Source organism: Elephas maximus, chromosome X, assembly GCF_024166365.1.
Source record: "Elephas maximus indicus isolate mEleMax1 chromosome X, mEleMax1 primary haplotype, whole genome shotgun sequence".
In the NCBI taxonomy this organism is placed as follows: domain Eukaryota; kingdom Metazoa; phylum Chordata; class Mammalia; order Proboscidea; family Elephantidae; genus Elephas; species Elephas maximus.
Genome location: NC_064846.1, coordinates 23997651 through 24141829, shown reverse-complemented (window position 1 = coordinate 24141829; position 144179 = coordinate 23997651). Strand labels below are relative to the sequence as shown.

At 40.2% G+C, this 144179-nt stretch overlaps 2 protein-coding genes across 2 annotated transcripts; one reads left to right on the top strand and one right to left on the bottom strand.

The window, feature by feature from the left end:
- The first annotated feature begins 51951 nt into the window (after positions 1–51951).
- Positions 51952–77860, top strand: STK26 (serine/threonine kinase 26). Its single transcript, XM_049873040.1, has 11 exons — positions 51952–51969; positions 54356–54586; positions 63996–64052; positions 69703–69811; positions 69896–70053; positions 70900–71085; positions 72149–72297; positions 73875–73968; positions 74912–74974; positions 75056–75192; positions 76280–77860. Exons 1-11 carry the CDS (start codon positions 51952–51954, stop codon positions 76302–76304), a joined length of 1227 nt encoding a protein of 408 aa, XP_049728997.1. The 3' UTR covers positions 76305–77860.
- A 1815-nt stretch (positions 77861–79675) lies between these two features.
- Positions 79676–116554, bottom strand: FRMD7 (FERM domain containing 7). The gene is made up of 12 exons (XM_049873039.1): positions 116507–116554; positions 115627–115731; positions 114809–114851; positions 112358–112391; positions 109834–109931; positions 92271–92385; positions 91608–91755; positions 88593–88688; positions 83849–84012; positions 82214–82282; positions 82020–82095; positions 79676–80761 (listed from the first exon to the last, which is right to left on the bottom strand). Exons 1-12 carry the CDS (start codon positions 116552–116554, stop codon positions 79676–79678), a joined length of 2082 nt encoding a protein of 693 aa, XP_049728996.1.
- Between the last annotated feature and the right edge of the window lie 27625 nt (positions 116555–144179).

Sequence of the window (144179 nt, the reverse complement as noted above, 5' to 3'; positions counted from 1 at the left end):
GGCACAGAACGAGTACTAAATAAATGATAATTATTATTGGTTGTAGGATTCGTTTTAACTTTGGTTGTTGCCTCTGTCTTTGTCTTTTTTAGGGTTAAAGAATCCTAATTTTTTTTTTTACTCTCTCTCAGTATAGCTGCTCATTTCTTCATTTTCTACACCACCTTCAGCTCCATTTTACCTTTCTTGATTTGTGGCTTCTAGAATTAAATACTATATTCCAGATATAGCTGCACCCAGGATTTTGTGTGTGTGTGTTTTACGTGAAAGTTTACAGTGCAAATTATTTTCTCATTAAAAAATGTATACACAAATTGTTTGGTGACATTGGTTGCAGCCTCCACAGTGTATCAGCACCCTCTGCCTTTCCCTTTGCGCCCCGAGTTCCCAGTGTCCATTTGTCCAGATTTCCTGTCCCTTCCTGCCTTCTCATCGCTGCTTTTGGGCAGGTGTTGCCCATTAGGTCTCGTATACTTGATTGAACTAAGAAGCACATTCCTCACGCGTGTTATTGTTGGTTTTATAGTTGGTTTTATAGACTTGTCTGATCTTTGGCTGAACGGTGAACTTTGGGAATGGCTTTAGTTCTGAGTTAGCAGGGTGTCCAGGGGCCATAGTTTTGGAGCCTCTCCAGTTTCTGTCAGACCAAAAAGTCTAGTCTTTTTGGGTGAATTTGAATTTTGTTCAACATTTTTCCCCCACTGTGTCAAGAACCGACTACTGCAATCCCTGTTAGAGTGGTCAGTTGTGGTAGCTGGGCACCATTTATTTCTTCTGGGCCCAGGCTGGTGGAGGCTGTGGATCATGTGGTTTTAGTCCTTTGGACTGATATTTTCATTGTGTCTTTGATTTTCTTCATTCTCCTTTGCTGTGAATGTGATGGGACCAATAGACGTATTTAAGATGGCTGCTCGCCAGCTTTTAAGGCCCCAGATGATACCAAAGTAGGATGTAGAATATTTTCTTTATGATCTATGTTATGCCAATTGACCTAGATGTCCCCTGAGACCATAGTCCCCAGCCCTTAGCTCCAGTAACTCTGTCCCTTAAGGTGTTTGGATGTGTTTAAGAAGTTTCTATGGCTTTGCTTTGGTCAAGATGTGCTGACTTCCCCAATATTGTGTGTTGTCTTTCCTTTCACCAAAGTTGACACTTGCCTACTATCTAGTTAGTGATTTCCCCTCCTCATCCCTCCCCTCCCTCGTAACCATCAAAGATCGTTTTTTTCTGTACGTAAACCTTTTCTTGAGTTTTTATAATTGTGGTCTTGTACAATATTTGTCCTTTTGTGATTGACTTATTTCATTCAGCATGATGCCCTCCAGATTCATTAATGTTGTGAGATGTTTTGCAGATTCATCATTGTTCTTTATCCCTGGGTTCCATTATATGTATGTACCATAATTTGTTTATCCGTTTGGCTGTTGATGGTTACTTAGGTTATTTCCATCTTTTTGCTATTGTGAATAATGCTGCGATAAGCGTGGGTATGCATAGGTGTATTCATGTCACAGCTCTTATTTCTCTAGGATGCACCCAGTTATTTCTTTTTTTCAAAAATAAGATAATGTGTTATTTTGTTCCTAGTCTGTTTTCTATCAATGCACAGCATTTTGTTGCCTTTCTGGCCAAAATGGCACAGTGAGCTAAAATTGTTCCAGAAATAATCTACAACTCCTAGATCCCTTTCCAGGGTCATACGTAACAACAGAGCTTATTATTACATTTGTATATTTTTCTGTAAATGCTTTACCTTGCTGAGATGATCTATTGTTCCCTTCCTGCCTGCTCCCCCAGTTTTGAGAGATTTGCTTGCCATTTAACCTTATGTCAGCCTGGTATTTCACTACTGAGAAGAGCTTAATGGCAGCTACAAACACTGAAGTACCACTGTATATACCTTCTTTTCTTTATACCACTTATAACACTTAACTAAGCATGAGACCATGCAAACATTAATGCTAACACTTCATCCAGAGAAGCACCCACTTTTGCCTATCCTCCATTTTATATTGTAAGTTAGCTCTCCTCCTATGACAAAATGTTTCCCCAAGTCTCATAGGGACTCATTTACCAACAACAAAAAGTCAACAGTATGGAGGCTTGTCAAAACCTTTTTCAAATGTCTATGTAAATCCTGTTCCCTGGTTCCTCCTTGTCCATATGTTATTTACTCTCTTAAGGAACACTAGTAGATTAGTCAGACATGATTTTCCCTCACAAAAACCCTGCTGCCTTCCCTCTGAAAGGTCATGTTTGACTGTGACTCTAGATTTATTATTTGGCTATAAAACAATGGTTCCAGATGTCCCGATTTTACTTTTTAAGAATTTTTTTCATTGAATCCTTAAATGTTGGTGCTGGAAAAAGCCTTACAGATGGTGTAATTCTTATCATTTTATAATGAGGAAACTGAGGCCTAAAAGGGTTTCTGCCAAATTCATTTTTCATCTATTAGTCTTTTAACAATTTGAGTTTAATTTGGATTGTGCTGAAATGTTTGGGCATACGATGTCTCTGATGTCTCAAATGGAATGTATGTTTCTTACCATGGGACAGACCATAGATACAGTTTATGGAAGAAAAATGCTTTTAAGAACTCTAAGGTTTTTTAAAAATAATCTTGTTACTTTTAACTTTATTGTCATATGCTTTATCTTATACGCTTCCTTTATTTTATTATTCTTATCAAGAATTCTGCCCCCAACAAGGTCATGGAAGCTTCATAGACACATCCAAACTCCCTGAGGGGCCGAATTACTGGGCTGAGGGGCTGGGGACCATGTTCGCTGGGGACATCTAGCTCAATTGGCATAACATAGTTTATAAAGAAAATGTTCTATATCCCACTTTGGTAAGTAGTGTCTAGGGTCTTAAAAGCTTGTGAGCAGCCATCTAAGATAGACCACTGGTTCCACCTCATCTAGAGGAAGGGAAAATGAAGAAAACCAGAGACACAAGGGAAACATTAGTCCAAAAGGACTAATGAAGAAAACCAGAGACACAAGGGAAACATTAGTCCAAAAGGACTAATGGACCACAACTACCACAGCTTCCACCAGACTGAGTCCAGCACAACTAGATGGCGCGCAGCTACTACCACCAACTGCTCTGACAGGGATTACAACAGAGGGTCCCAGATAGAGCTGGAGATAAATGTAGAACAAAATTCTAACTCACAAAAAAAGACCAGACTTACTGGTCTGATGGAGACTGGAGAAATCCCAAGAATATGGCCCCCAGACACCCTTTTAACTCAGTACTGAAGTCACTCCTGAGGTTCACCCTTCAGCCAAAGGTTAGACAGGACTGCCCATAAAACAAAAAGAGACTAAGTGGGCACACCAACCTAGGGGCAAGGATGAGAAGGTAGGAGAGGGGCGGGAAAGCTGATAATGGGAACCCAAGGTTGAGGAGGGAGAGTGTTGACATACCATGGGGTTGGCAACCAATGTCACAAAAAAACATGTGTATTAATTGTTTAATGAGAAACTAATTTGCTCTGTAAACCTTCATCTAAAGCACAATTTTTTAAAAAAACATTCTGCCCCCCCCAAAAAATAACTGCTTTTTTATTATTATTGTTAAAATCATATTGTCAAGCTTATACAGTTTTTACTACATGCCAGGCACTGTTCTATGCACTTTATATATGTCCTCATTTAGAGTTCAAAGATAGATAATAAGAATCTATGGTTGTTGTTGTATGCCATTGAGCCTATTCTGACTCATTATAGTGACTCCATGTGACAGAGTAGAACCACCCCATAGGGTTTCCTAGGCTGTAATCTTTACGGAATCAGATCACCAGGTCTTTTCTCCAATGCAGCTGCTGGAGGGTTCAAACTTCCAACCTTTTGGTTAGCATCTGAGTGCTTAACAATTGCTCCACCAGGGCTCCTTAAATATGAATCTACAAAGTTCGAAGACTAAGAAGTGGCTATCTTTGGGCTGAGGGAGGTACTGACTGGATGAGGGCATCAGGATGACTTCTGGGGTCCAGGTAATGTTCCGTTTCTTGATTTGGGTACTGGATACATGACTGTGTTAGCTTTGTGAAAATTCATTGAGCTTTTGTACTTGTGATTTGTGCAGTTTTTGGTTTTGTACTTGTGATTTGTGCAGTTTTTGGTGTATGTATGTCATACTTTAATAAAAGCTTAAGGAAAAAAACAACACTCAAGCCCTTAAATCAACTTGAGTAGGAAGTTAATTTCATTACCCCCATTTGACAGATGAGGAAACTAAGGTAAAGAGAAACTAAATACCTTGCTGTAAAGTCACAACACTAACATATAGACAAAACTGGGATTTGAACCTAAGTTGTCTGATTATGCAAGTGATCCACATTCATGTGGATAATAACAAATTATGGATAACATTGTGAAGAATCAGAATTCCAGAACACTTAATTGTGCTCATGAGGAACTACACATATCAAGAGGCAGTCTTTGGAAAAGAACAAGAATACTGCATGGTTTAAAGTCAGGAAAGGTGTATGTCCGGGTTGTATTCTTTCACCATACCTATTTAATCTGTATGCTGAACAAATAATCCTAGAAACAGGACTATATGAAGAAGAGCAGGGCATCAGGATTGAAGGAAGACTCATTAACAACCTGCGTTATGCAGATGACACAACCTTGCTTGCTGAAAGTGAAGAGGACTTGAAGCACTTTGTAATGAAGATCAAAGACCACAGCCTTCAGTATGGATTGCACCTCAACATAAAGAAAACAAAAATCCTCACAACTGGACCAGTGAGCAACATCATGATAAATGGAGAAAAGATTGAAGTTGCCAAGGATTTCATTTTACTTGGATCCACAATCAACTCCCGTGGAAACAGGAGTCAGGAAATCAAATGACATATTGCACTGGGCAAATCTGCTACAAAAGACCTCTTTAAAGTGTTGAAAAGTCAAAATGTCACCTTGAAGACTAAGGTGCACCTGACCTAAGTCATGGTGATTTCAATTGCCTCATATACATCTGAAAGCTGGACAATGAATAAGGAAGACCAAAGAAGAATTGATGCCTTTGAATTATGGTGTTGGTGAAGAATATTGAACATTCCATGGACTGGCAGAAAAATGAACAAGTCTGTCTTGGGAGAAGTACAGCCAGAATGTTCCTTAGAAGCAAGGATGGCAAGATTACATGTCACATACTTTGGACTTGTTATCGGGAGGGATCAGTCTCCAGAGAAGGACATCATGCTTGGTAAAGTAGAGGGTCAGGGAAAAAGAGAAAGACCCTCAATGAGATGGATTGACACAGTGGCTACAACAATGGGCTCAAGCATAACAACGATCATGAGGATGGCACAGGGCTGGGTGGTGTTTTATTCTCCTGTACATAGGGTTGTTATGAGTCAGAACAGACTCAACGGCACCTAACAACAGCAAGTCTAACTCCACAGTCCATGTTCTTAACTAGTACACCATACACCACCTCTCAGAATTATTTTTTTTCAGCAGCAAATTTATTTGCATTCTAATCTTAGGATGACTTTGTATTTGGCCCTAAGTGCATTTACTTTTGTTTTCCTATCATATATCAGCACCCCCTGCTCCAATGAGTGTGCACGTGTGCACGAACACACACACACGCACTTAGAGGATAAAAAAAAACAACACTTTAATGGCATCATTTCCCTGACCATGCCATATCTTTTTAAGTCTCCGTGTCCTTCAGAAATGTCCATGTTGAACTGGGACCCATCTTCCCCATGAAATGAACGTCTATAAACCCCAACCAGAAACACTAAGAACATTCTCTGTAAAATAAATAAGCTATCCTAAAAATTCTTGCGACTAATCTCTAAGAGCAGAAATCATACTGTAGTCTTTTGTTCTAACCTAAGCATTTTAGGGATTCAGAAAATCAGAGAAGGAAGGAAAACATTTTAGGTACTCCGAATTCCAATGGACTCTACCCCTGGTTGCTGTGTAACTTCTGGGCAAATCAAAATGCTTTCGTAAATGAGGGTCAGATTTTCAAAGATTCATGACGACTGCTGAAGGTAGTGGAGACTTAGAGGAAGGGGCGACTGAAGAGGAGAAAGGACTATCACCATTTGTGAAGGGTCTATTCTGAGCCAGATATCCTCACAACCACTATTTGAAATAGCTATTAATCCCCATTTTGCTGATGAGGAAAATGAGGCTCAGAGGTCAAGTTCACATAGCTAATAAATTCTACATGGCCCCAAAACCCACGATTTTTCTATTAAATCACATTACCTTCTAGGAAGTAGATTCCCTGTTGCCTGTTTTAGAGTAAAAATATCAAACGAAAGAACAGAAAATTATATGAGTAAATATATTTTTTCTTTTCAAACACCTTTTACTTAAAAAAGCTCTTACTCTTTATAAATAACACAAAACTTCTCTGGAAACGAAGAGAAAGATATTTTGGAATCTTGATCAGTTAATTCCACTCTTTAGTCATTATAGTGAATCACACTCTTTAAACTCTCCTTGGAAAGCACTGAAGGAAAAATTAGTTTAAAAATGTTATAGATCTTATCACTTTTAGAACAAAAATTCTCACTAAAAATACTGTGATCAACTGATATTAACAGTTAGAGCAAATAAAAATAAATCCAAGCTTATCATAGAACTCTGATCCTGCCCATGACATTTATCCATTAGTCATGATTTTTTCAATATTTTACATGTAGGTAATGAAATGCTTTACCCTCCATTCCTTATAATCAGTATAATAGTTAAAAGCAGGAATGCTGATGCTATACTCTCTGGGTTCAAATTCTAGCTCTACCCTTTAATAACTGTATGATCTCGGCTTGTAGGGTTGACATATTTAGCAAATAAAAATACAGGATAACCAGCTAAATTTGAATTTCAGTTAAACATAAGTTTTTTTTAATGTAAGAATGCCTTGAGCAAATTGATTACTTATTTATATGAAATTTTAATTTAACTGGGCTTTCTGTATTTTATCTGGCAACCCCTACCTTGGATGAGTTACTTCTCTGTGCTTCAGTTTCATTATCTGTAAAATGGGAATAGCAATAATAATAATAGTAACTAGCTCATGGAGTTGTGGTGAGGATTAAATGGGAACATACTTTATAAATGATAACTATTATAATCAGCTAATTCCTCTATTTACATAAGTAAAAGTTTGGCTTGGACTTCTGCTTTAAAAAGGCAAATGGAAGAATTACTTTATACGTCATTAACTATGTACAGAACCAAAGTAGATAAGTGATACTGGAGTGTATTGTTATGTATACTCATTTTGAGTACCTTACGTTTTTACTAGGAAACATTTTCAATAACCCAGACACAGTTTCTTCTGGTATTGTTCATATCAATGACATTTCCATACAGAAATAGCTTTTTTATCTTTTTAGAGTCTGGAAAAAAGAAAAAAATTCTGTTTTTTTTTTAAGCATATATTTCCATCCTTTACAGCATAATAAGCACCCATTCTCTAGATTTGCATAACAGGAACCTGTATATTGTCAGATGCAAAAGTAACATTCAAATTTAAGAGCTGGTATATTTCAGTTTCTTGTAACACCTGAGTAAACCCCAAACACATAATAAAATGCATTGTCAAAACATTTAAAATATAATCTATTTTTATCTGCTTTCATGATCGCAGATTGTAAATGTCTACCACAATTTTCACAATTTATATGACAAGCATGATTTATATATGTTAATTTCATCTTGGCATTTAGCCATTTGAATGCTTCCCTTCACATATGGTAAACTATAGGGATGTGTGAAATTTCATAAAAGGTCAATGGCACAGAAAGAATGGAAGAACCAGAACGGTATGAATGATTCTGAAAAACTGGAGAAATATTAACTAAAGTTGTTATGCACTTTGACAGCAGGCAAATATCATGGCTTTGCCAGTAATCTGTGCTTTAGATTGCAATAAATTGTTCCTGTTTTTCTTTCCATTGTAGAAGACACTAACTTGGCTTCATGACACCAGGCATGCATGTCATCTCCCACCTCATTTTCTTTTGCGTGTAGGAGGGGAAATATAATACAAACTGTTCTGGCACACAATAATCTATTTTACAGTTTCATGCAAGAAAACCATTCCAGAAAACCTGGCACCATAGCATTCAGATCTCTCCACATCATTCTGTCTCTTATTCCATTCCTTTCTTTACTGTCATTATCATTCATTCAAAGGGCAATATATGTATGCAGGAACGCAACAGAAATATTTAGTAGTACAGTCTTACGGACATGAGATTACTAATCATTACTTTGAAGAAAATGGTACACTTTCTGCAAGCAGATATGATGTCAGTAGGCACAGGCAGCATTTGACTGGCCTACAACATAGGACAATTATTCAAGAAGTCATTTCCTAAATGGAAGTGGAGAGTTCCAAATTGGTTTCTATTTTTTCTATCCTTCATTGACACCTTCCCATGAGGTAACAAAGGATTTCTCTCTGCAATTCCCAAATCTATATTTACAATCTGACCTCTTGCTATTTTCAGCTGCCTTCTGGATGGCCTATGGGCTTTTCAAACTCAGTGTGCCAAAACTGAACTCCTTATCTCTTCTCCAAACCTGGTCTTCCTCCTATAGTCCCTGGCTCAATTGCAGACATCAGCATTTACCAAGTTCCCTAAGCTAGATGTCTCCGGCATTTTAACCCTCTCCCTCTGGTCCTGTCCATAACCAATCAATTGAGTGCAGTTGATTCTACCTCCAAATTGTTTCTGAAATCTATTCGCTCCTTTTCATTCTCACAGCCATTAAGTTACTTCAGTCACTTTCCTGTACTTTTATAATGGCCTCCTAAACCAAAACCCGTTGCCATCGAGTAGTTTCTGACTCATAGCGACCCTATAGGACAGAGTGGAACTGCCCCATAGGGTTTCCAAGGCTGTAATCGTTACGGAAGCAGACTGCCACATCTTTCTTCCGTGGAGTGACTGGTGCACTCGAACTGCTGATCTTCCGGTTAGCAGCCGAGTGCTTTAACCACTGTGCCACCAGGGACCCTTGCCTCCTAATGACCTCTTAACGTGTCCCTCTGCTTCCATTCTCTCCCATATGCAATCTATCCTTTATGCACTAAGTGGTGTTTTCTTTTGAAAATACAAATCTGGATCAAATTTTCTCTTTCTAAAACCCCTAAGGACTCTGAGAAGCCTATGGGATCAAGCCCAAACTCCTTAGCATGGCATACAAGGCTCACAGTCTGGCTCTAACTTATCCTTCCAACCTCATTCCTGAGATGCCTCATGTGCTCTTTGTTCCTGCTGTTAAAACAAACTATTAGCTAGTCCTCAAAAAAAAGAATAATCTGTCATTTCTCTAAGCTAGTGGTTCTAAACCAAGAGTACACATCACAATCACCTGGGGAGTATTTTTTGAAAATAAACAAGAAATAAACTTTCTCTACCTCAGACCTATAGAATCAGAATTTCTGGAAGTGGAGTCCAGAATCTGTATTTTAATCAGCTCATTGTGGGGTAGGGGATGTACATGCCTGGTTTAGGCATTTGTTCACGCTGTTCCCTCTGTCCAGGTTCATTCTCTACCTGGCTAGCTCCTACTCATTCTTGAAGGCCCAGCTCAAATGCTACCTCCTCTGGGAAGCCTTCCAGGATCTACACAGAACAAATTATTTGCTGTTGCCTATTGCTGTAGCAATTTTTTATAATCTTACTATAATCATTTATTCCTTTGAAATGCTCCTGGTTTTTTATGGAGTTCTCCTATGAGACAGCAAACAAACTCCTTCTATTTCTTTGTATTCCCAGCACTTAGCACAGTGTTTGCCATGTGCTTATGAAATATGTGAGAAAGTAAAGGGAAGAGAAAGAAGAGGAAAAAGGGAAAGACGGCATGGCCTAGACTGCATCTGGGGCCAAAGAGAAAGTATAGTAAGGCATACTGCCTTCTATTTCTCAGCAAAAAGTCCCTGTTACAGTCTACGGTTGGACCCTTGTGGTGGACCTCATGGTATAACAAACTGAATTTTAACTAATCTTAAAATATTGATTTGGTACAGGAAAAAAAATGAGTAGGATGGGGGCTTTGCTTATCTACAATGTTGAGTTTCTGCCACAGAAACGTCTGGTAGTTCCTGATAACGGTGCTGCGAGGGGTGCCTGTTATTCTCTGACCCTGCTCATGTTCTCTTGAGTACAGCAGTAACAAGACTATGGAAGCTTTTACCACAGGGTGACAGAACTTCCACTAAGCAAGTTGAAGGGTGGTAATTTTACACAACCGCCTTTCTTAGAGGTCCTGGCAACAACTTCCTTTTCCTCAGTGTGAGCTGATGGCATAGTCACTTCCTATTTGGTCTCAACTGCCAGTTTTTTTCCTGTTTTTAACTGCCACCTTTGACTAGAACTGTTTTCTTGAGAAGCCTACAAATTAAAGAACAAGTGGTCAATTGAATACATTTTAAAAAGTTGATTCAGAGGGGGAAAAAAATCAGCCAAAATGGGTGCTTAGCATCATTTCATGGTAAAACATGAAGCATTCCCCTATGACTAAAAAAATACACACTGGAGAGCATAAAGAAGTTACCTGACCTCATTACAAAGAGCCCAGTCTCCCAAAGGATCTCTTCTAAGAAACTCCCCTCTCTTCATGTACCCATATGGCAACACGAAACTGTCATTCCAGGATGACTGGTGCAGCCAGCAGTGGTTCTCACTTCACTGAGGGGACCCAGAATGAGCACAGGCAGGCTTCTGAGGGCCTTCATCTTGAGGCCCAGGCATCTAAGGTCTACCGGGTGATTCAGTAAGGGAGAGTTTAGGCAGGCAGCAAAAGTAGAACAAAGAAGGGAGCTCTTAACAGCCCACCTTCTGACTATTACCTCTACATATCAATGAAGCTGTCAGGACCACCTTTACCTCTCTCAGTTCTGTAACTGGTTGGTGAAGGCAACAAGTTGTGACCTCGATTCTTTTGATACCTGAGTGCTAATATTTCAAAGTGAGTAAGCATATATGTAAAGAAATGTAAGAAGCAGGAAACCGCTTAAGCAGTATCTGCTTCCACCCACCTCCTCTCTTGCTCTAGTCCCCTCAGTAGTATCAGGAAGCAAAGCATCAGAAAATTCAGCTGCGCTGTTTTAGATATTATAGGTTTTGTTTTAACTGATACTATGTTTATGTAGATGACACAATCTTGCTTGCTGAAAGTAAAGAGGACTTGAAGCACTTACTGATGAAGATCAGTATGGATCATACCTCGACATAAAGAAAACAAAATCCCTCACAACTGGACCAATAAGCAACATCGTGGTAAGTGGGGAAAAATTGAAGTTGTCAAGGATTTCATTTTACTTGGAGCCACAATCAACATCTACGGAAGCAACATTCAAGAAATTAAAAGATGCATTGCATTGGGGAAACCTGCTGCAAAAGACCTCTTTAAAGTGTTAAAAAGCAAAGATGTCACTCTGAGTACTAAGGTGCGCCTGACCTAAACCATGATATTTTCAATCGCCTCATATGCATGTGAAAGACAATTAATAAGGAAGACCAAAGAAGAATTGACACCTTTGAATTGTGGTGTCTGCAAAGACTCTTGAAATATACTGTGGTCTGCCAGAAGCATGAACAAGTCTGTCTTGGACGAAGTACAGCCAGAATGTTCCTTAGCAGCGAGGATGGTGAGACTTCTCTCACATACTTTGGACATGCTATCAGGAGGGGCATCATGCTTAGTAAAGTAGAGGGACAGCAAAAAACAGGAAGACCCTCAACGAGATGGATTGACACAATTGCTGTAATAAAGGACCCAAGCATAGCAACAGTTGTGAGGATGGTGCAGGACTGGGCAGTGATTTATTCTGTTGTAGATAGGGTTGCTATGAGTCAGAACAGACCCAATGGCACCTAACAACAACATATAGATTATTGTGCAAGCCCCAAAAAGTGCAAGGTTATTTATCAATTACACAGGTTTAATGTTCCTTGGCCAAGAATTGACCCAATAGATTTTTTTTTCAGGATGCTTTGCTGGAATAATAACAAGGATAAAATACGTGCAAGAACTGTTACATCATGGTTTCCAATTTGATACCCACAGAGAATAAAGGGGAGATTTGAGGTATCACATATGCTTATACACACACACACACACACACACGCACACACACATATATATATTTGAAGCCCTGTGGCACAGTAGTTAAGCGCTCGTCTGCTAACTGAAAGGTTGGTGATTTGAACCCACCAGCCGCTCCGTGGGAGAAAAGAGCTGGCGATCTGCTCCTGTAAGATTACCCAAAGCCAAACCTATTGCCATCCAATAGATTCCAACTCATAGCGGCCCTATAGGACAGAGTAGATCTGCCCTGTAGGGTGCTTCCACATCTTCTGGTAGATTTGAATCATCCACCCTTCAGTTAGCAGCCGAGTGTTTAACCACTGTGCCACCAGAACTCTGTAACCTCGTAAAGATTACAGCCTAGGAAACCTATGGGGTAATTCTATTCTGTAACACATGGGGTTGGTATGAGTAGGAATCTACTCAAGGGCAGTGGGTATATACGTATATATACCTCTGCATGTAGTACTTACAAACATCAGTACAGAGTCTAGAAATCTGAATCAAAATATTCCTACATTTGGTGGTGAGCTCCTAGAATTACCCGGATAATTTCCTTCAATTTCAAATATTCAGATAATTGGAAGAAATTAAGATGGTTATATCAATTAGCCATTATACTTTATACATTTACAGATTTAAACATGGGCTCAAAATGTGAAAGTCCAAAATGTAGAACCCTACCTTTAAATTTTGTAAAATGGATTAAGAGGTCAAATTTAATTTGATGAGGTATCATATTGGAAGGTTCATAGGTACATTACAGTATGTTCAGTGATTATAAATTTGTTTTTAAAATCAAATCATTACTTTTTTCTTAAAGTAATTCTCTATTCAATATTATTTTTTCATTAAGTAGTATTCACTTTGTGGGGACCAATGAACAATGGTTTAGTACGAAGGTAACATCAGAATACTGCTTTGTTTCCAGTGCCCATTAATGAGGTCCAATATCTTGTGGGTCTTTTTTTTTTTTTTGGCCCCAGCCACCACATTGAACTGAAATCCTCAGGGGACAATTCTGTTTATTGGCTGGCAACCCCTAATGCATAGAGTGTAGAGTAGGGTTTCTCAAACTCAACACCATTGACATTTTGGGTCAGTTAATCCTTTTTGTGGGGGAGGCTGTCCTATGCATTGTATTTAGCAGCATCCCTGATCTCTGCCCACTAGATGCCAGTAGCATCCCTGCCTCCCAAGTGACAATCAAAAATGTCTCCAAACAAAAAAAAAAAAAATCTTTTGCTGTTGAGTTGATTCCATCTCATAGTGACCTTATAGGACAGAGTAGAACTGCCCCATAGGGTTTCCAAGGAGTGGCTCGTGGATTCGAACTGTCAGCCTTTTGGTTAATAGCTGTAGTTTTTAACCACTAGGACTCCAAAAACGTCTCCAGACATTGCCAAATGTCCCCTGGGGGCAAAATCTCCCTGGTTGAGAATCATGGCCCAAATGGGTTACCTCACTGTTGCCCACATTAAAGTATGACCATTTCCGTCCATCTACACTTTAGCTATGAACCAGCCCATTCAATAAATATTTATGAACATGGGTAAAGTTAAATATTTAATATTGAGGGTATGACAAATGTCTGGAAATTGAAACCACAAATGCTAAATTTAAATCATTGAGTTTTGTTGGGCTCAGGGACACCAACTTGGAATTCACTGACTTTACTTAATCTGTGCATAATCTTACTTTAGTTATATGGTTAATTAAGTATCAGATGTGGGACACTGTTACCCTCTATAGGGCTACATGAGAGCAAATAGTGTGGTGTCCCCCTCAAACAGCTTTGTGTATCAAACTGTGGGAATACATTGTAATATATTATTAGACTCAGGGCTGACATTTTCAAGTAAAATACTGGAGTGTGCTTTTTTGGGGGGGGGTAACAAAAGCATGCTTGAATTTTTTGTCTTTTATTTAAATTAAGAATTTGAGTAGTAATGCAGTCCAAGGGGGAAAAAGTTCCTGGAGCTCATAAAATCTGAATTGTTTTCAAATGTTGACACCGTTACCAAGAGTATATATAATATATATATATATGTATATATATATATAAAATATATAAAATAGCAAAAGCATAAGCAAACCCACAGGGAACCCTATGTAAAAACTCAAGTGATTTCTATTAATAGTAACAACCACAGATGGTTTATTTAATAGCAGTAGGCCTAAATAAAGGCGAACATTTTACTAAGGTCTCCAAAGCAGTGGCTTTTAGGAAATGTCTCCATAGTCCAGATCCCAAATTCATCATCCTTTCATTCTACCTGAATAATTCCAGTGTAAGAGAAGTTTACTTTGTTCTCAATGGCTTAACAGCTTTGTTGGGCAGACAAAACAAATGAGATACCTGAAATAAGAAGGCAGAATTACACTGTGAGTACTGCATCTATGTTACCTTTACACTAAACCATGGACATACAATAGGAGGAGTTGAAAGGAGGGCTTGGAACACCTAGGAAGGCTCAGTGGAAGTGGGACTTGGGATGAGTCTTAAAGGGTGGGGCTTGATTCATACCCTCCCTACTCAAAGTCTGGTGTGAGGACCGGCAGTATAGGCACCACCTGTGGTTGGTGCTGTGAGTTGGAATTGACTACTCAAAGGCAAAGCCTTTGGTTTTGGGTTTGGAAGCTTGTTAGCAATGCAGAATCTTGGGCCCACCCCAGACTCGCTGAATCAAAATGTGCATTTTTTACAAAGAACCCCTGATGATTTTTTTCTATGCACATTAAAGTTTGGATGATCCTGCAGGTTTCTGGGCAGTCTGGCATTGTCAAGTGTGAGCTGGGCTGGTGGGAAAAGGAGACTGGAGTGGGATGCACCGCCAGGTTAGAAGTAGTGAGGGCCTGGCAGTGAGGAACCAAGAGTAAGGGAAAGTAATTATATAATTTACCGTCCCTCTAAGTGGACACAAACCATAGAGGTAGTAGTAAGCTTATCACCCATCACAAGGACCTGGGTTTGAATTCCCAGTTGTACCACTTCTTAACTGTGTGATATTGGGGACAAATTATTTTCTCATGTTGAGCCTTTTACTTCTTCTGTAAAATGGGTGGTGGTGCAGGGAAACCGGTCCTACCTCAGAGGACCCATGTACAGATCCATAAGGTAATGCATATAAAGCACTTAGTCCCTGGCACAAAGAAAATGGCATCCATTAATATGAATAATACTGATGATATTAATAATAATATGCTATCCTTTGAGAAGGATTAAAAAAAATAAGAGAAACATTTACTGTGTGTCTTCTGGAGCTTCCCCCCCCCCCCCCCCGCAAAGTAGGGAACTTCATCCTCAATTTAAACTGGCGCTTGACTAATACTTTTCTTTTTTTTAAATGTAATTACCCTCTACTGTGTTCCCAAGGGAGCTCTGGTAGCACAGTGGTTAGGAAGCTCGGCTGCTAACCAAAAGGTAGGTGGGCAGTTCGAATCCACCAGCCACTCCGTGTTCCCAAAGGTGCCTTCATAATGATATTCCTGTCATAGTTGTTACTATCATTGTTACTGTTGCTATTTTTGTTAGGAACCCCTCAAAAGAGCTTATCTCCCCCCTGGAGTGGAACTTAAAATGGGGCAGGGGCGGGGAGACAGTTGCCTAAACCACTACTGTGTGGATGCTGAATTCAAGAGTATGTCCTGCCAATGATCCGATCTCATTTCCCACGCCTCTGATATCCTCATTCATTTCTCTGTTGATGTCCCATCTGTTTTCCAATTTCCCTCTCTCTTGCACGTGCAGAACTTGTGGTGAACAGAAGCCCCAGCCAGGCAGTCCTCCACTAACTACTTGCCGAGTCAGAAGGGTGGCTTCAGGTTTAAGTCCCCTGAAGCATGTCTAGGGGCGGGGAATCCGGCAAGCAGGAGAGTGGCGACAGACACGCCCAGGGGCGCGGCCCCAAGCTGGGGTACCGGACGGCGGGAGGGTGCCGGAGTCTAAGGCTTGGCGGCTCCCTGTCGCCCTACCCTCGGCCAGGTCAGGGAGCTTAGAGACGTCCACCACTCCTCAAATTGCAACTCCAGAAATCGCGGGGGCTGCGGGGGCCCCAGCCTCGCCAGCCAGCCCGCCTGCAACGTGGCCGCGTCCGGGACGCTGTCGGACCCCGGAGTCTCCCAAACTCTCCCATTCTCTCTCCAGGCCGGACAAGGTCCCAGGTCGTGCCGTTCCCGGCTTCTCCTCTCCGCGCGTCGCCAGAGCCGCCCCCCGCCCCGGCTTCAGCAGGGCGCCCCGAGCCCCCCCGTCGCCGGCCGGCTGCGGGCCGGGGGCCGGGCTACCGGGGGAACCTCCCTCGCCCGCCTCCCAGGCTGGCCGCGCGAGCGGGTGGCTGGGCCGCCTCCACCTCCTCTTCCTAAAGCGGCGAGGCGCCGAAGAGCCGCATCACTCGAGCCCAGGTCCCAGCCACCGCCACACACAGCGGCCTGCGTACAGGAGGAGGAGCAGCAGCAGCGGCGGCGGCGGCGGCCCCAGCCGCGGGCGGGCGCCAGAAAGGTAGACTGAGTCCGGGAGCCGTCCGCGCACCTCCCGCCCCGGCTGTGCGCCCCCAGCCCAGTGACCCCACTTGTGTGTGTCCTTTCAGGCCCTGGTCGAAAAGCCTGGGAAGGCTGCCCAACTACCCCCGGGGGAGGAGCCATTCGGAGCCCCAGGAGCCGCGGCCCCAAGAACAGTGCGGAGCAGCCGTCGCCTCCATGGCCCACTCACCGGTGGCTGTCCAAGTGCCTGGGATGCAGGTGAGAACACCCAGGCCGCTGCCGCCGCCCACGTAACTGCCCCGAAGTCTGGGCTGCACTCCGCACCGGGCACCGGCGACCAGAGGCGGCCCTGGGGCTCCCCTGATGGCAGGGCCGGCGCTGGGGCCAGGTGACGGGAGAGTCCGGCTCGAGGTGTTTCCTGGCGTCTGGGCTAGGTGGTGCTCTGCGCTGGGAAGGCGGGGAGGGACTGGGGCGCGAGACCAGATGGGGATGGGGGGATAAAAATAGTGGGGGACACCTGCACCTACGGGGCGGTCCGTGGTTAGGGACTGGGGAGTGGGGGCTTAACCTAGGAGAGAGAGAGGCGCCTCGGAATTTGTGGGCTAAAACGTGTGTCTTGCCCTCCCCCGAGTTGGGGCGGGGCATGACAGAGGTGACGGTGGCGTCGGCACTGAATTGGGCTCTTCCTGTGTGTGTAGAGTGAGTTGACTTCTTTTCCCCTTTTGGTGTTGCTTCTTCGGGGAGAAGTTGCATTTAGCTGTCCCACCTGGTCCAGCCCTTAGTGTGGTGTGAGACCTGCTGGGTCCTATTCAGAGTCGTCTAGGTGATGGCTCCCCAGCCCCCTCCCCCTGCCTTTCCACAAGATGACTGTTGAATGTGGTTATAGGAAGCTTTTTGTCCTGGACAGGCGACCACTGCGTGGGACCCAACTTTTTACTGCAGGTCTACCAGGCCCCTCCCCCAACTGTATTTTCATTTTATTAAAGAAGGAAAGGTTAGGTCGAGAAACTTTTAGGCGGTTATGTTTTTACATCGGTGCATTTCAGACTATCTAACTCTACTGTCTTTTTCAACCATTCTTTGCATTTTATTTTTCCCTTTTTTTTTTTTTTTTTGCCAGATAGCCTAAACAACCCATTTAGAAATAGGTCAGAGGCTATATACATTGAGGCCTCAGTTGCTTCTAAAAATGTGAAAGCAAACCTTTTTTTTTTTTCAAGTTCGGGGAAAAAAAATTTTGGAGTAGTAAATAGACAGCTTATGTTTCTAGTAGAAATCAAAGCATTGTGGATTCAGGGCCTCAATTTGCTTGTTGATGCATGGAATTCATCTTTTTCTAGCTGTTGTTCTCATTTTATGCACGGTCACCAAAAAAAAAAAAAAAAAAAAAAAAGATTTTGTAAGTCCTTCCAAAGAAAAGGTCGTCTGTGTTGGCTGTATACCTAAGGTAGAACTGCCATGTGCCCCAAGCATCAGGTCTTTCAGCTGTATTTTAGGGCAAGTCTGCACTGAGTCCCAGAAGTTGGTGTGCATTTAATAAACAAGAGAGAAAGAAAGAAGAAAAGGAAATGGGAAATATTCGGGCTTTTTAAAGGTTAATGCATTCAAGCTTGACAAAATGCCTCAAACTTTCTTCTTCTCAGCCTGTCTTCCCCGTCTCTTCCCCCTTCCACGCCATTCATTCAGTGCTGCCTTTGACTGTAGCAAGAGAATTAGTAGTTTGCAATACTAAGTACAGTTTTGTTTTGCCTCATTTGGAAGAAAGTGCGAAAATCTTCCCACCTTTCTCTCCTCTCCATTCTGAGGGGAGTAGAAAGTTACAGATGTGAAGTTTGTCTCTGAGAGTCTCCATGCTTCTCTCTTCATTGCATGCACATGCCTGCATGCGTGTGTGTGCGTGTATGTGTGTGTATGTGTGTGTGCACGTGTGTGAATCTGCAGAGTATTGCCTCCTGTTCATCAAGTTTGTGATTAAAGGGAACTCTGTGTGCTGAGGAGAAAATGGTTGCTGGTCTTTATTTGATTTGTCTTGACTTTATTTGATTTATATGGTTTCTGGTCTTTATTTGATTTGTCTTGACTTTAATTTACATGGTTTAGGACCTGCTGGCTGTTCAGCATTTCTTATTGCTATCTGCCTTGTTTAATTATCTCAGTTGCCTATCACTTGAAGTACTAAATCTTAATTATGGTGGTTTCCAATGTGAATCACATATTTTAAATTACAAATTCTGCGTCTCACTTTTTGCCCTCCAAACATTGTGATTACTTTGTCCAACTTAACTTAGGTAGGGCAATCATCTCAATATTAAGCAAGAAGAGAGCATTATTTGCCATTGTCTTAATGACATGATAAATTCTTAACTTCTTATTTACATTTATTTCTAGATGTGGTTGATAAGCACTTGGTGGAACACACAAAGGTTTTGCATAGTTAAATCATACAGTACCCTAAAAATAAATTAGACGACATTCAATGTAATTCTTAGCCTAGACTACTCTTACTATTCTTTTCTGCAAAAATATAGCAGGTGAGATGCAGAAATATATTACGAGCTTGTAAAAGTCTCCTAGAGTTTTGTGAGTTAGGAGCAACTTTTAGACCTTTAGAGTAGCAGGAAAACTTGAGTTTGCCATGTGTTCTTGAAATTAATGTATAGTATTTCCACAAATCAGGGTGAAGTGGTTGACCAGCCTATAACTTTTTAACAGTTTATTTTAGAGAATTATGAAGATTGGTGGAAAAAATGATTTTTCCAGAAACAAAAACAGAATTACTTTATCCACAGTGTTTTTCTCCCTCTGAGGAGAGACGTGAAGTAGAAACCAAGCTACCTGTTCTATCACTTAAGACTTCCAGCATTCCTTACTTTCAAACAAAGAAATTTCTGTTGCCACTGGTTTAAAATAGAAAAGAAACTTGGAGTGATGAAAGAAAACTCGGGATTTAGTCCAGTTCAAACTCTTCCTTATGAATTAGTTATTCAAACCCATATTGTTGATATTTCTTAATATTGTGGTAATGAATGTTTTTGCCATATTACGCCAGATGTTGAGGGTATGATTTTTTTTTTGTTGTTCTTAATTTTTGCTTACTTCTTTAGTGTGTAACTAAAGGAATTTTCCATACCAGGAACTGAACTCTTGAAAAATATTTAAAGCACCACTTAAAAAAAAAAATAAACCAATAAACCTGTTTCTTTCCACTCAAATATTTACTCTTTAATGATTTAAAACATGTTTTTCCTTTGAAGTTTTAGGTTATAAATCATACTTAAGATATCTCCCTTTAGAACCTACATTAATATTTATGCACGGATATTCTAGATTGGGAAACCCTGGTGGCCTAGTGGTTAATTGCTGCTGCTGCGAACCAAAGGGTTGCCAGTTCGAATCCGCCAGGCATTCTTGGAGACTCTATGGGCCAGTTCTACTCTGTCCTATAGGGTCACTATGAGTCGGAATCGACTCGACCGCACTGGGTTTGGTTTGGTTTGGTATTCTAAATTGACTTTTAAAAAACCTTTCATATAGTTAGAATAAAGTTACATATTGAATTCATTTTGAGCACTGAACATTATTATGTATTATGCTTTATGCTATGCCTATTGTTTAACTTCGAATGCGCCAGGCGCTCCTTGGAAACTCTATGGGGCAGTTCTACTCTGTCCTATAGGGTCACTAGGAGTCGGAATTGACTCGACAGCACTGGGTTTTTGTTTTTTTTATTGTTTAACAGTTTTCAAAAATTCATGCTAAAGAGTTTAAAAATAAGCCTTCATGTATCTTCAAATATGATCAAAGTGGTACATTTTAAAAATGGTTGTTATTTGAGATGTGAAAAGGACATGAAGTTTAAGGATCAATCAACACTTTATTGAGGACTTCTATCTAAGAGATGGAAACATCACCTTGCATTGGTGAACCTAAGTACTGGGTTTTGGAAAGGACACAGAAGTATACTACATGATCTCTGCCCTTAAAGATTTTAAAATTTTGTTGGGGAGGTAAAACTAATGCATAATGCAAAATCTATGACATTTACTATAAGTATAATAAAGTTTATAACTGTTAGGGGTTGAAGGCTTCCAGAAGGTAAGACTTGAGCTGGACCCAAAGGATGGTTAGAATCCAGATTGAGGAGAACATTGCCAAGCAGGAAAATATTCTAAGCAAAGGTATAAAGTATAAAAGCAGGGAAGTGCACACGCACACGTGCACACGCAGGTGTGCGTGCACACACACACTCACACTGAGAGGAGGATAAATAAGATCACTTGGGTTTTAGTGAAAAATTCACCTGGGGAAATAATAGGAGATAAGATAGGAAAACTGGATTGGTTCTTGATTATAGTGTTCCTTGAATGCTAAGAAAGGATTTTGGCCTTTAAACATTTCTGAGCAAGGGACGCTTAATGAACAAAGTTATATACAGTAAGAGTAATCTCAAGATTGGATGCGTGAATAAACTGGAGGGTTGAAAGAAGTAAGGCAGTTTGATCTCCAGAGGCTATTTCAATGGGACGATCATAGCTCTCCCGATGTTATGGACCTTGCATTGCCTTCTATAGGCATAGTACTGTGAAGAAAAAAGAAATTACCAGACTTAATAATTAGCTGGTCACAGAAGGAGGAGTAAGAGCCTTTGTGGTGTTGAAAATGGGGAACTGGGAGAATTATGGCATATCTGAAATTGGAAAGTCAGAGCGAAAAGCCAGATATGGTAGGAAGGAAATGATTTCCATTCTAGACTTGTGAAGTTTGAGGCAACAATGGGATGACAAAGTAGAAATGTCCAACAAGCATTTGGAGATATAGAACTGGAATGTTAGGCACTCATCAGATGTTTACTGAGTGAACATCTACTCTATCCGAGGGACTTTACTTGAAAGTAAAGTACAGGAGCCACCAAGGAGGGAGAGGTTCATAATGCCAGAGAGACTATGTGGAAGTGAGGACCCTCATGAGACAGAAAGCATAGGTGGAAGATAAGCTTGTAAGAAAAAGGTGGCTTTAAGATGCATGGGAAGATGAGAAAATGTGTCAAGATAAATTAACTGGGGGAGTTCTTTATTTAACTCTCCTTGTGAAATGTAAATTGGTAAAGGAATTCAGTTTGATGCCAAAATCCAGTATGGGGCACTTATCTCCCTTATATCTTCTAAAGGGACTAATCAAATTTGCAACCTTAGAGGTGAAAACTTTCGCATTGATGAACCCAAAGCTTTGTTTTTATTCATGAGTGGTTGATACAGAGATGTTGAATCTGCTAATTATAATGGCAGAAGACCAGCAGAACAGAATTAATCAAAGCCAAAAAAAAAAAAAAAAACAGAGTTGGAGGTAGTTGAAAGGTTTGGGATTAGGGGGTGGGCTGTAGGGAGAATAAACAGGAATTGAGCATGGTAGCACATGTGCTTTGAACAGTAATGACGGCCTAGAAATGACACTTGAGTATAAGGTCTAGCACGTAACTCCCTTGTTTGAGTCATAGGAAATGAGAGAATATAATTTAGCTGGTACTTAGGAATCGTTGAACATTGTGATATTGTTTCCTTTTTTTACTTTGCCTTTCATTTATTCAGTGACCTTGAGCAAATTATCTGCAAAATGAGAACTAATAAAAGCTGCATTTCCTTTACCTCAATGAGATGTTATTAGGATGAATTAACTATCATCTGTGGGGTATATTTTGAGCTCTTTTATAAAAGGTGTTATATATGGGCAGTTCATCCTGCAAAACAATGCTAGGCTAATCATGTGAAAACACTGCCATTATCTCATCTTTCTCCTGCTTGGTAACCTACATTTTTCTAATGAAACCCAATTACCCACCCCACCTGCCCCCCCCCCCACACACACAATTAGATCCAACCATGGCAGTTACAATTCAGCAATCATTGGTTGACCAAATTCTACCTTGACTTTCAAGGTCTCCATCTTGCCTTCTCCATGAACTTCCTCTGAATGTTGCAGGCTATAGAGAGCTCCCTTTTCCAAGCGCCTATTATGTCTCTTGTCAGTAGCAGACAGCCCAGTCCTTGATTTATATGCTGCCTGTGATTTTCTCTGTGTATATTATGTATGCTATTCTTATCTCCCAACTAGGTTGTAAATTGCCTTTTTGTGCATTTTATTAATGCAATAAAAATTAATTTTGTTGTTGAGAATATACACAACAAAACATATTCTGATTCAACAATTTCTACATGTACAATTCAGTAACACTGAGTACATTCTTCAAGTTGTGTGGCCATTCTCACCCTTCTTTTCTGAGTTGTTCCTTCCCCACTGACATAAGTTCATTGCCCCCTAAGGTTCCTATCTAATCTTTCAAGTCACTGTTATCACTTTGATCCCATATAGATAGTTGTTAAAAGAGCATAATGCTCAAGACAGACATTTTTACTAACTAAGCTAAAGTATTGTTTGGTTTTAAGAAGACTTCGGGGGATATATATATATATTTAATTTTTATGGTGCTTTAAGTGGAAATTTACAAATCAAGTCGGTCTCTCATACAAAAATTTATATACACCTTGCTATATACTCCTAATTGCTCTCCCCCTAATGAGACAGCACACTCCTTCCCTCCACTCTCTCTTTTTGTGTCCATTCGGCCAGCTTCTGACCCCCTCTGCCCTCTCATCTCCCCTCCAGACAGGAGATGCCAACATAGTCTCATGTGTCTACTTGATCCAAGAATCTCATTCTTCACAAATATCATTTTCTATCCCACTGTCCAGTCCAATCCCTGTCTGAAGAGTGGGCTTTGGGAATGGTTCCTGTCTTGGGCTAACAGAAGGTCTGGGGACCGTGACCTCCGGGGCTCTTCTAGTCTCAGTCAGACCATTAAGTCTGATCTTTTTACGAGAACTTGGGGTCTGCATCCCACTGCTCTCCTACTCCCTCAGGGGTTCTCTGTTGTGTTCCCTGTCAGGGCAGTCTTTGGTTGTAGCCAGACACCATCTAGTTCTTCTGGTCTCAGGCTGATGTGGTCTCTGGTTTATGTGGCCCTTTCTGTCTCTTGGGTTCATAATTACCTTGTGTCTTTGGTGTTCTTCATTCTCCTTTGGTCCAGGTCAGTTGAGACGAATTGATGCATCTTAGATGGCCGCTGGCTAGCATTTAAGAACCCAGGTACCATTCTCCAAAGTGGGATGCAGAATGTTTTCTTAATAGTTTTTATTATCCCAATTGAGTTAGATGTCCTTCAGGGGATTTTGGTTTACGGTTTAAAGATTACCTCAGGGCAGTTGTTTCAGGGGTTCATCCAACCCTCTTGGTTCTAGAAAGTCTGGAGCCCATAAGAATTTGAAATTCTGTTTTGCAATGTTGTTGTATATTTCTTGAAGAAAGGGACCCTGTCTTTTCTTTATACCATTAGATGTAAATTACATTAAAAAGTGTTGGTTAATGAGCTTACTATAGACCAGACTTCTCTAATTTTTTCAATTCGCATCCTTAAAAAAAAGTATGTCATATAAACATGAACTCTTGTGTATCATGAAGGCTAATTTATGTGTGTTCAGTGTTCTTTCTATACTTATTTAAATGATCTTAATGCATTATATATGTCTAGCAAAATATACTTGTAATTAATCAGCTGTTCCTCCACGGAAACTTTCATTTTTTGCCTTCTAAGGCCTTCGAGAGAAAAATGAGCCTCATCAATTTCCTAGTAACCAGTACTGATTTTAGACAAATTTGTGTCTTTGGGAGAAATAACCTCCTCTCTTTTCCGTCTTCCTTCCTTCTAGTTCTAGTTTCCCATGACTCTTCAGGGTTCTCTCCCTGGTGATTAAGACATACTTCTTGTCCCTTTTTTCTGCCTGCCCCAAACAGACAAATAAATAAAACAAACTTACTTCCCTGTCCCAACTGTCAGTTTAGAAAGAATCTGGTCATTTCACTCATTTTAAAAATTTGACTAATGGTACAGGGTATGGCCTGTCCCATGGATGTTGACATTTCACAGGGAATAATGCCTCAGAGAAATGGAAACCTAGTAGTAGAATTTCAGACATCTTGATAATAGTTATTGACTGAGTTGTGTCTTTCTTCTGGAAGAGTGATAGTTTTACTAGTTTTATTCACTGTCAGGAAAAAGAGTTTGGAGACCAAAGGTTAACATTGTTATTGGATGTGATGCAACAAACCCATTGTCATTTTTCATAATTAAGACCCAAAGAATTTCCACCACAGGTACATATGAAACAATGCATCTAAAGGAATGCCATGTAGTAACCAGCCTTAAAAAGAACAAAAAATCAACAAAATACATAGAACCAAAATTTTGACTCCATCTTATGTACAGTTCTTGTTTAGTTATCTGTTTTAGATGGTAGGGACCACATCGCTGAATGAATGTTTGTGTAGAAATTCAACACTTGTTAACAATAATAACTAATTCCACTCAACAATACTATGAAATAAGAAGAATGATTCTGTAGGAAAATAGCCTTAGAATTTGGATTTAAAAATAACCTGGCAGCACATTGCTATCCAGCTCTACCCATAATCCTCTTTGCTGTCTCTTCCCAAACCCCACATGACTCAGGTGAAACACCTGAGGTGCATTTTCAGAGAAATCTGGAAGTCTATGTGTAGATTTACTAGAAAAAAAAATGTAGACAGCTTGGCTGAAAGAGTTGAAAATATTCTAATTATGTTTTTTTAAGTGCCCACTTTTACCCTTTTTGCTCAAGTAACTTCAAAAAAGTGCAGCTAAGGAAATACAAAGCATGGTGTTTTTTGTCTTTTTCTCATGAAACAAGTTTGCAGAAAAACTTTTCAACTTTTCTTCGTGATCCTTGTAACACAGATTGTGTGTTTTTAGTCTTACATTTGTTTCTTTCTTCCCCTTTCTTATGTTAAAAAAAATAGCAGGTACAAGAAATCTGTAAAAACATTATTCATTTAAAATGCAAAGAGCCAAAGAAAAGTGGAATTCAAATCAGCCAATGTTGGAGTTTTCAATATGTTTATTACAGAGCAATAGGGTATCTAGCTGAAAAATATCAGCTTTGAATTATAGAAACAGCTTGCCAGTATCTTAATTTTTACTGGATTTCAAATACATACCTCACTAGATGTGTTAGAAAATTTCTAAGCATCCTAGTGAATTACTCAGCCAGGTTTCAGTAGTGCCTGGTAACACAATCCTAGGAGTAAATTTTTGGCAGGTGGAAGAAATACTTCAAGGACATCTAGAAGCATCCAGAATTTTCTTTGAAAATACATTTTTATTTCCTCTGTTAGTGCCTTTTTATCCCCCTCCCCACCTTGCCCTCTGCAGCCCTCACTTTCCATTAAAACATTGACTTTGGGCCATATCACTTTACAGTATGTTATATTAGGCTAGGGCTGAACTGCGTGATGCAGCATAGAATACATAACAGAGCAGTGGGTGGTGGGGGACGGATGGGCAACAGACAATCAGGTGGGGCATAAGTTGCTATTAATGCAAGACAGTTTTGGAGATCTGAGCCAATAGAAACCATAAGGTCATAATTTCTTCCCCAAAACCTCTGTCTCATCATTATTGCTACCCACTAGATCTGGGAAAGTTTCTAGACTCCCTGGTCTCAATTTCCGGCTGCCTTTCTTAACTTTAAGCAGAAGCACAAAAGAAACTAATCAGCTAAGCAGGCACACATGCTACTAAGTGTGGTGATATAAAATAGAACTTTGACCTCTTGTGGTTAAGGAGACTAGAGCTAGTGTGTCTGGCAGCTTCAAGGAAAGAAGCATATTTCAAACGTGTGCTTTCTAAGTACTACTGACCCTATGAGAAGAACAGTTAGCAAACTCATTCATTAGGGTCGTGTCTGCTTCTCTAGTTCAAATCCTTTGTTTGAACTTAGCTCTGAGTCTTCTATGTGCCTGTCAGTTAATGGTGATACATTGGACTTTCCCAAGTTGGACACTGGTGACTCAGATTTAATATTTTTACACACTTAGTCTTCATGAAACGAATGATTAGCAGCAAAGATTGGAAGGCCTACTTTGTATAGGACATAGTGCTTGATGCCATCTGTGAGATACAAAAAGTAAAAGAGAGTCCTGACCTCAGGAATTTCATACTCTAACTGGAGAGATTAGACACCTACACATTTAGAAATCTAACACTGCAGAGCAATAATGATGAATCCCAAATGAGGAGGTAACTGATAATAGAAAGCATGTTGTTAGAGGCATTCCTAGGAGGACTGGAATAAGGAAAGGAAAGACATTTATATAGTACACTTTATGCTAAACAAAAAAAAAAACATGCTGCCATTGAGTAGATTCTGACTCATAGCGACCCTATAGGATAGAGTAGAACTACCCCATAGGGTTTCCAAGAGGTGCCGATGAATTCAAACTGCTGACCTTTTGGTTAGCAGCCTGATCTCTTAAGCACTACACTACCAGGGCTCCACCCTTTATGCTAGGCACTCTATATATATGTTTTTTCATTTAATCCTTACAACAAGCTTGTTATGGTTGTTAGTTGCCATCGACCCCATGTGCAACAGAACAAAACATTGCCCAGTGCTGTGCCATCTTCATCGTGGTTGGTATGTTTGGAAGAGGACTTGGTATCGTGGAGGCTTGTGTGCAGAGCTTGGTATGTTGGCCTTTCAAAAGCCCTATGGATCAGGACAACAACCTTAGAAGGCATCATTTTATACATGATGAAAATGAGACTTAGAGAGATTGTGATGTGTTTAAAATAAAAAAAAAGACAAAAGTAAGACTAGGACTGAGATCCAAATTCTCTTCCAAAACTCTCACTTTTGCCACTGCATTAGGTGGCTTCCTGGCAGGGGAGTATTACCAGCAGAGGCGACCTTCCACAGACCCTTAAAGGAGAGATGGGATTAGGATGGTTAGGAGAGCATTTCTGGTGGGAGATGGACAGGAGAAAAGGCACAAAGGTGCACACACAAGTGTCCTTATACAACAGAGGATTGAAGTGGGTGCAAATTGACATGAACTATGTAAAGGACAGATTTTAAAAGGCCCTGAATGCCAGACTGAGGCATTTATTCTTAAACTCAGTCCACAATAAGGAGTTTTTCAACTGAAGAGTGAAATAATGGAAGCCATGTTTTTTTGTTTTAGTTTTTTGAAAGATTGCATCAGGCTTTCAAACCAAAGGGCTGAGCTGGAGATAAGGGGAGTCTGGATATAGTAGACTGATATTGTAATAGTCCAGGCTTTAGTTGATAGGAGTTTGAACTAGAACAGTGATTCTCAAACTCGTGCATGCATCAGAACCACATGGCTTGTCCAAACACAAATTACTGGGCCTCACCCTCACAATTTATGATTCAGTAGGTCTGGGGTGGTGCCTAAGAATTTGCATTTCTAACAAATTCCCAGGAGGCGCTGATGCTGCTGGTCTGAAGACCACACTTTGAGAACCACTCATGGAAGATTTTTAACAGGACTTAGTGACTAATTAAGGGTGTCAGTGGTAGTTCGTTGGTAGAATTCTCGCCTTCCCTGTTAGAGACCCAGGTTTGATTCCTGCCCAACGCACCTCATGCTCATGGAGGCTTGTGTACAGAGCTTCCAGACTAAGATGGACTAGGAAGAAAGGCCTGGTGCTCTACTTCCAAAAATCAACCTGTGAAAACCATATGGATCACAACAGTCCCATGCTGTTGTGCATGGGGTCACCATGAGTCAGGGGCTGATTGAAGGGCATCTAATGACAACAACAAAGAATAATTGAACATGGAATGAGGAAAAACATGAGGGAGAGGGAAGAGTCAAAGATATGATTGACTTTGGGAGAAGACAGGCTCATTTTTATATATGCTGAATTTGGAGTATTGGCCATACATCTAAGCAGAAGCAATTAGAACATTGACCTGGAAAGTGATAGCAGGAGGAGGGAGCAGTGGTTAAGGAGCGAAGATGGAGATTGGAGACTCCTATATGGATGAGAGCCCTGGTGGTACAGTGGTTAAGGGTTAGGTTGCTAACCAAAAGGTCGGCAGTTCAAATTCACCGGGTGCTCCTTGGAAATCCTATGGGGCAATTCTACTCTGCCCTATAGGGTCACTATGAGTTGGAATTGCCTCAAGGGCAATAGGTTTTTGTTTTTATAGATGTATTTAGAAGATGAAATTGTGAGAGATTCACAAAATATACTTCCTGCACAATGTACAAGGTCCTTCCAAGAACCTCTGATTATCAGCTGAACTCAACTTTGTGTTAAGTTCTACAGCTTCCAAAATCTCTCCGTCATCCATGACTTTTTTTTTCCTTGATTGAGTTGGGTTCACAACTCAAGACAGCAAATCTTCACCCATTATTATATATTTATCTTTGACCTATTTATGCTGTAAGCGCATCAGTGTTTATTGATTGATTTAATATTTTAACTTTGTTATATCTACTTTTAAACTTCTCTGTTTGTATGAGCCCCTTAGCAAGTTCTTGCAGATAGAAATTTTGTATGGAATTCTGTTACAGTGCTCTGTGTGGTTAGGCATATGCTGTAGTAAATGGCTCGTTAAATGCTTTTACTTTCAAATGCAAATATTTTATTAAGAATATGAAGTCTGTTTATGCTCATAGTTGTGAAAATGCAACTTGACTAAAGTGAAATGAAATGCCAGCATCCTAAATGCCAGAAAGAGGTGATGTTTCCCCCAAAGCTAGAAAATTTCAGACTTTTTCTAATTTTGATACATCTCACCCATTTCATTGTCCAGAATACTTTCCTCTCCCGGTATTGCTCCCCCACACCCAAAAAAAACTGTTCTCAATTGACATTCCAAAGCCAACTTGTGTTTACGTATATAAATTCCTGGAGGAGAGGAGAAGCTACTTCTGAATCATTAAGGAAAAACCAAACCACTTCTTGAATGGCCTCTCTGACTCTAGCCTCTTCTCCCTAAAGTATTCTCTATATGTGTCAGATTAATATATTACCACGTGCCAACAGGTACCATGTAGGAAACCTTAAAGCCTAGTTCAAACAAAGGTTTGGGTCCAAAAAAATAAAAGAAGCAAATAGGGTATATTTAATGAATTTCCCAACACCAAACAATGTGAGCAAACTTGATTGCATACCTCTTTCACCAGCCCTTGGACCTACATCACCTTTCAGTTTCTGAAATGAACACACAACCAACAAAAACCAAACTATCCTTCAGAATCAAAGATTTGCCATCATTGAGGATTTTCAAAAGCATGAGTTATGGACAGTTTTAGAAATATACCTCCAAAAATACTTTAAGCAGTATTTAGTCATCATTAGAATAAATCCATAGAGTCCCTGGGTAACTTTTTGTCCCTCTGGGGAATAAAATTTGTTTGGATTAAAAATTCTGATATGTTTACATTATACCTCATACCCCTTATGTGGTAGCTATCCCTTTTTCCAGCAAAGTTTACTTAACTGTGACTGAGTTTTTCATTATTCTGGATGAAAGGTTAATTTTTTCTTGGGGGAAATAGATATATAGATACATAGATAATGTGGGTGTATATTTTTTATACATATACACATATGCATACACAATGTATATTGTGCATGGAGTATATTTTATACTTGAAAACACTTTTAACGCATTCAAGAAAATGAAGTGCAACATAAAAAGTAGTGTTTTTAATCAACTGTGCCAATTGTAGACACCTAACTATTTTTAAAAGGAACCCTGGTGGTGCAGTGGTTGAGCACACGTCTCCTAACTAAAAGGTCAGCAGTTTGAACCCACCAGTGGCCCCACAGGAGAAAAGCCCTGGAGATATGTTCCCATAAAGATTATAGCCTAGGGAATCCCCCCAGGGCAATTCTGTTCTGTCCTATAAGGTCACTACGAGTCAGAATTGACTTGATGGTACATAAGAACAATTTTTAAAAAGTAGAAAAGAGCATTGTGGAAATAAAAATGGCGTAAAGATGGGATGTTCACTAAGTTCAGAATCAGAAAAATAAGATTCAACAATGTTGTTTAAGAAGGTTTACATATAAAAAAAATTGAGTAAAATTGTATTATGATATCCATAGATTTAATAAATATTTTGACTGTGAAAGCGATACAGAAAATACATAGACTTCTTTAAAAAAAATATATACCTCATTTAAAAATATTTACTCTGTATTTACTGAGGAAAAATATTTACTCTAAGGTATTATTATTTTTTATTTTTTGTCTAAAGACATAATAGGGTTATCAAGATTGTACACATGTTGCATTTTTATCATGGCTAGTTCTTGCTGCCTTAAATATTTAAACTTATTATTCTTGAAGAAATTGGACTCACAGCAGTCTCTTCCATACAGGGTCCAGATCATGAGAAATGACTTTCGATGAAATTCAATACCTGTGTTAAGCTGTTTTAGTGAATTAGAATTAAATTGAACATTACATAGGATTATATTTTTTCAAAATTTCAATTCTCTGCTCAATTTCTCTTGTAGAATAGTCTAACAGCGAATGATTGCATCAAAGGAACTACTTGTGATAAATAGAAATCTGTTGACCTCTTAGTAATATCAGAGGCAAGTATACAAACGTCTTCTAGTTAACAGAAAGGAGATAGGGAACGGAGGGGACCGAGCATTGGATTCTGTCTCAGTGACAAAGAAAATCTTGTACCTGGAGAGCTGCCTTTTCTTCCTCTTTCTTTCTCTCTTTAACTATTTATCTCTTCAGGAAAAATGGTGACTGTCACTGAAAGATCATTATTGCTCTGTCACAAGCTCCCCAAAGGGCACATAAAATGAAAATGTGGGATTTGACTAGTTAAATAATGAATCAATTTTGAGGTTTTATCATAGGTGACACCTCCATGGTCGTCCTTTTGGACTGTGATTTCTGGTAATAGCAAGTGAAAAAAAAAAAGTATTACTGCTGTGGCTATAGATGTTCCATCTGCTCCGGTTCAGGCATCGTCTTTGGAGGCTGCAGTGGAAAGCCTGCCTGGGGAAGGTAGAATTTCATAATACCAGAGGATTACTGCTGCCTCAGGAGCAGACAGAAAATGTAGGTGAGAGAAAAGGTGTCGGGCTCTGGAAGAACAGAGAGACAGTATTTTCAAGGAAATGGAAGAGTAGTTCTTTGCTTTGAAGACAGAGAATTCTCTCTCTTTTTTTTTTTAATAGAATGGGAAATTTCTCTACTTTCTGCAGAGAGGAGAAAAAGCTAACAGAACAGGAAATTGGGGAGGTAATGGTAATTCATTTCTTTCTTGTTGCGTATGACTTCTCCGATAAAAGATGTATTTAAATAATTAATGTATTATGGCAAGGAAATGTCTGTAAAGAGTCTTTTTGGTTGGTAGAATGCTTGTGAAAGATCGGGGGGAAGAACTGACATCATTAGGGCGGTGATTTCAGCTGCTTTTCTATTTAAGATGTGCAATTTTGGCGATGTCTGTTCTGGGCCAATAAATTGTTTCTTGACACTTAGAGTCATTTTGGGTGGCCTTTTGTTCCTCTGTAGCCAAAATGAATACTTTTCATTAACAAGGAAAAATGCCGGGATATCACTGGATTATATTTGGCTAATTTGGACTGTTATTTTTGGGGGAGAGGAGCCTAAGGAGAACGAGTCTCGCTTTCAAATGACTGGACTTGATATCATTGTTACTTTTCCAGCAGGTTCTGGCCTTAAGGTCTCCCTCAGGGAATGATTAAAACAGTTCTTTGGATCTGTCGAGTAGCATCTCAGATATACTTTAAAATAAGTTCGCCAAATGACTTTCTTGAGCCACTTGATTTATGTTTTGGCTGGGATTAAGACTTTTAAGCAGTAGTAATAGTCCAATCACTTTTTTTCTAAGTACACTGTGGATACTGAATACTGTATTATTTCTAATGCTGACTTTTAACTTTCTGATAGTTTCAAAGATATGAATTTCCTCATACTTAAACAAAAAAACTAAAAACAATAGCACTGTTATCTGCCCAGCAATTCCAGCCCTCCCTCTGCATTCCAGTACACAGCTAGAGATAGTACTCTCCTATTGTCAACCCACATAACTGGGCTCTTCTCTGGGAGAGTCAACCTGTATAACTAGAAGTGTTTTAACTTGATTACTGTTTCTTTTTTTTTTTTTATGACAGTAAGTCATGCAGTTATAGTATAGAGGTGATCCTGATTGAAAGATAAAGCATAGTTTTGAACTTTTTTTTTAAAAAAAACTCCTTTAACTGAAAAGATCACCTGTTCGTTGTGAAAGACTATTCCTGGTTAATATGACCAAGCAGCTCCAGAGCTTAAGAACTGAATTTATTTTTTTTCTTGGTAGAACACGAAATTGTTTCTTTCCTCTTAACTGCTAGAATGAAGAGGGCAATGTTGCCTATTCCATTGTACTCTGATCTAATGCTTCATGCATCTTCTCAAATGTAAAGTGAAGGGATTGCATAGGTGACCCTTAAGGTCTAAAACTGAGTTTTGGAGGTTTTGCTCATGAGCCTGGACTGGGTTATTGTTTATAAAAGATAAGGCACACACAACTATTTATATACAGAAAGGCTCAGGTACCCATTCCAAGCAAATTTTGAATTCATTTTCTACTGAGGATATTAATGGGTAATTTTCTACTAAGAGGTTGTTGTTAGCTGGCGTAGAGTCTACTCCAATGCATGGTGACCCCACGCACAACAGAACGAAATACTGCCCAGCCCTACACCAGTGAGGCTATAATATTTGGCTTATGCTTTGGACAAAAAGAAGCTCCTTAAATTTTGGATTTTAAATCCTCCCTAGTTTTTTTAGTATATATTTTGGAATGCCTGCGTTTTGGGTAATAATAATGACCCACCTTCTTTCAGTAGTAAAACAGTACTATTGTTGATCTAGAGGAGCCCTGGTGGCACAGTAGTTAAGCACTCATCTGCTAACTGAAAAGTTGGTGGTTTGAACCCATCAGCCGCTCCACGGGAGAAAGATGTGGCAGTCTGCTTCCGTAAAGATTTACAGCCTTGGAAACCCTATGGGGCAGTTCTACTCAGTCCTATAGAGTTGATCTGAGTCGGAATCGACTCGATGGCAATGGATTTGTTTGTTTTTGTGGATCTAACACAGCCTTTCTCAACCAGGATTCTTCTTCTGAAGCACTGAACATAGAAAATTATTTCAGTGGCTGTTTTCTCAATTCTCCCAAGAATGACACATAACTAAGACCATTCTAGATACCTAGAGAGGAGTTAACTTATCATATACAGAGGATTCCTTAGGGCAGGGGACAGGGACAGCCTAAGGGCCAATTCCTGGCTGCACCTGTTTTTGTGAGACTTGTGAGCAAAAATATTAAGAATTGTTTAAAAAAAGAACATGCAGTTGTGTGGTGCTTGGGGTCTTAAAAGCTTGCAATTCACCTAAATAACAAAAAGTGTTCAAAAAGTAAATAAATGCAAAACTAGACCTTCATATATGCTTGCATATGGATAAAATATTTCTAGAAAAGACACATAGGAAATGCATAGTGATTACCTATGGAGAGAAAAACTGGTGGCTGGGAACAGAGACTGGGTGCCAGGGGTAATATATATTCCCATGTATACATTTTGCTTTTGGAATGAAATAAATTTTTTTAATTAAAAAAATACAATTAAAACAAAACATTGGTTTAAAAAAAAGTAAAGCTTTCAAGTGGCCATCCAAGTCACAACAATTGGTCTCTATTGACCTGAAGCAACAAAGGAAGAAGAGTCAGGAACAGAAGGAGGATATGGAACATGTGGCTAACTGCCTCCATGAATAACTGCCTCCTTTGCATGAGACCAGAAGAACTGGATGGTGCCTGGCTACCACTACTGAACATTTTGATCAAAGATTCTTTAGAAGATTCCTGATCAAAATACAGAACAGAATTTCAAATTCTCATGGACTCCAGATTTTATGGAGCCATGGAGGCTGGATGAACCCCTGAAACTATTGCCCTGAGATAATCTTTAAACCTTAAACCAAAAATATCTCCTGAAGTCTTCTTAAGACCCAGTAGTTTAGCTTAACTAGTGAAAAAGTCTGCGTTGAGCATTGTGCTCTTTTAAGAACTATCTATAGGAGATCAGATGGACAACAGCGACTTGCAAGATTAGATAGGAATCTTAGGGGGCAGAGAGTTTATGTTAATGGGGGAGGAACAACTGAGAAAAGGAGGGTGAGAATGGTTGCACAACTTGAAGAATGTAATCAGCGTCACTAACTGGTACATGTAGAAACTTGAATTGGTGTATGTTTTGCTGTGTATATTCTCAACAACAACAACAAAATATAAAAAAAAAGAATATAGAACAGAAATCACAGGCTGTGTCTAGCCTGAAAGGCCTCAAATATTTAATATCTGGGCCCTTGGGGGAAAAGTTTGCTGACCCCTGCAAGGGATCCTGTTCAGAAAGGCCAGTCTAAGGAAAGGAAGCATTTTATAGTATTTTCTCTAAGGTTGGGATACAGTATGAGAATAGAAAGATTTTTCTTATTACTAAGGTTACTGACTTGTATTATGGGCCCATTAATTATAATGTTTCATTCAAGGAAATATTCAAGATTATATTAGACAGGTTTATTTTTTATTTCCTAGATATAAATTTTAACCACTGAATTATATGGAAAGCTGTACTTTTCTGTAGTTGGTAATAATAATGAATGACAAATTATATGTGTGTGGGTTTGTGTGTACAGATACATTTGAATATTTTTCTTAGTTTCTAGAGCAAGAAAATAAAAGTGGGAAAATTTTATAAAGAAATATGAGAGAAGATATGAAGAGCATTAATTGCTTTTATCAATATTTTAAATTAAATGGCCATATCTATTAGAGAAGGAAAGTGAATAGCGAGTGTTAAGTGTCAGATATAATCACATTTGTTTCCTTCTTGTACTGAGTAAGTGTCTTTCACCCTACAATTAACATCTCAGGTACTCTGTCAGCAGTAAGGAGAATAGTACTTAATCAAAAATGCATTAACATTATTAGATCATAGCATATGAAATAATCAGGCTCTACCAAATGCCACTTAACTACTTGATTTAGTGGGGGAGATGCCATTGGCCATAAAACATGTATTGGTAAATCACAAAATAATCAGGGGAAAAAGATCAGTAGGCATTATTTGTAGTTTGCTGCTAATGTCCTTTATGTCTCTATGCCATTAACCTTAGAGTTCTATCAGCGATTTTTTGGAAAAATGGCAGGTATCAGCCCCTTCTTTTATCATGCCATTCTGGCCTTTGTCACAAAGTAGAGTCGAGGCTCCGTGCAGACATGATGGAGCTACCTGAAACCCAGCCTTTTATTGTCACTCATCTGCTGGCAGCTTTCAGTGGCTGCCTACTAGCTTTACCAGAAATTCCGAGGGAAGATGAGTCAAGCCAGGCTGAGATGGTCAGGAAACTCATCACTGAGTAGATGAGCTGGCTTTAAGACTTGGTGGAAAAAGGAAAGAGAGTAACCCTGGGAGAGAAATAAAATTAACCAGGGCAAGAAGGGACAGCGGGAGTTCGAAGGTTATATTTTTCAAAATGGTTTATGGGTCTTTTTGGGGTGGGCAGTGAGGATTTGTTTGGTGAATGGTACTTTCTCTCGGGTTAGGACTGTAAAATGATAGGGTACAAGTCAGCTCAAGTTGTAGATCACAGATCTCTTTGGGTAGCATGCTGTTCAAAGCATTTTAATTAGTTTGAATTGCTCCCCAAGCTTATTTTGGCTATGGCAATTCAAGAACGAATTAGGGAACTTTGTCATTTGTCTCCATACTGAGGTCGCTTTCCCACCTCACTCCCCCACCCAACTAGAAATCACTCATAAAAAAAAAAAGAAAAACCAAGTATTTTATAAGGACCACTTCCAGTTCTAAAATATTATGACCCTTTAAAATTCCTAAACAGACTACAAATGTTTTGGAGGAAAAATGACCGATTTTGTAATTTTATTCAAATTCAGTGCTCGATGTTGATTATCCTAATTAGAGACTCACAGTTTTGTTAAATTGCTTGCTAAATAGACGAGGACTATAAATTGCAACTAATAAAATGCTTTGTATTCACACTGGTATATATTATCCTATTCACATTTGTGTCAGGAAAATGAAAGCAGCCTTTTGTTTATAATGGTACTTATTAAAAATTAAAAGATTTAGCACATCGGAATAAATATCCTATAATTTCAGCAGTGTTTCCTACTTTATTTAAACATTTGATTTGTCAAACTTTGTGCTTTGGTAACATGAACAGATCTCAGAACTGTGAGCACAGATCAATGGGGTAGAGACTGGTGGATCTGTCATCTGTTGGGTTAGGGAATATGATACTCACAAGTGCTATTGGCAATGGGCGGAGATGGGTAGAGATAAGCTTGAGAAATTTCAGTTCAGGAAAAGTTGGTTAACTTGGAGAGATTAATTCACAGCAAAACGTTGAAGAGTTCTCTAATCTGGAATTCTTATAGATAACGGAAATGTTTACAATATTTAGGGCTAATTTTTATGAATAAATGGTGCTCCGTGTGCAAGGGAAAGTGAATAAGGAGAATAAAAACATCATCAGTGAGAACACTGAAATCCAGGCCTTGTCTTATTTATGTAAGCTACCTGCTTATATATGTTGGGGGCATCATGGTGTTTAGCACAGAGCTTTTATGCTCATTTGTAGTAATTCTTTGGTTTTCAGATATGGGCTATCTCTCTCTCTCTCTCTCTCTCTCACACACACACACACCATTTTACTTGGTTTCTGAGCATATTCTTATTTATTAATAAACTGCTCCAAAAAAGTTGATAGGGTATATAAAAACTAACAATGAGCGTTCTTTAGTCCCTGCATACACGCACACACAGGTTTATATGCACTCTGATGATATTTTTCACTTTGGGGAAATGAGAAGTAGATTGTTGGAAACCTTAGAGACTATTCTTTTAGATTATCCTATAATCTTCTCTCCTTTCTTAATGTTTATCAAAATTAAAATTGATTGCTATAGACGCTATCAGGCACCAGTATCATTTTCTTGGGATCATCGAATGTTAAAGCTGGCAGGACCCAAGAGATAATTTTCCTTAGTTCTAAGATTTCGTTGAGTAATTCCTTGCAATACAGTTTGATTCAATTTGTTCAGAGTATAGATTTGATTAAAGAGGAAAAATGTTAGAGAGAAATTATTCTGCAGCCACTTTCTCATTAAGAATGAAAAGGTAAGTCTGTGTAAAATCCCACTTTTTCAATCAGTGTTAATTTTCTAAAAGAGCTCATGGTGTTAATAATTTAGTGCTGTGCTTACAAGCTTCAAACCTATTGATTTTAATTGGAGTTCTGCCTCTAATAGGAAGATAGGCAGTGCGCAAATCAATTTCATATTAATCCAATGCATTTTAATACGTGTTCTGAAGATTCGCCATAACATTACCCATGATAGTTCGATATTTGCTATAAGGGACCACTGCCTTAGATTCTATCCAAAGGTGTTTATTTCTGAAAGTACTAGAATGACATCCTTTTACTTTACCTCTAATATGGATAGCATTAGAGTGAGGCTCTCGGTGTCCATCAGTTGAAAGTACCCTGTGTGGATTTCATTAAATAATGGCCTGAATAAATTAGGATACCTGTTGTATCATTGATGTATTAGCAGATTCTTAGCCTTCCTCTCATTGTATGGCCTTTCCCCCCTTTCCAAATGAATATTTTATAGTCAGGGCTTGTTATCAGTCCCAGGCCTCATTTATGTAACATCTTTTCTAGTCGGTAATAATCCGTTTAATTTTAACATTATTGCTTATGGTTAAACCAAACCCCTGATTGAATTTTGTATTTCTATATGTATTTAGCCCAACTAAATTCAAAGAAGTGTACGGCAGAGTGATACTTAGACTCCGTGGCTCTTTGAGGCCTCTAATCTTTGCATTAGAATATGAAATCACCCTAGACTCTCCAGGACATACAGTAGCCATGTGGCTCTAGTTAATAGTGATTGCAAATGTGGCTCCAGGCTCAGATTTGTATACGCCACTGATATGTACACTTGTTATGTGGCCACTTCCAACTCTTCCATTCGGTATTCGGTATAGCTCCATAGTATTTCAAGAGCTGCTACTTTGCAACTTGAAAAGCTCTCAAGCAGAAAGCAAAAAAATTCCAAGTTGTCACTTTGGAAAGTTTTTATTATGTTAATCTCATGTGTAAATAGGGATTGATTTAGAATTTCATACCTATTTTAACATCATTTAGCTTATTGAATATAATCCCCCTTGCACCAAAAGTCAGAAATCAAACTGCAGAAGAAAGGATAACCTCGTGCCAAAGATGTCATCTTAGGAAGTAAACACACTGCAAACATCTGAGGGCTACAGTGTACAAAGCACTGTAGTAAAAATCCCCATCCTTAAAGGAGTTTACAGTCAAAAATAGAAAAGTCATGGCAATGAAAGAGAATACAAGGATAATAAAATTTGTACTCTAATGGAGGCACAAGCAAAGAGCTGTGGGAGGGCAGAAGGTAAAGCAATGGATTCCTCTGAGGGGTTGGAAAGATTGTATTTTTTTTTTTCAATTAAATTTGCTGGGATTTTCAGAAATGGAGGAGAGGCAGGGTATTGTAGATTGAGAGAATAGCCTGAGTCAAAGCCTTAGAAGTGAGAGAGTCTTTCCCAATGGGAGCATTGCATTTAAGTTTGGGTGTCTAAGCTACTACCCACTGACGCATTGAACTTAATATATGGTAAGCTATCCATGAAATTTTCCCGCTGGGCACTTAGTTTTGTTGCATGTTGAAGGTCTATTTATGCTCTACCAGGTGCTCCTTGGAAACCCTATGGGGCAGTTCTACTGTGTCCTATAGGGTCGCTATGAGTCAAAATCAACTCGACGCCAACGGGTTTGGTTTTTGGTTTTTTTCTGAGTGAACTTACAATTAAAGGAGAGAAAGACTAATAGACTAAGATCCTGTGTGAGCTGAACTCCTGGCTCATCTTGACTTCCTTTGGGCAGTCTCTCATACACAATGGGGCATGGTCAGTGTAAGGACTGAGAAGTCAGTCTGGACAGGGACTCACTCTGATACTCTTTATTCATCCTTGGCTTCTGGGTCTGTCTTGTTGTAGTGTCAGAGAGTTGGAACTTAAATGCAGTTTACCAGTGATTCTGAAACTCTTAATGGAATAATGAGATACCATATGCTTTTCATTTAGGCCATTGCGTACCACTATAGGGTTGGCCATGTGGCCAGTGCCAGTTCATCCTTTACCTTAATGATGGCTTCAATACTAGGGTTGGCAACTGTGAGCGGTGAGGTAGGGGTGGGGGAGGAGAGGGGCTGGCTTCCAGTATTTCATAGATTCACAGCATGTCAGAACAATAAGGAATTTAGAGATCATTGAGTCCACCTCTTTCATTATGCAGAAGCTAAAGCTGATATTTAATTGCTGATTTCTTGTAATTTCCAGGATAAGGAAATTAAGCCAATTTTGCCTGACCTATCTGCTCTCCCTACCCCTCTAATACTGATGAAAAACCAGATCTCCTTCCAGGTTTCCTTTGGAATGATTTTCAGGTCAGAGAGAAATGACCTAAATGATGCAACGGAATTTACATCCCCAAATCAAACAATGTATTGCAATGGGCAAACCTGCTGCACAAGACCTCTTTAAAGTGATAAAAAGCAAAGATGTCAACTTGAGGACTAAGGTGCACTTGACCCAAGCCCATGGTATTTTCAGTCGCCTCATATGCATGCGAAAGATGGACAATGAATAAGAAAGACCGAAGAAGAACCAATGCCTTTGAATTACGGTGTTGGTGAAGAATATTGAATATACCATGGACCGCAAGAAGAATTAACAAATCTGTCTTGGAAGAAGTACAGCCAGAATGCTCCTTAGGAGCAAGGATGGCGAGACTTTGCCTCCTGTGCTTTGGACATGTTATCAGAAGGAAAAAGTCCCTGGAGAAGGACATCATGCTTGGGAAAATAGAGGGTCAGTGAAAAAGAGGAAGACCCTCAATGAGATGGGTTGACACAGTGGCTGCAACAATGGGCTCAAGCATAGCAACAATTGTGAGCATGGCGCAGGAACAGGCAGTGTTTCATTCTATTGTACCTGGGGTCCCTGTGAGTCAGAACCAAATCAACAGCACCAAACAATAACAACAACATTTATTATAATAGCCATGACTTTTAGTTTATTGAGAGAAGAATGTGATCGTTTGCAGAATATTCTCTCCTCCTTTGTTGTTATTACAAGCATAATGTCCTTCTCCAGGGACTGGCCCCTCCTGATAACACATTCAAAGTATGTGAGACGAAGGCTCGCCATCCTTACTTCCAAGGAGCACTCTGGCTGCACTTCTCCCAAAACAGACTTGTTCATTTTTCTGCCAGTCCATGGAATGTTCAATATTCTTCACCAACACCGTAATTTAAAGACATCAATTCTTCTTCAGTCTTCCTTATTCATTGTACAGCTTTCCCATGCATATGAGGTGATTGAAAATATCATGATGGCTTGGGTCAGGTGCAGCTTAGTCCTCAAAGTAATATCTTTGCTTTTCAACACTTTAAAGAGGTCCTTTGCAGCAGATTTGCCCAATGCAATATGTTGTTTGATTTTTTGACTGCTGCTTCCGTGGATGTTGATTGTGGATCCAAGTAAAATGAAATCCTTGACAACTTCAGTCTCTTCTCCGTTTATCATGACTTTGCTCATTGGTCCAGTTGTGAGGATTTTTGTTTTCTTTATGTTGAGGTGCAATCCATACTGAAGGCTGTGGTCTTTGATCTTCACCAGTAAGTGCTTCAAGTCCTCTTCACTTTCAGCAAGCAAGGTTGTGTCATCTGCATAAACAGGTTGTTAATGAGTCTTCCTCCAATCCTGATGCTGCATTCTTCTTCATGTAGTCCAACTTCTCAGATTATTTGCTCAGCATACAGATTGAATAAGTATGGTGAAAGGATACAACCCTGACACATGCCTTTCCTGATTTTAAACCATGAAGTATCCCCTCGTCCTGTTCAAACGACTGCCTCTTGCTCTAAGTACGGGTTCCTCATGAGCACAAGTAAGTGTTCTGGAATTCCCATTCTTTGCAATGTTATCCATAATTTGTTATGATCCACACATTCGAATGTCTTTGCATAGTCAATAAAACACAGGTAAACATCTTTCTGGTATTCTCTACTTTCAACCAAGACCTGTCTCACATCAGCAAATGATGTCCCTCATTGCACATCCTCTTCTGAATCTGGCGTGAATTTCTGGCAGTTCTCTGTCAATGTACTGCTGCAATTGTTTTTGAATTATCTTCATCAGAATTTTACTTGGGTGTGATATTAATGATCTCATTTAATAATTTCCACATTCTGTTGAATCACCTTTCTTTGGAATGGGCATAAATATGGATCTCTTCCAGTTGGTTGGCCAGGTAGCTGTCTTCCAAATTTCTTGGCATAGATGGGTGAGCACCTCCAGCACTGCATCAGTTTGTTGGAACATCTCAATTGATATTTCATCAATTCCTGGAGCCTTGCATTGCCAATGTCTTCAGTGCAGCTTCGATTTCTTCTTTCTTTTTTTTTTTTTAATATTTTTAAATAATTTTTATTGTGCTTTAAGTGAAAGTTTACAAATCAAGTCAGTCTGTCACATGTAAGCTTATATACACCTTACTACATACTCCCATTTACTCTCCCCCTAATGAGTCAGCCCGCTCCCTTCATCCAGTCTCTCCTTTCGTGACCCTTTTGCCAGTTTCTAACCCTCTCTACCCTCCCATCTCCTCTCCAGACAGGAGATGCCAATACAGTCTCCAGTGTCCACCTGATACAAGTAGCTCACTCTTCATCAGCATCTCTCTCCAGCCCATTGCCCAGTCCCTTCCATGTCTGATGAGTAGTCTTTAGGAATGGTTCCTGTCATGGGCCAACAGAAGGTTTGGGGACCATGACGGATTTCTTCTTTCAATACCATTGGTTCTTGATCACATGCTACCTTCTGAAATGGTTGAACATTGACCAGTTCTTTTTTGGTACAGTGACTTTGTGTATTTCTTGCATCTTCTTTTGATGTTTCCTCCGTTGTGCAATATTTTGCCCATAGAGCCCTTCAAAATTGCAACTCAAGGCTTGAAATTTTTCTTCATTTCTTTCAAGCTTAAGAAATGCCGACTATATTCTTCCCTTTTCGTTTTCTAACTCCAGGTCTTTGTACTTTTTATTACAATACTTTGTCTTGAACTGCCCTTTGAAAATTTGTGTTCAGCTCTTTTACTTCATCATCTCCATTTGCTTTAGGTACTCTACGTTCAAGGGCAAGTTTTAGAGTCTTTTCTGATGTCCTTTTTGGGTTTTTCTGACCTCTTGCTTTCTTCATGTATGCTGTCCTTGATGTCATTCCACAACTAGTCTGGTCTTCAGTCATTAGTGTTCAGTGCATCAAATCTGTTCTTGATATAATTTCTAAATTCATGTGGGATATACTCAAGCTCGTATTTTAGCTCTTGTGGACTTGTTCTAATTTTCATCATCTTCAACCTGAACTTGCATATGAGAAATTGATGGTCTGTTCTGTAGTTGCCCCGTGACCTTGTTCTAACTGATGATGTTGAGCTTTTCCATCATTTTTTTCCACAGATGTAGTGGATTTGATTCATGTGTTTTCTTCCTGGTGAGATCCACGTGTATAGTTGCCAGGTATGTTGTTGAAAAAAAGGTATTTGCAATGAAGAAGTCATCAGTCTTGCAAAATTCTATCATTTGATCTTCAGCATCGTTTCTATCACCAAGGGCATGTTTTCTAACTACAGGTCTTTTTTGTTTGTTTGTTTGTTTGTTTGTTTGTTTGTTTGTTTGTTTGTTTGTTTCCAACTTTCACATTCCAATCTCTAGGAATTATCAATGCGTTTTGATCGCATGTTTGATCAACTTCAGACTGCAGAAGTTGGTTAAAATCTTCAATTTCTTCATCTTTGGCATTAGTGATTGATGGGCAAATTTGAATGATAGTCATATAAGTGGTCTTCCTTGTAGGCATATGGATATTATCCTATCACTGACAGTGTTGTACTTCAGGATAGATCTTGAAATGTTCTTTTTTGACAATTAATGCAATGCCATTCCTCTTCAATTTGTCATTCTTGTCATAATAGACCATATGGTTGATTCAAAATGGCCAACACCAGACCATTTTAGCTCCCTAATGCCTAGAATGTTGATCTTTATGTGTGCCATTTCATTTTTGATGACTTCCAATTTTCTTAGATTCATAACTCATACATTCCACATTCCAATTATTAATGGATGTGTGCAACTGTTTCTTCTCATTTTGAGTCTTGCCACTTCAGCAAATGAAGGTCCTGAAAGCTTGACTCCATCCACATCATTGAGGTCGACTCTACTTTGAGGAGGAAGCTCTTCCCCAGTTGTGTTTTGAGTGCCTTCCAACCTGAGGGTCTCATCTTCTGGCACTTTATTAGACAATGTTCTGCTATATCCATAAGGTTTTCACTGCCCAGTTATTTTAGAAGTAGATCATCAGGTCCTTCTTCCCAGTCTGTCTTAGTCTGGAAGCTCTGCTGAAACTTGCCCACCATGGGCACCCCTGCTGGTATTTGAAATACCTGTGGCATAGCTTCGAGCATCAGAGCAACACGCAAGCCACCACAGTACAACAAACTGACAGATGCTTGGTAGTCCTTCCCCTTTAATGCAATTAAAAGGTTTAAGGGAACTTCAGATTCCAAAGAGTTTGTAATATAGATAAAATTAGTTATTTCCTTTAAGAAACCTTAGGTCTGAAGGGAAACCCTAGTGGCATAGTGGTTAAGTGCTACAGCTGTTAACCAAAATGTTGGCAGTTCAAATCCACCAGGCACTCCTTAGAGACCCTATAGGGCAGTTCTACTCTGTCCTGTAAGGTCACTATGAGTCAGAATTGACCCGTCGGCAAGGGATTTGGGGTTTTTTGGTTTTGGTTTAGATCCAAAGATGATTTACCTAGCTGAACAAAATAATCTGACTTTTCTACTCTTGATTAAAACGCGGGAATTTAAAGACATCCATATCTGGGAAATGGAGCTAACAAAAGTGATGCCTGTTGTGACTTTGGTTTTTACTAGAGGATTTCTTACGTGGGAGAAATTATGGTTATATTTCTTCTAATTCTTCCTTTATTTCCTTTTTCTTTTACAGTATGCAGTAAAGTGACAATAGAATCAAACGAATGTCTCTTTGTTCTTTACCAAACCAAACCTGTCACCATCAAGTTGTTTCTGACTCATAGCGACCATATAGAACAAAGTGGAACTTACCCATAGGGTTTGCAAAGCTGTAATCTTTACAGAAGCATACTGCGATATCTTTTTCCTGAGGAGTGGCTGGTGGGTTCGAACTGCTGACCTTTTAGTTAGCAGCTGAGCGCTTTAACCACTGCTCCATCAGGTCTTCTCCCAATATAGTACTACAATGTTACTATTATAACATATAGTAATATGGTATTACTATAAAAAACAAAAAAACCAAAAGCATTGCCATCGAGTCAATTCCAACTCATAGCGACCCTACAGGACAAGTAGAACTGTGCGATAGTGTTTCCAAGGTGTGGCTGGTGGATTTGAACTGCCAACCTTCCAGTTAGTAGCCAAGCACTTAAGCACTGCACCACCAGGGCTCCTTCCCTTTCTTCTTTACCTGGTTGTAAATGGAACTGTCTTACACACGTAAGTAATGAACTGCATTCTTCACATCCCAGAGTGTGCCCCACTTGCTTCGATGTTCTTTTGCTCTGATCCTTGCTTGGGTTAAGAGAAGAATGCAAGTTAGGAGGCGGAAGAAGCTCTTCTCCTGTCTTGAGTAGGAGGAATTAAGATGAAGGAATATTATCAATTATTCTTTTGTTCTTAAAGATGAAGTCGACTCAAGATTATTAATCAGGAGCAATTCCTCGAACTGCTATGTTATTCATTCAGCTATGTCAAAACCTTTTGTAATAATTTCAGCGAAGTTACCCTTTACTAAAATATTTGCATTCTAAGTATTTGTGCTAATGAGGCACGTTTAAAAATAGAAATAATAAAATGAAGCGGAGATGAAAAATACTTATGAATTTAATTTTATTTCTGCCTTATGAGCACATTTTTCTTGTTGCTATGCAGAACACTGCTGAAAGTTTAAACTGTTTCCATAAGAGTACAGAATAATACTGGGTGAGACATTTGACTTCATGCTTTGCTAGTAAGACCCAGGCTGCAGTGCCGCTCCTTCATCCATCTTGAAACTGGATGAGTAAAGTCAGGGACTCGACTGTGAGTTGATAAAATGCTGTCTGGTGACCACAAGGAAGCCCAGGGTGGTTGTAACTACATTTCTGACTACATTTTATGTATCTCGTTTTATGTACGTAAAAATCTGACAATTTGACTTCTACTTTATGTTGGAAAGGTGAGTTATAGTAACCTTTGAGAGAGATGTAAAAGTATATGAGTACTCCATACAAATTGGTAAACCAAGAACATTTTCTTTATGCAGTTAGATAAATATTTTGAGCTCTCATAAACATGGAAATACAAACTCAAATGACTGACCACCTAAAGAAATTTGACCTCTAGCCCAATTCTTCATGTTTAACAGGAAACATATACAGACATACTTAATTTTTATCTTAGTTCTAAGTTTGTCATATATAACATATATTGAAGCTAAGTATTTTACCACAGAAATATAAATCACAGAGGTCTCTTAAGAACCTCATAAGATTTTATCAGATACTTGTAATATGAACCTGGGGTTGTGCAAAGTAGAGAAATTCTCTGCTAACATCACATTCTTAAAAAGTTATGAAAAATTTATGGGGAGTTTGTTTTATCCTTCTCATTATTAAAGTAATACGAGCACTCACACAGTAGTTTGAGCAATTGCATGCCCTACATGAAACCTAGCAGAAAATTAACAATAAGCACTAAATGTCGTTTTTATTCTTGCACAGTTTCATCAATTTGAGGGTCTTTTTTTTACAAGCAGACCTGAAAACCTTAGTGTTAAGGGTTACTGAAGTCTATAATAAATCACTGATAAAGCTGGAATTGGAGCTGTTGGCTTCCTGACATTGGATCCTATGGGAATTGTGATATGGAATACCACCACGGCCTTGCCTCCCACACTCTAGAGGCCAGCCCATTTCTAGTCCAGTTAGTGCCATGGGAAAAAAATGGGCTGAGTATAGGAACCTTGCCAGAAAGTCAAGATTACTTACAGTCATTTCTCTTTAAGATTATCGTATGAACTATTTGGTAGTTGTGTGTGTGTCTGTCAATCAGTCGCATAGTGGTTCAAGAAGTGTAAGAAATTATATCATTCAGAGAACAGGAAACTCCTGTTTAAGGTTTTGGAATTATTTAGATATATGGATATTATAGACATTAGACAATTGTGTGATGTGTTCCTGATGAAAATGAATTTTTACTTTATAGCAAAGGAGAGTATAGTTTAAGTCACAAATAGTAGCCAAACTGTAGTGAAAGAACCTTAGACTTACGAGGCAGGGTTCAAGTGTAACACTTTGCCACTGACTACATTATGTCCTTGAACAATTCATGAACTCTCTAGGCTACAGTTTTCTTCCTGTAAAAATAAATTGTGGATCAGATGTTTGCTAAGTTCCTGTGTAACCCAAAGATTCTATGATTCTTTTAACTCCAGGATTTCTGTTTTCCTTCTTAACTTCTCCCTATGCCTACCATCCTTTTGACATGAATGGCCTTAAGTTTTATAGCTTCCATTGGGTGGTATTAGCCTAGGACACAGTAGGCATGGTTGTTGCTGATGGTGGTGGTGAAGGGTTGGATTAAGTGACCTATATGTTTCCTTCCAGCTTTAAAAGCCTTTACTACTATAGTTCTGTCCAGGGAGAAGTCAATTGTGCTTGGATCATATCTGTTATTGTTGTTGTTAGTTGTCGTTGAGTCAGTTCCAACTCGTGGTGACTCTATTTGTGCAGAGTAGAACTTCTCCATAGGATTTTCGAGGCTGTGACCTTTCGGAAGCAGATTGCCAGGCCTGTCTTCTGAGGTGCCTCTGTGTAGGTTCAAGTGCTTAGCCATTTGCACCACCCAGGGACTCCAAGGTTCATATCTGGCACTTTAAAAGATAGCGTCCTGTGATCCTGAACTCAAGCAGTGCTAAGAAGTATGTGGTTGTTGATTTTAAATCTTATTTTTTTTTCTTCTGGCAGTAATTTCACTAGGAATATTTTCTTTTTTTCTTCTGGCAGTATCTTCACTAGGAAATACTCAACAAACTTTTTAGGCAATAGTCATAGGGCAAATGCGAAATCTTAATATAGGCGATCGTACTAAAACAGTAATTTAAGGCTCATGAAACCACAAGAGAATGACTTTTATTTATATGTACTCTGCTTATTAGATAACAGGTAATAGTAGTAATCCAGAAAAGTATTTCATCTTTGGAAAAAAAACCAAAAAACCTGTTGCTATCGAGTCGATTCTGACTTATAGCAAACCTGTAGGACAGAGCAGAACTGCCCCATAAGGTTTCCAAGGCTGTCATGTTTACAGAAGCAGACTGCCACATCTTTGTCCCGTGGAGTGGCTGGTGGTGGGTCCGAACTGCCGATTTTTCGGTTAGCAGCTGACCACTTAACCACTGCACCACCAGGGCTCCTTTCATCTCTAGCTTGGAAGAGTTAATCTGCACAATTTAAATAGGTAGCTGACTAGGTGTAGCTCTCGTTAGTTTTTAGTACATTTTGTTAGGCTAAAGTTTTTAGTTACTGCCTGCGATTAATTGTAAGGATAGCCTGGGTTCACTACTGGTCACTCCTGCTACTTCTACTTGAGGATTTGAAGGGGGTAGGAAGTCTTCCTTTCTAAGCCTTGATACCAATAGCACATTCTTTGCTAATCATTTCCTGCATACCCTCCTTATCAGTGAGTAGGCAAAAACACTGGCTAGTCCTTGAAAAGTGTAAAAGTATCTTATAGCTGAAAGCATTCATAGTACGGACTTTATAGGACAGGGAGGAAGGTACAAAACATAATCTGAGTTTAGCCTTGCTCAGCTTGATTCCAATTCTTGAAGGTTCTTTCAGGCCACCTGCGCTCAACGCTTCCTGGTCAAATTCTCTGAGAAGTCTACCTTCTCTTCCCTAAATCTATTATGCTTTCATTCTCAGTCCCAGACAACTGGTCTTATTTAGCTCCCCCAGATTCAAAGAAATTAGATTCTGTATCTTTGGGTATTTCTCACCTTTGGCTCTCCAGGTCTTCATTCTGGTAGAATCCCAAAGTTAATTCTAACTCTTCCTGCAGTCTTCTTATTTCTCCTGATCACTTATTTTTTTTTTTAAAGTATTTTCTTGCTATTGTTGAGAATATACACAGCAAAACATACACCAATTCAACAGTTTCTAGATGTACCATCTAGTGGTACATCCTACCCCTGGTAACCACTAATAAACTTTGTTCTCTGTACATTTGCCTTTTCTTGTCTTTTTATATAAGTGAGATCATACAATATTTGTCTTTCTATGATTGACTTATTTCACTCAGCATAATGCCCCCTCAACAAGTTGGACTCCTTTTCTATTAACTGACTAGATCTAAAATTTTACTCTTTGTCAGTGTTGGAAGTTACCTTAAAACTCTGTCACCAGTCACAATATACCCTAATATTACATGGACTATATTGGGTAAAAAGATGTTCAAGAACACATACACGGAGTTGCTTGTGTTTTGGTAAAGATTATGTTTCTAGTCTTATTTAAGGTTAAATAGTAATTCTAGACATGAATACTTAGAAGAAGTACTAAAAGCTTAAATTTTTAAGTACTGGTTTTTTTGGGGTTATATATTTTTTTATGTATATAGGAAATCCTGGTGGCATAGTGGTTAAGAGCTACAGTTGTTAACCAAAAGGTCAGCAGTTTGAATCCACCAAGTGCTCCTTGGAAACCCTATGGGGCAGTTCTACTCTGTCCTCTAGGGTTGCTATGAGTTGGAATTGGCAACAGGTTTTTTTTGGGGGGGGGGGGGGAGCGGGGGGATGATATGTATATATACCAAAGTTCTCTTGGTTTTATTTTAATCTCCAAGTTGTTCATGTCTAGTGTACAGGGTTAGAAGAGAGCTGTGTGCTTGCCTGAGAAAAAGAGGGTAATTAGTTTCCTTTTAATCCTGGATACAAATTTCAGATCTGTCTGGTCAGTGGTTCCCAAAGGCTGATCTCAACACTGATACCAAAACGACTGTGTAAGAATCATTTGGTGTGCTTTAAAAAAAAAAATGCTGATTTATGGGCTCCAATCTCAGAGATTCTCAATCAGTAGGTTTGGAGTGGGGCCTAGGTATGTACATCTTTTTTAAAAAAAACTGTATAGGTAATTTCAATGTGCAGCCAGGATTGGCAAGCACTAGAGAACCTTTAAGAGTTCTTCTAGCCGTCTGTTTCTATGAGTGAGTAGGCAAGAGGCCTTCTCTCATCTGCTGCTGATTTTCCACAGGCGACGGGCAAGATGACCGCTTTTCATTTTTTCCTTTGGGGCTTCCAAAGAGTATTCCCATACTGATTAGTAGTAGTCGTTGTTGTTGCTTAATGGTATTAATACCTTCTGTCTATGACTTACTGGATTCCTGGTGGGCTGGTGGTTAAGCATTAGGGTGCTAACCCAAAAGGTCAGCAGTTCGAATCCACCAAGCACTCCTTGGAAACCCTATGAGGCAGTTCTACTTTGTCCTATAGGGTCGCTATGAGTCAGAACCAGCTCGATGGCACCTAACAACAAGAACATGCAAGGGCTGGGTTGGGCCTATGACTTAAATTTGTAACAGTCTACTTACAGTTGAAGTCTCCAAATCCATACCAAAGGACCAGTAAAGAAGGTCCAGGAATAATGTGAATGCCCTAAGGTGGATCTCAGAGGCTTTCATTTTCATAAATCCATTTTTGCAGGGCATATACAAATCATACACCATTTGTTGTAAATTAATATGAGGTTAATTTAGTGGTTCCTACTATTTGCTACAGAATTTAAAGCTCCTTTCTGGGCTACTGCTTCCAGAAGGCAATGCAAACACAGATGCAACAGTAACCGTTAATTATGCATAAAAAGGTTTAGAAATTTTAATATTCGTAAAAGAATATTTGATTTAGGTATGTAGAGAGCTGACTTGATTTTCTTCGAGAGCTGTCTTGATTTTCTTCCAGGCTCTGAAGAGTAGTGTGAATGATTGAGCAAACCAGTTTCTTTATACAGATGGTCTTTTAATTGCATTCTTTGGGATTTTTACAAGTTATTTACTTGAATTTTGCCCTTTCCCTAAAAAAAAGAAAGGAAATCTGTCTTAATAACTACTTAGGATACCTTGATTTAATAAGCCAGTGAGATGGTGAACAGGAAATTAGATCTTTGGGATTATCTGTGAAAGATTTGGAGTCTCTGGGTGGTACAAATGGTTAACATGCTCAGCTCCTAACAGGAAGGGTGAAGGTTCAAATCCATTTGTAGATGCCTTGAAGAAAGGCCTGGCAATCTACTTCAGAAAAATCAGCCATTGAAAACTATGGAGCACCGTTCTACGCTGAGACACATGGAGTTACTATGAGTCAGAATCGACTAAATGGCAACTGTTTTGTTTTTTAAATCAGGGATATAAAACAAAACAAAACCCATTGCTGTTGAGTCAATTCTGATGCATAGCGACCCTATGGGACAGACTAGAACTTCCCAGAGAGTTAGGAATTGATAAATAGGACAGGGACCTGTATCCCTCAGGGAGATGAGGAGTGGGAAGTGCAAACGTTTCTGTCTCCAACTTGGTATTCCTTGATTGAAAATCTTTAACTATATTGATGAGTTGGGATTCACTTCAGAGCTTCTTTAAAACGCAAAATGTGACTTGGTTTTTAAGTCTTTGATCTACACACTTTCAGGAACTCATTTAGTACAGAAAGCAAGGAACAGCTTTATCCCCCCTGGAGCTGATTGTTTTAGTCATAGCCTTTTAAAACACTAATTAGGAAGATTGGGATTTAATCTTTGTTTTTTACAACAGATGATTTTTTTTTCTTTTAATTTTTTTATTGTGCTTTAGGTGAAAATCCAACTGACAATTCTTGTTATAAGTTAATGAATATACTTCTCAATCCAGAATGTGTTATCCATTTCTGTTTTAGAAAGTACATATATATTTTTAACCAGCGACTTATTTCCAAATTTTAGACTAGCTTTGCAGCTGCATCAGGACAACTGAAAGATTATTTCTTTTTATTTTTCAAAGCCCACTGAATTTAGGAAGTTATAGGGAGGCAAACCCATCACTAAGATATTTGATGGGTATTTTTGCCACAAGGTACTAGAAAGGCAACAACCATCACCAGAAGTAGAAAGAGGTAACTGTGAGTTAACCACTGTGTAATAGTAATCAGCATGAAGTACAATGTCATGGTAAGAGAGAGAATGCCAAGGAAATTAATAATGATGGTACTCAAGTTTTTGAGAATGTATTATAACAAAATATGAGCGTTAAAGAGGCATTTGCAACCTACTGGAAGTCTAAACTAGTTTTAAATGGATATATGGGAAACTCAAGATATATTTACTCCGTGTGGGACTAGAGGTGGGTAGGAATACACAAGTAGCTTGCAACATCAGAGACTGCTACGTGGAAAGGGCATCTTTCAGAAAAGAACAAAATCCAATCAAGGAGAATGGGGAAGCTTATAACGTAAGCAGGTCGTGTGCAAACTGTACTTTAAGCAGGCTGAAAAAAGAAAAATTGGTGAAATTCTTTAAAAGCAGTCATAAGTCTTCAAGTTACCTCAAAAGGAGGCAGCTCACTGGAGTAGCAGTGGATCTATTTGGTAATCATGGCACCAAGAACTTGATCAGAGACAAATAATAAATTTTAATGGCCTATTTGTCTAGTAAAGGAAGATACCTTTGTTGTTGTTAGGTGCCGTCAAGTCAGTTCCAACTCATAGCGACCCTATAGGGCAGAGTAGAACTGCCCCACAGGGTTTCCAAGGAGCTGCTGGTGGATTCGAACTGCCGACCATTTGGTTAGTGGCTGAGCTCTTAACCACTACACCACCAGGGTCCAAGGAAGATATTAGGAATGTGCTAACTCTATAATTATCTCTTGAAACTGATGGCTAAGTAAAATGGTGGTAAATGAACAGATATTCTAGGCCTGACTGGCAAATTAAATATAGACAGCTCACCAGAGCTAGATAGAATCCTCCTATATTTTGAAGGTACTCAAAGTAAAATTTTAGATATAAACTAATAAAGCACTTAAGTATAATTTATTAAACTGTCTTTTCGGTGGGGGAGGGAGACTCAATCCTGAGTTTCTACTTGGTCAGTAGTGTATCTTCAATATGAGTTAACGTAAAGATATAAAGATTGTTTCATCCAAGTGAAATTTTAATTCAAAATTGTATATTACAACATAAAGGATATAGTTTCTGAATCAGAAAAGAATATCAAATGTATAAATCTAAGTCATGCCTGTACATTTGTTAACCTAGAAACCTATGCTTGAGTTCAGGTTTTATCGCAGCAAAGTGTCGACTTCTGTATTCTCACTGTGAGATGAGTTGTGAAAGGAATTGTGACAAAGGAATAATAGCGTCTTATTTCAGCCTTGGACTAGACCAGTACGTGCCGATAGGATCCTGAGTTTTTGTTTCTGTTTTTTTTTTTTTTTTCCTTAAGTTTAAATTCTTGAATCTATTGTGTTCTGTGTCGTTTGGATGGTGGTTTGGAAGTATACGGGGAATGATTGAGATGTGTGAGTTGGGGAATAAATTACCACAAACTAGGTGGCTTTAAAACAGATATTTATTCTCTCACAGTTATGGAGGCCAGAAGTCTGAAATCAAGGTGTCAGCACGGTTGGTTCCCTCGGAGGCTCTCAGAGTCCATTCCATACCTGTCTCCTAGCTTCAGGCGATGGTTGCTGGCAATCCTTGGTATTCCTTGGCTTGTAGGTGCATCACTCCAGCCTCTGCCTCTGACTTCTCCCCTATATGCGTCTCTACCTCAAATCTCTCTCTGCCTTTCTCTTATATGAACACCTACCATTGGACTTTGGCACAGTACTTAAGTGCTCAGTCACTAACTGAACAGTAGGCGGTTCGAACCCACCAGCCTGTCTGTGGGAGAAAAATGTGGCAGTCTGCTTTCGTAAAGATTACAGCCTCGGAAACCCTAGGAGGCAGTTCTACTTTGTCCTACATGGTTGCTGTACATTAGAATCGACTCAGCGGCAGTGGGTTTGGGTTTGGATCATTGGATTTAGGGCCCCCCCCAGAAAATCTAGGATGATCTCATCTCGAGATCCTAACTTAATTACCTCTGCAAAGGCCCTTTTCCCAAATAAGGTCACATTCAGAACTTTGGGGGGGTTAGGATTTGGGCATATCTTTTGGGGGGCCACTATTCAACCCACTACACTTAATTTAGCTGTTCTCTCTCTCACCATTGCTACCCTTCTATTAAAGTGTAAACTGAATATGACCAGCTGCTGATTCTAAGAAGTGCTTGATCCTTTGGCAGGGAGCTCAGACAACATTTGCTGTATGGGATTGTTTGTGGTAGGAAGATCAGCTAATCCCAGTTAGTGTGAATGATTCAATAGAATATAGACTAGTGGATCATTGAGGATTACAATTGTTCTAACAAAGCACATGCGGCAAGTCAAAGGACTTCTTTTTATGCTTTTAAAAAATGTGTTACTGTCTTATGTGATTTATTTTTCTTCATTTAAAAACATTTGATTCAAAGCACTTGTCTTTTTTTTTTCCTCTTTATCTCTTTTCCCCCTTAGAATAATATAGCCGATCCAGAAGAACTGTTCACAAAATTAGAACGCATTGGGAAAGGCTCCTTTGGAGAAGTTTTCAAAGGCATTGATAACCGTACCCAGCAAGTGGTTGCTATTAAAATCATAGACCTAGAGGAAGCCGAAGATGAAATTGAAGACATTCAGCAAGAGATAACTGTTTTGAGTCAGTGTGACAGCTCATACGTAACGAAATACTATGGGTCATATTTAAAGGTAATATGTGTGCTATATTATTTAAGTCATAAGGTATTTTCATTATAAGTTTAACGTATTATTATTTCTTTTTAACTTAATGTTTTTTTTTAATTCATTTTTTTTTGAAAGGTAATGTCTTAAATTAAGATTTGGCAGCCTTTGTCCCCCAGGCAGACCCCAGCTCCATTTATAGTGCCAAATAGACTGTTGTTACATTTAGCAGCTGTATCCTGAGTGCATCCCAGTTCTCAGCTGCACCCTTTTTCCACACCTCAACTTTTGGTGGGATGAAGGAGCAGAAATGCAGCTGGACCTTCAGATGTATCCTTTGTCAGGAAAGAGCTATACCCCTGGGCTTTCACACATGACTCTCCATGGTTCTGCCTGTCTCAACCTCAGAACTGATGGAAAACGTAAGCATATCGCTTACTTCATTGAGTTATGGGAGGTTATTTACATACCTGTCTTTCCCGCCAGGTTGTGAGCTCTTTGATGGCGGAGATTTTTGCTTAACCGTTCTTGATTTTTGTATCACTTAGCACAGGACCTGGCACATCTTAAGCTCATGATAAATATTTGCTGAGATGAAATTAAATGGAATAATATCTGCCCCCACCCCCCCAAAAAAAAATAAGTTGAATTTTTACTGGTTCCAGGATCATGGAGTTAGCAGACACCTAAAGTTCCAGCAGATGGAGATGTTACTGCACAATAGAAAACTCTTTATTTAGTTAGTAAAACCCAAGAGTTCTTGGGTTCCAGAGTTAAAAGTCAGGATTTGTGTCTATTGAAATGTGAAGTATAAATAGCTGAAAAACATCTAGCTTAGGCTAGAGTTTAACTTCTCTTAAAATTAAAATTGTTATCTCTGTGTTGAATTTTTTTTAAAAAACACAGTATTAGTTAGATCTTTGTCTTTCAGGGATTATAAGAAGAAGGTTATTTTTCCCTCCTTTTTTTTTTGTTTGCTTGTTTGTTTTTTCCTTGTTCAGCTATCCATAGGCCAAAAGGGATATATATATAACTCATTAAGCTGTTGACATACATAAAAATTAATGCCATCTTTTTAAGCTCTGCGGACCAAATAAACCCTAGGGTAGTTATTGATCTACATCTGTATTAGTTAATCCTGATACAGAAATTCATCATCAGTTACACTGCCTTTTTTTTACTAAAGCCTGATTTATGCTACATTATTATTTACATTATGTTGTTACATGAATTAGATGAATGTGGATTGAATGCAGAGTAGAATGAATCATTAAACAGCCAGTATGTGCCATACAAGGAGCCCTCATGGTGTAGTGGTTAAGCACTTGGCTGCTAACCAAAAGATCGGGGGTTCAAATTCACCAGCCATTCTGTGGAAGAAAGATGAGGCAGTCTGCTTCCGTAAAGATTACAGCCTTGGAAACCCTATGGGGCAGTTCTACTCAGTCCTGTACAGCCGCGGTAAGTTGGAATTGACTGGATGGCAATGGGAAAAAATGTGTCATACACTGTACTAGGTCCTAGAGAAATAAAAATGAGTAACTTACTCTTGCCTTCAAGGAGCTAACTGTCCAGAGGTACACTAAAATGGTGCGAATTTTATGATTAAAGTGTATGCCAGGTATGGTTGGCGCACAAATAAGCAAGTAGTTATTTTTGTCCTTTTCTTCAGGGATAGAGTGAAGAAAAGGCTCCAGGAGGTGATAATGCCGATAATTTCTATCCACTTTCAGCATTTACATCTAAGTGTTAGCTGTTACTATATTTTACTATGCATATAATTATTTGGTTCTTTGTGGCATAATTTAGCTTTCATATTCTTTCCTTAAAAGCTAATTTAAGAAATCAGATTCTTTTTTAGAAATTCTATGAGTGATCACTCAGTCTAAATAGTTCTAGGTTCCCCTCCTAATTCCCTTAGCAGGCTTGGTTGTAGGCAGTCCTAGGAATTCGTTGCGGGGAGTGTTTGTGTATGTGTGTGTTTGCGTTTGCTAATTCTGGTTAACTCTTTCTGGATTGGATCCTGGTAATTCCAGACCCACTCTAGAGCAAACCTGAACCCTTGCTATTTTTAGGCAGCTGTAACAGATAAGCTATTTTTGGTGACTGACTTAAAATATTAATTAAGGCCTATTTAAAATCGGCTATCTCATATTTTTTTTATCTCATATTATATTGAAAATGGGTACTGAAATGGTGTTGACTGTGTTTTATTGGTTCCTCATAGCCTTTGTTTATTCACATTCAGTACTCTCATGGACAATGAGTTCTAGCGCTGTTTAAATTTTTTATTCCTAAGATTTCAAGTTTTTTTTTAATTCTTCTCAAAGCCTAATACAGTAGTATACCTGTACTAGTCACCCAGTAAATAGTGTTTAAATACACAAATACCCACCCAGTGCCATCAAGTCGATCCCGACTAAACTTATCTGTTCATTTTATCCAAATCTTGATTGTGGAATGTTCTCAGACCAATCAGTGATATAAAACCATCATTCAAGATGTCTTTTTAAAGGACTACGTTCAATTATTCTCATTTCCTTTGTTATGTTGTTGTTAGATGCTGTCAAGTCGGTTCTGACTCATAGCTACCCTAAGTACAACAGAACAAAACACGGCCCGGTCCTGTACTATCGTCACCATCTTTGCTATGTATGAGCCCGTTGTAGCCGCTGTGTCAATCCATCTCTCTGAGGGTCTTCCTCTTTTTCACTGTCCCTCTACTTTACCAAGCATGATGTCCTTCTCCAGTGACTGGTCCCTTTTGATAACATGTCCACTCTGGCTGTACTTCTTCCAAGACTGCTTTGAAGAACATGTTGCTTCATGATAAAATCATAGAAATTCACAGCTGGAAGATATTATTTGTAGCCTGAATCTGTTTACATTAAAGTAAATTAATGTGTGTGTGTGTGTGTGTGTGTGAGTGAGCAAGTAACTTCCTTTCTCGGCTCCTCAGGTTCTTCATCTATAAATGGAGATAATAATTCCTTCCTTTCAAAGGCACTGGGAAACTTAAAAGAGAAAATGTATATAAACACAGTATCTGGCACATAGCAGGCATGCAATATTACAGTGAAACCCCTGAGAGCCAGAACTCAAAGGGACTGCCTTGTTTTTCCGGGTCTTACAAGTTTCCCACCTTTGATAGGGTGCAGTCTTACCCCTTTCCTTTGCTCTCTATTAGTGGAAAATATTTGAGTTTTCCTCCTCTGATGGGTTTCCACCTTACACAAGTTCTGGCTTTTGCAGGTTGTATGTATCTAGGTATGTAATTTCTATACAGATGTATGTGTGTACACACAGAGACAGAGAAATATCCTTCTACGATTCTAATTGATTTATGATTTTATTTATATTATCTAATCATTCTTTCTAGGCTGACCAACTTCTTATTTTCCATTTATATTATAGTGTGTCTATTTGGGCTTGCATTTAAAAAAAATTAACATCACATAAAATATAACAGGGTTCTGTTTAGTGCAGTTGACATAATACAAGGCCACATCCTCTTAGTACCATCACGGGAACTGCATTCTTCCATTTCAAATGGCATTGGGGGATTTTGGGAGTCCAGTTAATTGAGTCAAATAGGATATGGATTTTTCTCAGGTTGTCCCTATACAGGATATTGTACATAACCAAGACCTCACTGTAAGTGGGAGAAAAAAGTTATTACATTTGAGAGAAAATTGCATGCTCTCTGAAACTGTACGCAGTTGTAGTAATTTCCTTGAGACATGCAAAAATGTAGTAGGTATTCATTTTGACTGAGCTTACTGTATAACTTCATTCTTAAAAACAAGGGTAAAAGCCAAACAAACACATCAATATGACCACAGTGTTTTCCTTTCATTTTAGTTCACTGCAGATTTTCTTGACAGACAAAGTTAGTCTTTACGAAGAGTGCTAAAATAAGCAAGCTCTTTCCTTCTGATCTCATAATATTGGAAGAATCTCTTATAATCTTTAAATATTTTTCTAGTTCAATGTAAATCTTAAAGTGAAGCTCACTCTCGCGTTGAATAGAATTTGAATCATGCCTTTATTTGCTGCTGAAAATTGCCGTTAGATTTCTGTTTTTGTTAAGGAAATATCTTCCCCCTACATACCACGACCACCAGCAATATTTATAAAAATAAAAAAGGAAAGAACTGAATGATTGAAGTAAAATATTCCAGAACAGTTTGTATAGTTTTGTGGCCTTCTCATTATTTTTCTCTGAAATTTTGTGCGTATGTGTGTGTGTATGCACGCTTACTTCCAGGGTATGATGAATATCTCTGGAATATTCTTTTTTTATTTTTAATTATTTTGGAACTTACAAAACTTGAGGGAAATGTTTTCTCTCTTTTTAACAATCTTCTTATCTCAAAATAAGAATGCCTTTAAGTTTAATGTAACACACCTCTAGGACACCTCACGTAAGACTAAATTCAACAGGCATTTGTTGAGTGCCTACTATATGTACTCCTCTCATTCTGCATATTAGTTCTGGTCAATCTCATCCCCTCCTATGCTTACAAATTCTAAATTCATGTCTCTGGTTCTAGCCTCTCTCCTCAGTTCCAGACATATATTTCTAACTTGCCTAATACCAAAAAACCAACCAAACCCACTGACATCGAGTCAATTCTGACTCATAGTGAGCGACCCTATAGGACAGAGTAGAACTGCCCCATAGGGTTTCCAAGGAGCACCTGGTGAATTTGAACTGCCAATCTTTTGGTTAGGAGCCATAGCTCTTAAGCACTGCACCACCCAGCACTCCAACTTGCCTAATATAACCCTGTTACCTGTAGGGACATCAAGTGCAATGACCCTAAGATTGGACAGGTAGCATTTGAACTAGGTCTTGAGTATGATTTGGGGGCTGGGATGTGAGGGTGAGGAATGGATAAGGCATTCCAGAGTAGGAGTAAAATGGTTCGGAGGTGATAAAGTATCTGCCATGTTCTGGGCAAAATGATCTCTATTGTTCCTTTCAGTACTGTAAAATTTTACATGTAGGTTTTTGTGGTCAGTGTTATAATTGGTTATTAGATTCCCAGATCAGTGGCCAAAATCTATTTAATTCAACATGTACTTAATATATAGTACGAATAATGCTCTTTCAAACACATATAACAAACACCTTACATTTTTTTTTCCTGTAGACAAATGAATTCCAAGTTCCCATTTGGAACAAAAGCAGCATTTCTACTCCCTTGGGCCAAGTGTCTGCTTTAGCAGCAAACATTGTGGTTCAAAGGCCTTATCACCATTGGGTGACTCCTGGACATCAGTAATTTGTTAACACTAGGCTCCTATTTCTCCCCAGTTACCAGTAGGACTCGAGATATTACTTTCTGTCATTATTATTGTTAGCTGCTGAAGAGTCGGCCCCAAACTCATGGTGACCCCATACACAATGGGATTGAACTGTTGAGATCCATAGGATTTTCAGTGACTGATTTTTCAGAAGTAGGTCTCCAGGCCATTCTTCCTAGTCTGTCTAAGCCTGAATGCTCCCTTGAAACCTGTTGAACATCATAGCAACACACAGGCCTCCACTGACAGATGGGTGATGGCTGTGCTTGAGACTCGTTGGCTGGGAATTGGTCTCTTGCATGAAAGGCAAGAATCCTACCACTGAGCCAGTATTCTGTATTTGGGAATAAAGAACAATTTCCTAATACCCAGCTCCCCCACCCCCACACCCCATGTTGATGAAGGGCTTTAAACTTACTCTTTCAACCCATTGTTCATATAAGTGTGTTCTTATATAAGTGGAGTTTTACCTTCAGGGACGTGTTATGTTTAAATGTGATGGGTATATGATTATAGTTTACAGTCACTTGGCTCTTTTGGAATTGTGAGCCAGTATGTACATATCATCTTAGCCTTTTAAGATATTTAAAAAAACCAAACCAAACATACTTACTGCATTCTCCCGCACTAAAGTCTTTTACCAGAAATCAAAGGTTGAAGTTGTAGTCCCCCAAAAGAATAGAGTCATAGTGTCTAGGTTTTTTTTTTTTTTTACTTTGTTTTGTTTGGTTGGTATTTTAATTCAGTCATTGAGACCTGCTGTGGACAAGGATTCAGTAAGAAGAGCCTCTGTGGGTCCAATTTCCTAAAGCAGGGAGGAGCCCTGCCAGCTCACCATTCCCACCTTTCTCACTGTCTTAGTCATCTAGTGCTACTGTAACAGAAATACCACAAGTGGATGGCTTTAACAAAGAGAAGCTTATTCTCACAGTCCAGTAGGCTAGAAATCTGAATTCAGGGCACCAACTCTAGGGGAAGGTTTTCTCTCTCTGTCGGCTCTGGAGAAAGGTCCTCATCATCTGCCTTCCCTTGTGGGAGCATCTCAGCGCAGGGACCTCAAGTCCAAAGGATGTGCTCTGCTCCCAGTGCTGTTTTCTTGGTGGTTTGAGGTTTCCATATCCCTCTGCTCGCTTCTCTCTTTTATATCTCAAAAGAGATTGGCTCAAGACACTATCTAATCTGGTAGACCATATCAATATAACTGCCACTAATCCATCTTATTACATCACAGTGATGGAATTTATAACATATTGGCAAATCACATCAGATGATAAAGTGGTAGACAATCATAAAAGGGAATCATGACCTAACCAAGTTGACAGATATTTTAGGGGGACACAATTCATTCTGTGACACCCACTCAGGCCTTGCTTCAGTCCCATGCCTGCATAGCAATCTTCTGAATGTCCAGACCTATGGCCATCCCCCAGTGAGGTTTGCCTCCGCGAGTGGCAGTCAGAAGGAGGCAGCCAGAGAAGCTATCAGGTACCTCTGGTCCCCTCCCTGTTACAGAGGAGTCCTAGTTCTGCTGAACAGCTCACTTACTGGTTGGTGTCGATGTTAGCTGCCATCAAGTTGGCTCTCAACTCATGGCAACCCCATGTACAACGGGATCAGACTATTGTAATCCATACAGTTTTCACTGGTTGATTTTCAGAAGTAGATCGCCAGGCCTTTCTTCCTAGTTTTTCTTAGTCTGGAAGCTCCACTGAAATCTGTTCAGCGTCATAACAACACACAAGCTTCCAGCGAGATGGGTAGTGGCAGTGCATGAGGCACATTGGCCAGGAATCATACTCAGGTCTCCTGTATGGAAGACGAGAATTCTACCACTGAGCTACCACTGCCCCCTGACTTGCTAGTAGGAAGCCTTATTCTCAGATTTGGAAGTTGCTTCATTGTCATTTTAATAACTCAGCAGTATATACTGTGTCGTAAAGTCACATTGCAAGCTTTCTATGAATACTTTTTAGTAAGAAACAGACGGATAGTAAGTTTCCATTTTGAATTGGTGCAAAAAGAAAAAAAAGGACTTACACTGTTTTTAACTTGGAAAACAGGTGCTTTCAACTGCAAAACAGCTAAATATGTATTATTATTTTAAATGTCAGGTAAAGAAATGGGAATCATTCTGAAGTCATAAGCCAGTGAAGATGAAGTATTAGTAGGCTGTGTGATTTTAATTCTAGCCTCTAGATACAGTATAGGAGCCCTGGTGACCGCAGTGGTTAAGAGCTCGGCTGCTAACCAAAAGGTCAGCACTGTGAATCCACCAGCTGCTCCTTGGAAACACTATAGGGCAGTTCGACTCTGTCCTGTAAGGCCTCTATGAGGCAGAATCGATTCAACAGCAACAGGTTTGAGTTTTTGGAGGCACAGTATAGCACTTGTTAGACACAGACATGTGGCAAAAGAAAAAAATTCTCATGCTCTAAACCGTTGTGAAAAAAGTATAAAGATGCCTCAGATCCCCAGTTCTCAGGTTCTGGATGCCAAATTTCTATACATAAATATAAGCTACATGAACTGCTCTTAGAACTCCCTTTCCCTCCCTACTGTTGTGGGGGACTTATTTCCTCTCTTTCCTACTGTAGTCACTGCTGCTAACAAGGACTCTCAGCTCCAGGTGCCATCTTTCTTTCTTGAGTTCAGGCCCGCCTGCTATGGCAGGACAAGGTGGATGTGAAGATTATTGGAGAGAGGGTAGGGGAAACATTGCATCTTTTCTGACACAGTCACCATAGTGTCAACATCAAGAAAGAAGGGAGGGATGTTTTTATCTTAATTTGACTCATCCTGTCCTCTCAGTGCCTGTCCCGAGGCTGATTCTTCAACTCTGTACTCTTACCTAAGCACTCCTCATCACATCACTAGAGTCCATTCTCTGCCTTGATAAATCCCCAGCCCCATGGAGATACTTAGGGATTTTGAATGGAACTTCTGAGGTCTTCCCAGGGATTTTAGGGTTTGTAGGGCTACCAGCAGTAGCATGAGATCAGCCTCCTACAGCTGGGACTGTAAAACTAAGAAATGCATTCCTGGCATTGCAGTTGAAGCACAACACTGCATGTATTTTTCCCATAGAAACGTTGTGGTATAAATAGTAGTTAGTTTCTCTGGTGCTCTTCATGCTGTACTACAGATACATTTGCATTAAATTCTCTTTTAGGGCGACTACTCCAGGAGCCTAGACATCATTATGGGAAAATACTTGCTTTTTAAAATTCTCAACATCTTACTTAGAAATGAACTTCTGGAACACAGTCCATTCACAACTTGTCGGCTGCCAGCATAGTAAAAGCACACGTAACACTTCCAGTCAACTCCGTGGTCCCACAGACATTCAGAGAATACTACTCATGAAATGGTATAGGACAATAGAGCTGAAATAAAACAAGGGTTTAATGGTTTATTTCAATTTTTAACTGATAAAACTGAATGGTGTGTGTGTGTGTATACATTTGTTTTGGAATACATATATATGTGTTCTCTGTGAGTTCCATTTCCTCTTGTATAACTCACAGTAAAGTTAATTCTACCTGGAGTTATCATAGTAATCACATACTTTTAAAGCTACACATTCCCTTTTTCTTACCCGTTTATCCCAAAGGGAAAAAAACCCAATATTATTTCTAGGTTCTGTATATAAAAAAAAAAAAATGCCCATTAACTATGGCTGGTAAAAATTATGCACTACATTATAACAAATAAAGGCTAATAACTGAAATAAGAAATATATCCAGTGTCCTCAAACTCTAAAATCCTGTAGGAAGTACCCAGAAGCCCCATTCAAAATTTCTGCACATCTCCATTTACCTCCTTATTCTTTAATGTAACTGTCTTTTCAATATCACCATTCGAGGTAATCATTTAAAGATACAGTTTGTTTTTCTGGGTTTTTAAAAAATTGCTAATATTTCAACAGCTCTTCTTTGTTATATTTTTATCATAGGACAAATAATTAGTTTGGGGAACCAAGGTTCAGAAGTTGCTTTTTGGTCATTCTGGGTTCTAAACAATTGATTATAAACAAATATTTTAGTATCAGTGCATTGGTATATCCAATTTTATAACAATATGTTATTTGTTTCAGATTTATAATTAAATTGTTTCATGGCTTTTACAGGGTTCAAAGTTATGGATAATAATGGAATACCTGGGTGGTGGTTCGGCACTGGATCTTGTAAGTATTTTTAAATAATCACACATGCATCCATTCAAACTTTAACTTTTTTCTTTTAATCGAAGTATGCAATGGCTTTAGGGCAAGCTATAGGGTCACTATGAGTTGGAATTGACTCAACAACAAGGGGTGACTGGTCGTTTTAGTTAATATGTTCAAATTAAACTCTCTCTTCAGGACCACTACTCTTATGTAGACCCAGCTGTATTGCAGGATTGAGCATGGTGCTGACATGCCAAGTATGTAAGAAATGCAAGTAGCTTTATAAAATGAAGCCCCTAAATTAGGAGTATGTATGTGACAATTGCTGTCAGTTTAGAGTTTGACTTGGCAAGCTTATCTCTGAATAGACTGTTTCTTCTTAGATTTTAAAAAAAAATGTTTGGTGCAGGTAGCTGTCCCCAAGTGCTGCTTGGCTTCTAAGTAGGCCTACAGACCCAGTGGAGTCCTCTCTGCCCCTCTGTAGGTCATCTGGCAACATGACAGCATCTTTGGTTATCACAAGGACTTAAATGGGCTACTGCCATTTTAGTGAGCAGGGACCAGGATGCTAAACACCCTTCAGTGGGCAGGAAAAGGTCCACCTAACAAAACAGTCACACACAAAATGCCTTTGAGAAACACTGTTTTCCCCTCAAGTTTAGTGTGGATGTATCAATTTTTTTTTCTCTTTAAAATCTTTATTGATGTGACAGCATATCATGTTAGAGATAACTTTGTGTAGTAGAAAGATGACTGTGATGACCTATGGGAGTTCAGGGTTATAAGGCTGGCTCTACTTATGATTACATCTGTATCTAAGAACCAGACACACAAACTCCCTGGTCTTGGTGTCCTATAAAACAAAGAAGTTGTGCCAAGTTATTTCTAAGTTCTCTTCCATCTTTAACATTAGGTGACTTAGAGTTCATTGGCATGCTTCTGCCTTTGAAATTATAGAGAATACTCTAAGAAGAAAGTCTTTAATGATTAAGATCATCAAGTAATATTTTAATTCCTTTTTTTTAAGCAGGGATGAATTTTTCTACTTGAAAGTGATTGATTTTTTTAAAAAAGGTTTTAACCCTGATTGCCAACGACTCAAAGTTTCAAATAGTCCTATGAATAGAAATGACCATTAGAGATTTTCTTCCCATTAGGCAAAACCAAACTTAAACCATTCTAAAGAAATTGTAGTTAACCTTGCTGGAGAGCCTTATCTACTTCTAGGAATTCATCTCGGTTTTAATCAATTTCAAGTTAGGTAATCCTTCCTGGAGTCTAATCTAATTCTTACATCCTAAAGCTCGAGTTTATTTTTTTCTTACTTTCTCCTCTCTAGTGAGAGAACACCACTGCTGTTTATATAATAATCTTTCATGCCTATGAAGTCAGACCTCGTTCTCCTCTTGAAATTAAATGATCTTATTTCTATTTGTCTTGTCACGTAGTCTTATTATACAACAGTTTGTTCATTAACTCCAACGAGAACCCTCTCAATTGTCCCATGATCTCTCTTCCATGTTTTAAATATCAGGAGCTATCTTAGTTATCTAGTGCTGCTATAACAAAAATGCCACAGATGGGTGGCTTTAACAAACAGAATTTATTTTCTCACAGTTTAGGAGACTGTAAGTCTGAATTCAGGGTGCCAGCTCTAGGGGAAGGCTTTCTCTCTCTGTCGGCTCTGGAAGAAGGTCCTTGCCTCTTCTGAGCTTCTGCTCCTGGGCTGTCTTCTTGTGGATTGACACCTGTCTTCACTCATCTGTCTCTCTCTCTCTGATTACTCATTTAACCTCTTTTTATATCTCTAAAGAGATTGACTCAAGATACACATTACACTAATCCTGTCTCATTAACATAATGAAGACTACCCATTCCCAAGTGGGCTTGTAACCACAGGTATAGAGGTTAGGACTTACAACACATATATGGGGGGGCATAATTCAATCCTTAATAAGAGACCTTTCCAAATATATCACAGTTACTTCCTCTGGTCCCCCAACATGCTCTCGACATCTCTCACCATTTTGTAGACATTTGCAAAACTAGTCCACTTCGTTCCTCAGGATCACTGATGACAATGTTAAGCATTGCACACTGGCCCAACCTTAACTAACACAACCTATATCCTCCAATAGTGGTTTGGTCAGTTTTATGAAATCTGCCTGTAAAATGATTGTGCATTCTTCATCTCATAGCGCCATTCTGATCTGTGCCTAGTAAAATACCAATTAGTATAAATTTAACCGATTTACAATGTTGTTGGAACTGTATTTGCCAAGAATCAAGAAACCTAGGTACTAGTCTTGGTTTTGCCACTCACTTCCTGACTAATATTTGGCAAGCCATTTAACCTCTTTGTGCCTTAGTTTCCTCAAATGTAAAATGAAGAAATAGGATTTGTACTCTCCCTGGTTTTGTTTTTCTAGCTCTAAAATTCAATAATATTGCAACTTAATTATAAACCTCACTTAACTGTAGTTTATAGACAGTAAAGCAAAGGACGAGAAAATGTGCCATTCCTTCTCTATGTATAGCCCTCTACAAAAGAATGCTATCATTTAGGGAGCCTAAGAAAGGATTTGGAAACCCTGGTGGTGTAGTGGTTAAGTGCTATGCCTGCTAACTAAAGGGTCAGCAGTTCAAACCCACCAGGTGCTCCTTGGAAACTCTATGGGGCAGTTCTACTCTGTCCTATAGGGTCGCTATGAGTTCGAATTGACCTGATGGCAATGGATTTTTTAAGAAAAGATTAGACTTAGTGGAGGGCCCTGTGACTGGAAATAAGAGAAAACAAGAAGGATGCTGAACAGAGTGTTTATGACCTTAAGCTGGTATCCAACTAATGGAATTACATGAGATTATGAACTTGTAACTTATGTCTATTATACAGTCTGTATGTCAAGATTGGGTGTGTTATTTTATTGAATTTTTTATACTCCATTTCTTTCCAAAAAGAATTGCAGTAACTTTCAAAAAAACACATATAATAAGGTGAATGGAATTAAACATGAGCACCAAGAAAAAAATGTTGGAAACAATATGCTAACATAAGAGAAGGCATGGCATAGTGTAACATAACCACGTGGCTGGAAGTTAAAGGAGTATGGGGAAAATGCACAGGCCCACAAGTGTACAATCTTTGGATGAGCTTATCCTCAGTTGACAACAGCAGTAAATTACACAAGGCTAGGACACTGGCTGTGTACCTGTTAGGGACATGGCAAGGTCTTCAGTCATTGAAGAGAAGTTCAATTAGGCACTCCAAGGTTGCATTGGAAATAAAAAACAAAGCTCTGTTTCATCTCCTCTACCTTCCTTCTCATCTCAACTCCCTATTTTTTCCTTTTCTAATCATTACTATCATGTCTAAGGAAACATTCTGATCATAGGTTTGGGACAGTCTTCTGGCTAACAGATAATGAACCAGATAAAACCACCAGCTCCACCACCCAATGTCCATTTCCCTGCCACAGTTTCTTCTTTCATCCTCCAGCCTCTAGCACCCAGTTAATTGAGATTTTACTTTTACAGCATTTTAACCTGACCCTAAATATAGCAGATAAGCTAATGTGTCTTTAACTTTAACCTAGCCTAACCAGTTACCATTGAATCAACTCTGACTTATGGTGACCGACCCCATGTGTGTCAGAGTAGAACAGTGCACCAAAGGGTTTTCAATGGCTGATTTTTCTGAAGTAGATCAGCAGGTCTTTCTTCCAAAACATCTCTGGGTAGACCTGATCCTCCAACCTTTTCTTTAGCAGCTAAGTGTGTAAACAGTTTGCCCCAGTTTTTGTTTGCTTTTACTTAATTTTTTTTTTAATTCTGTGTCAGGTGGTACATTGACTCATCCAGGTCACTTTTAGAAGTCCTTCAGAAATGATAGCCACATGGACCTTGGTCAATTTCTTAAGTTGTTGTTAGTTGCCATTGAGTTGATTCCAATTCATAGTCGCCTCATGTGTGACAGAGTAGAACTGTGCTCTATAGGCTATGACCCTTCCAAAGCAGATTGCCAGGCATGTCTTCTGAGGTACCTCTGGGTGGGTTCGAACTGCCAACACTTTGGCTAGTAGAACAGCAAGTGTGTGTATATATATATATATATAAACTTACTGCCGTCGAGTCGATTCCAACTCATAGCGACCCTACAGGACAGAGTAGAACTGCCTGATAGAGTTTCCAAGGAGCACCTGGTGGATTCGAACTGCCAACCTCTTGGTTAGCAGCCATAGCACTTAACCACTACGCCACCAGGGTCCAGCCACCATTTTATGATCAGTGATACTGAGTACCAATCTTAAATAATATGACATTTGTCCTTTAACTATTTGGTAGCACTTGAGTATTTCATTGCTAGTAATCATTAAAATAATGTGCCATTTTCACCTTTTAGAATGACTTTAATCACAACTGTTTAAATAGAAACATTTGCGGGTGGAAGTGGGTAGATTTGAAAGTAAATAGATAATATTACCTAGGAAAGGGACCTATTGAACTACAGAAGTCTCTGGAGTATACGATATACACAGCCCACAGTTAATACTAAATGGTGAGGCCAAAATATGGGTTCTATTTTAAGCTGTTAAATTTCCACATGAGAGTGTCCTTTATTCAGCATAAATATGGCATTCATGTAAGATGAAATGCACAAGGTGCCAAAGAGCTGTGAATCCCTCCCAGTGTGTGGCAGAGCCGGCCTAGCATTTGATTTTCACTACCTCTTCCCTCCTACCGGCAAACAGAACTCTCCCTCAGCTCTGACTAGATTCCCACCCTTTCCTGTAATAATATTGTACAGTCCAGTGTTTGTGTTTTATGAGGTACCAGAATTTTAAAAGAACCATGTATTTTCAAGAGAGATTTTCAGATATTCCATTACAAATTCTCCTGAAACCTAATCATTGCTTTCCTTGTATTCCAGTTGGAACGATTGGCTTTGGTGCAGGGATGGGGAAAGAAAGAGAAATGTGTTACATGTATTTGAAAAACCTTATCCCTCCACGGTTTGATCTTTTTTTTTTTTCCTCTTTTTTTTTTTTGTCAACAATGAAAGTCTGAACAGTGTAATTATTATATTCCTGGCTAAACTTTAAATTTGAGTCTCCAAAAGGTTCTGTGCTTTGCCATATTATTGAAAGATGTAAATGCTGAGAATTGTGCTACAGCTGATTCATATGATCAAGTTGGGTTGCTGCAAAATGTTACGTACTGTCTGATCTAAGCATCAGTTTAGTGTAAATATTTCATAACTTTTTTTAACAGAAAATGCCAAAATTGAAGTAGTTGGTTTCCTTTTTTCCCGTCTGAAAACAAAAAGAAAAGCATAGCTTGTTCTGTCATCCTTTAAGCATGTTTGTTGACTCTTTCATGTAAAATTTATATTCAGGAACCTCAGAATTGAAGCTAGCTTTTTGTTTTTATAGGTAAAAGTGCTTATATTGTCTGTCAAGATTAAATGTAATCATTTAAAAACCTATTCAGCCCTTGGCTTAACTCTTTTGCTCTCTTCCTCCACAATTTAGACATTTTTTCCTCATTTGCTTAATAAACAGAACTACTTCATATATTTAAGTGATTCCATTATTCAAAGATAATATCAATTTTGAATTGTATTTTTTCCACACTTTTATGTACCTGTGTGTGTGTGTGTTTTTCCCCCAAGCTGCGAGCTGGTCCGTTTGATGAGTTCCAGATTGCTACCATGCTAAAGGAAATTTTGAAAGGTCTGGACTATCTGCATTCCGAAAAGAAAATTCACCGGGACATAAAAGGTATACAAAAGTCTTATATGAACCAGAGAAAAATAGATGCATTCTGAGGAAGCTGAGTTTTACCATTCCTTTTTTTCCTCCTAGCTGCCAATGTCTTGCTCTCAGAACAAGGAGATGTTAAACTTGCTGACTTTGGAGTTGCTGGCCAGCTGACAGATACACAAATTAAAAGAAATACCTTTGTAGGAACTCCATTTTGGATGGCTCCTGAAGTTATTCAGCAGTCGGCTTATGACTCAAAAGTAAGGGGTTACCAGAGCAAACTGTTTTGTTTGTAATAATAATATTTAAGTGCTGCACTATCCTATTTAATAAACTGCCTTGGTTTTCATTTCTTTTCAAGCGTCAAACTCTGCTGCTTAAATTTCCTTGATGCTAGTAACATTTGAGGTCTATTCCCTTCAATGGCTTTCCATCCCACTTAGAATAAAATCCAAGGTATCCTTACTATGATATATAAGGCTGTCCATGATTGGGCCCTTAGCTACCTCTCCAGCCTCATCTTTTACCACTCTCCTCTGAACTCTGTCAGCTCCGGCCACAGTGGCTTCGTTGTTGTTCCTCAAGCATACCAAGTACACTCCGGCCTCAGGACCTTTGTACTTGCTCTTTCGTCTGTTTTGAATAACCTTCCTTGCAATATGGTCTCTATTTAAATATTACCCAAAGAGAAAAGCTCTCCTGGCCATCCTGTATAAATATGCAATGCCTTAGCCCCGTTAGTCATTATTCTCTTGCCCTGCTTTATTATTTTCTTCATAGAATTTAGCACCCATCTGTCATTGTATTATTGATTTATTTATCTGTCCCCCCTACTAGAATGCAAGCCCCTTGAGAGGAGGGATTTTTGTCTGTCTTATTCACAGCTTGAATCCTTACTGCCTGGGATGATGCCTGGCACATAGTAAGGAATTCAATAATTGTCTTTATTTTTCAGTAAATGAAGTCTATTAGTCAAAATGTATTAACACCACATTTCTTGAGACACATTGATACTGTATGACCATTCAATTCCACAGGCTGTTTGTTTGAACAGTGTGTTGCAGTGGAGTCTTGAGATGATATTTCTTTTCTTTCTCTTACCTTAGGCTGACATTTGGTCATTGGGAATTACTGCTATTGAACTAGCCAAAGGAGAGCCACCTAACTCCGACATGCATCCAATGAGAGTTCTGTTTCTTATTCCAAAGAACAATCCTCCAACTCTTGTTGGAGACTTTACTAAATCCTTTAAGGAGTTCATTGATGCTTGCTTGAACAAAGATCCATCATTTGTGAGTATATATTGCTATTACTACTATTTGTTTTCTGTTAATAGATCTACATACAGCGAAGGTGGCTTTCCCTACAGTGGGGGGTACAATGCATGTGAAAATTGTCAACGGTCCATCCAGGAACCTGGTTCTTCCTTCTGTATTGCTAATTCTATTCAATTCTTAACCAGACCCGTAGTTCCTTTTCTCCTTCACCTGCACCTTTTTCTTGGTCCCCACCTTCCTCTTTATTTTATTGATCATTTCCTATTTCAAGGGGAAAGAAGTTTAAGAAGAATAACTTATCTTAGATGATGTCCATTTTTAAAGTATATGTGTAAATCTTCACAATGTTTTTTATTAGACTATATTTTTGTTTTTCATGAGAAGTTGTTTAACTACTTTTCTTTAATGTTTAGAAATTCCAGCATGAAGTCATATAATTTTTCTAAAGTGTAGGGGGTTCCTCTCATTTTTTTTTGATGAATTTGAGTACAGTTGTTTCACTTTTTAAAAAGAAAGTTGCCTAAAAATAAATAAATAAATAATGTTGCCTTATGGCTTCTGGAGACTAGAAATATACAAGAATTGTCTAAGCTTGATATAACTATTTTTTAAGTTCATAATGAACATTCTGTTATTAATAAAATGCTGGGGGGATATACCCTACAGAATTGGTATTTTGTATTGATGCTTGATGGAGAACCATTGTGTAGATTTCATCAGTTTTTCAATTTACAATAAATGTAATCAAAGTATCTTAAAGCTCTATTTTGAAATGTTTTTAAATTTTTACTTTACTGTATAATCCTGCCATGTGTTTCTCTGATTTTGAGAAGACCCTGCCTGCTGATTTGCTGATAGGGAGACCGTGTCTTGCCTATTGGGCTTAACAGATGGGTACCAAAGTAGTGGATTTAATTTGGTTGTTTGAACCACTTTAAAACTAGAATCAGCTATTATGCTACAGTATTTTAGTTGTCCTCATGACCACACCTTTCAGCTCAATAATTTAAATGATTTCTTACCACCCCTTGCAATCATCAAGAGCCTAGCAACATTCATATACTTTTTTTTTCCTTAGCGTCCTACTGCTAAAGAACTTCTGAAACACAAATTCATTGTAAAAAATTCAAAGAAGACTTCTTATTTGACTGAACTGATAGATCGATTTAAGAGATGGAAAGCAGAAGGACACAGTGATGATGAATCGGATTCTGAGGGCTCGGATTCGTATGTTCAAATTATTTAGTTTTTATGTAGGCAGCTCATGTTAATATTGCTTACCTTTAGCTATTATCCAGTATGCTTGCTCTAGCATAAAATATAAACCCTATTCTAAGGTTTTGCCTAAGTGACTATGAATATCTTTTAAAATCAGAGTTTGTGGAGTACAATGAATTTGGAAGCATGTTTTTTCTTGGAAGTGAATAGCTCTGGTTTTAAGTGGTCTTGGTGTAACCCCTAGTGGATACTTGAGTATATTACAAAATTTGGGAACAGGATTAGATTAAAGAAGCTATTTCAGTTTGCTCAAAGTAATAATGGGCAATGTCTTCTCATACTTTTGTGGCATCCGGCACAATTCCTCTGCAGAAGTGACCTCCAGGTCTTTTCCTACCTCTTGGCCACATACCAAATCATCACCAGATTGGTACATTTAAATATTCTTTTGTATATGATCTTTACTCCCACAAAAATAAGTTAGTGTTTTGTAATTGCAGCATTTACATTAACAGTTCAGCGTCTAAGACCTTAACTTAATTTAGACTAAGAAAGTCTGTAGGCTACACCAGAATTTACTCCTCCAAAGGCAACACCAAATTTCTTTAGGTAATATTCTCAGATTCCTGCATCAGTACGAAATTGTCAGACTCAAAATACTTGAAGGCAGGAAGTGCAAACAAGCCTGTACACCAATGTTCATTGCAGAACTATTCACAATAACAAAAGGTAGAAACAACCAAAATGTCTGTCAACACATGAATGGATAAACAAAATGTGGTGTATGCATACAATGGAATATTATTCAGCCATAAAGAGAAATGAAGTCCAGGTGCATGCCACAGCATGGATGAACCTTGAAAACATCATGCTGAGTGAAATAAGTCAGTCACAAAGGAACAAATACTATATGATCTCACTTATTTGAAATAGGCAAATATATTGAAACCAAAGCTTATTAGTGGTTACCAGGGGTGGGAAGGAGACGAAAAAGGGGGGTTACTGTTTAGGGGCACAGACATTCTGTTAATGGCGACAAAATAAGTTGGAAAAGGATGGTAATAATGGTTGTACAACATGAAGAGTGTAATCAATATCACTGAATTATACACATAAAAAAGTGTTGAATTAGCAAATATATGTACCACACTTTTTAAAAAATTACCCAGATTTTGAAGGGGATAAAAAAAATACCAGAGCATTTTTATACCCTGTTCCAGTGGTGGCTGGCCTTTGCCATCCATGAGAGTCACCCATGGAGCTATGAAAAAAAATCTCAAGCCCCACTACTGGAGATGCTGATTCAGTCAGCTGGAGGAGGTCAGGGAAGAGGTCAGGGAGCAAGCATCTATATGTTAAGAGGTCACCACAGGTGATTCTGATGTACACTTAGAGTTGAAAACCGCTGCTACCCCTTACTAAAAGTAATATCTACCTGAAACTGAGATCTGGTGCTTTTACTGTACTGTGCTTTTTTTTAAGCAGCAGGTCAATTATCTCTTCAGCTTCTGGCTGTGGTGATTTGGTATTTTCATCAAGATGAATTATTTACCAACTTATCAAGGTATCTTTGGCAATCTGTTTAGGGAATCCACCAGCAGGGAAAGCAATACTCATCCTGAATGGAGCTTTACTACGGTGCGGAAGAAGCCTGATCCAAAGAAACTACAGAATGGGGCGGTAAGTACATGGAGATGACCGCTGCCTCTTGAGAGACTTTCTCAAGCTCTGTAGTGAGATTATGATGGCCAAAAATGTTAGCATTTAATACCCCTAAATGCCTGTCTATGTCACTGTGGTAGATACTATGCTTCATTTGTGCTTAGTTTTGAGCTAATTAAGAAAAGGTAATAGAAGTCATTTTAAGTGGCCATTGGTACCTTTTTCTCTGAAGTTCACGTAGAGATACATAAACACAGTGGATTTACTGCTGTCTGTTGAAGCCCTGGTGGCACAGTAATTAGGAGCTCAGCTGCTAACCAAAAGGTCAGCAGTTCGAATCCATCAGCCGCTCCTTGGAAACCCTGTGGGGCAGTTCTACTCTGTCCTATAGGGTTACTATGAGTCAGAATTGACTCAACAGCAACGGGTTTGGTCAGTTTTGGTATTGTAATCATGAGGCATTGGTGGTTCAGTGGAAGAATTCTCATCTTCCGTGTGGGGGACTGGGGTTCAATTCCTGATCAGTGCGCCTCTTGCACAGCCACCACCCATCTGTCAGTGGAAACTTGAGTGTTGCTATGATGCTGAACAGATTTCAGCGGAGCTTCCAGACTAAGATGGACTAGGAAGAAAGGCCTGGCCATCTACTTCTAAAAATCAGCCAATGAAAATTTTATGGGGATGATACAGGGCTGGGCAGCATTTTGTTCCTTTGTGCATGGGGTTGTCATGACTTGACAGCAGCTAACAACAACAACAACATTGTAATCCTAGAGGTGACAGACTATCTGGTTATGGGTGGGAATTAGTGATGAGAAGAAGCATTGGGACTTGTGTTTTACCAGCTCATTTGGGGGAATGGAGGGAATTAAATTAGTGTACATTTGGTATAAAAGAACTAAGAAAAACCTGAATGACTATTTTCTTTTTCATGTGCATAATCTATATTATTTATTCAAAGGAGCAAGATTTTGTGCAAACCCTGAGCTGTTTGTCTATGTTAATCACACCTGTGTTTGCTGAGGTAAGTGCAGGTTAATTAGCTTTGGGCATTTATATTAAGTAGTATAGTATTTTGAATGTTATGGCTATTGATCTTTTTCAGCTTAAACAGCAGGATGAAAACAATGCTAGCAGGAATCAGGCTATTGAAGAACTCGAGAAAAGTATTGCAGTGGCGGAAGCTGCCTGTCCCGGCATCACAGATAAAATGGTGAAGAAACTAATTGAAAAATTTCAAAAGTAAGCTTAAAATGTCATTTAAAAAATTTTCTTGACATTTTCTGTTGAATGTTAATTTATGATGGAATTGCCTTGATTCAATCATTTATTTATTGTTTTGAACAAAGCCACTTTTTATTAATAGTATGCTTGAAAGCTGTTTTGTTACCCATCTTAAACGTTAGTTTTTGTAATTAATATCTTCAGGCATTTCAGGGTAGTTTTCCACTGAATGAAAAGGCCTGTTTATTTTCCTTTTCCCTGCTAGCTGGGAGCATAGACAAAAGGCGATTGAGCATATTCTTATTTGCACCCTTGTAAATACCATCTAGGAATATCCTTACTTGGGCCCTTGTAAGCACCACCTAGGAATGCTTTCTTTCTTGCCACTACCCTCGTCATTTGAAGAAACACCACTATTCACATAGCTTCCAGTGCTAAAGATCCCAAGTTCGACTCCCATATGAAAAGTTAAGGAAAGAATTTTAGCTGGAGGAATCCATTGCAGACTATATAGAAGGCCTTTATGTTTGAGTTCAGTTTCTATATTGCCTCTTGGAACTATTAGATAGTTTAACCTTGTTCACATTCAAAAAAGTTATTTTTAATTAAAAAATTATTTTTAAACAAGACTTTTGTATGCATATGCGCACGTACGTATAACTCCTTAGCTCAAGCTAACCATTATAAAGTGATACTAATTTTAGCCTTAACCCCATTGTATCTCTTTTTGCATTTCTCTATATTTGTGATGTCACTGGGATCAAGTTGAAACAACCTATATAGCCTGTAAAAGCACGTACTTTCACAGATCTTTCTATCTGATAGATCCTACCTGTACTTATAAACGAAAGCCCCTCTTAAAATCCCTTTGATTTTAATGGAAAACGCCTCTGTTTTCCAGTTGTAAACAAATCATTTGGAAGTTGCCAGATCAGACTCAGAAGGGATTTTTGAAACTTGTTTATATTTTAACATCTACATGATAAGAGTCAATAGAATATATCCAGTTTGTCGAGTCAGTTCCTTCTTTGCAGAGTTCATACAGATGAGAAATATGAACATGCATACTATTACATTGATTTAAATTTTTTCATTAATTTTATAGGTGTTCGGCAGATGAATCCCCCTAAGAAACAGCTTGTTTTTGGCTGGTGTTTCGTACGGGCCCAGAGAAACCCACCAAAGCGACTTCAAGCTTAACAGTGCTTAACTCCTGAGCTCCATGTGCCTTTTGGATCTTTGTAACATATTGGTGATTGAAGATTTAGAAGAACCTATTCAACTATTTTGGGATGGTGTCTATCATTTTATATTTTGGAGAGATTTTTTTGTAAGGAGGAAGTTTTAATACTATAGTTTCATCTGTACTCTAGTGAACGTTGAGATCCAGTTTTGCTTTTAGGTATCATTATTACTTAAGTTACTAGAATGAATACCTTTCATGTTTTGACCTTTAGTTAACTGTACACTCACAAAACATACAGGTCTTTCAAAGTCATCCAAAACTCAACTTTTGGAAATTACCGAGCATCAAAAAGCTTTTTTTTGTTTTTTTACACAATCATATACTAAAAACTACTGTTGGTGGGGAGGTGGAAATAAATCATATCTTCTTAAAACAGAAGGTTTCAATAAGCCCCTGGAAATGAAAGCTGGAAAAGTATTGATTCTTCTACCAAGTTGGTATGATGTTCCAGGCAGCTCAATGATTATCACATTTGAGAGCCCTGTATTTGAGGCATTTGCAGACAACATGTAGCAACAGAGAGAGCCTAAAAAAGCTGATATGAATATAACTTACACCAGCATATTTTTTGCCATAAATTGTTCTATGAACTATTTATACATTTTTGTTTTTCATACTTAACAATACATAAGCATCATTTATTCATTTTTGAAAGGGTATTTAAATGAGCATTTTCTAGTTCATATGAAAACCATAGTAAGTATGGAATGATTTCTGTCTATTCAAAGGTAACTTAGACTGTACAGTTAATTTTCAGTTCTATTTATGATACTGTTAAGTGGGTAATACCTTTTTCTTCTAAACTCAGTATATATATTATGCCTAAGTTTTGAATTAGGGCTATATTTCTGCAGTTGTAGAATTATTAATATTAACTAGTTTTAATACTTAATGTTTTAATGTTTGGATCTGCACAATTTAGTTTTTGCACAAAAGTCTTTTTTTATCTGAATCATTGCCAATTATTAGAATGAAGATGTTCTTCGAGTAAAGAATATAGTTTTTTGCCCAAGTGGCCATTACCTTCTCTTTCTTTAAAATAATGCAAAACACTTGCGAAAGATGTTGTGATGTCTATGCCAATAAAATGATTTTCATTGGTGCCTATACTGTAACAATCATTTTAAATGCATTGTATTTTGAAGTAAACGGTTCCGTTAAAATTTTCACCTGCTATGTAACTGAAAGTCAGTTGCGATTTATAATCTGTGGTGATCTGGAAATAATTTTGCAATTCGTATGGTGAATTAAATGAATATTTTTGTAAAAGTAAAAGCAACAAATTTATAAATCGATTGTTTGAAACTTTAGGCTACAACTGCATCACAGGGACAAATTGTGTGGCTCATTGCCCATTATAGCTATTAATCCTGTAAACTGTTTCTAGGTAAAGCGTATTCCACTGTTTTGGGGGTTTTCAAAATAAATATTTAAATTTCATGGTTCTCAATGTTTGTTTTCTTGAGGGGGAGTGCGGTGTGGTATTTAAATTGTTTCCTTTTTTATTTTCTCCTTTGCCCTTTAATTTATTGTTGGAACATTCAGTTGAAAACTGGAAGATATTCTTCACATTATATTAAGCATTGTTTATAACTAAAGTGAACATCTGCCCCAATTTCACCCTCCTGTCCTGGCAAAATTAGTAATAGAGTCCTCTTTCACTCAAAAATGTCCTGGGTTGGACAATAAATTATATGGTCATCCTAATTAGAGCTTTATTAGGATATCATATACAGATCTGAGCCCTATAGTTCACTGTAGAATATATAAACTAGCAAAGATTTCCAGAAATTGAGATGAGAAATAGCATATAGAATAAAGGAATTTGAGTTTTTCCTGGGGAAACGGTTGAAGGTGAACTTAATGTGATACTAGATATGAGGGCAGGAGCAAAAAAGAAAGCACTAGAATGTGGGAAAAGAATGGAATGAGGTACATCAAAGGGAATTTTCAGATGTAAGGACTAGGAGAGTAAGGAAATTATTTCATCCATCTTTTCACCATTAAGTTATATATAAAAATAACTTGCCTATATAATTGCATCATTTCTTTGAAGTTAGTACTTAACGTTGTCTTGTAAATATACTGAAAACTAAAATCAATAAATTCTCAAATAGAATGCTATAACTTCCTGGAGCAATAGTAGAGAAATTTTCAATGGGTCAAGAACAGAATTCTGGTTCATTAACTCAGCTTGATTTCAGCACTATCCTTTTTATACATTTATACATTTTCACCTGTCTGCCTCCTTTTCTTTGTTCTGTAACTGTCTCTTCCCTTAGTCATAGGCCAGAACCAATCATTTCTGAAATTGATTGAAACAAAAGGAAAATCATTTTTTAAATAAATGGATTTTCTCTCACTTTTTATTAAAATAACATTCATCTCATTTCCTAGCTTACATACATGCAACAAGATCTGGCAAAATATATATATCTGTCAGGACAGATTAGATAAACCAGCCTGTTAACTTTTATCTTTCACTACATATAGTAGGTAATCAGGAATAGAGAAGTTATCAGTCAAACATCATAATATCTTCATCGGGCATAGAACTGACTTTAGAAATTGATTTAAGTTATTAACTTCCTAGGTTTAGAATTCTGCCAAGTCCTGGATTAATTCTCAACGTGTGTTCTGTTGAGAATATTTATCCCACCACCTTGTTCCTGAGGCTATAGGAGGGCCATGCTCCCCTTATATATATATATATGTTATAAAAATTGAAGTCCTTAACATATAACAAGACCAGTTTTAATGGGCCCACACGGATAGTGATGACTGAAATCTTGAGTCGAAGTATGGTTTTAAGAACAGAACGATCAACACAGTCAATATCTACTGAATCACTAAATGATATTAGAACCCAATTCCATACGTCAACTCATTTTTTCGCCATTTTTCAGGGTTGAAGAGCCTGAGCTTCGTTTATTATGTCTCTGTGAGGAAATGTGTAATGGCAATGACAAATCCCCACCTCACCCTTCCATGGTGCTGGTAGGGAGAGAGCATGTTCCAGAGTCCGTTCAGAGGGGCTAGAAGAGTGGCGCTCTAGCAATGGTAGCTTCTGAGGAATGGGGCTATAGCTGGTTCTTGATAAGCTAGGTATCCAAAATTAGAAGATTCCTTTAATGCTAATGAGTAGTAACTAAGAAAATGGTTTATGCAAAGAGGTTCCTTTTTGTTTGTTTGTTTGTTTTGAACCTAAGGTGGTCATATGGAACTGGCCCAGAAACATTCATAGAGTTTACAATTTTAAGCTAAAAAGTAATTGCATGGTTTTCGCAAAGTCTTGTCTTCAGCAGTTGATGCACTGAAAGAAGCATCTTCATCTTCTTCATCAAGCTGTAAGCTACCAGAAGACAAGCGGATTCTGGCCGTGGGTGACTTCGTCCCTTTACCATACAAAGAGTAATAGTCTGGATTAAGAATCTCTGATTCAGAATCACTGGATTCACTAGCTACATACCTGTCTGCTGCACCCTGCCCCACTAGAGCCGTTGGAAACTCCTGCTCTGCAAACATGTATGTTAACAGGTCAGCTTTACGACTCAGAGCAGGGCAAGGCCCTAAAGGTCTAAATTCTGACCCAAAAGGAAAACGAATAGTTTTCATGTCTGAATGGCTCTGGGACCGTTTAGGGGTTTGCCCTTGAATGTTATATGCAAATGCATCTACTAAGGTTGGATCTTCATCTTCTAGATCTACATTGATGTTGCTCCTACCACTAGTCCTGGCCATAGCTTCTTGGAGCTCTTGAAAGTCTTGCTGAAAGCTCTTCATTCTAATATTCCTGGGACTTCTTTTAGCTGGTTTCATTACAGAGGGCTGTAGGCAGCTGTCTGGCCTTTCCCTTTCTTCTGCCATGATTGGAGACCGTCTGGGCACCTGGGGTGGCCTGTCCACGTAAAAAAAGACTTGGGGAGGCATAATATCAACTTGCTGACTAGTACAGGGAATATAGGGCACATCTGTGTAAGTTAGCTGCCTTGCTGGACTCACTTTGCTTGTGAGGCCGGAAGATGTACTCATGTGATTGTTAGCAAACTTACAGCTTCTTTGGAAGGAGCTTAGAGGACTCTTCTCCTCAAAGAAGTCAGTGTCAGGATCAGGGTCAGTGTTAAAGACAGGGTCTGTATACATAAAATGGAAAGAGGAACTGCTCTGGGACTGATGCAATGATATGGGATCTGCCTCTGGTTTGGACCGTTCCAGCTTGGCTGCAAACGTCACCTCCACTGCAGAGTTCCTCCTCCTACTATCTAGCACCGGCTCAGATGCGTGCACTCCATTTGCATTTCGGTAACACCCACTGCCATAGGCTAGTCTCAAATCTTCTACCTAGAGAGAAAGGTCACATTAGTGAAAGAAGCAAAAGGCATTTGGTTGGGGAGGGGGCCCCTAAATTAGCTTTGAATTTTGACAAGACAGTCGTTCACAGAGTCATTTCAATCCATGTTCTATTCCACGGTTTATATATTTATATGGTGGTGTAGTGGTTAAGAGCTATGTCTGCTAACCAAAAGATCAGCTGTTCAAATCCACCAGGCGCTCCTTGGAAACTCTGTGGGGCAGTTCTACTCTGTCATGTAGGGTGGCTATGAGTCAGAATCAATTCGATGGCAATGGGTTTTATATTCTACACATGTATTTTTTTTATGTATGTATATAAAGGACAATAACTTGTACCATATCCCAATTCATGTGTTAGAAAGCACACATGACACTACTTCTCAATGCCATCCCATTCCCAAATTCAGAATTCTCTGTGTACTTCAAGCAGTATGGTTTAGTAGTTATATCAGTGAACCAGTAGGCAGAAGACCTGGATTCTAGTCCTGCCCTGCCTTTGACTTGCTGTGTGGACTCAGGCAAGTCTCCTAACCTCCCTGGTCCAGCCTCCTCCCTATTTGCTATAAAATGGTGGTGAGGGGGCTATAAATGGCAGGAGGGGTAGCATATAGTAGACGGTTCCTTCCAGCATTATACCTCTATCATGCCTTTCATATAAAAACTTCCTTTGACTTCAACAAAAGCATGAGAGTTTATGGGACCTATATTAATATGTGTTTTGTTTCGTATTAGGGAGAGGAAAAGAAAAAAATTTTAACATGGTTCACACTATAAAATTCAAATGAAGCCATTATCTCACAGATTCATGGGAACAGTACTTTGCTCTTAAGTTGAATTATAAAATTGCACAGCAAAAACACTTTAAAACCTTAACCAAAGACCTTCTATCTGCTAAGCCTTAAGATTTGCATAGGTAAAAAAGCAGAGGTGCTAGTTTGAAAAATACGGTGCCATAGAAATTCACTTGGATCTGCATTTTGCAAGGTATTAGCAATACAGTTTGCAATTTGAAGATGTGCCAGATTCTTCCAGTCTATAAGGTTCACAGCAGTGGTGGTTTACTAAATGGTCTTCTATTGGCCAGAAAGACTAAGCTGTCAGACCTCCCCAGGAGGCTAACTTACTCAAACAGAGTAACCTTTTTACACCCTGGGAGATTCTGGCAGAATCAATTCTTGGAAGCATTTAGAATGTGGATGCATTACATTACATTTACCTAAAAGAGTAGGAATTTCAGAAACCTTACTTGTTTTGACACATCTGAGAGGAGGTCTGGCGAGGACCTGCACTGTCGTTCATGGTACTGAGATGGGTAATGTTTCCTGAAATCCCCAAACAGAGTAGTCATTGAAATGGTCTTCATGTGAATCCCAGGATACATATCAATCCCAAAATTCAACTTAAAATCAGCATGAGAGAGAGAAATACAAAAGCGTGTACCTTTCAAACGGCAAGCTCTTCAACTTCCCTTTTTTCCCATATTCCAAAAGTTGTCTTTGGGTTCTTCCACTATTATAAGGAGAGAAAAGTCATATTAATGCTAGTTATTTTTTTATAAGCCAATAGGCTACTAACACTTGAAAACCGCATTTATTGTTGAAAGCAAAAGAATCCGAATGAATGACATATGTCGTGAATCTCTGACCACCATGTCAATGACAGAAACCTGTAAAACCAGTTACTGTGGAGTCAGTTCCAACTCATGGCAACCCGATGTGTGGCAGAGTAGAACTGTGCTCCACAGGGCTTTCAGTGGCTGAGTTTTCAGAAGTAGACTGCCAGACCTTTCTTCTGCGGCACCTCTGGGTGCATTTGAATCTCTAAACTTTAGGTTGGCAATGAGCATGTTAACTGTCTGCACCACCCACGGACTCCACACTAATGATAATGCCCACTTATCCGAGTATCAGATGTAGGGCAACTTTAACTACCCAGAACTCAGAACATTTTTTTTAAAGCTTCTAAACAGGGCTATATAACCATTTGAGTCTGGGCTTGAAAACGAATATTTTCCTTTAAAGGCTTCCCCTCTACAGCCAAATCAGAACCAGTTGACTCTTAACTTCACGCACAATTTCTACTGAGGTTATTTATCTGGTTCCCCAATGCATGGTAGAAGAAAGGCAGCTAACGCTAGAAGGGAGTTCTCCCAACATGTATACACTAGCAAAGAAAGCCAGCTGACTGCTGGGAGAAACACAGAGCCAAAAAAAGAAATCACAAAAATAATAAAACCCAGAAGTCTAGGCCATTTGTCACTGAGGTCCAGGGCCTGACATGCCTCCCCAACCCCACCCAGAGGCCATCACTGCACTACAGCTGCCTGCTGAGGACAAGAAGTGATGTTTAGAATAGGTCATTAAGAAAAGGGCAAAGTATGCTTCATATCATCTGTTTAAGAAGGCAGGGATTTATAGAATCCACTTTTGGAGAGATTCCATAAAAAATATGTAAGTTTTTACAATCCCAATTCTTAATGGAGCAGGCTTCCACGATGTGAAAAAAAAAAAAATCCCTTATGTGGAAGCATTGAATTAGAATTTTTAATTTCAGCTAAGGGTTTTGAAAGTTTCTTCCAAAGACAGCCTAAGCCTGTGTGTTCAAATAAAAGCATCTTAATTTGAGCTCCTGTCCATTCCTCCAAGGTGTTACCTGTAGTGAGGAGCTTCTAGTGCAATATTGCTCAATCTTTTTAATCCTTTACCCCTACAATGCTTTCTCACACCATTCTAACCACCTCCAAAAGGATGTTGTTGAGCTAGCCTTTCCCTGGTTTGCATATAAGTTACCTATAAGGAGAACAGTAAGTTCATTGAATATGTTTTCTCAAGCTTCATATGCCCCCCATCCTCGCAGAAATTCTGATCCAACCCCCTAGGTGGGGTACCTCTCTCCCTGCCTCCCAGTTGGAAAACATTGACTTAATATGTCACACATGGAATGAGTAGTAAAGGGTATCACCTTTCAAGTGATTGCAATGGATTCTTTATTGCTTCTAGAATTTGAGCTCCCCTTATTGCCTTCCATGTTATTGAATCTGTGCATGTAATTTGCCTACGTGCAATATTTAATTACCTATAGCGGAAACTGGAACCCTTGCTGCAGAGTAGGGTTTTGGGCTTTGATTTGGGCTCTTCAGAAAGTCTGAAGAAAGCATGGTACTCCACACAAGTCTTCCAGAAAGCCTTGCAGGCATCTCGGCTGGCCATGGTGAACTCCAAGGTGTCCTTGCACAACACCTGTATAAACCAATTTCCATTAAAGCACAACATCCTTCAAGAATATCAAAGACCTTCAAATCCCCAAACCTTCCAAACTATTGGTCCAGGGGCCTATACAGCTGGGCTTCTGATTTTTCACTTGGCTCCCTGTAGGCTTCACACCTACCGACGCCAAATGATTGGCAGCCTTCCGAGGAACAGACAGGGCCACTGTCCACAAACAGAGGCTTCTGTGAGAAGTAAATCTTGATTTGCACACTTGCCTCACCTCAAACCCTTTTTTACCGGGAAGATTTTCCTGAAGTTGTAAATTAGGTTAAAATGAACATCAAAGGGCATCCTTTGAAGACGACAGGAAGTTATAAATGACCAAGAGGAAAGGGGGTTGGATTTCCTTACAGAGGGTAGGGTTTACAGGATGATTGCATGTATGTGAGTATTTCTTTTTAATATACTAGCTAGAGACACATCCTTTTTTTATATGCTGCCTTATTCTATGATGGTCTGTATTGCTTATTTAGTCAGTTTGCCGTACTGTGGGGGCTTGTGTTTTGCTGTGATGCTGGAAGCTATGCCACTGGTATTCAAACACCAGCAGGGTCACCCATGGAGGACAGGTTTCAGCTGAGCTTCCAGACTAAGACAGACTAGGAAGAAGGACCCGGCAGTCTACTTCTGAAAAGCATTAGCCAATGAAAGCCTTATGAATAGCAGTGGAACATTGTCTGATATAGTGCTGGAAGATGAGCCCCCCAGGTTGGAAGGCACTCAAAAGATGACTAGGCAAGACCTGCCTCCTTGAAGTGGAGTTGACCTTAATGACGTGGATGGAGTAAAGCCTTCGGGACCTTCATTTGCTGATGTGGCGCGACTCAAAATGAGAAGAAACAGCTGCAAACTTCCGTTAATAATCAGAAACTGAAATGTAAGAAGTATGAATCTAGGAAAATTGGAAATCGTCAAAGATGAAATGGAACGCATAAAGATTGATACCCTAGGCATTAGTGAGATGAAATGGACTGGTATTGGTCATTTTGAATCAAGCAATCATATGGTCTACTATGCCAGGAGTGACAATGTGAAGAGGAATGGTGTTGCATTCATCATCAAAAAGAACATTTCAAGATCTCTTCTGAAATACAACGCTGTCAGTGATAGGATAATATCCATACACCTGCAAGGAAGACCAGTTAATACCACTGTTATTCATGTTTATGCACCAACCACTAAGGCCAAAGATGAAGAAATTGAAGACTTCTACCAACTTCTGCAGTCTGAAATTGATAAACATGCAATAAGGATGCACTGATAATTACTAGCGATTGGAAATCAAAAGTTGGAAACAAAGAAGAAGGATCAGTACTCAGAAAATACGGCCTTGGTGAAACAATGCTGGAGATCACATGATTTAATTTTGCAAGACCAATGACTTGTCTGTTGTAAATACCTTTTTTCACCACGTGACTATACACGTGGACCTCACCATATGGAATACACAGGAATCAAATTGACTACATCTGTGGAAAGATACAATAGAGAAACTGGATATCATCAGTCAGAATAAGGGCGGGGGGCAGCTGCAGAACAGATCAGCAATTGCTTATATGTGAGTTCAAGTTGAAGCTGAAGAAAATTAGAACAAGTCTATGAGAACCAAAGTATGACCTTGAGTATATCCCTGAATTTAGAGACTATCTCAAGAATAGATTGGATGCATTGAACACTAATGATGGAAGACTAGAAGAGTTGTGGAATAACTTCGACATTATCCATGAAGAAAGCAAGAGGTCATTAAAAAGACAGGAGAGAAAGAAAAGACCTAAATGGATGTCAGAAGAGACTCTGAAACTTGCTCTTGAACGTCAAGTAGCCAAAGCAAAAGGAAAAAGTGATGATGTTAAAGAGCTTAACAGAAGATTTCAAAGGGTGGTTTGAGAAGACAAAGTATTATGATGACATGTGCAAAGAGCTGGAGATAGAAAACCAAAAGGGAAAAACACGCTCAGCGTTTCTCAAGCTGAAAGAACTGAAGAAAAAATTCAAGACTCAAGTTCCAATATTGAAGGATTCTACAGGGAAAATATTAAACAGCACAGGAAGCATCGAAAGAAGATGGAAGGAATACACGGAGTCACTATACCAAAAAGAATTGGTGGACGTTCAACGATTTCAGGAGGTAACATATGATCAGGAACCGATGGAACTGAAGAAAGAAGTCCAAGCTGCACTGAAGGCATTGGTGAAGAACAAGGCTCCAGGAATTGACGGAATACCAATTGAGATGTTTCAACAAACGGATACAACGCTTGAAGTGCTTACTCTCTATGCCAAGAAATTTGGAAGACAGCTACCTGGCCAACTCACTGGAAGACATCCATATTTACGCTTATCCCCAAGAAAGGTGATCCAACCGAATGGGAAAATTATCGAACAATACCATTTAATATCACAGGCAAGCAAAATTTTGCTGAAGATCATTCAGAAGTGGCTGCAGCACTATATTGACAGGGAACTGCCAGAAATTCAGGCTGGTTTCAGAAGAGGACCTGGAACCAGAGCTATCATCGCTGATGTCAGATGGATCCTGGCTGAAAGCGGAGAATACCAGAAGGATGTTGACCGGTGTTTTATTGACTATGCAAAGGCATTTGGCTGTGTGGATCATAACAAATTATGGATAACATTGCAGAGAATGAGAAGTCTGGAACACTTAATTGTGCTCATGAGGAATCTGTGCATGGATCAAGAGGCAGTCGTTTGAACATAACAAGGGGATACTACATGGTTTAAAGTCAGGAAAGGTGTGGATCAGGGTTGTATTCTTTCACCATACCTATTCAATCTGTATGCTGAGCAAATAATCTGAGAAGCTGGACTCTATGAAGAAGAATGGGGCATCAGGAGTGGAAGAAGACTCATTAACAACCTGCGTTATGCAGATGATACAACTTTGCTTGCTGAAAGTGAAGAGAACTTGAAGCACTTACTGATGAAGATCAAAGACCACAGCCTTCAGTATGGATTGCGCCTCAACATAAAGAAAACAAAAATCCCCACAACTGGACCAATAAGCAACACCATGATAAATGGAGAAAAGACTGAGGTTGTCAAGGATTTCATTTTACTTGGATCCACAATCAACACCCATGGAAGTAGCAGTCAAGAAATCAAAAGACACATTGCATTAGGCAAATCGGCTGCAAGAGATCTCTTTACACTGTTAAAAACCTAGGATGTCACCCTGAGGACTAAGATGTGCCTGACCCAAGCCAGGATGTTTTCAATCACCTTATATGCAACGGGAAAGCTGGACAATGAATAAGAAAGACTGAAGAAGAATTGACGCCTTTGAATTGTGGTGTTGGTGAAGGATATTGAATATACCATGGACTGCCAAAAGAGCGAACAAATCTGTGTTGGAAGAAGTTAACAACCGGAATGCTCCTTGGAAGCAAGGATGGCGAGACTGCATCTCACATACTTTGTACATGTTGTCAGGAGGGATTAGTCCCTGGGGAAGGACATCATGCTTGGTAGAGGGTCAGAAAAAAAGAGGAAGACCCTCAGCAAGATGGATTGACACAGTGGCTGCAACAATGGGCTCAAGCATAACAACAATTTTTAGGATGGCACAGGGCCGGGCTATGTTTCATTCTGTTGTGCATAAGGTAGCTATGAGTCAGAACTGACTCAACGGCACCTAACAACAGTCTATGTTAGGGGAACTCGGCCTTCCAGGCCTAAAGCTCAGGTTTCCCCCATCACCTGACTCACTGCATATCCTCATTAGCCCAAAGCAACGTAGCACGCTTGCAGCCCTGTTTTCAGCAGCACCGCCAACCCACTCTGCAGGTCCCCCTATCTCTCGTTCTTTTTGGAATACCTGCCTGCAGCTCCAGACCTCTCCGTGAGCTTCCCATTGGATATAATCTCCCAAACTGCTCAAATGAACACTTTTATAGAAGGCTAAGATCCAAAGGATGATGCCTCAAATTGCTGGATTTTCTGTAGGTCAAAAATTAGTTGATCTCCATTTTTCATTTCCCATATGGTCATAAAAGAGCACCCTTTCCAGTGCCTTTGTCTCACCCTGTACAACGCAGCCTTGTCCAACAATTGCTTCCTTTGCTTATGTGTATACCCCTCACACACACACACACACACACACATCCCATTTGATTTTGGCACATAGTAGGTGTTCAAATAATTTTTGCTTAAGGAGAGAGGGTGAATATATTTTAGAAAAGACAGCAGATACTGTCAAATGAACACGTCCACACTCCTAGATCTGGTTACTCCCATTTTGGTCATTAAATCCCTGAAAAAAACGTTTTCCAAATAGATTTGCCTTACACCCCAGTCACCCCATTTTCCAATTGCTTCATTAATTCTGAACTGCCAGTTGGCTTTCTTAAGTGTTTTTCCTTTAGTAAAAATATGACCGAAGCTCTGGTTTATTTATGTAGAAGCAAAAGAGGGAGCGCATCACCCCTAAGGGCCAGCCAGCTTTCACCACTTGCATTCAAACCATTTGCAGAAACTACCAAGAAATTCCCAAGTGCATAGAAAGAAAAAGAATTCATTAGAAAACTACTTACCAAGATGTTGGCGTGAAGCTTGATAAGAAAATGCTTTCTCTTAAAGCTCAACTTGCGGATTTTAGCCCAGTTGAAAGTATTGATCTTTGTATTTCCCTATAATGAAACACAAAGCAGATTTCAGGATGAATGTCAGCAAAAGCTGGTCTGACAAGACAGTACAAACGTGATAGAAAATGCACTTCATGAATGGGACCATCCGTGACCTATCTCATGGGCAGGCTGATCCTGTCACACACTAGGTAGAAGCTATGGCCAAAGACCACTGTGGTGGCTTGAGTGTTGCTATGATGCTGGAAGCTATGCCATCGGTATTTTAAATACCAGTAGGGTCACCCAATGATTCACAAGTTTCAGCAGCACTTCCAGACTAAGATGGACTAGGAAGAAAAGCCTGGCAATTTACTTCCAGAAATTCCAAAACCCGTGGCCGTCAAGTCAATTCCGACTCATAGCAACTCTATAGGACAGAGTAGAACTACCCCATAGGGTTTCCAAGGAGCGGCTGGTAGATTCAAACTGTTGACATCTTGGTTAGCTACTGAGCTCTTAACCACCGCACTACCAGGGCTCCCTTCCAATAATTAGTCAGCCAGTGAAAAATGTATGGATTGTGACAGAATATTGTCTGACTTGCTTGCTTTAAACTCATCATCAGAAAGGATAAATTGCTGGAGGGGGCATCATGTTTGGTGAAGTAGAGGGCCAGCAAAAGTGGGGGAGACCCTCTGTGAGATGAATTGGCACAATAACTGTAACAATTGTCTTGAATATGCTGGTCATTGTGAGAATGACACAGGACACAGCAATGTTTCATTTTGTTGTACATAAGGTCTCCATGAGTTGGAGTTGACTCGATGACAGCTATCTACCTATCTATGGCCAAAGAAGGCATTCCAGGTGGGACGCAAGGCTGCTCTGCATTGCAAGCAAGAAGGGTATGCCTGAGAAAGGTTTCTACCCAGGGCAGGGAGATCACAGAAGGAAAAGACTACTGCAATAGATTCTCTAATCTCACCCCCTTCCCAGATTTCCAGATTCAACTGCTAAAAAAAAGTCCTATATATCATGCCACTCCATTTACTCAAACATCTTCAATAGCTCCCCACTCCCTGTATCATCAAGTCTAAACTCTTTGGGCTGTCTTTCCCAAACCCTCTATAACCCTGTCCCTTCTATACTGAGTATACAAACGTTTCTCCCACTGCTCCCGGAAAAACACCCTTCCATCCAACTTTACACTTTCCCTCCTGTAGGTCTTCTCATTCTCCTTACCCAGAATGCCTTCTGCATAGTCAAGTCTTTTTGCCCACTCTGGTAGCACCTCCCCTAAGATATTCTAATCACTGGAGCCTACCGTCATTTCTAACTCCCCTAAACTCCCTTGGTTCTCCTGCTCTGGCCAAATAACTAAAGTTTTGTTGTTTATTGAAAAGGTAATCCACTCACATGATCCAAAAATCAAAGGTTTATAAAAAGATATATTGAGAAGTCTCACTCCCACCACTGTCACTCCTACCTCTGTCCCTGTCTACCTATTCCCCACAGGTAACCACATTCATTAGTTTATTGTGTAGACTTGTCATACAACTCTAAGTAAATATGAGATTAGCTCCTGTTTACTTACTGTTCAGTACTATTCACAATTTCTCCGGTCTCTCCAAATAAATTGTGAGCATCCTGGTAACAGAAGCCATGTCTCATGCTTAATGTTAGTTTCTTGACTATGTCATACTTCATCCATCCTAGGGTTTCTTAATCTTTGTGCCTTTTCTCTGGAACACTCTCTTCCACCATCCAACACCATCCCCTTGGCTTGGATAACTCCTGCTTAATTCCTCAGGTCTTAGCTTAAATATTAAGCCCTTCTCACATGCGTTTCCATAGTACTAGATACTTCCTCCTCTAGCATAAAGCACATTACGATTATTTGTAATTACTTGTTTAATTGTCTATCTTCCCCTGTTAGAATGCAAGCTCCATAAAATCAGTGAACATTTTTATTTATCTCTATATTTCTAGTGCCTGGCACAGAGTGGACGCACAATAGACATATTGATAAAAGGATGAATGAATACATGACTGCTAACTGTAAATATACTAAAAACCATTGAAACATACAATTAAAAGAGGTGAACTTTATGGTATGCAAAGTATATCAATAAAGCTTTTTTAATAAAAAGAAAGAATGAATAATAGGATGAAGAGCACAAATATGTATTATTTGATTGGATTTGGGGTAGCTGCAGCAGATTACTCTAAGACCAGCTGTATTGTTCCCAACTGTCCACAGAAGTATTCTCACTGAAGGAGATCACAACCAACACGTTGCCCTTGTCCCCTAGCCTCCTCTTCTTCTTCCATGTAGTATAAAATGACAAGGATCAAGGGTTAGAATGGAGTGGGTGACAAGTCTCTCTTGGGAACAGGTAATGCCTGTGATCCATTTGGTCTTTGGCTCATCAATGTGACTCTCATGCTGAAAAGTTTACAGCCAAATAAATGAGATCAAACTCAATTGGCCCAGTATGTACCTCACCTGATTTGTAACTTACGTCAGTCCTCTAATTTGGCCTTGGGGGTCAGTGGGTCTGAGGTCACCCCTTTTTCTCTCATAAGTGAAATCAACAACTGAATTAGAATACCACATGTTGGACCCCTCAAGTGGATTTGGACAAGGTGAAAGTATTTGTTGTAACAGCATAAGTTTTTAGGATGCCCAAATCCATATTGTTGTTTAGTGTCTACAAGTTTCAAGGAGTCTCTTGACTTCATCTCCCCACCATGTTGGCCGGATCTAATCTGTGATCTCCTCAGAATCAAAACTTTCAATTGCAGACTGCAAATGGAAACAAAGCACATTGAGGGAAGAAAACTTTCCAAAGCATTTTCAAGCATTAGGTCCCTTTCTGGCTGGTGGTAAGGCTGAGGGGTGGGGTCACCTTGGGAACAAACACCCGGGTTTGAGCAAAGATAATCCCCTAAGCTGAAAGCTTCAAAGGAAAGAGTTATTACCCGTAACACCAATACGCCCATGTGAGCAACAGCCAGGTGGATCTGCATTCCTTCACCATCACTGGCAGGGTGAGGCCTGATGCCATACATATCCTGCTTTCTCGCAATGTCCAGTAGGAGAATGTCAGATTCAGCTGGGCTCCTACCACTGCAAGGGGAAAGAATTTATGAGCCTAATAAATCCAACAAAAATGACGCCTCTATCCTGAGAGTTCCAATGGAGCTCAGCATTTTCTTGAGCCTGAAGCTTCTCAGACTTAAAGGCTTGGTTTGAAGAGTATGTCCTCAGCGTTAGTGCTCCCTAGAATTCTTACCTTCCGTGTGGAGATCCAGGTTCAATTCTTAGCCAATGAACCTCATATGTAGCCACCACCCTTCCGTCTGTGGTTTTGTGGTGCTACAATGCTGAACAAAGTTTCAGCAGAGCTTCCAGACAAACATGGACCAGGTAGAAAGGCCTGGCTATTTACGTCTGAAAATCAGCAAATGAAAACCCTATGGATCACAAAAGTCCAATTCACAACTGATCATGGGGGGTGGTGCAGGACTAGGCAGCATTTCATTTCATTGTGCATGGGGTTGCCAGGAGTTAGGGGCCAACTTGATTGTAGCTAACAGCAACAGCAACAACTGGTGGAATCAGGTGCCAATTAAAGTACTTACATGTGTTTCTGATGAAAGTGCAGGATCTTGCTCTCTAAACAGTCTTGGTTTGGTAAGTACCGGGTTTGTGCCAGATGTTTCCTATCTGTTTCTTCATGAAAGTCTCCCAGTTCTGCTGCATGACAGAAAAATGACATTTTTCACATTACCATTGAAGAGTTAAGCAATGGATCACCCAGCAGACCCTCTGACCTCCTCCAAATAGCCTTTCCTTTGTAGCCAGTGCACCCCAAGGCCCGCCATCCCATGCTCTATGCATATTTATTACGTCTCTATAGGGGAGAAATAACTCTTTTCCAAATCAGAAGTAGTGGGTTGCTATGAAGTGTCACTGTAAGTCACGGGCACAGCATAGGTCTTAAAGGCTTCAGGATCACAGCTGAATATTTTGTTAGGATTTTCTTCCCCCAGATTCTGTTTATGATCTTCCCTACTTCCAGTTAGCCTGTGACCCTCCCTCCATCCTGATCGTACATTATCAAGAAAGGGGCAACATAAACGCCAACTACAATGCAAGCCAGTCACAGCCAATTCATCACTCTATACAATGAGAATCTAGTAAAACTCCAGTTATCTGGAAACCCCAGGAGATGAGTCATTCTGGAAAGTTGGATTTTCCAAATAGCTGGTAATTTATCACTGATGGCAATTTATTCTTTTCTAGGTGTCCCCAGTTTACCATTGCAAACATCTATTGTTAGCACTATGCCTTCAGAGGCAATTGAGGGATTTAGGATTATCTGTCCGACAGTAAATGGCCTCAGGTTGTTTCGCCTTTTGAATTCTTGTATCTTCTTATAGTTTTTATGCCTCTTCCCTCTGTGTCAGATTGATGTGAATTACTTCTTTGTCATTGACTTCCCTTGAAGAGCTCTCCACTTTGTTTTAAATTATGAGTTTCAATCTACCATAAGATGAGAACCCAGATATTCAAACCTATTAGTACTGTATGTACTATAAGAATAAATAGACTCTCCGTGGAACCCAGTAGTGCTCTCCTATTGAGTAAAATACATGGGCATTGGGACACCTAGTTTGAGTGCTGGAAGGTTTTTCATCTTGGTTTTCCATTGTGTTTTAGACAGGTGACAGGCTCATTTTCAGACAGGTGAGGTGTGACTATATGTATACTTCAAAATCACAGTCACCAGGAGTGGGTGGGTAGGGGAAAGGGGGAAGTTATTGCTTAAAGGTGATGAAAAAACTTGGAAATGGATAGTGGTGATGTTTTGGACAACATGGTGAATGTAACTGATGTCACTGAAGAGTACGTGTAAATATGGTTGAAATAACAAATGTTTTGTTATATATAACCACACAAAAAAGCTAAGAACAAAAAGAAGCTAAGTATGCGTACAGCTAAGGGTGCTTCAAGAGAGGTAGTAAGATATGAGGCTGAAAAGCAGCATAGCGTCAGATGGAATTTGGCAGTCATGCTTAGGAGGCCATCCTTGAGTTCACAGGCAAAAAGTATCAATTCCTAAACAATTTTAAAGCAGAGGAAAAATGCTGGAAAACAGATTTGAGAAAGATCCCTCCAGGAAAAATATGGAAGACTCATTCATCCATTTATCAGATATTTGTTGAACATCTACTATGTACCAGGCAAAGCTCCAAACAGCTGGGGATACAGCATAGACCAAAACAAACCAAAACCCCTGCCATCACAGAGCTTACATCTGAGTGAGGAAAGACAGACAATAAGAAAATAAATGAGTAAAGCATATTTTGTCACAGGTAATAAGTCCTATGAAGAATATTACAGCAGAAAGAAGGATTGGAATGAAATGGGGAAGAAATGTGATTTTAAATAGAGTGGGTCAGGAAGACCTCACTGAGAAGGTGGCATCTACACCTCAGCAAATAATCTGAGGAGCTGGTCTATATGAAGAAGAACATGGCATCAGAAGTGGAGGAAGACTCATTAACAACCTGTGATATGCAGATGACACAACCTTGCTTGCTGAAAGCTAAGAGGATTCGAAGTACTTACTAATGAAGATCAAAGACTACAGCCTTCAGTATGGATTACACCTCAACATAAAGAAAATAAGAATCCTCACATTTGGACCAATAAGCAACATCGTGATAAAAACCTGAAACCAAACTCGTTGCCTTTGAGCCAATTCCGATTAATAGAGGCCCTATAGGACAGATTAGAACTGTCCCATTGGGTTTCTAAGGCTGTAAATCTTTACAGAAACAAACTGCCACATCTTCCACCTGCATAAGGGCTAATGGGTTCAAACCACCAACCTTTCGGTTAGCAGCTGAGCACTTAACTGCTGAGCTACCAAGGCTCCTCAGCATCATGATAAAAGGGAGAAAAGATTGAAGGTGTCAAGGATTTCATTTTACTTGGATCCACGATCAACATCCATGAAAGCAGCAGTCAAGAAATCAAATGACATATTGCATTGGGCAAATCTCCTGCAAAAGACCTCTTTAAAGTGTTAAAAGCAAAGATGTCACTTTGAGGACTAAGGTGCACCTGACCCACGCCATGGTATTGTCAGTCGCCTCATGCAAAAGCTGGACTATGAAGATGGAAGTCTGAAGAAGAATTGACACCTTTGAATTATGGTGTTGGCAAAGAATATTGAATATATCATGGACTGCCAGAAGAATTAACAAATCTATCTTGGAAGAAGTACAGTTAGAATGTTCCTTAGAAGCAAGGATGGTGAGACTTCGTCTCACATACTTTGGACATGTTATCAGGAGGGACCAGTCCCTGGAGAAGGACATCAAATGGAGGTCAGTGACAAAGAGAAAGACCCTCAGCGAGGTAGACTGACACAGTGGCTGCAACAATGGGCTCAAGCATAGCAATGATTATAGGGATGGCATAGAACTGGGCAGTGTTTTGTTGCTGTACATAGGGTCACTATGAGTCGGAACCAACTCAACTGCACCTAACAACAAAAGCACATTCTAGTTAAAAACCAAACCAAACCTTTTGCAATTGAGTTAATCTTGACTCATAGCAAACCTAGAACTGCTCCATAGGGTTTCCAAGGAGTGGCTAGTAGATTCGACCTTTTGGTTAGCAGCTGAGCTCTTAACCACTGTACCACCAGGGCTTCACATCCTAGTTAGTTGGTCTAATAATGTATTCAGTGCTTCTACTCCACCTCCTAGTCATTGCATAGTGCCTGGGATCTTAAAAGCTTGCAAGCAGCCATTCAAGGCACAACAATTGGTCTCTATTCCACTGGAGCAACAGAGGAAGAAGGAGAGTCAGGGGTAAGAAGAGGAAATGGAATATGAGGCTAAGTGCGTCCATGAACAACTGCCTCCTTTGCCATGAGACTAGAAAAACTAGATGGTGCCAAGCTACCATTACTGAACATTTTCATCAAAGATTCCATAGAAGAATCCTAATCAAAATGGAAAAAATGCAGAACAGACTTTCAAAAATCTCATGGACTTTCTGGAGCCATGGAGGCTGGATGAACCCCTGAAACTATTGCCCTGAGATAGTCTTTAAACCTTAAAGAAAAAATATCCCCTGAAGTCTTCTTAAAATGAAACAATTGTTTAGCTTACCTGGTAAAGAATATCTACTTGGAGCATTAGGTTTTTTGTTTTTTGTTTTTTACTGTGGTTTAAGTGAAAGTTTACAAATCAAGTCAGTCTCTCACACAGAAACTTATATACACCTTGCTACTCCCAATTGCTCTCCCTCTAATGAGACAACCCGCTCCCTCCCTCCACTCTCTCTTTTCGTGTCCATTTCCCCAGCTTCTAAACCCCTCTGCCCTCTCATCTCCCCTCCAGGCAGGAGATGCCAACATAGTCTCAAGTGTCCACCTGATCCAAGAAGCTCACTCCTCACCAGCATCCCTCTCCAACACATCATCCAATCCAATCCCTGTCTGAAGAGTTGGCTTTGGGAATGGTTCCTGTTCTGGGCCAACAGAAGGTCTGGGGGCCATGACCACCGGGGTCCTTCTAGTATCAGTCTGACCATTAAGTCTGGTCTTTTTATGAGAATTTGGGGTCTGCATCCCACTGCCGTCCTGCTCCCTCAGGGGTTCTCTGTTGTGTTCCCTGTCAGGGCAGTCACCGGTTGTAGCCAGGCACCATCTAGTTCTTCTGGTCTCAGGATGATGTAGTCTCTGGTTCATGTGGCCCTTTCTGTCTCTTGGGCTCATAATCACCTTGTGTCCTTGGTGTTCTTCATTCTCCTTTGATCCAGGTGGGTTGAGACCAATTGATGCATATTAGATGGCTGCTTGCTAGCATTTAAGACTCCAGACGCCTCTCACCAAAGTGGAATGCAGAATGTTTTCTTAATAGATTTTATTATGCCAATTGACTTAGATGTCCCCTGAAACCGTGGTCCCCAGACCCCTGCCCCTGCTACACTGGCCTTTGAAGCATTCAGTTTATTCAGGAAACTTCTTTGCTTTTGGTTTAGTCCAATTGTGCTGACCTCCCCTGTATTGTATGCTGTCTTTCCCTTCACCTAAAGTAGTTCTTATCTACTATCTAATTAGTGGATGCCCCTCTCCCACCCTCCCTCCCTCCCCCCTCTCGTAACTACAAAAGAATGTGTTCTTCTCAGTTTAAACTATTTCTCAAGATCTTATAATAGTGGTCTTATACAATATTTGTCCTTTTGCAACTGACTAATTTCACTCAGCATAATGCCTTCCAGGCTCCTCCACGTTATGAAATGTTTCACAGATTCATCACTGTTCTTTATCGACGCGTAGTATTCCATTGTGCAAATATACCATAATTTATCTATCCATTCGTCCGTTGATGGACGCCTTGGTTGCTTCCACCTTTCTGCTATTGTAAACAGTGCTGCAATGAACATGGGTGTGCATATATCTGTTCGTGTAAAGGCTCTTATTTCTCTAGGATACATTCCAAGGAGTGGGATTGCTGGATCGTATGGTAGTTCTATTTCTAGCTTTTTAAGGAAACGCCAAATTGATTTCCAAAGTAGTTGTAGCATTTGACATTCCCACCAGCAGTGTATAAGTGTTCCAATCTTTCCATAGCCTCTCCAACATTTATTATTTTGTGTTTTTTGGATTAATACCAGCCTTGTTGGAGTGAGATGAAATCTCATTGTAGTTTTGATTTCCATTTCCCTAATGGCTAATGATCGTGAGCATTTCCTCACGCATCTTTTAGCTACCTGAATGTCTTCTTTAGTGAAGTGTCTGTTCATATCTTTGAGCATTATGTTCTTTTAAGATTTATCTGTATGAGATCAAATTGACAACAGCAACTTGAAAGATTAGACAAGAACCTGAGGGGACAGTGAGTCTATGAACAACTCAAAAAAGGAGGGTGAAAATGGTTACACAACTCGAAGACTAATCATTGTGACTGAATTGTACATGTAGAAACTGTTGAATCGGTGTATGTTTTGCTATGTATATTCTCAACAAAAAATAAAATAAGATGAATTATATATATTAAAAAAAGGTGGCATGTGAGCAAAATGTAAATGTAATTATCTGGAGAATGACCTAGAGACAGAAAACATTTAATGGCAACAGCCCTGACGGAGTAACTAGCGTGTTCAAGGAAAAGCAAAAAGAATAGCATAGCTGGAAAAGAGTGGTAACAGGGAGAGCAGTTGGAAATGAAGTACCAGAGGTAATTAATAGGGGGCCTGTGATAGCTGGAAAATGCACCTACTAAGATGTCCACATCCTTGTATCTAAAAAAAAATAAAAATAAATTTTCTAGAACCTATGAATGTTATCTTATATGGAAAATTAACTTAGGAAATACGAGTAAATTAAGGATATTGAGATGAGGATATTACCCTGGATTATCTGGGTGGATTCTAAATCCAGCCATGTTGTTGTTGTTAGGTGCCGTCAAGTCGTTTCCGGCTCATAGCAACCCTATGCACAACAGAACGAAACACTGCCCAGTCCTGCGCCATCCTCACAATCATTGTTATGTTTGAGCCCATCGTTGCAACCACTGTGTCAATCCACCTCATTGAGGGTCTTCCTCTTTTCCGCTGACCCTGTACTTCACCAAGCATGATGTCCTTCTCCAGGGACTGATCCCTCCTGACAACATGTCCAAAGTGTGTAAGATGTAGTCTCACCATCATATGTGTCCGTATTAGGGCGAGGCACAGGGAGATTTGAAACAGACACACAGAGGAGGAGGTGGTACAAAAATGGTGGCAGAGATTAGAGTGATGTGGCCACGAGTCAAGGAATACCAGCAGCCACCAAAAACTGGAAAAGGCTAAGAATGAACTTTCTCCTAGAGCCTCTAACACTGATTTTAGACTTTTGGTTTCCAGAACTGTGAGAGAATAAATTTTTGTTGTTTATTTTTAAATCACATTATATTTAAAATCTCCATATAAAAACTTCCTTTAAGATGAAACAATGGCTGTTTTCCTTATTTTATTACCAATACTGATAAAAGTACCAAAAAAAAAAAAACCAAACCCATTGCCGTCAATTCGATTCCGACTCATAGCTACCCTATAGAATGGAGTAGAACTGCCCCATAGGGTTTACAAAGAGCGCCAGTGGATTCAAACTGCCGACCTTTTGGTAAGCAGCCATAGCTCTTAGCCACTATACCACCAGGGTTTCCGATAAATATACAAATCCTATCAAAACACAATCAGGCCAAGATGGCTTCATCAATTAATTATATCAAATATTTAATCCTTCATAAACTCTTTCAGAAAATAGAAGAAGAGGGAATACTTCCCAACTCATCCTATGAGGCCAGTATTATCCTGACACCAAAGCCAGAGAAACATATCCCAAGAAAAGAAAACCACAGATCGATATCCTTCATGAATATAAAGACAAAAATCCTCAACAAAATACTAGTAAACCAAATCCAACACTATATTAAAAAGACTATACCAGATTTATCCCAGGAATGTGAGGTCAGTGCAACATATGAAAATCAACTAATGTAATACACTATAAAGGACCAAAAAACACACAATCATAGATGTGATGTAGAAAAAGCATTGGGAAAAAATCTAACACCCATTAATGATAAAAACTCTCAACAAACTAGGAACAGAAGGAAATTTCCAAAAAGAATTCACAATGAAAAGGAAGAATTAAAACTTTGCTTGCAATCAACATGATCCTGAATGTAGGAAATCCTAAGGAATGCCTCCCACACTAAAAAATACTAAAACTGATAAATGAGTTCAACAAAAGGTAGCAGGCTATAAGATCAAAATGTTACTGTGTACTGTTGAGTCGATTTCAACACATAGCAACCCATAGGACATAATAGAACTGCCCCATAGGCTTTCCTAGGCTGTAATCTTTATGGAAACAAATGGCCAAGTCTTTTCCCCCAAAAAGCCACTGGTGGGTTCGAACTGCCGACCTTTCGGATAGCAGCTGAACACTTAATCATTGTGCCACCAAAGCTCCTTTTAAGATGAATGTGCAAACAGTAATTGTATTTGCATATAGTAGGATTGAAAAATCCAAGAATGAAATTAAGAACACAATTCTATTTACAAGAGCATCAAAAATAATAGAATACTTAGGGATAAATTTTAGCAAAAGATGTACAAGGCATGTACACTGAACACTACAAAACATTGCTCAGAGATTTTTTTTTTTATTTAAATAAATGGAGGGACATTTCATGTTCATGAATTGTTGTTGTTGTTAGGTGCCGTTAAGTCAGTTCCAACTCATAGTGACCCTGTGTACAACAGAACGGAACACTGCCCTGTCCTGCACCATCTTCATGATCGTTGTTATGCTTGAGCTCATCGTCACGCCCACCATGTCAATCCATCTCATTGATGGTCTTCCTCTTTTTCACCCTCACTTTACCAAGCATGATATCATGCTCTAGAGACCGATTCCTCCTGATAATATGTCCTCGCCTCTAAGGAGCATTCTGATTGTACTACTTCCATGACAGATTTGTTCATTCCTTTGGCAGTCCATGGTATATTCATATTCTTCGCCAACACCATAATTCAAAAGTGTCAATCCCTCTTTGGTCTTCCTTATTCATTGTCCATGGATCAGAAGACTAAATATTGTTAAAATGGCAATTCTTCTGAAACGTATCTATAAATTCAATGCAATCCCCATCATAATCCCAGCAAGCTTTTTTTTTTTTACGAAATTGACAAATGATTCTCAAATTTATATGGAAATGCGCAGGACCCAGAATAAACCAAAACAATTATGAAAATGAACAAAGTTGGGGTATGTCTTAGTTACCTAATACTGCTATAACAGAAATACCACAAATGGATGGCTTCAACAAACAGAAGTTTATTCTTTCACAGTCCAGTAGGCTGCAAGTCCAAATGCAGGGCGTTGGCATCAGGGGAAGGTTGTCTTAGTCATTTAGTGCTGCTGTAACCGAAATACCACGAGTGGATGGCTTTAACAAAGAGAAATTTATTTTCGCATAGTTTAGTAGGCTACAAGTCCAAATTTAGGGCATCAGCTCCAGAAGAAGACTTTCTCTGTTGGTTCTGGAGGAAGGTCTTTGTCATCAACCATTCCCTGGTCTAGGAACTTCTCAGCGCAGGAACCTCGGGTCCAAAGGATGTGCTCTGCTCCCAGCACTGCTCTCTTGGTGGAATGCAGTCCTCCTGTCTCTCTGCTTGCTTCTCTTTTTTATATCTCAAAAGAGATTGACTCAAGACACAACCTAATCTTGTAGATTGAGTCCTGCCTCATTAACGTAACTACTAATAATCCCAACTTATTAACATCATAGAGATAGGACTTACAACACATAGGAAAATCACATCAGATGACAAAACGGTGGACAATCACACAATACTGGGAATCTTAGCCTAGCCAAATTGACACACAGTTTTGGGGGACACAATTCAATCCATAACAGAATACATACACTTCCCCATTTCAAAACTTAATACAAAATTACAGTAATCAAGACAGTGTTCTAATGATATAAGGATTAGACAAATAGATCAATGAAACATAATTGAGAGTTCAGAATAAGCACTTTCATTTATGGCCAATATGACACAAAGGTGCCAAGACAACCCAATGGGGAAATAGTAGTTTTCAAGGAATGGTGCTGGGACAATTGGATATCCATAGGCAAAAGAATGAAGTTGGACTCTTACCTCACACCATACACCATACAAAAAATTCACTCAAAATGGATCATAGACCTAATGTAAAATGTAAGCCTATAAAAGTTCTAGAAGAAAACTTAGGAGAAAATCTTTGTGATCTTGGATCAAGAAAGAGTTCTTAGATACAACACCAAAAGCATGATCCATTAAAAAAAATTGAGAAATTGGTCTTCAGCAAAATTAACATTTTTTGCTCTGCAAGAGACACTATTAAGAAAATGGAAAGACAAGCCATAGATTGGAGGAAAATATCTGCAAATTACATATCTGATAAAGTAATTGTAACCAGAATCCATAAAAATATCTTAAAATTCAATAATAAGACAACCACCCATTTAAAAATAGATTTGAATCAGCATATCACCAAACAAAACATATGAATGACTAATGAACGCATGAAAAGGTACTCAACATCATTATTCATTAAAAAATACTAAAAATAATCACAATGAAATACCTCTTCACACCAACTAGAATGGCCATAAAAAATAAAAATAAACCAGGTAATACTAAGTGTTGGTAAACAAGTGGGGAAATTGAACTCTCATCCATTTCTGATGGGGTTGTAAAATGGTGCAACCAATTTGGAAAACAGTTCAGCAGTTTCTTAAACAGTTAAACATAAATGTACCACATGACCCAGCAATTTTGCTCCTAGGAATCTATCCAAGAGGAGTGAAAACACGTATCCACACAAAGACTTGTATGCCAATGTTAATAGCAGCATTATTCATAATAGTCAGAACTGGAAATAATCCAAACCGGATAAACAAAATGTGGTACAGTGAAATGTGTGAAAGCCAGAACTTGGTGGCACTGCCTTGTTTTTCCAGGTCTCGAAAGTTTTCCACCTTTGACAGGATGCAGTCTTACACTTTTCTATCCCTCATTTTAGGGGAAAATATTTACATTTTCCTTCTCTGACAGGTTTCACCTTACACTGTTCCAGCTTTCGCAGGTTTTACTGTATAGCCATAAAATGGAATACTGCTCAGCAATAGAGAGGAATGAACTGCTGTGATACATGCTAGAACATGCACAAATTTCAAAAACATTACACTAAGTGAAATAAGGCAGATGCGAAAGACCACATATTTTATGAAATGTCCAGAACAGGCAAATCTATAGAAACAGTAAATTAGTGTTTGCCTGGGGCTAAGTGTGGCAACAAGAAGTGACTGCAAATGGGCACCATGGATTTCTTTTGACGTGATGAAATTGTTCTGAAACTGGATTGTGGTCATGGTTGCATAACTGTAAATACACTAAAAATCATTGTGTCGTACACTTAAAATGGATGAATTGTATAGTGTGTAAATTATAGTTCAACAGAGCTGTTTTCTTTTTAATCATACGTGCACGCACACACACACACACCACTCAATCTTTCTATTTATTAAGTGCAATGGCCTCATGTACACCCTAAGGAAGAAATAAGAACACCTAAGACTGTGTTTGTTTTCCTCTCCATGCAAGAGGATGACAATCTAGGAAGATAACCATGACATACACATGGGTGACCCACTAAAACCCACTGCCGTCAAGTCGATTCCAACTCATAGTGACTCTATAGGACAGAGTAGAACTGCCCCATAGAGTTTCCAAGGAGCGCCTGGGGGATTTGAACTGCCAACCTCTTGGTTAGCAGCCGTAGCACTTAACCTCTACGCCACCAGGGTTTCCATACATGTGGGTAAGTATCACCAATTAGAGAAGGTAGCAAGTGTATGGGCACCTTCCCTACCATCTACCACCTGCTCCAAACTACCATACTCTCCCTCTCCTGCAATAACCCCTTATCTGGTCTCCCCACTTCCACCGTTTCCTCCTAAGGTCTATTCTCACCATAGCAGCCATCGTGATCCTATTAAAACCTAAAAAAAACCTCAGCGCCATTGAGTCAATTCCAACTCATAGCGACCCTATAGGACAGGGTAGAACTGCCCCGTAGAGTTTCCAAGGAGCACCTGGCGGATTCGAACTGCCAACCCTTTGGTTAGCAGCCATAGCACTTAACCATTATGCCACCAGGGTTTCCTTGTATTATTAAAACCTAATTCAGATCATTTCACTCATCTGCTTAAAATGCTCCAGTGACTTCCCATCTCATTTAGAGTAATGTTTCAGGTCTTTAATATGGCTTTCAAGGCCTTCCGTGATTACTCCCTCCATTCTCACTCAGCTCCAACCCTCACGTTGTTGTCGTTGTTGTGTGCTGTTGTTGTTTTGTTGTTCAGTGCCATCAAGTTGGTTCTGACTCATAACGACCCTATGCACAACAGAATGAAACACTGCCCGATCCTGCGTCATCCTTACAATAGTTGTTATGCTTGAGCTCGTTGTTGCAGCCACTGCGTCAATCCATCTCGTTGAGGGTCTTCCTCTTTTCCGTTGACCCTGTACTCTGCCAAGCGTGATGTCCTTCTCCAGGGACTGATCCTTCCTGACAACATGCCCAAAGTATGTAAGACGCAGTCTCGCCATCCTTGCCTCTAAGGAACATTCTGGCTGTACTTCCTCTAAGACGGATTTGTTTGTTCTTTTGGCAGTCCATGGTATATTCAATATTCTCTGCCAACACCACAATTCAAAGGCATCAACTCTTCTTCAGTCTTCCTTATTCATTGTCCAGCTTTCAGATGCATATGACATGATTGAAAATACCATGATTTGGGTCAGGCGCACCTTAGTCTTCAGGGTGACATCTTTGCTCTTCAACACTTTGAAGAGGTCCTTTGCAGCAGATTTGCCCAATGCAATGTGTCTTTTGATTTCTTGACTGCTGCTTCCATGGCTGTTGATTGTGGATCCAAGTAGAATGAAATCCTTGACAACCTCAATCTTCGTTTATCATGATGTTGCTCATTGGTCCAGTTGTGAGGATTTTTGTTTTCTTTATGATGAGGTGTAATCCACACTGAAGGCTGTGGTCTTTGATCTTCATTAGTAAGTGCTTGAGGTCCTCCTCACTTATAGCAAGCAAGGTTGTGTCATCTGCATAACGGAGGTTGTTAATGAGTCTTTCTCCCATCCTGATGCCCCGTTCTTCATATAGTCCAGCTTCTCGGATTATTTGTTCAGCATACAGATTAAATAGGTATGGTGAAAGAATACAACCCTGACACACCTTTCCTGACTTTAAACCATGCAGTATCCCCTTGTTCTGTCCGAACAACTGCCTCTTGATTTATGTAAAGGTCCCTCAGGAGCACAATTAAGTGTTCTGGAATTCCCATTCTTTGCAGTCTTATCCATAGTTTGTTATGATCCACACAGTCAAATGCCTTTGCATAGTCAATAAAACACAGGTAAACATCCTTCTGGTATTCTCTGCTTTCAGCCAGGATCCATCTGACATCAGCAATGATATCCCTGGTTCCACATCCTCTTCTGAAACCAGCCTGAATTTCTGGCAGTTCTCTGTCGATATACTGCTGCAGCCGTTTTTGAATGATCTTCAGCAGAATTTTGCTTGCGTGGGATATTAATGATATTCTATAATTTCCACATTCGGTTGGATCACCTTTCTTGGGAATAGGCATAAATATGGATCTTTTCCAGTCAGTTGGCCAGGAAGCTGTCTTCCATATTTCTTGATATAGACGAGTGAGCACCTCCAGCGCTGCATCTGTTTGTTGAAACATCTCAATTGATATTCCATCAATTCCTGGAGCAGCTTGGACTTCTTCCTTCAGTACCATCGGTTCCTGATCATATGCCACCTCTTGAAATGGTTGAATACCAACTAATTATTTTGGGTATAATGACTCCGTGTATTCCTTCCATCTTCTTTTGATGCTTCCTGCATTGTTTAATATTTTCCCCATGGAATTCTTCACTATTGCAACTCAAGGCTTGAATTTTTTCTTCAGTTGTTTCAACTTGAGAAATGCCGAGCATGTTCTTCCCTTTTGGTTTTCCATCTCCAGCTCTTTGCACATGTCATTATACTTTACTTTGTCTTCTCGAGAGGCCCTTTGAAATCTTCTGTTCAGTTCTTTTACTTCATCAATTCTTCCTTTTGCTTTAGCTGCTCGATGCTCGAGAACAAGTTTCAGAGTCTCCTCTGACATCATCTCGGTCTTTTCTTTCTTTCCTGTCCTTTCAGTGACCTCTTGCTTTCTTCATGGATGATGTCCTTGATGTCATTCCACAACTCGTCTGGTCTTCGGTCACTAGTGTCCAATGCGTCAAATCTGTTCTTCAGATGGTCTCTAAATTCAGGTGGGATATACTCAAGGTCATATTTTGGTTCTTGTGGACTTGCTCTGATTTCTTCAATTTCAGCCTGAACTTGCACAGGAGCAATTGATGGTCTGTTCCACAGCCAGTCCCTGGCCTTGTTCTGACTGATGATATTGAGCTTTCCCATTGTCTCTTTCCACAGACGTAGTCAATTTGATTTCTGTGTGTTCCATCTGGCGAGGTCCATGTGTACAGTCGCCATTTACGTTGGTGAAAGAAGGTATTTGCAATGAAGAAGTCATTGGTCTTGCAAAATTCTATCATTCCATCTCCGGCATTGTTTCTATCACCAAGGCCATATTTTCCAACTACTGATTCTTCTTCTGTGTTTCCAACTTTTGCATTCCAGTCGCCAGTAATTATCAATGCATCTTGATTGCACGTTCGATCAATTTCAGACTGCAGCAGCTGATAAAAATCTTTTATTTCTTCGTCTTTGGCCCTAGTGGTTGGTGCGTAAATTTGAATAATACTTGTATTAACTGGTCTTCCTTGTAGGCGTGTGGATATTATCCTATCACTGACAGCGTTGTACTTCAGGATAGATCTTGAAATGTTCTTTTTGACGATGAATGCAACACCATTCCTCTTCGAGTTGTCATTCCCAGCATAGTAGACTATAGGATTGTCTGATTCAAAATGGCCAATACCAGTCCATTTCAGCTCACTGATGCCTAGGATATTGATGTTTATGCGTTCCATTTCATTTTTGACGATTTCCAATTTTCCTAGATTCATACTTCTTACATTCCAGGTTCCGATTATTAATGGATGTTTGCAGCTGTTTCTTCTCATTTTGAGTCGTGCCACATCAGCAAATGAAGGTCCTGAAAGCTTTACTCCATCCACGTCATTAAGATCCACTCTACTTTAAGAAAGCAGCTCTTCCCCAGTCATCTTTTGAGTGCCTTCCAACCTGGGGGGCTCATCTTCCAGCACTGTATCAGACAGTGTCCTGCTGCTATTCGTAAGGTTTTCACTGGCTAATGCTTTTCAGAAGTAGACTGCCGGGTCCTCCTTCCTAGTCTGTCTTAGTCTGGAAACTCAGCTGAAACCTGTCCTCCATGGGTGACCCTGCTGGTATGTGAGTACCGGTGGCATAGCTTCCAGCATCACAGCAACACACAAGCCCCCACAGTATGACAAACTGACAGACACGTTTTGTGTGCAGTAGAGTGAATTCCAGCTCATAGCGACCCTATAGGACAGAGTAGAACTGCCCGATAGGGTTTCCAAGGGGCGCCTGGTAAATTTGAACTGCTGACCTTTTGGTTAGCAGCTGAACTCTTAACCACTGCACCACCAGGGCCCCTGCTCAACTCCATCCTGCCACAAAAGCCTTCTTGATGTTTCTCAAGCACCTCAGGCACGCTCCCACCTCAGGGTCTTTGCATTAGATGTCCTCTCTGCTTGTAACCCTCTTCCACCAGATATCTGCATGGATTGTTCTCTGACCTCCTCCAAATCTTTGTTCAATTGCCACCTTCATGGTGAAGCCTACCCGGACTACCTTATTTAAACATTCCGTACCCACCCCCAGCATTCCTCATCTTCTTTCCATGCTTTATTTTTCTCCCTAGCAGTTATCACCTTCTAACATACAATATAATTTATTCACTTACTTTAGTTATTGTCTGCCTCTCCTCCACTGCCATAGTGTGAGCTCCATGAGGTCAAGGATTTTCATCTGTTTTGTTCATTGTTGTATCACCAGGGCCTAGAATAGTATTTGGCCTGTGGTAGGTGCTCAACAAATTTTTGTTGAATGAATGATGAAGAGTTACTAAGAGAGTTCATAAGAGGTAGACATCGTTTGGAATGTGCAAATTGTTTTTGTGAGGGAATATCTGGCTAGAAAGGAGCCCTGCTGGCACAGTGGTTAAGCACTTGGTTTGTTAACTGAAAGACCAGTGGTTCAAACCTACCAGCCGCTCGCTCCTGGGAAGAAAGATGTGGCAGTCTGCTTCTGTAAAGATTACAGCCTTGGAAACCCTATGGGGTAGTTCTATTCTGCCCTACAGGCTCACTATGAGTCAGAATTGACTCAAAGGCAATGTGTTTGGTTTAGTACTATATATACAAATAAAATTACTGTGTTTATATTGACCTTAAAAGGAGACTTGGTGGCACAATGGTTAAAGCACTCGGCTGCCAACTGAAAGGTCAGCAGTTGGAATTCATCAGCTGCTCTGCAGGAGAAGATATGGCAATCTGCTTCTGTAAAGATTACAGCCTTGGAAACCCTATGGGGCAGCTCTATTCTGTCCTATAGGGTCACTATGAGTTGGAATCGATTCAACTGCAACAGGTAATGGTATCTGGCTAGAGCAGAGAGGTGTGTAAGAGAGACTTAAGTAGATGAGAAGGCTAGAATATGCAGGTCTTTGAATGCCTGGGCCGTAGCGGGCATACAAAGAATATTATTGAGTGAATGAATAAATGAACAAACGAATGAGGAGTCTGGTTACATTCTGCACATTACCTTGGAATCCAGTGACATAGAGTCTGGTATGAACCACTTGTAAAGAACTAACTCATTGAAACTTTAGGTAATTATCCTGAACCATCATCCAAACCAAATTATTTATATCAACACCACCCTCATTCTCTACCTCCAAACTGCAATATATTGAATTTCCACGTATTGACAAACAAAATACCCTCTAGAAAAGCTAAAGTGCATTGTGGTATGCCAGAAATAACCACTAAAGAATGTCCAAATTCTTAATGCTGAAGAGTTAAGAATGCGATTGGGCTCCTCCCTCAGAGGCTGCCTGGGGACTCCAAAGTCCCTAAACTGCCTGCCTCAACAGGCTGTTAGCAGCTTGTGGAGAGGGTTAAATCTGTCAACACTGCTCTTTCTATCTGCCTTGCCCCCTACCCCCTCCTTCCAGTGCAAAGCACAATACCTGACATGTGATTAGTGTCCTTAGCATTCAAGGCTTTTCAAAATGATGCTTCATTTTCAACATCTCTCCTAAACAGACCCTATCCTTGAGCTATACTGGGTCACTTAAACTTCTTGTTGTCCCCCTACCATCTTCTTCATTCTGTTATCTCTGCCTATCACTACTTATCAAATTCCTATGTGTCCCTTCAAGGCCAAGTACAAAAGTCACCTCCTCCATAAGCCTTCCCTGATTACTATTGTTCTCACTCCCTACTACCCTCCTGAGATCCTGGTGTTCTCATCATCTGTCCCAGCCAGGAAGCTCTTAGTGTACACTGATTTAGATACCGTCCTTACTTAAGCACTTGATTCTTGGAGTTTCCAATGAAATCAGAAATGTACCATTTCTGGACTGTCGGCAAGGTAAGGGGTAGAGGTCAAAAACGAACTTATGATTCTGCAGGACTAGTAAGGAATAGCCTATCCTTGGGAGGCTTTTCTAGGAGAGAGAGGAACTCCAGCCACCCCCAGAAGAGAGAGACACTATCTCCCGCAGCCTTGGCCCTGTTCTTAGAGCTGCAGGAGTGGTCTAGCCCAGAGTCACCCCCTCCCTGGCAGGCCCCTGCTGTTCCCCAGGCCTCCTTCTCCCTACCTCCTCTATTATGCAGTCTAGTACGACTTGGTTGAACGTACAGTCTAGCACAATGACTGGGCGTGGGGAACTATAATAGAAGCCTGGGGCCTTTTTCCGTTTCAGCCTCTCTCCACCTGCCATGCCCTGTGCTTTGTTCTCTGGAACCGTGATAAAGAGCAACACAGAAATCACATCCAACGTGACAGCGTGCTGCAGAGGGCACACATCAGGATTTATCCTGGGGCAAGCAGGGGGTGCGGGGGCCTGCCTGGCAAAGTCCATGCCTGAATTAGTCCAAATCAGCCCCCAGACAGCAAACCCAGAGCAGTGGAAGGGGAAGGTTGGACAGAGGAGCGTGAAAATCAACACTTTCTTTTAATCTACACAACCACTCTGTGAGAAGGTATTCTTGTCACTATTTTAAAGGTAAGGAAACTCAGGCTCAGAAAGGGGAGAGAACTTAACCAGCTGAAAGGTGATAGAGACAGGTTTCAAACCCAAATCTCAGTGACTGCAATGGCCAGCTTCTTTCTGCTGGACCATTCTGTTTCTCTATATCTTATTCAGGCTTTCTCTCCCCTGTAAGTCCTAACATGGGGATGGGCATGCTGGGGTGCTCAGTTCCTTTGCTTGGTTCTCTACCTGGCTAACAGCCCCAAAGCAAAATTTTACTACTTACATTGTAAGATGTGAGACACCATCAACGCTGTACAGTTGTCACTGCATGGAAGCTTTCCTAGAGCCAAATCCTTCTTTATTTGAAGAGTGAAAAGATACCTGCAAAGCAGTTGGGAAAAACTTCTTGAGAAAGAAACAGGAACAAGAAAGATGCATTTCCCCTCTCCCAGATCCACGCTGGTTAAAGAAAGAGAGGACGGTCCCAGTCTGTGAGATGCCTTTTTGGGGGTGGTGAGTAATGCATAGACTTTGCTTCAGTCCCAAACCAGCCCCAGACCACAACTCGACTGATCCAGCACTTTGGCAGGCCTGACAACCATTAGGAGTCACCCAGGCCAAATCCACCCGCCAACTTGAGGGAGTTGGCCACGTAGCAAAGCCACATACCCAGCTAGAGAGAAAAGGAGATTCGGCAAGAATAAATCTGCCCAGGAGGCCAGTACTGCACTGTTTACAAAATACTTTCAAATACTCATTGACATAATAAGTTTCAAGGCTGACAGGACAGGGACAAACACCTCATTTACAACTATGGAAAGAGAGAGGTTGGGGGATTTTGACTAGACCGTATCACCCAAAGATAGTTAAATTATGGCTGGAACTCAGGTCTGCCACTGAATCCAGGCTACCCCTTGCCCAAAGATTGTGTTTCAGAAATCAAGGACGTGAGGCTATGTTTCTGCCTACGTTTTTCTTTTTTGCCTGGACCACCCTCTCTATATGGCCAGAGCCCGGCAGGATGTTTTGCACAGAGTAGGTATGTAATTTATTTTTCCTGGATAGAACTAAGCCCTTCTCACCAAAGGCTCATCAGGGAACAATAAAATGAAGGTGGGTATCCAGGGTTTTGCCAAACAGATAGCATTTGCCCCACAATTTGAAGCCTTTGTCAAAGGAGAACCAACTTCTGCAAAGATGTGTATAACAAAGACTACTGCTGACTGCTTTCTCCCATGTTCTAAAATTGGTTCCAATATTTTATATTACACATTTATTGACTATCTACTTTGTGCATTGTCTAGTATAAGATGTGATTTATCTAAACAAAGTTCTATCTGGATGTTTTTTGATTTTTACCATTTAAGCCTGGAAGGTAGTGTGGTGAATCAAAATTAATTGCAGATGATAGATAGACATCCAGATTAGAAAAAACAGGTAAATTAGTAGGTGATTATTCAATTTACAAAAGCATTTATCATTATAATCCTACAAATTTTGAGCTCCCCTAATGCATTAGAAATGATTCAATTAGAGAAATTATGTTTGCACAGCATTCTCAGAAACCCATGACTTAGCCCCAAACAAAGCATCCTTGTAAAGTCAACTACAGTTAAATATTCTTAAATGGACCAGAGGGAGGGGAAAAAATAAAGGAAGCCTAGCCTTTGCCCATTTTCAAATATAGATGTATATGAGAATTATCAGCCTCAACTGCTAAAGGGAAAGTGAATTTCCTTTTACTCCCAGCAAGAAAGAAACTTGTCATTTGACATATGCCTTGCTGTTAAGAAGGCAGCTGCCTGCTAGAAATACCAAATCCTTGCTCTGAACAGCTGATGAATCATTTATCATCACATTGATTTTCTCTTTCTTTTCTTTTTTTTTTTTTGTGAAAGTTTATCTCCATCAAAATTGGTCACAATTTGAAACTCCTCCGAAATGGGTTAGCAAATGCAAACTGATATAGGTACTAAGGTATCAAGTTAACTGGGAAAGCAGCCTACAACTCACAAATGGAGAGAGAGAGAGAAAGTAAAGGAAGGTTTGTGAAAAAGTAGCTTCTGCAAAGGCTCCTCAGAAAAGAAATCCCACTGAACAAAAAGGATGAAGACGAAATGTTGGGGGCAAGATTTCAGGAAGAGTAACTGCCAACTTCCTGTGATCTTAGACAAGTCACTTTAGCTCCCAGGGCATGTTTCCTCACCTGTAAACCAAGAGAGCTGGACTAGATTATCTCTTAGATTCCTTCCAAGTGTTTAAGAGTTTAAGTCTAGAAAGCAGAGGAAGGTTTTGGGGAGTGTTAGGCTGACTATATTTTTGCAGAAGTAGGTTGGCATTATAATTTTATAGGGCCTTATTCATAACTATTTGTCATCATATACAGCAGGTTTCGTCTGGGGCTGTTTCTGCGTTACATCCATATACACCCATTGTTTGCAATATCTGTGGAAATCGGCTGACATCATACCTGTGTAGTCAAGCTGCCTCTGACTGATACACAAATGCAGTGAAGGCAAGCACGCTTATTGTTGCAGTAGTCAATGGCATAACCCCCAAACAGGCACCCAGGCTGACTACCACTTCCAGACTCCACCCATCCTCCTCCCTGCTGTCCCCACCCTTTGGCAGATTAGTATCTGGGAGACCAGCCAGGCTCTCCCTCTCTCCAGCTCTTCATCATCTCCCAGAGAGTGACGTAAAGCCAAAACTTTCAAAGAGACTTATAAGCCCTTCCCTGCTGAACAGAGAACAATGGCTCTTAAGTAACATCACGCGGCAGACACACAGGTAAGTAAGTACGCTACCTTGTCAGCTCTTCCCGCAGGTGTCCAGGATCCACTGGGAAAAATTTCACCATAAATTTGAAAACAACCTCCTTAGGATCTTAAAACACAATTATCTCCATAAGTTTTATTTTAATATCCATCACAACAGTTACAGGTCTTTATACACACACGTATCCCCCTCTCCTCCTCCCCATGACTCCCTCCCACAAACTTTTCTTTTAAATTTCAATTTTTCACACATAAAAGGTATTGCTATTTCTGGATTGTGTCTGTATGTGGATAACAATTCTCCCTCTCTCCTTTTGAGTTTGTTTTTGTAAAGATGTGCCCCTTTGGGGGCCTACTATGTCCTCTCCTAAGAAGTGTCCCATTTAGAAAAAGGTACCACTTGCTACATGGAATTCTGCATCCCTGGTTGACAGAAGGGCCAGCTCCAGCTGGGGCAGGTGAATATCACCTGTCCTAAGGGTCTCGTAGGGTCCTAAGGATCTGTAGGGTCACTATAAGTCAGAATTGACTCAATGGCAATGAGCTTGGGTTTGGTTTGAAGGATCTCATAAAGGGAACTAGAAACAGGATGAACTGATGCCTCCATATTTCATAAAATCTAGTATATTAAGAAAACGCATCTGCCTACCTCCACATCTACTTGCATTAGAAAATAAGAACCTTTTTGCATCAAAAGCAAACACCTGCATGCATAATTAACACCATTTGTTCAATAAATATTTGTCGAGTGCCTGTTATGTGCTCAGCAGAGCACTGAGCAGGCCCTGTGAGTAAAACGAAGACTAAGGGTTCATAGGCTGGTGGAAGAGACAGACAGCTACACAGACAATTTCACAACCACAAAGGCAGTTGGCTGTAAGCACTGCGTACTGTGGAAGCACAGAGGGACAAAAGTTTGGAGGAGTTTAAGGAAGGCATTCCGAGGGAGGGGTTGCCAGATCTAGCACAGGATCCCTACTTAAATTAAAGAGCCCTGGTGGCACGATGATTAAGTGCTCATCTGCTAACCAAAAGGTCAGCGGTTCAAACCCACCAGCCCCTCTGCGGGAAAGAAGACCTGGCGGTCTGTTCCCATAAAGATTTCAGCCTAGGAAACCTTAGGGGGCAGTTCTACTCTGCCCTATAGTTTCGCTACGAGTTGGAATCAACTTGAAGGCGTGCAACAACAACAACGGTTAAATTAGAATTTCAGATAAACGACAATTGCATGGGATGTACTTGTACTAAAAAGGGTACTCTTTGTTTATCTGAAACTCAATTTAGTTGAGCGTCCTATATTTTCTCCTACAATCTTACAGCTGAAATTAATTTTGTCAAAGTCAGGAGAAGTAGGGAGACAAAGTGGTCAGTGGCAGAGATAAAACTAGAAAGGTAGTCAGAGTCCAGGGCTTCATGTACCATGCTAATAAATTTAGATTTTGGTCTAAGGGTAATAGGGAGCCATGGAAGGGTTTTAAGCAGGAAAGCGATATGGCCAGGTTTGTATATTCAGTGGATCCATCTGAGAGTGGTATAGATGATGGATTGTTGCAGGAGGGTCAGTTAAGAATTTGTTGGAATAACGATATGACAAATGATGGGCATGCGGTGGGAACAGACAGAACCCAGGGAAGCACCAACATGTAAAGAGCAGGTGGAGGAAAAGAAAGCAGCAAAAGAGACACTAAAACAGGGTTTCTCAAAGTGTGGATTGCAATCCCCCTGCATCAGAAACACTTGCAGAATTTATTAAAAATGCAGGTTGCTCATTCCTTCACAAAGGTTCCTAGGTGGCGCAAATGGTTAAATGCTTGGCTGCTAATCAATAGGTTGGAGGTTGAAGTCCACCCAGAGGAACCTCAGAAAAAAGGCCTGGTGATCTACTTTTGAAAGGTCACAGCCATGGAAACCCCATAGAGTGCAGTTCTACTCTGCATCAGAATCGACTTGAGGCCCAAGAATTTGCATTTTAGCAATAAATCCAGGTGATCCTAATACGCAATGAAGTTTGAGAACCACCACACTAGGTTGCAATATGCTAGGGGAAAATATTTCCTACATAGTAAAAAAAAAAAAAAAAGGCACTCAAATATGAACTGAAGTAAATGGACAATGCCTGTGACAAGACACAAGAAAACAGCTTCAGGCCGAAGGTGAATGACATTGCAGATTGACACCAAGGATGTGTGAAGATTTGCAGTGCAAAGCGGGAGATATATTCATAGAACCGACCCACAAAGTGCTATAATCACCAGGGTTCTTCAAATTTACTCAAAGACCCAGCTGCATGATTTCCTTCATCTCAGGCAAAATTAAAAGGATTTTTTAAATTACTAAATTTCCTGGATTTATGAAGGCTTGAAATAATACTTCAAAGCCCTTCTCTCCCGTTATGTTAAGGTGAGGAATCGTGTGGTATAGCTGAAATATTTTCAAGTTGTAACCGGGAACTATATTCCTTGAGTGATTTTCCATACTTACTTTTTACTTGCTTTGTTATGGGCTTCAGAAGTTCCAACCAAACCTGTAATAACAGTAACGAAAAAATTGGTAGAACACGGTATTGAGTGCAGCGTTTTCTCTTTGTTTTTAGTAACAGAAAAAGGTCGACACGAAATAAATAACAGAAATCTAAAGACTTGTAAAGCTAGTTAGAAACAGCAGCGTCAAAGAGATGACGTACCTTCACCACACTCAATCTGCCGCTTGTATTTTCCTGATGACAGTGAACATTGTTGATCTACAAACACTTTGTTGTTGACATTTAAATTGGTGCTCCTCTGTCTCAGTAGGATGGCAGGGGTGTCACATACAAGGCTCATTAGTTGCTACAAAGGCTAGTGAAGGCATTTGGCCCCACATTTGAATCCTACACCTCCCAAATGCCAGCTTAAAGGCCTTTCCAGAAAGGTGCCCAGATTACAGACATGGCAAGGCAGGAACCTTTGGGAGGAATCTGGAGCTGAGAGGGGGAAAATGAGATTCCCCTGGATATACTTTGCTGAAGTTAGTAGTCTTAATTCTGGGGGTTAAGGTTCAGCCTCTGGAAAGTCAAACTAGATAGAGCATAGGTCATGGCTCACAGAGTGACAAAATAGGAGCATGGGGCAGAAGAGTTTGGCTAACTTGTATGACCTTTCATAAACGGGAGGAGGGATATTTACTCAATCCGATCATTTGCAAGGGTGTAAATGCTTTTTCCTTCTTTAATCAGGTGTTTGAGCCCTACATACCTGGCCACAGACCCCACTGAGAAGCAATTTCGAGACACAAAGAACCCTGTCATGAAACCAACTTACTTTATTTCCAGAATGGCTGCAGAATTCTAATCCAAAATATTCCTTTTCGGCAAGATTTAAATGGCTGCAACTCAGGTTAAACAGCGCCTTTCCAGATGACTTTTGCTACACAAAACAAAGAGATCATAGCACAGTTTTCATTCCTGCTTTTGTTAGTGCAGTATGGAATAAAGGGTAGAAGCAAGCAAGACTCTCGGTCAGCACTGGTTCCTTTAAGCGCCGTTTGGAAGACCTCCTAAATGCTGTTGGGTTTTCCAGGTAGATACACCCATGTACCTATCTACAGATTGTTTTAGGGACACCCCTAAAAGAGCGTCACACTAATGACAAATCCTCCAGGGAAAAGACAGTCTTTCACTTAACTATGGCTAGGTCTGCAAATCTACCCTTTCATCTGAATTCTCTAGTCAATTCGTCCCACAGACAATTTGAATGATTTCCGCCAAACTGACAGGTAGTTTAATCAAGATGCAAATCTGACCCTATCACTCCCCTGTTTAGAATCCTTCAGTGGCTCCCCACCGGATAAAGTCTATAGGCCTTAGTCCAGAAGCGGGGCCCTCCCTCTCTCCCTCACGGGGGCCCTGCCTGCTCCAGTCCCCTCTCTTGCTACTCCCTGCCTGATACCTTCCGCTGGAATAATAATGGCAGCCTGCTCATAGTTCCCCACACATATCAACTCATTTGGTGCCCCCATGCCTTTGCTCATAGTCGTTCCTTCTACACAGACCTCCCTTCCCACCTATCTTTGGTTTGGCCTATTCCTACTCAGCTCAGATGTCATCTCCCCGGGAATGCTTTCCCTGATCCCTATCAGCAGCCAGCAGCGGGTTGAACCAAGGGCAGGCCCCCCCTCATGCTCCCACATACCCTGGCTTACCTCAAACATAAAATGGCACTTCTTAAATCGGATATCTATCTTCCCCATTAGACTGGATTCCTTCAGAGCAGGAACCTTGCTTTCTTTTTCTTGTTACTCACCAGGTCTAACTCAGAGCCGGGCACATAGTAGGGGCTTTTGAACGTGTGTGTTCATCCAACATGAATTTACTCCTATGAACTCCTTGAGTCAATTTCATGTGGCAGCTTTGCCCACCAAATCTGTATATGGCATACTCCTTCCACCACATTAAAAAAAAAAAAAACAGTGCCATCCAGTCGATTCTGACTCATAGCGACCCTATAGGACAAAGTAGAACCGCCCCCCATAGAGTTTCCAAGGAGCACCTGGTGGATTTGAACTGCCAACCCTTTGGTTAGCAGCCGTAGCTCTTAACCATTGTGCCACCAGGGTTTTGGTCCACCACATAAGGCGCCACATATTTGTTTTCTTTGTAAAGCCCATGCATGGTGAGCATAAAATAACCCCTTTCTTAAGCTTCTGAGAAGAGGGGCTTTGAAGAGCTCTCTGATAATCTCTTTGCGCTGAGTGTAGCTGTGGCTCATCTTCAGCAGCCACCACTGCTGAGCCCGAGGGTTACTGTTGGCAGGGAGGCTTGTGACGGGAAAATTGGGCCCTGGCTGATAGGCGCAAGGACATGCTGCTGAAAACCCCTAGTTAAAGCCGAGTCACACAGTGCCTAGGGTGCTGCAATGGGAGCCAGATGCAGGGAAATATAGTTGGAAGTCACCAACCCTTAGAATTACCAGCAACCTTGAGAGGTCAGAGAGTCCATTCACCCCCACTACCCCACCCCCACCCCCACCCCCACCCTCTTCCTCAAGGCTGCACCACACAGAACAGAGCTCACATCTGGGATTTAATAGCTTCCAGGAAGGTGGCCCCCCGCACCCCCTTCCCCTGCCAACCAAAAATACCCCCCTCTCTGCCTGGATTTCTCTGCACATCGTCCAAAGCTCCACCAACGCGAGATTCACGGGGTTAACCAGGGTCCCATTTTTAAATGCAGATAGACTGCAAAGGGTGGAACCTATTGCATCTCTAGCACCTGGACAGAGAGTTGCCTTCCTGTGAGAAGGGGGGTTTGGTTTTATGTGGGAAGTCACACTGGAACTGGGGCCTAGGAAAAGGGGTCAGCTGGAGGAGGGTGGGAGGAAGCAAAGGGCACTGGGGGGGGGGCAGCCCAGTGGGGAGAAGGGAGAGGGCGTTTTTTGCCTATGTGGCAACCTTGCCTAGGGCAAGTGCTGCCACAGACCATTCCAGAAGGATGAAATCGCTCCTATTTTTAAAGTCCTCCACACAAGGAGCTGCCACGGAATTTTTATTATGGAAAATTTTTTTTTTTCTAAAGAGAAGAGATATGACATCAATACTTTTTCCAACACAAAAGAAACATTTCAGTCCTGAGGACAAAATTCCGTCACAGACTCCAGTTTCTTTGCAAACAATTTAAGAAACTCAAGGTTTTCCTTTTTCCTCCTCATTTTTTATCCTTAGTTTCCATTGGAGCACTTAATCCTCCCCATCAACGCTGCCACATTCCATGCGTTTGTATATTTGTTTCTACAGCCACAAAGGATATATAGCTGTTCCTGTAAGCCTTCCAATCAAGGCTTCCTTTTTGTTCCCTTTCCTAAGATCCCATCCCCAGTTTATAAGAATAATCCCTGATTTGTCCATCAATGAACGTGTTGCCAGCTGGCTCTAAAAGCCGTTGGCATTTTAGCATTTGGAGGTCAGGTGCTCACGTGGCTCAACTATCCAACCCCCACCCTCCCGCCCCCCAGAAGCGTTTCCGTTCAATCCTCTATAGTGTATGTTGATCTTGGCCAGCCAGCCACGTGGAATGTATTGCATAATAGGTAAAATCTTGGTTCCGTCTCAGCTTGAAGCCTTTATTTTTTTCTACCATTATGATCCAAATCCTCAATTTTTATATTATGATTGTCCCATAACATCTCCTTATATACAATCAACTCCTATTTTCTCTTTTTTGGACTTTTGATTCTCTTTACAATTGCTTGCTCTTCTTTTAAACTGAACCCATTGCTGTCCAGTGGATTAAGATTCACAGTGACCCTATAGGACAAATTAAAACTGCCCCACAGGATTTCCAAAGCTGTAATCTTTATGGAAGCAGACTGTCACATCTTTCTCCCACGGAGTGGCTGATGGGTTCAAACAACTGACCTTTTGATTAGCAGCCCAGCGCTTAACTACTGCACAACCAGCGTTCCCTTGTTTAAACTGACACGGTCAAAATTTTAATCAAGCTTCTTGTTGCTGTTGTTAGCTGCTGTCAGGTCAGCACTAACCCTAAACCTAAACCTAGTCCTAATCCTAACCCTAAAGCTAATCTTATCCCTGACCCTAACCCTACTGATGGCACCCAACTCATGGTGACCCCATGTACAAAGGAAGGAACCACTGCCTAGTATTGCACCATCCCCATGATCAGTTGTGAATTGGACTGTTGTGATCAATAGGGTTTTTCAGAAGTAGATCGCAAGACCTTTCTTTCTAGTCTGTTTTAGCCTGGAAGCTCTGCTGAAATCTGTTCAGCCTCATAGCAACACGCAAGCCTCCAATGACAGACAGGTAGTAGCTGTGCATGAGGTACAATTGCCATAATCAACCTGGGTTTCTTACTTGGGAGTGGAGAATTTTACCACTGAACCACCAATGCCCCCCAGAATGCCCCCCAGTCAAGTTCCTTAAAAAAAGATCTAAATTCTTTACTACTAGTTTTTTTTTTTAGTTCTACTCTGTCCTATAGGGTCGCTATGAGTCGGAATCGACTCGACAGCAGTGGTTTAGTGATTTAGTCCTCCCACCCAAGGAAAAATGGGACTCTAATCCTGAACCTTGTCTTGCCGTCACCTCCCTTGGATTACAGTACAACAGTGTCTTATTACTTTAAACAAAGCCGTCAGAACTTGTATTTATAATCTCTAATTTACAAACTGGGTCATAACCATTGGACACTGATTTTGGGGAGTTCCAAATTCATCTGCTGATGGAATCAATATCTAAGGTAGTTAATTCTAAAAACCAATCTACCAAATTTTCTATATGCCTAGAGCTGTCATATATCAATTTGTTTAAACAAACCCAGATTTTAATCCTCCTTTACCCATTTACTAACGGGATGAATTGGGGCAAACCATTTAACTCACAGATTGACCTGCCTTTTCCATGTACCTGAAGACAGAAACCATATGTTCGAATACATTAGCTCCCCTTTATCCAAGGTTTTGCTTTCTGTGGTTTCAGTTACCCGCGGTCAACTGAAGTCTGAAAATGTTAAATGAGTAGTGCGATGAAATCTTGCTCCTTCCTGCTCTGCCCTGAGAGGGGACCATATTCACATAACTTTTGTTACAGTATATTGTTATAACTGTTCTATTTTATTATTGTTGTTGTTAATCTCTTACAGTGCCTAATTTATAAATTAAACCTTATCATAGGTATGTACTTACAGGTCAAAAAGTAGTATATATAGGGTTTGGTACTATCCTCAGTTTCAGGCATCTACAGGGGATCTTGGAGTGTATCCCCCGAGGATGAGGTGGACTACTGTACCTAGTATCAAGCACAGTGCCTGGTAAAAGAGTGAATAGTCAGTAAATGTTTATTGAATGAATAGACAAATAGATCAAAACTTAATTCATATACATTAGTACAATAATCCTTTCAGGAGGGAGAACTAATTAGTTACTATGTGACCTTGGGCAAATAACTGAACTTTTCTGATTCTCGATTTACTCATTCACAAAATGGAGTAATAGTGGTGGTATCACACAGGGTTGTAGTGAAGATTAAACAAGATATTGTACAACAAGGCCTTAGTATAGTGCCTGGCACATCAGATGACTCAAGCAATGCACATGTATAGACAAATGCGTAGAAAAGAGTCTGGAAGGATACATGCCAAACTGTTAACAGCAGTTATTCCTGGTGAGGGGATAGATTAAGGGGGACTTTCACCTTTGACTCTGTATACATCTGGATTGTTCGTGTGTGTCATGTGTGTTTTTAATGAGCAAGAACAGCAGAAACTCTTAACCAACTTTCAGTCAGTAATGTACAGATAATGTTCTCCAAAAAATAAACCAAACCTTTTGCTATCAAGTCAATTCCGACTCATAGCAACCCTATAGGACAGAGTAGAACTGCCTCATGCAGTTTCCATGGAGCGCCTGGTAGATTCGAACTGCTGACTTTTTTGTTAGCAGCCGAGCTCTCAACCACTGCACCACCAGGGCTCCAGAATGCTCTCCATCCCCCCTTTAAAACAGTGGCAGATGCCCATGTCATGACGAAATCTCATGGCTAGTAAGCTACTCCCTTCAACATGAACTGAGTTCCATCCATGCTTACTCACAATTACTTTCCTGAACATATTTTTGGCAGTTCTTCTTGTTATTGTAATTACACAATTTAATTAAATATAAATGTATATCAAGAGAACTATGAGCACTAAAAGCAAGAGTTGTTTCTATGAAAACTAAGTTGAATGCTTTGTAAAGACTCAATAAGAGGAATCCCCAAAAACACGTGCTGTCAAATTAGTTTTGAGTACGACAGCGATAAAACATTGGAAGAGAGTAGATGTCAAAATCTGGGAGGATTCCGAACAGGCAGTCCCTGGGTTAGGAACGTCTGACTTATGGACAACTCATACCTGCCCTTTAACCCCACCCACCCAGTGCCCTCGATTAATGTTATGTAAATTTGCCCTCACTTTGAAACGACTGAACCAATCCCTACTCGCAACAAATTCTTTATCACAATCACCTCCACTTGCTGCACATAAAGCTTTAAAAAAAAAATCACTGAAAAGGTTTTGAGCCTTTTCTTGCACTAAAAAAAAGACAGACAAACGAACCCACTGCCATCTACACCACCAGGGCTTCTCCTTGCACTAAAGTAAGACTAAATAAGAACCGTATGCACCTGTTCTGATTTACCTACAAATTCGACTTAAAGACACAGTTAAGGACAGATCTCCTTTTAACTGTTTCAGTCATGGCCAACAGGAACAAAGGCAGTGTACATGTTGCATACCAGCCAAATCTCTGTTGGCTTTTGACCAGAGTAGGAAACAGGCAGCAGTGTCTTCACTCAAACATGGCGGCAGACTGTGCCGCTTTGAATGTGTGTGGCTCTCCACAGTCCTGCCAATAATCCAATCTCCTGTATCAGGAAACTTTCAGGAACCAATAACCTAATCTCCCACATTAGGGAACTTTCAGGAGCACAAGATATTTGGTTGCTACACAATGCATACACTGCCCTTGTTTCTGTCAGCCATGACTGAGCTGCTTTGACCCAGTTTGAAGCCCTGGTCTACATTCCTGTTCCACGTTAAATAAACCAATACTGGAAGTCATAGATGATTCATTATTGTTGTTAGGTGCCGTCGAGTCGATTCTGACTCATAGCGACCCTATGCACAACAGAACAAAACACTGCCCGGTCCTGCGCCATCCCTACAATTGTTGTGATGCTTGAGCTCATTGTTGCAGCCACTGTGTCAATCCACCTCATTGAGGGTCTTCCTCTTTTCCGCTGACCCTGTACTCTGCCAAGCATGATGTCCTTCTCCAGGGACCGATCCCTCCTGACAACATGTCCAAAGTATGTAAGATGCAGTCTCACCATCCTTGCTTCTAAGGAGCACTCTGGTTGTACTTCTTCCAAGACAGATCTGTTCATTCTTTTGGCAGTCCATGGTACTTTCGATATTCTTTGCCAACACCACAATTCAAAGGTGTCAATTCTTCTTCAGTCTTCCTTATTCATTGTCCAGCTTTCACATGCATTATGCATTATCAGTATGCTTTATGGAAGAAAAAAAGGGTGCGCCAATAAAAGGGAGCACTTAAAGGAAAGGCCTCAACCCTTCATCAAAAGATTGACAGATGAATATAAATATGTATGTTTTAAGGTAAAATAAAAAGTTTAAGGTGTTTGTGTATGCTTGTGTGTGTGTGCATGTGTATGATTTATTATGATTGCTGTTCTAGCAAATTTTATCAATTAACTGACCAACTACTACCTTAACCACATTAGATAAGAAAGATTCTAATGTATCAATGTATTGACTGTGCAATTTAAAAAAATGCAGACTATACAATTAAAGTTTCAAAAAAGAGAGAACCCTCGAGGGTACAAGAGAGCAGTGGGATGCAGACCCCAAATTCTCATAAAAAGACCAGACTTAATGGTCTGACTGAGACTAGAAGGAACCCAGTGGTCATGGCACCCAGAGCTTCTGTTAGCCCAAGACAGGAACCATTCCCGAGGCCAACTCATCAGACAGGGATTGGACTGGACAATGGGTTGGAGAGGGATGCTGGTGAAGAACGAGCTTCTTGGATCAGGTGGACACTGGAGACTATGTTGGCATCTCCTGCCTGGAGGGGAGGTGAGAGGGTAGAGGGGGTTAGAAGCTGGAAAAATGGACACGAAAAGAGAGAGTGGAAGGAGAGAGCGGGCTGTCTCTTTAGGGGGAGAGCAATTAGGAGTATATAGCAAGGCGTATATAAATTTTTGTATGAGAGACTGACTTGATCTGTAAAGTTTCACTTAAAGCATAGTAAAAATTAAAAAAATAAAGTTTCAAAAAAGGATAGACTAGAACAAAATATAGGATATTATTAACAGTAGCATATGTTAAAAAATTTTTTTTCCTTATACTTTTTCTATTTCCAAAGAAACATAACAGACATTGGAAAATTTTTAAAGCATAGTGCCATACAAGGAGCCTTATAGACGCTTCTCCTGTTTCCAATGCTGATGTTAACATTCAAAATATTTCTCATGCTCCTCTCAGGAAATCGTTCTTCAAATCACAGATGATAACCACTCATTCTCCTGACTTTATGGTTATGCCTCATTTTTTATCCCAAAATATGATCCAGCTTGATAGACAACTTTAGTTACCATATTTGCTCTTTATGACTTTTGACTTTTTCCAAACACTAAATCCACTCTGAAATAATGAAGATTTATGAGGCATTTGGAAAGAATGTGCCTGGTTACAGAAGGCCAAAAAGGAGTTCCAAGAATGTGCTGACCGCCAGCAATAAATATGGGAAGGCAGCACATCATGGCAGTTAAGAATGTGGGCTCCAGAGCCAGACACACCTGGCCCCTCTACCCACTAGAGAAGTGATCTTGGAAAGGTTACTTAGTCTCTCTGAGCCTCAATTTAATTGTAAGCCAGATACAAAAGGTCACATGATACCGTTTATATGAAATGTCCAGAATAGGTAAATCCACACAGATGGAAAGTAGATTAGTGGTTGCCAGAGGTGGAGGGTAGGGGAGAGGGAGAGAATGAGGAGTGACTGCTAACGGGTACGGGATTTTGTTTTGGGTGATGAAATGTTCTGGAATTAGATAGTAGTGATGGTGGCACAGTTGTGTGAATGTACTCAATACCACTGAACTAATCACTTTAAAAGGATGAATTTTATGAGTACAATACCTTATTAGTAAGCATCTATCGAGAATCCAATAGTGAACATGTAGTGAGAATATCCATGTAAAATACTTTGCACAGTGTCTAGGCCATAGGAAGAGCCCAGTAAGTGTTGACTATTTGTAGGGTGACTATATAATTTATTGGAGCCCTGGTGGCATAGTGGTTAAGTGCTACGGCTGCTAGCCAGAAGGTCGGCAGTTCAAATCCTCCAGCCGCTCTTTGGAAACCCTATAGGGCAGTTCCACTCTGTCCTACAGGGTAGCTATGAGTCAGAATTGACTTGACGGCAACGGGTTATGTAATTTATTGTCAATCTGGGACACTTTTGATGGGTGACAGAGGGCACTAGTAATAACTATGTCATCACTACAGGTGTAAACCAGGACCGTCCTGGACAAATCCAGAAGTGTGGTCACCTAGCTATTATAATTTGAATCATCCAAAGGATCTGCTCTGACAGGGGCAGTATTTACTTGACTGTTAAAGTTCTAGAGTCCCTGGGTGGTGCAAATGGTTAACGTGCTCAGCTACTAACAGAAAGTTTAGAGGTTCAAGTCCACTAAGAGGTTTCTCGACAGAAAGACCTGGTGATCTACTTCCGAAAGATCACAGCCATTGAAAACCCTATGGAGCAGTTCTGCTCTGACACACACAGGGTCACTGTGAGTCAGCATTGACTCGACAATAGCTGGTTTCGTTGGTTGATTCAAGTTCTGGAACATTAAAGATCACGTTTATAGCTTATTAGTTCCCATCATAGAAACCAGTGCAGGTTGATCATCCTTCCAGTGGCAAGTGAATGAGTTGCTTTTCAGTCTTGTTAATGCTCTGCTTCAACATAGTTCATGGGTAGGACTCAGCCATATAGTCACAGAAAGACTGGAACAGAGAACTGCTTCATCAGTCTTAACCTTGTCATTACTAAAACTTTAAAAATTAAAAAAAAAAAAAAAAACTCTAGCATTTTTCCCCTGCATTCTTTATTCTCTTTCTCCAATTCTTCTTTTCTCATTGTAATTTTCATCAGTCCAAACTCTGGGCTTACTTTTTTTTTTTTTTTGTCTTTTTTTAAAAATGTAGCTTAGTTTTTATTGTTATTCATGATAATATACACAGCACCACATACACCAGTTCAACAGTTTCTACATGTACACATCAGTGACAATGCTTACATTCTTCAAGTTGTGCAACCATTCTCGCCCTCCTTTTCCAAATTGTTCTTCCCCATTAACACAAACTCACTGCCCCTTAAGTTTCCTATCCTTTCGAGTTGCTGTTGTCCATTTAATCCCGTATAGATAATTCTTTTAAAACAGGCTTACTTTGGATGTACTAGTCTTTGTCCTTTTTATATGCCTTTATCATTGCGTGACCCTTTCCACTTTCCCTTCAATTCGACACACATTAATGAGTACTTGCTCTGTGCCAGTTACTTTCCTAGGCTCCAGGAACACAGAGGTGAAAAGACACAGGCATTACCACCAAGGAATACGTAGTCTGGGAGGCAAGGCGGGTGCACCAATGGATGATAACAGTAGTTTGGGATAAGTGCCATTGTGGGGGCATGTATGCAGAGGGTTAAGGGAGATCACATCCAATGGGCATCTTAACCCAGAAAGATGGGTAAGAGGGTAGAACAAAGGCTCCCTAAAGGGAGGCGACACGTACTCTGAGACACGAAGCAAGGGTTGGGCGTTAGCATGGTGAAGAGTACGAAAGAGAGAAGAGTGGAAGGGGCAAAGGAGATTAGAAAATCTGGGGTGCAATGTACACCAATGATCATTGTAGCATTATTCACAATAGCCAAAAAGTGGAAACAACCCAAGCCTCCATCAACAACTGAATGGATTAAAAAAATATGGTACATACATGCAATGGAATATTATTCAGCCATGAAGAGAAATGAAGTCCTGATACATGCTACAACATGGGTGAACCTTGAAAACGTTATGCTAAGGGAAGTAAGTCAGACACAAAAGGACAAATATTGTTTGATACACTTAGATGAAATGTCTAGAATATGCAAACGGAGTTCCCTAGCGGTGCAAACAGTGAACACGTTCGCCTGCTAACCAAAAGAGTAAAGGTTCAAGTCCACCCAGAGGCGCCTCAGAAGAAAGATTTGGTGATCTACTTCCAAAAAATCAAACGTTGAAAATTCTATGGAGCACAGTTCTAATCTGACACACACGGGGTGTGTGTCAGAATCGACTTGAAGGTAACCAGTTTTAAAATAGACAAATGAATAGAAACAAAAGTTTACTATTGGTTACCAAGGGTAGGTAGGAGGGGGAGATGGGAAGGTATTACTTAAGGGGCACCAAGTTCTCTGTTAAGGGTGATAAAAAAATTTGGTATAGTGGTGATCGTTGCATAGCATAGTGAATGTAATTGATGTCACTGAATTGTACACGGAAAAATGGTTGAAATGGCGAATGTTTTGTTATATGTGTTTCACCACAATAGAAAGGAAGAAGGAGGGAGGGAGCAACAGAGGGCAGGAAAGAGAGGGCAGGAAGGAAGGAAGGAAGGAAGGAAGGAAGGAAGGAAGGAAGGAAGGAAGGAAGGAAGGAAGGAAGGAAGGAAGGAAGGAAGGAAGGAAGGAAGGAAGGAAGGAAGGAAGGAAGGAAGGAAGGAAGGAAGGAAGGAAGGAAGGAAGGAAGGAAGGAAGGAAGGAAGGAAGGAAGGAAGGAAGGAAGGAAGGAAGGAAGGAAGGAAGGAAGAGGGAGAGAGAGAAAGAAAAAATGACAGCCTAGTGTGAACAATGAAACTGCATTTTGGTGTGGCTAAAGGAGAAAGTGAACTATAGTAGCTGGAAAAGCAGGCAGGAGCCATAGCAGAAAAGGTTTTACGTGCCCTGTGAAGCCACATGTCTGATGGCAGCAGGGGCAGGGGGTGGCAGGGGGGATATGGAGAGGTCAGGAAGCTGAAGGATTTTAAGCAGAGGATTGGTAGGGTCAGAGTTGTGTGTTAGAAAAACCATCCTGGCAGTAGTTAGGACAGAGCTTCCCAAACTGCGACGTGCATATGAATCACCTGGAGATCTGATTGAAATGCAGATTCAGATTCAACAAGTGTGGGCTTAGGCCTGAGATTCTGCACTTCTAACAAGCTCCCAGGGGAGAGTACTACTGCTGGTTTGTGGACTACACTTCAAAGAAGAAGGATGTAAGGGATGTGTGGAGGAGGGGAGCAAGGCAGGTAACAGACAGGTAGTTGGGGCTGCTCCAGTAGTTCAGATAGGAGAAGATCGCAGCCTGGAGTAAGGCCGTGGTAGTGGGACTAGAAAGAGGTGAGATGTGAGACTTATCTCTGTGGTGGGTGCAATTGGGCTTGGGCATTGACTGAGGTAAGGGAGGGTGAGTCTTGCCTATCCTAGTATTCTTTCTGTAAACCTTAGAGGCTTGCTCTGTTTTTGCCTTCTGCCAGGGTAAGAGTTGGCATACACCATGGCTGAGCTGAGCCTACATTTTAGTCTTTTATTCACCTTTATGCATCTCTTTGCTTATCCGTGACATTGCTTTCTTTACCAGTGGATCCACAGGCCACATGTACAGCAAGGACCTAGCCAAGCAGCATGCCTCACTCCTCCATCCCTTTGTGACTAAATTCTGTTCACACCCACCTATCTGAGAGTGGGGTTGCTTGGAGCATTCCTCAACAATGTCTGCACATATTTAAGCTCCTCCTTTGGCACTACCTACCCTTTGCACAGGTCTGAAAAGAAAATCGCAATCTTGTCATATCAAAAGCTTTCTGCTGACATGCCCTTATAAAATATCCTTCTGACAACCCCACGGTCGATGTGTTCACTGATTCTGTTTAAAGTCACCTACCTGGCATTCTCTCTCTGGCCTTTTATGGTACACCTGAGCGTTCCTTGTGTATCAGCCCTCTTGCAGCTTACCCCCATCACCCACTCTGGCATGGTCCCAGAATCACTTCCATCTTCAATCTGTGCATCTGTGAATCTCAGTGGAGACCATTGTGAACTAGTTCTTTCTGGCTGCCCTTCCTTCTGGCTAATTCCCATCTCTCCTTTTACTCTTCAAATTCTGAACTCCAGATGGTATTGTGGAACCAAGAACCAAGCAGAGTACTCTAGTGAAAGGATCTAACTTGTACCAAGTAGAACAGGAAGTCTGGAGGTATTTCTGCATTTTGGTACCATACGGTGCAGTTTCCAGGCTAAGTGTGTTTTCAATGACCTGATTCCATTCTAAGGAACCCTGGTGGAGCAGTGGTTAAGTGCTAGGCTGCTAAATGACAAGTTTGGCAGTTCGAACCCACCAGCGGCTCCACGGGAGAAAGATGTGGCAGTCTGCTTCCGTAAAGATTTACCACCTTGGAAGCCTGATGGAGCTGTTCTACTTTGTCCTAGCTGGTCGCTATGAGTCAGAGTCCACTGACAGCAATGGGTAGGATTCATTTTGGCCATGGGGTGAAATCTTGGCCTGCTTCTTGATCTAGATTTCTTCACCTCAATCCAGCTGTCTATGTATAAGCAGCAATAGGCCATCACCTCATTTGTGGGGAGCTCTGACCCCTCCTCAGGCATGCCATTTCTCCTTTGCTATCATCCTCAGGCTACATGCAAGAATCTCAGAACTCTGTGGAGTAAACCCTGGAACTGCTCCTTTTTAAGGGCCATTTCACTTTTCATTAAAAATACAAATATAACAATGGGTATTGGTGATGGTTGTACAACATGATTAATGTAATTGGTGTCACTAACTGTACACATGAAAAACGTTGCATTGGCAAATGTGTTATATTTATTTTTACAGCAATAAAAATACAAATATCCTGGCATTGCCAAAAAAAGGCACAATCTTGTGCATTGGCCATTACAGTCAGATGCAAAAGGCTTTCAAAGAAAGAAGCTGAGCATAATTGGAAAGGTTGCACTCTGTAAACTACTTGGGGAACTAGAAAAGGGAGTTCTTTCAGGCTAGGGCATAAGAAATTCATTGGCCAAGCTGCAACTCTTCTGAGGTTCAACTCCTGGTAAAAAGAAAACTGCCGAGAGTGGTGAGCGGCTAATTGCCAGGTAGCAGCAGTTCATTCCAAAATGGAGCCCTCTCTGCAGGCAGTCTAGTCTTTTAGCATCTGGTGTAGAGCAAAGTGCAGTTAGACACATCAAAGAACAAAAAGTAGGAAGTCAGTGGAGGCCCTTTCCCCACAGCCCATAGGCCTCAGCAATAAACCCTGGAGGAAAGCAGAGTTTAACTGGGTACTTAAGATTTCCTGGTGAGGGCAAGACGAGAGAACAACCCTTATATTTGCTTGTGCACATGTGAAATTCACACCAAATTAAAACAGGTTTTTATTTTATTTCTGAAGACATAAAGCAGTGCAAAGTGCTGCACATGTGAGAGATGGAAGGCTTAAAATTGCTTAGGATTAACTGCTCAGAAAGATTGCTGGCCCCATGGCTGTCCTAGGACGAGTCTGGGAGAATGACACAGAGCCACTGCCTGACCACGGCCTCCCCTGACTGTGGCCATGTTGACTCTGACTAAACCAAGTTAGGAGGGAAAGTCTGGAATTCAGATAGCTCGTCTAGTACCTGATAGATGATACTTCCTGGCAGATACTTTTTAAAGCTATAAGGGGATGATAATGTGTCATTGCCTGAGAACCTATGCAGGCCCGGTAGTGACCTGGACAGGTTGCATCTCCGTGCTGTTTGCTGGAGTAGCTGGATGGAGTCTAAGTCTCTCACTGCTCAGAGGTACCCTTCATACCAAGAAAAAAAAATAGAAGAAAGAAACAAGATTACCACCCTAATAGCAATCGTGCCCCCACTCCTGGGAGGCTGAAATTACCATGCCTATATTGGAAAGACTGTTGAAAAGTGACAGTGTAATAATAGCATTCTCAAGACAGTGCTCCCAAGTCTTGTCGAAATTACTAGCTACTCTGGGTAATTAAAACAATTATAATTGTTTGTTTCCAAGTAATGCTCTAGCACTAAATCCATGTGGTGTGCATGATGCACACAACCAGATTCCAAAGGGTCGCTGGAATTTGCTTTTATACTTGAAGTTGATAAAACATGCTATATAAATCTAGGAATCCTGGGTAGGACACAGCAGAGACCATTAGATATGATGTCATCTGGGCCTCTCATTTTACAAGCAGGCAGATTTAGGTCCCGAGCAGGGAAGATACTTGCCCAAGGCCTTTCAGTAGGTGAATAGCAGAACTGGGACTGGAACCCAGGTCTTCTGGGCTCTAGGAATGGGCTCATTTCGTTACACCAGGCTGCCCTTCAATGTAAAGGGAAAACTAAGATCGAGGTGTAAGAAGGATGAGAAAGAAAGAGATAAAGAAACACCTAAAACTTGTTCCTTGAATTCACTCTTTCCTTTCATATTCACTCCATTTTTTCTTAACATTATCATCTTTCCTTACCTTTTTAGTATAGCTTGACTCAATTTTCTCTCCTTCTGCTTATTCTTCTAAGGTCTCCCTCCCTTTTGCTTCCCTTTTCTCCCTTGTTCTCAGGTCCTGCTGCTTCTTTCCTAGATTCAGCTTTACTCCATTTACAAAGATTGCTCAGCAGGCTGTCCGTGGGGCTGTGAGCAGGTTGGAAACCACTCTGTTCTGATAGGTTGTGAGTTCCACAGAAACTCTCTAAAGAAACCTTAAGAAATAATGACTTTTTAAAACATCTACTTAATAAGGGGCCATGAAACCCAACACATTAGCATTACTGTGGGGAATCTATGTAGACTGAACAGAAAATATATGAATTAAACATTTTCTGGACTTGGCTATACTTGGGTATAATTAGAGAATCACAGACAAATGTTTTAAGTTATATTGCACACCTTAATGACAGATACTCCATATTAAACTAGCCTTGGGGTAGGGGAATGGCAGAGGTTCCCAAACCTGGGGCCAGTCTGAGACTAAGCCACACTGAGAAGAATATGTAACTCCTCTACTTTGAGTTGTAGAGCCTAGCTGTCACCCCAAGGCCCAAATGTATGAGTTAGCACTCAGGACTTGGATGCAACATGCTGGGATAGGCTAGGAAGAAATGAGCAGAAAGCTACCAGCAGACCCAGGAGTTAAGTGGTACTGGGGAACCACAGAATAGGCAAATTCTTGCGAAGCACCTGCTGTGTGCATAACATATATGGGGATCAGACAAAAGAAGAGCAGAGCTAAGTAGAGCCTAGACAGTTGCCATTCTCGGTGCAGTGGTACCAAAGAGCAGGAACCCAAGGGAAGACTTTAGGTAGACAAGGATCAGGAACTCAGGCAGGTGTCTGGGTAGAGAAAGAGTAATAAAATGCCAGGCCGTAATTGACTGCTGCAAGGGTGGAACTTGGCAAGAAGACAAGTCACTTTTGAGGCAGAGGCTCCTAATAGCCTTCCTGCCTCAGGGCAAAACTGGTACCTTAGTGTAGTCCACAGTGCCAATAAGCAAGCACACCTGGCTAATGTGGGGGTGTGAATGGGTGAAGGAATGAGACACTTGGTGACACAGAGATTAGCTTGAGTGATAGCTCACATGACCTCTCATTTTGTTAATCAGTTAGAAGCCCTTAGATGTTCATTAAAGTTTTGAAATTTTCATACCCAGCTTCTAAATATGAGCAGACATAAGCTCATTACAGAAAAATTAGAAAATTCTAACGCGCAAAAAGAAGGAAATAAAAATCGAGTATAATCCGAGCAGCCAAATGTTAACCTTTTGGTGTATACATTAAAATATCACTTTCTTAGGAATCCCTACACTCTACATAGGCATGCCCATTCCATTTAGTTTGGAATAACTTCGCAAGGATTTGCCTATTCTGTGGTTCCCCAGTACAACTTAACTCCTGGGTCTGCTGGCAGCTTTCTGCTCATTTCTTCCTAGCCTATCCCAGTATGTTGCATCCAAGTCCTGAGTGCTGACTCATACATTTGGGCCTTGGGGTGACACCTAGGCTCTACAACTCAAAGTAGAGGAGTTACATATTCTTCTCAGTGTGGCTTAGTCTCAGACTGGCCCCAGGTTTGGGAACCTCTGCCATTCCCCTACCCCAAGGCTAGTTTAATATGGAGTATCTGTCATTAAGGTGTGCAATATAACTTAAAACATTTGTCTGTGATTCTCTAATTATACCAAGTCCAGAAAATGTTTAATTCATATATTTCTTTTAAATGCTACACATCTAAAACTCTACAAAAAAGAAAGAGAAAGAATGTTTTAACTTGCAAAATGTAGAATTGTGGGGAATCTGGGAAGGGCATAGTAGCAGGATTTGTAACTTATCATTAGCCTTTAGTGGAAGACTGGATCCCAAGAGATACTAACCTTTGTGTCTTAAAATTAGTTGCACACTCCCAATGCAAGCTTTTCCAGTATTTTTCTCCTTTAATTGCTTAGGTGGAATTATTTGTGCAGAAGGACCTAGTTAAGCTGACTCATAGCTATTTATAAATCAAAACCAAAGATATTCCTCTCCTCTGAATGTTGAATTTGACATTTGCTTGTCCCAATTTAGGAGACTCTAATCCACATTCCAACAAATGCAGAAACGAACAAACATGTTCACAGTGGCATCCACAGAGAGACTTGGGTTATTAGGAGTAGAGGTGACCTCTTCTTTATTGAGGGAACCTGAGGCAGGGCATTTCTCATCCCTGGTAACCCCATTTCAAACAATGAGTGAGGGCTTAGTGTGACCACAAATTTTACTTGGGTGCAAGGCTGGTCCAGGGAAAATTGTTACTGTAATCCATGAAATGTTAGGTCCATAGCTCTCCTGATTTAAGACTTGACTTCCTAGAATGTTTTATCAGCTGACATTTTATCAGCTAAATCATTAGTGCAGGGATTAGCCGCCTGGCTCCTGAGAGCAAGAATAGAATTAACTTTTTCATTGAGTCAACAAATATTTATTGAGCATCTACTATGTCTCAGGTTAAGTACTAGTTATACAACAGACAGACTTGGCCTTCATGGAATTAACAGAGCTCACTGTGTCTTCTGAACTCTTGATCTCATGCACTGAGCCCCTTAAGAACAACCTGTCCTTTTCTGCCTTCTGCAATTCCCAGACTTCATACACCTTATCTTCTAACCCTGTCCATTTCTCTGAACTAGATTTTTTGTCCTTCTCCTACATGAAATCTCCCTGACAGCTCTTGCAGGTCCTGCATCCCCCAGATCAGTTCTGTCCCACAACTGCTGATGCTGTTTTCTACACCGCGCCTCTAACATACACAAGAGTAACCTGCTTAAGATGTGACATGCCGAAACAACTCCATTACAGCACAATGGCTTTCAAAGAAGAAAAACCCTTAAAGACAACCCACACTGGCCAATTCAAATCCTATTTCTACCGCTTATTAGCCCTGTGACTTTGGTCAAGTTGCTTCATCTCTCTGCCCAGTTTGCTCATATGCCAAATGAAAGTATTGATAGCACCTATTTCACTGAGAAGGAGCCTTGGTGGCACAATGGTTAAACGCTCGGCTGCTAACCTAAAGATCAGTGATTCAAACTCACCAGCAGCTTTTCGGGAAAAAGACTTGGCAATCTACTCCTGTAAAGATTACAGCCTAGGAAACCCTATGGGACAGTTCTATTTTGTCCAACAGGGTTGCTATGAGTCGGAATCACTCAACAGCACACAACACTTCCCTGATAATTTCAATGGGATAATATATGTAAAACAGTGTCTGGCACATAATAAACACTCCTTTATAACATATATCAACTACTATCATTACTACTTGGAAACCCTGGTGGCGTAGTGGCTAAGTGCTACAGCTGCTAACCAAGAGGCTGGCAGTTCAAATCCGCCAGGTGCTCCTTGGAAACTCCACGGGGCAGTTCTACTCTGTCCTATAACGGTCGCTATGAGTTGGAATCAACGCGATGGCAGTGGGGTTTTATCATTACTATTTAGATTGGAAAGGAATTGATCAGTAATGAGGGTTAATGAGCAATGGGGGCTGATATTTTGGGGCAGGTGCCTGGAACCTCTTCATATCACATGATGTGACTGTGAGCAGCTTGAAAATCTGGCCCCGCCATTTTGAGAGGAGTCCCTTATTTTGATTGCTTTTGCAGGAAATGGAGCTCTGGTGGCATAGTGGCTAAGAGCTCGGCTGTTAATCAAAAGATCGGCAGTTCGAATCCACCAGCCGCTCCTTGGAAACCGTATGGGGCAGTTCTGTTCTGTCCTACAGGGTCGCAATGAGTTGGAAACTCGACGGCACCTAACAACAACAACAATGCAGGAAATGGACCTGTATATACCGAGCTTCCTTGATTTTTTTAAGGAAGTTTCTTTTATTTATTTTTTGTCTTATTCCAAAAAATACATGCTCATTTTTAAAAATTAGGGAGGAAAGGAAACAGAAAAACAAGAAGTAAAGTGCTCATAATCTCACCCATCAAGAAGCAACCAGTCTGAGGACCTTGTTGTTGTTGTTAATTGCTGTTGAGTCAGCTCTGACTCACGATGACCTTATGTATAAGAGAACAAAATGTCGCAGGGTCCTGCACCATCTATGCGATCACTGGTATGTTCAAGTTCATTGTTGTAGCTGTTGTGTAGTACCTTTCAACCTAGGGAACTCAGCACTATATTGTACAATATTCTGTTGTGATCCATAGGGTTTTTATTAATTTTTAGAAGCAGATCACCAGGACTTTCTTTCTCATCTATCTGATTCTGGAAGTTCCACTGAAACCTGTCCACCATGAGTGACCCTGCTGGTATTTAAAATACCTGTGGCATAGCTTCCTAGGTTATAGCATCATAGCAACATGCAAGCCACCACCATACAACAAACTGACAGATAGTGTCACGGTAGTATACATACCCATGCGTGTTTCTGATTCTTCCACTAGACCATGAGCTTCTTGAGGCTGAGGACTATTCTTATTTATCTTTGTATCCTCAAGACCCAATGCAGTGCACGGAAGCAGTGAGGGCTCATAAAAACTTATGAAGTGATGGATGAATGAAAGAACATAATAACACCCTATTTCACACACTTATTAACTAACAATTGTACGAAATAATGTAAATGGAAATTCCTGGAACATAGGTCAGGAAATGGTATCCATAGTATAAAAGGCAATTGACAGTTAACTTTGTGACAGCTCTCTTGCAATCATTTAAAATGTTCTGAGTGTGAAGTTCTTGGCTTAAGTCTGTTGAAAGGTGAATTTCATCATCATAGAAGGAATCTCAGAGGACAAAGGACCTCTTGTCTAAGACAGTTAAACCCTGCAATTACTGGTGAGGCGCTATGCCTAAGTGCTTCCAGGGTCTGGGGTCAGCTCACCCAGACAGACCACCCCACTCTGGCCCCACACCTTGGATCCAGAAGAGAAGGAAGAAGTGGGTAAAGAGGAAGAGAAGGAATAAAAAAAAATGGGCTGGAAAAAGATTCTGTGGGGGTAATAATTGTAGCTTTGGCACAGCAGCTGTGTTTAGAACCTGACAAGCTACACATCGGCAAGTTCCACAACCCCCAGAGAAGCGCCCCCCGGAATGCCTGTCACCTTGCATTCTTCCTGAGCTTTGCAGCATTCTGCTGCTCTTCCCCTCGGTGCCTTGCCCGAACACCTCATTGGCCAACTCTGTGCTACCTCATGGGGTGGAAATGAACTGTTCAGGGTGGATCACCCAGCAGTAGAACTGGTCTAACAGAACGTTTTTCCAGTTCTGACAGTCTGGCACAAAGCTGCTTAGTGGCACTGAGTCTCCCAAAGGCCAGCACTGCTCTCTGGTGCTGGGATGGCTCCAGTCCCTTTTGGGAAATGCCTGGGCCAGTCCAGCCACCTCCCAGGTGGTTCTGCCCCTCAGGCCATACCCTTTTGACCCCCAAGGCATTGCCCATGGACTCAGACAGTCTGAAGAATTTCTCATTCTCTTAGTTCTAGCTGACAACTTCACTGTCTTAAAGCCCAAGTTAGGACTAAGCTCTTGGTAATATATTTGTATCTGTGACAGGTCAGACAATGATGCAAATACACAGGGTATCTATCTGGTGTTTAAAAAGAAAGAGAGAGACTCCTATAGAATTCAGAAAAATCTTGCCTTTTAGCAAGTTTCACTGGGAGAGAAGCTCTGCAGGAAGGAGCTCTAGCCGCTGGGTAGGGAGCCCCAGGCTGAGGAGCAGGCGGGGCCTGCACTGTGATGAAAGGTGAAGGGGTGGCAAGGCCCCAACGAACTGAAACGCTTCACAGAGATTCCCACGAGTGTAGACTTGAACAAACACCCAAACGCCACCCACCCAGCTCCAGAGCCAGTTCCCCAACTCCCTCCCTCAGTGCCTCAAATCTTCTTGGGTTCCGGTTCCCTTTTCCTCCTCTTTCCGTCTGTGAGGATTGGGAGAAAAGGGGCAGGCCAGGGGTGGGAAGACTTGAGCCCAGGCCTCTTGATTCAGCTCAAGCATCAGAAGGGCAGCCTGGCAGCCAGGTGACAGCACATGTGGTGCCCCAGAGGGGTGCGATGGGCAGCACCCAAACCACACTTGGCTCACTGCTGCTCAGCCTGGCCCCACGCCAGATGGAGCACAAGCACTTTCTTTCTTTTTCAGTTTAATTTATTCTGCAAATCAACAAATCTAAGGATATGAAGGCAGAACAACCTCAATAGTTTAAACAAAGGCATTCACCAGGCAGCATGGGCCCCTGAGATGACAAATAAATTCCTGGCAAAGAAACAGCCAACACTGGCAAGACTGGGATCTTATGATGCCGGGATGATTTTTCTGACTGAGTTTTGAAGCTCCTTCACTTGGAATTTTTTGTACAGGTGTGGGGGTGGTGGTGAACTGATCTGGTCAGTCTGTCCGTCAGTCTGTCCACAAACATTGATTGAGCACCAAGTGTGAGGCAGGCTGCCCTAGACCAGAGGAACACCGGGAAGCTTCTCTTGCATATACAGGTTTCGCCCTCGAGTCACATAAGTCTACTGCCTGACCAATGACCAGCTAGGGTTTTGAAGTTAAACAGACTAGGGCTTGAACCTCACCTCATGCATTAACGTAAATAGCAATAGGACCTTGGATAAATCCAACTCCCTGAGGCTCAGTTTACATGCCTGTAAAATGGAGATAAAAATAATATTTCAGGCCTCACTGGCTTGGAATATTGCTGCTTGGACATAAGTATTAGGATGTATGTTCACTATCTAAAATTAGAGCCAAATTCCAACAGGGCATCAATGTAACAAATGCTTCTATAACCCTTAGAATGTACCAAGACTCCCGCAGTGATACGATGGTTAAACGCTTGGCTGCTAACTGAAGGAACCTCAGAAAAAAGGCCTGTCAACCTACTTCTGAAGAATCAGCCGTTGAAAATGCTATAGAGCAGAGTTTTAATCTGTCACATATGGGGTCGCCATGAGTTGGAATTGACGCATCGGCAATTGATTTATTGGTAGTATGTGCCTGGCACTGTTCTAATTATTTTTCATTTATTAACTCATCTATCCTTTTTAACAACTTTATCACCAGGCCTCTATCTTCCAGGGTGCCTCTGAGGAAACTCGAACCTCCTTATACTAACAATCTTATGGCGGAGGTGCTAATATTATCCCCATTTTACAGACGAGAACACCTGAAGCACGGAGAGGTTATGTAACGACCCTAGATTTAAAAAAAAAAAACGAACTCATTGCCCCCAAGTCCATTCCGATTCATGGCGACCCTATAGGACATAGTAGAACAGCCCCATGGAGTTTCCAAGGAGCACCAAGGTGGATTCAAAATGCCGACCTTTTCGTTAGCAGCATACCTCTTAATCACTACGCCTCCAGGGCTTCCACGCTCTGGATCCTAGATACCAAAACCAAAACCACTGCCCCCCAGTGGATTCTGACTCATAGCGACCCTATAGGGTAGAGTAGAACTGCCCCATAGAGTTTCCAAGGAGTGCCTGGCGGGCTCGAACTGCTGAGCTTTGGGTTCTCAGCCATAATAACACTTAACCACTAGGCCACCAGAGCTTCCGGATCCTAGATAGTGATACTCAATTGCTTGATTTTGTGAGGATTTACACGTGACATAGTTCATGCAAAATACATCTGCAACTGCCAATAAATACTATTGATGACTATTACTCAGTAATATTGTTGTTAATATTATTAACTGTGCTAGTATTACTAGCCCCACGTGTCTGTCAGTTTGTCCTATTCTGATGGTTTGCGTGTTGCTATGATGTTGGAAGCTATGCCACATTTCAATATCAGCAGGCTCACCTATGGGGGACAGGTTTCAGCAGAGCTTCCAGACTAAGACAGACTAGGAAGAAGGACCTGGTGGTCTACGTCTGAAAAAATTCGCCACTGAAAACCTTAGGAATAGCAACAGAACACTGTCTGATATAATGCCAGAAAATGAGCCCCTCAGGTTGGAAGGCACTCAAAATAGGGGAAGAGCTGCCTCCTCAAAGTAGAGTCGACCTTAATAACGTGGATGGAGTAAAGCTTCCGGGACCTTCACTTGCTGATGTGGCACGACTTAAACTGAGAAGAAATAGCTGCGAACATCCATTAATAATCGGAACATGGAATGTATGAAGAATGAATCTAGGAAAATTGGAAATCATCAAAAATGAAATGGAACTCATAAAGATTGATATTATAGGCATTAGTGAGCTGAAATGGACTGGTATTGGTCATTTTGAATCAGACAGTCTTATGGTCTACTATGCCACGAATGACAACTTGAAGAGGAATGGTGTTGCATTCATCATCAAAAAGAACATTTCAAGATCTAACCTGAAATACAGCGCTGCCAGTGTTAGGATAATATCCATATGCCTACAAGGAGGACTAGTTAATACAAATATTATTCAAATTTATGCACCAACCACTAAGGCCAAGGATGAAGAAATTGAAGATTTTTACCAACTGTTGCAGTCTAAAATTGATCAAACATGCAATCAGGATGCACTGATAATTACTGGTGATTGGAATGAGAAAGTTGGAAACAAAGAAGGAAGATCAGTTGGAAAATATGGCCTTGATGGTAGAAAAAATACTGGAGATTGCATGATAGAATTTTGCATGACCAACGACTTCTTCATTGTAAACACCTTTTTTCAACAACATAAACAGCAATTATACACATGGACCTCTCCAGAAGGAATACACAGGAATCAAATTGACTACATCTGTGGATAGAGAGGGTAGAAAAGCTCAATATCATCAGTCAGAACAAAGCCAGGGGCCGACTACAGAGCATACTATCAATTGCTCATATGCAACTTCAAGTTGAAGCTGAAGAAAATTAGAATAAATCCACGAGAGCCAAAGTATGACCTTGAGTATATTCCACCTGAATTTAGAGACTACCTCAAGAATAGATTTGACACATTGAACACTAATAACCAAAGAACAGACGAAGGACATCATACAAGAAGTCATTAAAAAGACAGGAAAGAAAGAAAAGACCAAAATGGATGTCAGAGGAGACTCTGAAACTTGCTCTTGAACGTCCAGTAGCCAAAGCTAACGAAAGAAATGATGAAGTAAAAGAGCTGAACAGAAGATTTAAAAGGATGGCTCAAGAAGACAAAGTAAAGTATTATAAATGCAATGTACAAAGATCAGCTTCTCGGATTATTTGCTCAGCATACAGACTGAATAAGTATGATAAAAGGATAAAACCCTGAAGCACACCTTTCTTGATTTTAAAACATGCAGTATCCCCTTGCTCTGTTCTTGGTCTATGTACAGGTTCCCCATGAGCACAATTAAATGTCCTGAAATTCCCATTCTTTCCAGTGTTATCCATAATTTGCTATGATCCACATGGTCGAATGCCTTTGCATACTCAATAAAACACAGGTAAGCATCTTTCTGGTATTCTCTGCTTTCAGCCAGGATCCATCTCACATCAGCAATGCTATCCCTCATTTTGCATCTTCTTCTGAATTCAGCTTGAATTTCTGGCAGTCCCCTGTTGATGTATTGCTGCAATTGCTTTTGAATTATCTTCAGCAAAATTCTACTTGAATGTGATATTAATGGTGTTGTTTGATACTTTCCACATTCTTTTGGGTCACCTTTCTTTGGAATGGGCACAAACATGGATTTCCTCCTGTTGATTGGCCAGGTAGCTGTCTTCCAAATTTCTTGGCATAGAGAAATGAGTGCTTCCAGCATTGCATCCATTTGTTGAAACATCTCCATTGGTATTTCATCAATCTCAAGAATAGATTTGATGCATTGAACATTAATGACTGAAGACTGGACTTGTGGGATGACATCAAGGACATAATACATGAAGAAAGAAAAAGTTCATTAAAAAGGCAAAAAAAAGATGTCAGAAGAGACCCTGAAAATTGCTTTTTAATGTACAGTAGCTAAAGTGAATGAAAGAAATGATGATGCAAAAGAGCTGAAGAGATTTCAAAGGGCAGCTGGAGAAGACAGAGGAAAGTATTACAATGAAATGTGCAATGACCTGGATTAGAAAACCGAAAGGGAAGAACATGCTCAGCATTTCTCAAGCTGAAAGAACTGAAGGAAAAATTCAAACCTCAAGTTGCAATATTGAAGGATTCTATGGGCAAAAAAATCGAAGGACTCAGGAAGCATCAAAAGAAGATGGAAGAAATACACACAGTCACTGTACCTCATGTGGCAAACTCATGTGGTAAAAAAAAAAAAAATTTTTTTTTTTGTAGGTGCTATTATTTCCCCACTTTAGTAATGAGGACTCAGGCTCAGAGAGAGGAGGTGACTCACTTGAGGTCCCACACCTTAAAATTGTTGGCGCTGGGACTAGAGCTCAAGTGTGCCCAACTCCTGATGCATTTCTCTTTCTACAATCCGATCTACAAATCCAAAACAAAATTCATCATCCTCACCCCTTCTGCCCCCCCACCAAAAAAAAAAAAACTTGCTCCTCCTATTCGGTTCTCTATCTTGGTGAATGAGGCCAATATCCAAACAGTTACCCAAGCCAGAAACAGAAAAGTCATGTAGATTCCTTTCTCACTCATCTCCCATATCCAGACAGGCATCAAATTCTTGCAGAAAGCCTACCTCATTGGCATCTGTTATATCCATCTAAGTCCAGTCCCCTAAGTTCAGTCCCCTAGTAGGCTGAAATATTGATGTTTAGACATATATGTGAAGACATACGTTGACTATACAAAATTGGAGACATTGAACTTGATGGTATTATCCAGATTCTACCTGGTATTCCTAACACTTAGAATACATATTTCATTAAACATTGGTGGAGTAAATGAATGAATAAGAGAATGCTAAAGTCCCCACTTTGAGCTGCTTACACCCTTCAAAGGTTCTCCATTACTTTAAAGATAAAGCCCAAATATCTTCATATAGAATATAAATAAAAATAAATCTCATTGCCTTTGAGTCAATTTTGACTCATGATTGACCCTGTGTGTTACAGAGTAAACTGCTGAGTTCCATAGGATTTTCTTGGCTGTAATCTTTACGGAAGCATAGCATACATGGCCCTAATGATCTAGCTGCTGCCTACCTCTTCATCAGCCTAATTTCCAGACACTCCCCATCTTCCGGAAAACCTGCTGGCCTAGTGGTTAAGTGCCACAGCTGCTAACCAAGAGGTCGGCAGTTCAAATCCACCAGGTGCTCCTTGGAAACTCTATGGGGCAGTTCTACTCTGTCCTATAGGGTCGCTATGAGTCGGAATCAACTCCACGGCACTGGATTTGGTTTTGGTTTGGCCCCATCTTCTTTCCAACACTCCATTCTTTACTCAGAATGACCTTTTTATTCTTTGAAAAGGCTATATTCACTTTCATACATTGGCCTTCACTCTTTCTTTTGTGTACTCCACTGCACCACCACCTTCCCCCCGCCCCATACCCTAGCTCCCACTCTTCACCTCCTTAGCTCCTACTCAGCAACATAAATGGTTTACTGTTTGGGGAGTTTTCCAGACATTCCAAGTCTAAGTTTTTAGAGGTGACAGAGCTAAGACTCAGACAGGCTAAGTGACTTGTCCAAGGCCACACAGCTTGTAAGCAAGAGAATCAGATTTAAACCCCAGCCTATGGGATTCGAAATACACATTATCTCATTTACATTACTCCTCACAACAACTCCAAGAGGTAGGGGTTAAGTGACTGGCTCAAGATTACACAGCTAAAATGGTGCCGTTTTTATAGCCCTGAATTCAGGTACTTTCTGCTACACCACAGCTGTTTGATCTCATTGGAGTTGGAATGGCCTCACCTCATGAAGGGGAGAAAGGTTATCCATTTCTCTACTGAAAAAGTACAAAAGATTCCTCACCATTATAAATTGAAAAACCAGCTCCTGTACAAACACCCCAAAGGTAAAAATACCACCACCAGTGAAAAATCCTTGGGCAATTCTTTGCTTTGCTATTAAGCTTGAATAGTGCTGAGCCCTGGCACAGACTCGTTTCTGCCCCGTTCAGTAAATGAAACCTGGTGGGCTTTATGATGGGCTCCCAAAGGAATTGAGTGAGCTGACTCACTGTATGTTTTCGTTGGGTGAGCCACTGGGTTCCCATTGCACTAGCCAATATGGTCACTGAGGAATTCGGAAAATGCTAAGGTTGTTTCAACCCCTTCTTTTGACTTTAGGCTCCAGAAACCATCAAAGGGAAATATGATTTTGGAAATTCACAAACAACAGCTGTTCTCCCCCTCCACCATGTTTCTACCGAGACAGAACAGCAGGCACAGGGATCTCAGACGGGAGAACTGTGCCAAATATGGTGATGGGAGTCCTGTTTTGAAAAGCTCTCCATCTAAAACTGAAATAAACAACTCAGGATCCCTTCCAAAGGTATTCATCACTGCAGGGTGTGTGTGTGTGTGTGTGTGTGTGTGTGTGTGTGTGTGTGTATTGGGGGAGAGATACAGAGTCAAGCTAGAAACCTGACCTTCTCTATTCCATCGAAGATCTCAGGGAGCCTTAACGTTGCTTATCTCCACCTTCTTCCAGTACAAATAATTCCTAGACCCTGTGTTGAAGAAGCAAAACTGAATTTATACTAAAACCTGTAATGAATTTATTCTTATTGAGGTGAAATTCATATAACATAAAATTATCCATTTTAATGTGTACAATTCAATGGTATTTAGGACATTCACAGTGCAACTACCATCTCTATCAAATCTCAAAAACTTTTCATCACTCCAAAAAAAAACCTTGTACTCATTAGCAGTCCCTCCTCTCCACCCTCTCTCCCCAGCTTCTGGAAACCACCAATCTGCTTTCTGTCTCTTTGGATTTACCTATTCTGGACATTTCATACAAATGTAATCATACAATATGTGATCTTTTGTACCCGGCTTCTTTCACTTAGCATAATATTTTCAAGGTTCATCCATGTTGTAGCATGTGTCAGTACTTCATTTCTTTTTGTGGCCAAAAAATATTCCAATGGATATATGTACCATATTTTGTTTATCCCTTCATCTGTTGATGGTCACTGGGTTGCTTCTACCTTGCAATTAATTTTTACATCTTCAGCTTACTTTATTTCTCTTCCTGCCCCCACTACCATCATTCTACATAGTCCTCCTTGATTATCTAAGGACATGCTGTCCATAGTAAGAGCAACGACAGGGATGATATTGATATTTGGCAATGATGAGTTTCATGAAATAAATATGAGAGCTTCAAAAACAGGAGGAGCCTTTCACTAAATTCATTTTCTTCGTTGGATTATACTTTTGTAAGCATATGCCTGCAATTCTGAAGTCCCATATCTATTCCCCACTCCCACCCCCAAACGCTCTTGGAAATTCAGAAAGGCAAAGGTTGACTAATGTCCATAGAGAGTTAAACTATAAAATCAACACATAGTGCCTTGGAGCACAGATACACATTTAAAGAAAAAAAAAGTTACGCTGGAGTTAAAGCTAATTTATGGCAACCCCACGCATCTCAAAGTAGAATTGCGTTCCATAGGGTTTTCAGTGGCTGATTTTTCAGAAGTAGATCACCAGGTTTTTTTCTGTGGCACCTCTGGGTAGACTCCAACCTTCAAGCTTTTGGTTAGCAGTCAAGTGCTTTAACTTATTTGCATCACCCAGGGACTCCTTAGATATGCAGCTGAGCTCTTAACCACTGTGCCACCAGGGCTCCTTAGATATGCATAGAAATTCTAAACAGCAGGATGGCCCTGGTCCAGCCACTTTTC

What these genes read in the sequence shown, in the direction of transcription:
- STK26 (XM_049873040.1), top strand. An exon ending in ACTATGGGTCATATTTAAAG is followed by an intron (nt 54,587 to 63,995) that starts GTAATATGTGTG and finishes TGGCTTTTACAG; the next exon opens with GGTTCAAAGTTATGGATAAT. An exon ending in GATTCTGAGGGCTCGGATTC is followed by an intron (nt 72,298 to 73,874) that starts GTATGTTCAAAT and finishes CAATCTGTTTAG; the next exon opens with GGAATCCACCAGCAGGGAAA.
- FRMD7 (XM_049873039.1), bottom strand. Translation starts at nt 116,554, where the DNA reads ATGGGGAAGATAGATATCCGATTTAAGAAGTGCCATTTTATGTTTGAG. An exon ending in CACTTTCATCAGAAACACAT is followed by an intron (nt 91,756 to 92,270) that starts GTAAGTACTTTA and finishes TTCCCCTTGCAG; the next exon opens with TGGTAGGAGCCCAGCTGAAT. An exon ending in TGGGCGTATTGGTGTTACGG is followed by an intron (nt 88,689 to 91,607) that starts GTAATAACTCTT and finishes GTTTCATTATAG; the next exon opens with GGAAATACAAAGATCAATAC.